General features: G+C 41.0%; 1 protein-coding gene across 4 annotated transcripts; it reads right to left on the reverse strand.

Moving 5' to 3' along the window:
* Positions 1 to 1,270: 1,270 nt before the first annotated feature.
* On the reverse strand, positions 1,271 to 116,340 carry Megf10 (multiple EGF like domains 10). Of its 4 annotated transcripts, XM_048356891.1 has the most exons (25): positions 116,219 to 116,340; positions 106,501 to 106,602; positions 104,665 to 104,765; positions 87,373 to 87,465; positions 62,797 to 63,043; positions 60,838 to 60,958; positions 56,913 to 57,049; positions 51,579 to 51,791; positions 45,462 to 45,636; positions 43,130 to 43,250; positions 42,313 to 42,476; positions 40,981 to 41,083; positions 27,707 to 27,853; positions 26,359 to 26,493; positions 25,742 to 25,870; positions 21,125 to 21,253; positions 19,417 to 19,545; positions 17,100 to 17,228; positions 13,863 to 14,099; positions 10,848 to 10,975; positions 9,036 to 9,159; positions 5,904 to 5,948; positions 4,869 to 5,075; positions 2,121 to 2,265; positions 2,027 to 2,072 (listed from the first exon to the last, which is right to left on the reverse strand). In XM_048356891.1, exons 1-25 carry the CDS (start codon positions 116,320 to 116,322, stop codon positions 2,027 to 2,029), a joined length of 3,411 nt encoding a protein of 1,136 aa, XP_048212848.1. In that variant the 5' UTR covers positions 116,323 to 116,340. The 4 variants fall into 4 exon arrangements, with proteins under 4 accessions (XP_048212847.1, XP_048212849.1, XP_048212850.1 ...); XM_048356890.1 differs by having other exon boundaries at positions 1,271 to 2,265; positions 116,219 to 116,286; XM_048356892.1 differs by lacking the exon at positions 5,904 to 5,948 and having other exon boundaries at positions 1,271 to 2,265; positions 116,219 to 116,286.
* Between the last annotated feature and the right edge of the window lie 27,839 nt (positions 116,341 to 144,179).

The raw sequence follows: 144,179 nt of genomic DNA on the forward strand, positions 1-144,179 counted from the left end.
GTGTAATTCCAGGAGATGCCTTCTTTCCTTGATTAACTTGGCAGTTCCTAAAAAATAAGGGCCATATGTGTGTTTATTGTATTGTCCACCTGATCAAACAAGCCACTACCACAGGAACAGGTGTGTGACATGGAATATCTGGCTATGCCAACTCAAAAACTGGCAGTGCCTATGCTTTTTGGATACTACCTGTAGATAAGAATGTAGTATACAATTGTTAGCTGACTCAGACAGAATGTCACTCAGGGTTGTTGTTTTTATGTCCTTATTATATTATCGTTAAGTAGTTGAATAGACTCAGGTTTTTAAAAGACAGAAGAGTATTATTTTCTCTTATGAAGTTGTCTCTTCCTTCTGCCTTTCTGCTTGGTTAAGTAGATCAAAGAAAGAGAAATTGGCTTTTTCACACCACCCTGGCACTCTTACAAGATAAATACCTTAAACTGAAGGATGTTAGTACATACGTGTACACAAGATGAGCATTGCTGTGGCTTTCCTAGAACAGTATAGATCTCAGCTCATTGCAGAATGATTAGCAAAGTCCTCATTTGCTAGCAAGTGTCGCAGTGTGGATGGACAATATGTGATGAAGATAGTGCAGGCCTCTAGCAAAATCAGTCTGTAGTACTCAACACTCATCATGTCCCGGGCCCAACCAACACTCAGGGAAACCACAATGGAAAGGAGTTGCATTTTGGAATATTCAAAAGCTTCTCTCATTCTGTACTATTTTAGTAATGTCCAACTTTAATAGGCTCAAATTATGTATTTCATTTCCTCTTTCCAAAAGAAAAACATTGCATTTTTATCAAGCAGAAGATGAATGGCAATAATACAAGAAACAATGAACATATATAGTTTTTCATTAACAATCCAAACACTACACAACATAGAATATACAGCTTAATGAAAATACAACTTAATGACAAAGGGAATGCATGTCATATTAGCAGTGCAAAAGACCAGCTTAAGCACAGATCCTCTAAATCAACAATTAATAAAAGGAAAGTGCACTTTTCCAAAAATGCACAAAAATACTTTGGAAATGAAATGTCTAGGGAAAATTAATCAAGCCTTCCTGCTAATTCTATATTACAGAATGTATTACTAATTGTTTACAAATATTAAGCATCTTCTTATGTTTAAAATGTACAACTGTTGCCAATCATTACACATTAATTCAATCCATTCTTTCAAAAATAAAAGGATTTAATTTTTATATTTCTGAAACAATCAGTGATATGTTATGACTCCCAAGCAGTATCTATGTATGATGGGAGATAGTGAGTAGAACAATGTCATGGATCTAAACTGAGTAAAAGTCAGACAGAGAAAGACAGCCTCTGCCTAGCACATTTATGGGTGGATTTTTGCAACATTTTACTATTTCTAGAACAATTCTAGTTGTACATTTTCTCAGCCTAAGAAAACTAAAGTTTTCCTATTTAAGTTTTCTGACTACAGCTAGTGTTTATTCAAAGTAGAGCAAGGACTGCCACCTGACAGAATGTTTTCCCTGCACAATCCCTGTAAATTCAGAGTCCAACTGGAAAAAAATAATCAATAAGGACTCAATAATATGCCTCATCTCTTTGACATGTTTAATGGTTCCTATTTTTAATTAAGTAAGCTTACGGAAAGCTGCACAGTTCTAGGTATAGCTCCATGATGCAAATGAGAAAAGGTATTCAAACTTTCCAAGCAATGATGCCAGTGTTACCACAGCATGTCTCTTCAAAGTTGTTACACAAGTTCATCTTTTTAGCCAACATCTTCCAATGTGTCGTGCTCTATGGTGCAGTGCTGAAACTAATAGCGATAGGTAATCATGATGATGTCTCCTCCTTCCACCCTCACAGAAATCGCCAACAAGAAGTGACAGCCTTGGCTTTGAGCTTTCTGGTTCGTATCCAGCAATTGCCTACCAAGATGATTAATATTCCTGAAAGGTGGCAAATGTGAACATGGAGAATAACTGGACTGTAGTTCTGGAAAGAGTTCTTAGGTCACTCAGTGGCCTTTGGTGTCACTCGCTGCTGCTGTTGCTGTTGCTGCTGCTGCTGCCGCTGCTGCTGCCACTGCCGCTGCCTCCACCACCGCCACCGCCACTACCACCATGCTCTATCTTGGGGGAGGATGAACTGTCCCGGACTGGCAGCAGGTCGTAATGACAAGGGATGTGACTATTCTTTGGTAGGTCGTATGGATCCTGGGTGAGGTGCCCATTAGTGCTGAATATGCCTTGGACAACACTCACTGTAGGTTCTGTGAGAACCAGGGACATGTTAATGTATCAGGAAGAAAAAAAATGTAAAAAAAAAAAAAAAAAGATGGTATTTTGCCAGGTGCCAGTGGCTCAGGCCTGTAATCCTAGCTACTCAGGAGGCTAAGATATGAGGATTGTGGTTCAAAGCAAGTCAGGGCAGAAAAGTCTATGAGACCCTTATCTCCAATTAACCACCAGAGAACCAGAGTGGTGCTGTGGTTCAAAGTGGTAAAATGCTAATCTTGAGCTGAAGAGCTCAGAGACAGTGCCCAAACCCAGAGTTCAAGCTTCATGACCGCCCCCACCCCCGCCATGGTATTCCTTGCAAATATCAAACATATAATACATGATATATTTTCATAAAATATTTGGAAAATAGTATTTTAAAGATATGATTTAGCCTTGTGCAGGTGGCCCACCCCTGTAATGCTTACTGCCTAGGGCACTGAGATTGACAGGATCACAGTTGAGGCTAGCCCAGGCTGAAAAGCCCATGAGCTCCCCTTTTCATCCCATAGCAGCTGGGCATGGTGGTATGCGCTTGTCATCCTCACTATAATGGAAGCCTAAAATAGACAGACTGTAATCTAGGCATTCATGTGCTCACCCTGGCAAGAGGTAAAAACCTATTTCAAAAATAATCAGCACAGGGGGCTAGGGATATAGCCTAGTGTCAAGAGTGCCTGCCTCGGATACACGAGGCCCTAGGTTCGATTCCCCAGCACCACATATACAGAAAACGGCCAGAAGCGGCGCTGTGGCTCAAGTGGCGGAGTGCTAGCCTTGAGCGGGAAGAAGCCAGGGACAGTGCTCAGGCCTGGAGTCCAAGGCCCAGGACTGGCCAAAAAATAATAATAATAATAATCAGCACAGAAAAAGTGCTGGGGTGAGGCTCTGCAGTACAGAACCTGCATATCAACCTTAAGCTTTGAGTTCAGTCCTCAGTACCACCATTATATACATGACATTTTCATAATTACAAAACTAGTGGGCATTATAGTGTTGAATCAACTGACAGACACAAACCATATTCTGAACAAAAGGATGACCACAAATCTGGGTGCCGGTGGCTCACGCCTATAATCTTAGCTACTCAGGAGGCTGAGATGTAAGGATCATAGTTTAAAGCCAGTCCAGACAGGAAAGTCCATGAGACTCTTATCTCCAATGAACTACTCAGAAAAAGACAGAAGTGGTGCTGTGGTTCAAGTGGTAGAGTGCTAGCCTTGAGCAAAAGAAGCTCAGGCCTCAGGGCTCAGGCTCTGAGTTGAAGCCCCAGGGGGGTGGGGGGGGAAGTAGATAAAGAAATCCTGGGGGAATATGTGGAAATGCAAAACATGAGCCATTGTCTCAAAAATACCTTGGGAAACATCTAGTTTCAATCCCCAATTCAGAGTTTAGAAGACTAAAGTCTTTAACGTTAATTCATGTTAGTATTACTAGGGCCTTCACTCTGCAGTGACTTCTCAGTCTCCTGTGAGGGGCTTACAGGACAATTGAAAGGGAAATTGTTGCAAATTTAAAATTAAAAAAAATAATTTCACTAGTTTCCATATTAAAAATCTGTCTTAATTCTTTAAAAGTAAATGGTTTCATTTTTTTCAGTCACATGCCCTAAAGTAAATTACTGGTGTTAAGTTGTCCATTTCATTTTTAGAGTTAAAATTATAAATACTATGAGAGGATCAGAGAGAGTGAGACAGAATGACAGAGAAAGTAAAATATGGCCCTACAATCTATCCAATGGTGAATGTGATATGTTTTATCTTTTCCCAAAAGGAATTCACAAATACCATTCCAAGTAACTATGATTTTAAATTGAATTCTTATAATATAGAGCAGATTCACATCTGAGAATATTATTGACTTATTAGACAATTTAAATAAAATGTTCTTATTCTACTGAAAGCATTGTATTAATATATTAATTATATCTTAATAATAATATATTAATACTTCATATTAATATAACAAGTAGGAAAAGAATCACCTGTATAGTCCACTTAAACCATTTTTTTGAGATAATGACTCATGTTTTGTATTTCCACATATTCCCTTGATTTCTTCATTCGTACCAAATGGTCATCCTCTTTTATTTTTTTTTTAAACCAGTCCTAGAGCTTGAACTTGGCCTGGCACTGTCCCTAATCTTCTTTACTCAAGGCTAGCTCTACCACTTGAGTCACAGCACCACTTCTGGCCTTTTCCTAGTAGTTTATTAGAAATAAGAGTATCATGGACATTCCTGTCTGGACTGGCTTCAAACTGTGATCCTCAGATCTCAGCCTCCTGAGTAGCTAGGATTACAGATGTGAGCCACTGGTGCCTGGCAAATCATGTTTTAGCTAACTTGATATGTGAACTAATATTCCACACTATTGTGAAAATATTTGCCATGTTTACAAAATAAAAGATGGATAATCAAGTAGATTTAGGTGATTGACTTTAAATTTGCTAAATGGTATTTTTCCCTGAGAAATTAATTTCATATTGATTAATGTGATCCTTGTAAACACAGTTTGCATCTAGAATATGGGCCATTTAAAATTGTGTTGAAAACAATCACATGTGCCTAGTTGTCCCTATGGCTATGAGAACTCACCAATTTCATAAACATTTTTGTTGGCTGAGGTTGAGTTATTGATCTCTGCATAAGGAGAATCTCTTCGTGCCGGTGACTTCATTTCCACATAGCCACACTCGGAGGCTTTAGGGAGCAGCACAGGTGGGTCTTTGATTGTGGCATATGGGTTTTCAGAACTGCTTAGGGAGCAGTTACTTGAATTATATTCAGAATTCTTTCCCAGATCTATGATGAAAGATGGAAGGAAAAAACAAATGCTGTTTCATGAACATTGTTTTTTGGTGTTAGCAAGTTCATTGTTTTTCTTTATAGCTTGCTCCTTATAATTATATTGGCTGAAGCCAGTGTTATATATTTTCCAGTTATTTTGGAGAGAATCTGCTATAAAATTACTTATCCATAACATTTACATCCATAAATTAATTTTACCTCCACTTTAAGAGAAGTGCCAATGAAAATACCACGGTCTGATTTGATTCCAATGCTCATATTCAAGTACAGTTAATACCATTCTGTTTTCCAGATAGAAAATGTCCTAGTTGAAGCCTTCGAATTTACAAAGTTTTCAATCTAGAAACTAGCAGTTGATGACCTTGAGATATAAGATGGCTCTATAATGACAATAAAAAAAGGTCTTTATACTGTACTGTGAGAACTTGCTATACGTTTCCCTACTAGGGACCTCACCCTGAAACGACTCCTGAAGAGCAGCCCTTAGTAAAGATATCATCAGACCGAGATCTTCTTGTTGTCCTGGCTATTTTCTATTCTACATTTTCCCCTCCCACAAACCATAATTTCTTTTAAAACCAATTGAGTATTTCCTTTGCAAACAAACATTTTTCCCAAGACTTTTGTTCTAAGAAGATCTGTCCAGAGTCACTGTCTTGATGTCAAGTATGTTTGTGTGTTGTAGCAATGTACCATGTTGACAGCTTTAGATTATCTCTATACTGCTGCTTTTGCTTGTTTAGAAAAATACAGTCTGTGAGCTAATTCTTTAAAATTGTAATTCTGATATACACATATCTTCCTCAGTTTTATATACCATACCTTTTAAGGATTTCCCCACATAGCTTCTGTCTAGTCCAAAAGCACCTGTAATAAACAAAGAAAAAAAAATCACCTGTGAGAAAAGGAAGGAGGAGAAAACCCACCTCAAGTTCCAGGATCATGGTAGGCCAAAATCTTCCCATGATAATGTCCATGAAAAGGGCTAGTCAATGACCCCATTGCCATACACACCTGTAACATGCATGCACACACACATATGATCACCACCTGCTTTTTCAGAAGAACATCAGGAAAGGCTGATGAATTCAGGCATATATTGAGGGTGTTAAATCAATGTACATGATTCAAAGTTGCACAGGAGAAAAGCCATAGCCAAAGTTAGAACTGAGAATTTTCCCACAAGGGCAGCTCTTAGGAGGCTCTGATCGTTTTTTTCCCAGTAACTGAGATTCAATTATATCACTGCCTCAACTGTAAGAATGTTTTCTAAAAACTGGAAACTTCAAACACTCATTGAATAACATGCTATAGGCCAGTACTACTACATCTTGACTCTTGGTGTACAGTTTTTATTTTAACAATTTGGTGTTTCCAGATATGGGGGCACGGGTGTCTGAGCCTACCTAGTGGCTACATCATAGCTTTCTTGTTTTAGAAGATCTGACTTTCAAAGGAGAGGAAGTGGTCACATTAGAGAAAACAAAGTATGCTGCCATTGAAAACACACAACCCTTTGCTTAAACCAGCGAAGTCACAGGTATCAAAAAGAAAAAGACTCCAGTCCACAAATTCATAGTATTCACAATATTACTTAGAAAATCAGAGGCCCCAAGAGAAACATGTAGAAGTGCTCTACCTCACTGGCCATGAAAGAAATGCAAATCAAAACAATATTAAGATTCCTCCTCACCCCAGTAAGAATGGCGATTATCAGGAAAACTAAGAATAACAAATGCTGGAAGGGATGTGGCCAAAAGGGAATCCTACTACATTGTTGGTGGGAATGTAAACTTGCTCAACCACTCTGGAAAGAGGCATGGAGGCTCCTCACAAGTTTAAACATAGAGCTCCCATATGACCCAGCAGCCCCACTTTTGGGCATCTACCCAAAAGATTACAAGCAAGACTTCACTAAAGCCACCAGCACACTATGTTCATCACAGCACAATTTGTCATTGCTAAAATATGGAACCAACCCAGAAGGCCCTCAGTAAACGAGTGGATCAGGAAAATGTAGTACATATACACAATGGAATTCTATGCCTCTATCAGAAATAATGACTTTGCCCCATTCGTAAGGAAATGGAAGGACTTGGAAAAAAATCATACTAATTGAAGTGAGCCAGACCCAAAGAGACATGGACTCTATGGTTTCCCTCATAGGGAATAATTAGTACAAATTTAGGTTAGTCATAGCAGAAGATCACAAAAGCCCAATAGCTATGCCAGTATGAACACATAAGATGATGCTAAGCGAAATGAACTCCATCCACGTTATGGAAACACATGGTATATCATTGTTGTAATTATTTTCAACATGCCACGTGAAACCATACCCATTTTTTCTTCTCTTATTCCCTTCTTGTGGTTTTACCCCTGCTATCATTGTATCTGGTCTTAGTACCGGGGATACTGTATAAATTTGTATTCGAACTAGGGAAGGGAAAGGGAATGCTAAAATCGAGAGACAAAGGATAAAAAGACAAATGATTCCAAAAGCAACACTTAAAAAACCATTTGGTGTAAACCAACTGTACAACTCATGGGGGGAGAGGTCAGGAAGGAGGGGGAAGGCTGGGGGTAAAATGAGGGAGGAGGTAACAAGTTGGATAAGAAATGTACTCACTGCCTTACATATGAAACTGTAACCCCTCTGTACCACACTTTAACAATAGAGAAGAAAAAAAATCAGAGACCCTTCCTTATTTAGTCCATGTTACACCTCCTGGTATCACTGCATTGTTATAACGCAGTAAACAAGAATCAACAATTCTATTGGGCCATGCTATTTGGGCCATGCTGTTCAGCACTCTCTAACACATCTCTAAAATGAGGGATACAAAGCATGTCTTCCAGAAACCCAAGGTTGTTGTCATTGTTTAGGGAAGTACAGCTTAGGCAAAGCCTTTGGGAACCTCAAAGTGCCAAATCAATGAATGGAGTTTTGACTATTGTAGCATTTAAGGTGGCATTACACACTCAGAAATAATTCGTCTGAAAGTAGTTCAAAGGAATTTTGGTGAAAAAGAATATCATATTCCTTCATAAGTTGATCAGGACTTAGTTAAAAATAAAGAGTAATAATGACCTGTTATGAACAGTCCAGCTAAGTATCTGGGAATATTAAAGAAATAATACCCCACCCCTTTGATATATTCCTCCAAGTGACACTAAACTTGGGTTCCAATGGTGATGGCCCATGGGGGCCACTGAATAAAGAGAAAGAATGAAGGAGGTATGTCTAATACCAGCCATTGTGGAACAGAATATGGGAATATGTTTTTCTCCCATGAGGTTATTGTCTTGGTCTTGGCTACTAGGAATCCAGCCCAGCTCCAGGTTGGCAGGGGAGGCACAGTGTTATATAAGGAGGCATGATAAATGGGTTTGCAGCAAAAAATTAACTTTACCAAAGAGAAGTTTTGTCTTTGCTCTCAGCTCCTGAAACATATGCCTAACTCCTTGGGAAATTCCACCTATGGAAGCATTTTGTTTACTTGGATCTGAGGGCAGAAGCTTTGGTAGCTGCCTAGCCAAATGGTGTCTATGGTGGGCTGGGTCCTATTATATCAGCTTGTCCTCCAATCATCTATATGGGCAGCCAGTCTTGCCCAGAGAACAGGCTCTAAACCTGGACTTCATTTCTTCAGCTGTCCCTTTGAGATGATGACCTAGCAGAGCCATGTTGAAAAATGAAGTTGGCTAAGGAGAGGAGCTAGAATTTATCACTGTCAGGCAGGGAGGTGCCTGTCTAGCAACTGCTCTCAAGCAGGAGCAACTCACAGGCCATTTGTGGAACAGATCAAGTACGCCTCATGAAGGGTTAGGCTCAATCCTATCATCTGGGCTTTTGCTGCCTATTCCCAGTAGATCTCTGGGCTCACACACAACTGAGTGAGTACTCGAGTGCAGGGAAGGCTCGGCACTTGGTGGGCCACCAGGGATACGCACCAAGCTCATTGAGGTAGCCGCCCTGCTTCCAGTCCGCCGGCAGGGTCCCCGTGCAGTCCACCGAGGGGCCTCTCTTCCCAGGATTTACATTTTTAAGATTCACAAACAGCTGGTTGTTCTTTGACTATGAAAAAACACAAGCAGTAGAAGAGTTTAAAAGCAAACACAGTGTCATGATGGGGCTACCTGTCTGGTGGGAAGCAAGTCCTGGCCTATGGGAAGGACCCACTCCTTAAAACACTAAGCCAGGAGGGAGGTGAGTGATGACAACTTGCTGGAGGCAGAGGATCCACATTCTGCACTCCAGCCCTGCTCCCCACACCTAAAACACCTCCTTTCATTTTGTCACCCCAAGTTTTCACTTGGGTTTATGCACATAGAATTTTTAATTAAACTTGGAATGAATTCTCAATCTAAGGTTTCCCATCATAATAAGCATGATATTGCCCAAGTCTCTGGCAAATCTCCTGTCTTCCTGACACATGAACTTCCCTGAATCTGCATGAGAACAAGTGCAATAAGGAATCTGAGTCTCTGGAGTGAGAAATGCTATTTAACCACTCAGCACTGTAATTAAACTCTAGCTGCATTAATTTAATGACAACTGGATTACATTAATTAGCTTATTTTTTTTTCTAGATTAAGTTAAAAGACAACTGAAGAGTGGTGAGACTTACAATGGAGACTGGTAGCATTGTTTGGGTACAATGGGAAGAGGGGTCTGCGTGAGGATTCATAGACTTGTTGGGAGAACTGAAGGGTTCAGCTGGAGTTTCCAGCCTTTCCTGATGTGGTTTCCTCATCTGTAAAATGGGGTACTAGTCACAGCAGCAGGCAAGGCAGTGCTGTGAAGCATGAGTGAGCTCCTATTGTAAGGTGATCAGAAATACTTGCTGCGTAGTGTTCACTTGTTTCTACGTAGACATTTGGGACTTGAAAAAGTAGCAGTTTCATATGATTCAACCCACATAAATGTATGTAGTTGTTGTCACTAAAGTAAAAGGACTGGGGGAGGGTACTGAAAAGGGCACTAGAAGAACGCTAGTTATGAAAGACAAGCATGATGATTTTATCCAAGGTTGAGTCTGCTATAGGTCTTTATGGTTTTTTCTTTTAAAAAAAAATAAAGCCAAGCCCCACAACTGACAATAAAATTAAATTAAAATTAAAAAATTAAAGATCAATGTCATCATAAGAGTTTATTTTAAAATCTCATGTAAAGTTAGAAACATTTTTGGTCTGAGTGTGGTGGTACACTGCTATAGGCCTAGGTTCTTCAGAGGCAGAGATCCAAAGGGCCCCAGAATCAATTCAAGAAGACCTCATCTTAGTCTAAACACTGAGTGTGCTGTCATGTATCTGTAACCCCAGCATTGTGAAAAGTATAGGTAGGAGGATCATTCTTCAAAGCCAAGTCTCTCAAGCCAAAAAGAAAATAGAAAAAGGAAGATCATCTCTGAAAAGTAAACAAAAACAAAGCAAAAAAATCTGGGAGCATGGCTCACATGGTAGACACTTCCCTCCAAATAAAAAGGATAGGAGCACTTTACCAAGGAAGTATAATGGGAGAAATAGACTATGGGGATGTGGGGCCTGGCATCTCATGGCAGCAGTCTCACTTACCAGCTAACAAGGGTCTGGAAGTCACCTGGGCTCCCTGTTTCTGAGGGTGTGGTCAGTGAGCTAGAGATGCCCAGACACTCCCAGAGGACTGCTGGAGGACTCCTGTAGACCACACAGGTGGATGGCCGAGGGCAGTCTTCAGTATGCTAGCTCCTTCCCTCCCTCCTCCACCCACCAGGCTCTTCTCACCTTGGCGATGGTCAGCCCGTCCCTGTTGTTGAAGTGAGGGGAGGTGGCACGCTGCGTGAGTGTATGGTAACTGGGGTTGGTGAAGTAGTGGCTGTTGCCATTTCCACCATTGTTGTGTGGTAAGGTTTCTGCAAGAAGAAAAGGAGAGGGTTCAGACACAGGCTGCTCCAAACCTGCAAAGGGGGAAGGGAATAGAAAACAGCAAAGTCAATACTTGGACTGCTTTCTTATGTCAGTCTCAGCCCATTCATTCGGTGCTGCTTTCTCATGCCGGTAATCCTAGCTATTCAGGAAACTGAGATATGAGGATCGTAGTTCAAAGTCAGATGGAACAGAAAAGTCCAGAAGACACTTATCTCCAAGTAACCACCAAAAAGCCAGAAGTGAAGCTGGAGCTCAAGTGGCAGAGCATTAGCCGTGAGCAAGAAAGGTAAGAAACAGCACAGAGGCCTTGAGTTCAAGCCTCATTACTGGCGTGTGCACACACAAAGCTCAGCCCATTCAGCAAAGCTCCTAGAGACAGCTGTCTAGAGCTACTTACCTGCCACCTTGTAAAGTATGAGCATATCTACAGGCAACTGTGCTTAGCTTCGGGGTTGGAAAAGCTGGGCAGCATCATTTGAAGCTATTCTTGCTGTAACTTAGTCCTCCTTTTTCTTTTTTAAACAAAATATCTGATTTTTTGGACACAATAATTCTGTATTATCAGATGCTTGATATATTTCCTCAGGATTGTAGTATTTATAAACAAGTAACTGAAATCCTCTAGTCATTGCTCTAAATTAGTCAATATTTTAAGTTTTCATGCTGAGCACAGTGGCTCAAGCCTGTAATCCTAGTTACTTGGAGGCAGAGATTGATCATGGTTCAAGGCCAGCTTGGATAGTAGAGTTTGAGAGACTCCATCTCAACAAATGGCTGGACACAGTGATATATGCCTGTCATCCCAGCAATATGGGGAGACACAAACAGGAGGCTCATAGCCCAATCCAGCCCAGTTTGGGCATCAAGCAAAACCTGCCTTGAATATAAGCAATGGCCTGCTAAGTGTTCAACTTCTCAGGTTAAGTGGGGACTCCATCTGATGGCTAAATAATTATTTTGCTTTTATGGGGACTTGTGACAGAAAGATTGAAAAGAGTTTTCTTTTTTTTTTTCCAACCGAAATTGTATTATTTATTTAACTTTTGTTTGCAAATATTGCTCACATATAGGATTTTTTTCCTTTTTATTGTCAAACTGATGTACAGAGAGGTTACAGTTTCATATGTTAGGCACTGGATACATTTCTTATACTGTTTGTTACCTCCTCCCTCATTCCCCCTCACCCTTCCCCCTTTCCCTCTTCCCCCATGAGTTGTTCAGTTGATTTACACCAAACAGTTTTGCAAGTACTGCTTTTGAAGTCATTTGTCTTTTTATCCTTTGTCTCTCAATTTTGATATTCCCTTTCACTTTCCTAGATCTAATACCAGTATATACAGTTTCCAGCGTACTCAGATAAGATACAGTGATAGTGCAGGTACAACCACAGGAAAGGGATACAAGAGGATTATCAACAATCGAAGCTATGGTTTCACATGGAATGTTGAAAGTAATTACAAAAGTGATATAACACTTGTTTCCATAATATGGAGTTCATTTCACTTAGCATCAACTTATGCATTCATAAGGGCATAGCTATTGGGCTCTTCTGATCCTCTGCTGTGACTAGCCTAAACCTGTGCTAATTATTCCCTATGAGGGAGACCATAGAGTCCATGTTTCATTGGGTCTGGCTCACTTCACTTACTATAATTTTTCCAAGTCCTTCCACTTCCTTACAAATGGGGCAAAGTTATTATTTCTGATAGAGGCATAACATTCCATTGTGTATATGTACCACATTTTCCTGATCCATTCGTCTACTGAGGGGCATCTGGGTTGGTTCCATATTTTAGCTATGACAAATTGTGCTGCGATGAACATTGTTGTGCTGGTGGCTTTAGTATGTTCTTGTTTGTGGTCTTTTGGGTAGATGCCCAAAAGTGGGGTTGCTTGGTCATAGGGGAGCTCTATGTTTAGCCTTCTGAGGAATCTCCATACCGCTCTCCAGAGTGGCTGAACCAGTTTACATTCCCACCAACAATGAAGGAGGGTTCCCTTTTGGCCACATCCCCTCCAACATTTATTATTGTTAGTTTTCTTGATATATGACATTCTTACTGGTGTGAGATGGAATCTCAATGTTGTTTTGATTTGCATTTCTTTTATGGCCAGTGATGTAGAGCACTTTTTCATATGTCTCTTGGCCATTCTCATTTCCTCATCAGAGAAGTCTCTTAAAAAGAGTTTTCTTATAGGAAAACTCTGCTGCCTTGGTTATTGCTAATACCATGAACAATGATAACAACATTTACATAAGTTGCTTCTCTAGTTAATGATTTGTATGAGTGTGGGGAGAGGTCTGAGGACACCATAGGAAACATACAGGAGCAGGCAGAGGAGACCTGCTCCACCTACCTAATCCTCTCCAAGACCTTGGTAAGCTCATGGCCCCTACTCCTTTTCTATCCTCTCATCCTTGACAAAAGCTGTGATTTGGTGCCCAGTAAAGCCTTAATCTTTCATGTCTAAAGTAAGCACACAAAGAGCTCAATTTTAAAAAGTCTTAGAGAAAAAAAAATGACAGTAAGGACAGGGGTGGTAGCTTAATCCTGTAATCTCCGCCACTTGAGAGGTGTGAGTAGTAGGATCTTTGTTCAAGGACATTGCAGGCTAAAAGTGTGAAGGCTTCTGGGTGTGCCTCAAGTGGTAATACATCTTCCTGGTAACTACAAGGCCTTGAGTTCAAAACCCAGTATCTCCAAGACAAAAGAGAATAGCATGGTGATCATTTCACTGATGATTGAACTCTCATCCATTGCTAGCATGTCATAGCATTTTTGACAGAAAGGACACACAATGAGATCCAGGGTGAAGCCCGGCTTTCCAGGGTTTGTGACCCCCCTCTACTCCTGACTTCTTATGTCTTACCTGACATACTATAATCTGCATTGATGACCCTCAAGGCGGGGGTGTAGCTTACAGCTGGCATGCTTGAGTCCTTTCCTTTCTGCTTGTGTCTGTAGACAACGAACAGCGCCAGGAGGAAGACCACGACCAGGACCAGAATGATGATGCCAGCGATGGCCCCTATCTGGTAGGAATCAGCTGGAAGGGCTGTGCTGGTACGACTCAAGCTGTTCAGATTCCCCACAATAATCAACCCAGCTAGGAAAGAAGAAAAGAAAAGAGCATGGAGTAGGGGTGGGTGTACTGGATAAAGTTTCATCTTTATTTACAACATTCTACTGTGCTGATGCCTGAGTATTTTCAACTCTTGAAATGTAATTTGGAGACTTTTGGAAATAGCATAGGAAAGAGAAACCAAATGTCCTTCATGTTCATCTTCGTTTTCTGGTAGCAGCTTGTGAGGTTTTAGAGAAAGGCAGATGCAAAGAATCTTTGAATGCAAAGAATCAGAAGTCTGGTTTGGGGGCTGCTCCTATATTTCAAATTAAACAATTTTAGATCATAATTTACCTTATTCATATTTTGGATTTATTTTCAAGGACCAAGCTTAGGCAAGGGTAAGCCCTAGAAGGTCAGCTGCCTAAGTTAACTTCATATCTATACTTAGTATTGCTAAGTGATTTTTTTCCCAAGTGGGTGAACATAATTCCATTGTAAATCAAGCCCAAGGACAAAATCCAATAAGCCTTTTTTCTCAGGAGATACTGTTTTGGGAAATTATATTTTCAGAGAGAAATGTTTCTCTTAATTGTATCTGATAATATAATCTTATAGCCTTACTCATTGTGGGTTTTTTTTCTCTCTCTGGTAGTGGGGTTTCTAGGCCCTTAGCTTTTTCACTGAAGTCTGGTGTTCTACTACGTGGGCCATACTTCCACTTGCAGCTTTCTGTCATTTAATTGGAGAGCAGGGGCTTTTCTGCCTGGCTATCTTAGAACTGGGATCCTGAAATCTTGGCTTTCCTAGAAGTACTTAGGGTTACAGACATTAGCTACCTGCATGGTGGTTAATCTTAATTATCAACCTGATTGGGTTAAGAAACACCTGAAAAGCTATGAAGCATGCCTGGAGGTGTCTGTGGGGACATTTCCATGCCTATATAGACTAAGATCTCCATGGATTGTTCCTAATACCTTGCATTGCAGGACGGTAGCAAAAGGTAGGATATGGAGTATGTAGGGTCACTGGGACATGCCCTACAAGGGAGATATCTTGTCCTGACCTGATCTTGTCCTTCTCTCTCTCTGCTTCTTGGCCACCCAGGCACAGGGAGCCAAGCCACTCTAGAATACACTCTCTAAAGGCACGAGTCAAAAGAAATGTTCTGTCCTTTAAGTTGTTTCTATCAAGTCTTTGGTCGCAGCAATGAAAAAGTAATGGAAGCAGTCATTAAGGTCCAAATGCAGCTCTACATACTGCTTCCTTATTATCCATCAAGTGAGGAAGAAGAGGAGGATTATGAACTGAGAACTGAAGAAACAACCCAGATATCCTGAACTTGTCCTTCAGTGCTTAGACTGCAGTTTCATGATCTGTAAGTAATGAAAATGGCTTATACATAGCTGCTCTTATAACAAATATTTCATGATTGTGAAACTTGCTTATGAAGCACCAATCTAGAAGCATGAGAATGGTGAGTTCGAGACCAGTCTTTGCTACGTGGTGAAACCGTGACTCAGAAAACTACAAAAATAAAACAGGCAAAGAAAGACAATAAAGGAAGAACCCCCTGGGGGAAAAAAAACAAATTAAATAAAAGAGACAAAAACAAAAACCAGTCTGTCCTGAAACTAGAGCATGAGGCTAGGAGCTTGCAATATATTTGTAATGATGACCAGACAGTGAATAAGACACCTGATTGTGATTACAATTAAATATAAAACATGGGTATGCAGAAGTTACTTTACAAAAGAAATTAAACATTGTACACACACACTCTTACGTGATCTGTAGCTTAGGATGAGGCTACCTACAAAATGACAAATGATCTGAAGTCTTTAAGAGTCCATCCGCTTCTGGCCACCAGAAGGCCTTGTTTCCAGGGGATCTGGAGCTCAGAGCTACCAAGAGCTCTTTCTGAAGAACCTAGCCACCCCAGAGGAGAAATTCCCAAGTAAAACTATATATATGACAAGTATTTCCAGGTGACTATATTAATACACCCTGCTTTAAAACCATGGACATAAGTTTAAAAAGTTACATGAAGCTGTGACTCAAATGGCAGAGCACCAGCCTTGAGAGAAAAAGCAAAATGAGTACCTAGATCCCGAGTTCAAGCCTCAGGACTGGCACAAACAGAACAAGAGCCAAACAAGTTTCTTAAAAAATCAACACATGCCTTTTGTACAAGTCCTTGTCAATCTTTTTATCTTAGGTGTTTTACCATGAGAAATGAAAACACATGCTGTAGGAAGATTGACCCACTATTTTTCACAGCATATTTTATAGTAATTACCCCAAGATGGAAACCACAGCAGCTTGAACAGTAATTACCCCAAACTGGAAACAATGCAAAGTCTATCTATAGGCTCATGAGGCAACAAACTCGGGTATATCCACTCAATGGAATACTACACAGCAGTGAAAAGAACTGAGCTATTAATGTGTAAAACAACATGGTTCAATTTACAAATATTTATGTTGGGTAAGCAAAATGAAACATAAAAACAAATGCAGTATGATTCAATTTAAATAAAACTCTACAAAATTCAAATTAATCTGTAATGGTAGAAAGCAAATCAGTTATCGTCAGGGGCCTAAGCAGTAGTGGAGGTAGGAGGGGGCCTGAGGAAGACTTACATATATGATGATGGAAATCATCATTATTGTGGCAGTAGCTTCATGAATATGTACATATGGGTGATAGTTTATATCAAATTGTATAATTAAAGTATATGCAGTTTGTATATTATCTATACCTCAGAAAATCTGAAAATATCATTGGCCCAATAGAAGGTACATGAATTTCAGAACAAGAGAAACTTGGCATCAAAGGTTGTGACAAGCCATGTGACCTTGAAGAAATTGTTCAACTTCTCTAAGCCTTAGTTTCTTTATCTAACTTAAATAAATACCCAGGTCTACCAGTTACACGCAGAGCTGTAGTGAGGGCCATTCCAAGTACTGTAAGTGGCAATACTCACCATGTGCTCAGGCCCTTGGGTAAGAGGCAGTAGTGTTGTTTATGACTGTCCTTACCTTGATCACAGCGGGCCCCTTTCCACCCGGGGCTGCAGTAACAGGTGCCGGTGATATGGTCACAGGTGGAATTGTTCAGACAGTCACATATCTGGCGACAGCCATAGCCGTAAGTCCCAGCAGGGCACTCTGGAGTAGGAGATAAGGTCAGTTCAGTGCCCAGCCTGGGGACTGTGGAGGGAGGTCTGTCTCCTCCTGTGAGCCCTTGTGCCTTTGGAGTGAGCCTCTCAGGACACTCCTGTGTGGGCAGACTTGGAACCCAGGGTTGCCCAGAGCTGGACAATAATTTCTGAGTCACAAAGTGACCAAGTCCAGGCAGAAGAGTGGAGACACTTGAGCTGCTCAACATCATGACATCATGCTTGTACAGCATGTGGAACTCCTATCAACAGACAGGAATTTGAGATGCTCCCTTCAGGCAAAACTGTGGACTACAAGGAATTGGACTGACAGGTACAACCTAGATCTGTTTCCCCAAGAACATGTAGATTTTACTGAAGGCTCAGCTTTCTGCCTAGCACATTCTCACTTGGATGAGCTGGGAGGAGTCTAAGAGAGGGAGAGCAAATGGTGTTTATTCTCTAGGTGACAACTTCATTCCAACTCTGGATTCACAGGATTCAGTCGTGGAGACTAAAGTGGTAGGGTTCTTATGATGTGGCACAATAAGAGTTGGGCAGTTTCAAAGAGCATAAAATAATTGTGTTAAATCTGACACTCTCCCTGACAAAAAGACTTCTCTTTGTAAAGTGAACAGCAGGGGGCACCGTGCTGTTACTATCAGACTTCTCTGCAAAAAACAGGCCTCTGTTTACAGAGAGCACTACAAGCCTTCCAAGATACAGGGACATTCAGGGTAATCACAGAAGCATTTAAAAGGTTTTTATTCAATGAGACCTTAACACATTGCTTGGCATGCAAGGAAACGTTAGTTCCGAGCTCCTTATGGCTTCTAGGCCTATGTTTAACCATTTGTACCCAGACACTTACACACAGAATGCAGTGTGTGTGTGTGTGTGTGTGTGTGTGTGTGTGTGTGTGTGTGTAATGGTGTGATTCCCTGTCTGCTGTATGTTTGAATGAAACAGCAAGGCAAAACTCCGGATTGTACTCTCTCTTTCTGAAGCTGGTTCCTGGATCTCCTGCTGTATTTGCTAAAGAGCTGCTAGAGTTTAGCACACAACACTGAGATCTCCAAGCCACTGGACTGGGACAAGGAGAGGGATGCTTTATTGCCAAAGTCCTGCTCTGATCAACCTCTTTCCCAGCCATGTCACTCCTGCAGCCATGTCATCTTGGGGACATCTTCCCTAAGTCCACCCTCCGGGGAATGGAGAGCTGCTTTTCACTGTCTTGTACTTGGAGGACTTCAGGATAATTCTCAGTTTTCACTTATTCCAGGAAAGGAATGACATACTCATTTGCATGCTTAGTCTAATGCTCATGTTCTCACCACCCTACAAGCAGACTCATGGCTTATAAGGAAATGGGAAAAAAAAACCAGATAGGTTGTTCCAACAGATCATATTCTCCTCGAGTCAAATTAATTTTTTTTTTTTTTGCCAATCCTGGGCCTTGGACTCAGGGCCTGAGCACTGTCCCTGGCTTCTTTTTGCTCGAGGCTAGCACTCTGCCTCTTGAGCCAAAGCACCATTTCCGGCCTTTTGTGTATATGTGGTGCTGAGGAATTGAACCCAGGGCTTCATGTATACGAGGCAAGCACTCTTGCTACTAGGCCATATTCCCAGCCCCTCAAATTAATATTAAAAAAAAATTAACGCAGTGCATTGTCTTGAATCTTAAGACTTAGATGGTTGGATATTAGATGAAAGACTATAAAAGTTGTCAAGCGAAGCAACATTTGCCTGGAATGTTCCCACATCCTCTACTGGGCTGGCCTTGGGTCCCTAGCCCTCCTCCATACCTAATGCCTTGCTCCGAGCAGAGGCCAAGCTCACCTTTGTCACAAAGATTGACTGCTTCTTTTAAAGTTTAGAGCCTCTACACTCCAAAACTTAGAGATAGAAAGAGCCACAATGATTCTAATGGAAAACTGCATTTGATGTTTGTTCTTGGAGTCACACCTCCTCCATCCACAGGGCCAAGTGGATACTCAGAGGAAGCATCCTGAAGAAAGCCAGTCTAAGGGTCTCAGGGAGGCCAATCTCTGCAAGAGGAAATCAACCATAGTGGTAACTACCTAACCATCTGCTTACCAACGTAAACACTATAATCCTTCTGCCTTAATAATTCAGACACCTAGGAAAGTTAGTTCAGAAGGAAAGACACCGATGGTGACATCAGACTTGGTACTCACTCTGCTCACAGTGCCGCCCCATGAACCCTGTGCGGCAGGTGCACTGCCCGGAGACATGGTCGCAATCAGCTCCATTCTGACACTGGCATGTCAAAGCACAGTCCTTGCCATAAAACCCCAGAGGACATCCTGCATGAGAAGGGAACACAGAGGAACCAAGCCTGAAGGAAGCAGAAACATAGCTCCTGCCTCTGACAGAGTTGTGTTTACACTCCAGGGAAGCTGAATTAATTGTGCGTATTTCAGCCTGTCATGGGGCCTCACAGAAGTCCCACATAGGGCCTTTGCAAGGAAGGGAAGCCCATAAGCAGGAGGCAGGAGACTCATACAGCTCCATGTGACCATCACTGGTTCCCTTGGAGAACAGGCTAGTGTCTTCCCATCAAGCTTCCTGAATGCCTATATGGTGTGGGACTATTCCTTTCATTCATCATTTCAACTACTAGGCTTCTGGACTCAATTTTCCAAGACTGAAATGAGTAAAATTATCTGTATCTTTTCAAATCTTGGTTTTATAGCTGCCTGTCTCCCCTCTCTCTTCCCCTACCATCTCCCCTCCCTTCCCCCCAGCCACTTTTCAGAAAGTCCCAATGTTTTTCAAAGGTTATTCTTTTAACTGTATTTACTGGTCAGTATTAAATAAGAATTGCCTAATTTTGGACCCATCTCCCTGCCTCAGTCCATTGCCATATTTTAAAAGTATTTGTTATTACTGATAATTATAGTATATGCCTGTCTTGTCTCCTTTATTCAGTTAAAGCAAGAGGAACAAAACAATAATTCCCAGTGATGTTTAGCTGTGGAGGCCTCTGCCTATGATGTTAGAAGCTTCAGGAAGAAAAGTTGGTTTTAAGCTGAGTCGGATGAATTACACCTCTTAATTCCCAGCTACTCACGAGGTTGAAATCTGACCCCCTCAGTTCAAAGTCAGCCAGAGCAATGTCTGTGAGACTTATCTCCAAATAACCAGCAAAAGGCTGGAAATGGAGGTATGGCTTAAGTGGTAAAGCATCAGCCTTGAGTGAAAAAGCTAAGCAACAATGCAAAGCCCCGAGTTCAAGCCCTAGTACTGGCAAAAAATAAAAAAAGGATAGTGTGAGCCTCAAAAGGGAAAAGATCAAGGTAAAGCAGAGCCCTTGCCACATTATCTTGGGCTGAGATTACCATCAGTGGGCAGAAATACAGATTCTCAAGCTCCCCTCAACCAGACAAGGAGGGAGGCCCTGCACTCTGGGCTTATCAATTTCTCTGGGCAACTATGATACTCATTAAGCTTGAGAACCACAGAAATCCATTGGCTCCAAGAGCACACAGCAAGCATACTCTCTACAAGAAATGTCCATAACTTGTCCCAAAATATTTGCGCAGTCAGAATCAATGAAAGACAAATTGATTCTTGTCATTACAATCTAGTTAAAGGGGCTGGGAATATAGCCTAGTGGTAGAGTGCTTGCCCCATATACAATCTAGTTAAAGGAAAAAAGAGACAGAAGTTGCACAACAGCCTATATAGTTTTGCTCCACCTCAGTGTCCTGAAGTCTGCAGATAGAATATGTGGAATATGGTAGCCCTTTGCTATTGTGAGGAATTTAAATGTCTTGAGGTCATTGGGCAGATGAAATATTCCCTTCCAGGAACCCTGGTGAGCTCAGACCATACAGGTGAGATGAGGTTCTATCTTCCGAGCCGCAGAGGCTCCTTGCTTACTCTGAGTGCAGTAGAGTCCAGTCCAGCCCGGAGTGCATTTACATTCCCCATCGTAGGCACTGCAGAAGGCGCCGTTGTGACAGTTACAGGTATGGATACAGTTTGGGCCCCAGTGAGCGGGTGGGCAGGCTGAAACCACAGCAAGCATGTGTTAGAGTCCAGTCAGCACTGAGCAGTGTAAATCAGAACTAAGAAAGCACAATTAATCTTCAGTCCAGGGAAGAAATCCTGAATTTGGCAGGAAAACCCACAAGGTTAGGTTGACTGCAAAATGACCATTACATATAGATGTTAGTGAGCCAGACATCAGTGAGTCAGGAGAGCAAGAAACATCTCAGAGTTGCAAATTCGGTTATTAAAATACATGTGTTAAATATACATTCAGCACCCATGATGTGCTGGCACTGCTCTAGGCACAGAGGAGACAGCAGAGGACAAGACATAGTCCAAATTACCCACCGAATACTTGAAATTTAGAGAGTACAAAGCCAAAGTAAACAGCTAGCCAAAGAGGCAATGGTGGCAAGAACTATGGACAAGGAAAGTGGGGTAAAGAAGACTGAACGATGGGGTAACTCTTTGAGCATGCCCTCTCTGAAGAGGGACATTTGAGCAGAGATCAGAGGAGACAGGGAAGCTGGGTGCTGATAGCTCACTCTTGTAATCCTAACTAATCAAGAGGCTGAGAGCTAAGAACGAGGCTCAAAGAATGCCAAGACAGGAAAGTCCATGAGACTCTTAGTTCCAATTAACCACCTAAAAGCTGCAAATGAAGGTATGGCTCATGTGGTAGAGCACTAGCCTTGAGCTAAAAAACTAAGCAGGAGTACAAGGTCCTGAGTTCAAACCCCAGTACCCACACAAAAACAGGAGGAGAAAGGATTTGACTTGGGTGCCTTAGGTCATAAAATTTATGGATTTTATTTTCCATCAGCTGCACCTCAGAGTTGTTTTAATGTAAGAATTGGTTCACTCATAGAAACTAGTAACTGGAAGAAGCAGAAGACAATGAAATAAAATTATGAGAGGTCTTAGCCAACTGAAGAACAATAAGAGAGTCAGATGCGATGTCTGTGGAAATAAAATGGGAGATTATGAGGTAAAGTAATATGATTTATAAGAAATGTTTTTATTCATATTCATACTTCAGGAATACAATTGATTTTTTTCCTTTTGTCAGTACTGACATTAGAACTCAGGGCCATGTGCTTTAAGGTCCTGTACTTGAGCCATGTCTCTAGCCTTATTTTTTTAGGAACATATTTGCTTAAAAGGAGAATGACATATAATGTCTATTTGATTATTCAGTAGGAAATATGAAGGAATAAAGATAATACATGAGTCCAAAGTAGTTTTAAAAATGAAAGAAGGATTTCTCATAGGTGTGCTTTTTTTTACCCAAGAGCAAGAGAAAACAATAGTTGACATTTAGGGTATAGGAAGAATATTACAGTGGATTTTCTAAGGAAAACTCCCTCATTTAACAGATGAGGAAATTTTGGTTCAAAGGAAATCAATAGTGACTTTTGTCATACAGATCCATAGAAATGCTTGCTTTCTATAAGCACAACTTCACTCTTAAGTGTATAGCAAGACTCAGAGGGAGGGCTGGGGAATCATGGCTTAGTGAAAGAATATCTACCTAGCAAGTGCTAGGCCCTGGGTTCAAATGACAGTACTTCCAAAATACAAACAAACAAACAAAATGTAACAATGGAAACAAGATTTATGGTGAAAATGATTTGCCTGCTCAGCCTATCTGCTGCCAATTTTTGGGCCTCTTTACCAAATCAACCTACTCCTTATTGTTTTTGTAAAACCTTTATGCTCATAATGTATTTTTCTATGGTAACCTACTTTGCATTAGTCTTTAGACTCTTATATTGGTTATGGTTAGGGAACGGAAATAAAGATCACTCAGCTTTTATATTCCCAAGTGGTATGTGAAGAGACAAAGTCTTAAAAAATTCACATTGTCAAAGACATCTGCCTCTTTAAACATACACTTTAGTTTTTCCCAGTCTCAGTTCCACTGTGGAGGACTTTTCACTTTCTAGACAAGCTGACAGCTTGTAAGAAGTATTAAGAGAGTGCCACGGAGCCCAGAAGAACCAGTAAAATCATGGATCCCATGAGAAGCAAAATAAATAATTAGCTTCCGCTGCAGCGATGACGGGGACAAGCAGATCATTGTCCCCATTCAGAGTGGTGTTCCCATTTCTGTCCTTCCAGCACATTCCTCCTCAACTGAGGAAAGGAACAACTTTCAAAATAAAGGGCACCTTTCTTAGCCCCCTTTATGCTGGTACTGGAGTTTGAACTCAGGGCCTGGACACTGTCCCTTAGACTTTTTGCTCAAGGCTGACACACTATCACTTGAACCACAGCTCCATTTCCATATTTTGCTGGTTAATTGGAGAAGAGTTTCACAGACCTGCCCTGATTGGATTTGAAACTTCATCCTCAGGTATCAGTATCCTGAGTAGTTAAGATTACAGGTGTGAACCAAGAACACTTGGCAGAAAAATATTAAATTCAGAGAAACTTAAAAAATACATATTTCTCATCTATTAATACCTAAAGATTGACAATATCTAGAGTAGGAATTAAATATCAAATCATCCATCATGTTAAGTCAGCACATATTCATTTTCTGATTTGTCTTATGTATGAAATGGATTCAGTACAAATTGACTATGTGCTATAAAACTTATCATGAATAAAACTAGATTATCCCCATATATGTACTATTCTTGGTCAAAGGTGAACACTTTTAGAAGTTGCACTGTGATCCTTTCAAAGCATGAGCCAATGGCTTTCAGTCAACACCATGTATCCATGGCATGGGTAATCGAATGTTGTCATGGTGACAGGGTATCTGAATGCACTGGATAAGGGCGACCCAAGGTAGCCAAGGTGGAGCTCAGTGTAGAGGCTCCATGTAGATGAGTCTGTTCAGGAAGCCCAACAGGTGCCTGAACTCACATTAATGTTCTGTTTCAAGTCTCCCTAATTACCACTCTATATTAACACAAAATAGAGACAGACTTTTCCTCTTTCCTTCTTTCCTCTCTCCCTCGCTTCCTCCTTCTCTCCCTTCTCCTCTCTCCTTTCCCTTCTCCTTTCTGACTTTTTTCCTTTTCCCCCTTCCCTCTGCCTTTATCTCTCATTCTCTTTTTTTTTCTTTTTAGCATACAGCCATTTTATTTAAGTTTTATGGATCTTCATTTTGGGGTGTACTCAGCTTGTTTTTTGCCTTGGACTCAGGGCCTGAGCACTGTCCCTAGCTTCTTTTTGCTCAAGGCTAGCACTCTGCCACTTGATCCACAGCACCACTTTTGGCCATTTTCTGTATATGTGGTACTGGGGAATCGAACCCAGGGCTTCATGCATAAGAGGCAAGCTCTCTTGCTACTAGGCCATATTCCCAGCCCCTCTCATTCTCTTTCTCTGTCTGTCTGTCTGTCTCTCCCTTTCTTTTTCTCCTTTCTTTTCACCTTGCTAAAGTCTTATTATGTAGCCCAGATTGACCTCAAAATTGCAATCCTCTAGACTCTGCCTCTGGAGTGTGAGAGTTAAAAATTGATGCTACCATGCTCCTGCTCCCCTTCTCCATCTTTCCCTTCTTTCCTTCTTTCCTTCTTTTTTCCTCCTCTCTCCCTCACATTTTTCTTCCCTTCCTTTCTTTTATTTCTTGCATTACTGAGGACCAAACCCAGACTCTTGCACGGTAGGCAAGCACTCTACCACCAAGCTACATATTCTATGTATGTATGTATGTATGTATGTATGTATGTATGTATGTATGTATCTATCTATCTATCTATCTATCTATCTATCTATCTATCTATCTATCTTTTTTGCCTTTAAGAAACACACTTCAGGGGCTGGGGATATAGCCTAGTGGCAAGAGTGCCTGCCTCGGATACACGAGGCCCTAGGTTCGATTCCCCAGCACCACATATACAGAAAACGGCCAGAAGCGGCGCTGTGGCTCAAGTGGCAGAGTGCTAGCCTTGAGCGGGAAGAAGCCAGGGACAGTGATCAGGCCCTGAGTCCAAGGCCCAGGACTGGCCAAAAAAAAAAAAAGAAACACACTTCTATCTGAGCATCTGTGACTCACACGTATAATCCTAGCTACTCTGGAGGCTGAGATCTGAAGATCATAGTTTGAAGACAGCCTGGGTAAGAAAGTCTGTGAGACTCTTATCTCCAATTAATCACCATAAAAATCCAGAAGTAGAACTCTGGCTCAAGTAATAGAGCATTAGCCTTGAGCCCAAAAGCCCATGAACAGTGCTCAGGCCCTGAATTCAAGCTTTAGGACTGGCACAAAAAGAAAAGGAAAGAAAGACACACTTTTAAATATGCCTATTTTTGCTTTCAATCAGTCAGCGATGGCTCATTGAAAACTAAACAAGAAGAAATATTACATATTTAGCTTATTCTCAAGCTATCACTGTGATGTAGAGATAGAAATTTAATGGAAAGACAGGATTTTAAAAACTAGAACACATCTGATCATTGGTCACATATTATGTGCATAGTTAATACTCCATAAGTCATACTTCAGCCAAATGATCAAGTGTTGAACCAGTGCTCTCCATGGGGACTTACGTTGTGAGCAGTCACTGCCGATCCAACCAGGGTAGCACTGACAGGATCTATCAATGGGGTTACATGTGCCGTTGTTGGTGCAGGTGCAGATTCCTGCACAGTTTTTCCCAAATCTGCCACTGGGACACACTGTGAATACAACAGAGGTCAGTAACCCACAGTCACAACCCAGCTCACAGAATCTTAGGACAGGAAATGACTTTAAGGGTCATCAGCCCAGTTGTTCAATGGCTAGTGGTCTGTATTGGACAGCACCACCCCCACCCCCCAATCTCGAATGGCTCATTTTTTACAAACACACAGCACCAAAGACATCATTAAAGCATCCCAAACCAAGAGACATCACATTTCTAGAAATCTGACTTCAAGACTCCCCACTCAGGGTGTCTGAAATCCTCCTTCATATTGATTTTTCATGGGAGGATGCTTCCAATTAAGCCTGGAGAGGATAACAGTGCAAACAATGAAAAGCTTTTTCTGGTATGGCCAGCCAGCATTTTTCAGAGCTCACAGAGCCTACCAGAAGGCATTAAAATTGTGTCCTTCAGGATGTCCGAGAACAGAGACATCAGTACTTACTGCCTCCCACCTCCTTCCCAAAGGCCTGGGAGCCTTACCTTCATTGCAGAGGGCGCCCATGAAGCCTGGTAGGCAGTCGCACAGGCCGGTGATGTGGTGGCATGGGCCGCTGCTGTGGACACACTGGGGGCATGTCTGGCTACAGCGATGCCCATAAAACCCAGGGGAGCAAACTGAAGAGAGTAGAAACTCTCAATTACTTTCCTGAGATATACTCAGTGCCTATCCCTCACCAGGATCTTGTTAAAGCTTTGGAAGAAAAAGAAAATTTAGCAACAACAAAATAAAAGCTAGAGAATTTGCCAAGTATAAAACACAACAATAGGAAGACAGGCAATTTTTAACAAGAAGATAAAGCCACTAAACTCTGAAATCCTCCAGGACAAGTGAATGTCTTAATCCTTTATTTTCCTATTTAATCAGCTCAAGGTTGGGCATACACTAGGGGCTTAATGAATTTTGTTGAATGGATAAAGAAATGAAGGAAATAAAATACTAACGAATAAAGAAGTGAAGAAAGGAAAATTCTAAACTCCCAACCTATTTGTTGGCCCTTTAAAATTTAAGAATCATTTAGTCAAAATTAAAAGGTTTCTTCAACAAACAGTATAATCTCATGATTGTTATTAGAAACTGAGAAAGCAAGATGCTAAATACATATGTGATTTCTATGACTTTATTAGGATTCAAATATAGGATAGCTATATAGAGCTCTTAATGGAAAAGAGAAAATAAAAAAATAGAATAGTGTGCATGATAATACTGATATAACATTTCCTAAGGGAAATGAGTAAGAGTTAGAATAGTATATGTGATAATAGTCTTTCCTAGTTACACTTACTAAAATATTTGAGGAAATGTCCCAGACCATTCCCTTACTCAAAGATGACATTGACCCATATCCCTTGTCCCCATTCTTAACTTGGCAATTCTGTTCACCCTGTAGCACTGACTTTATGACTGTTAGCAGAATGTATGATTTGCCTCAAGGTTTGGCTGATGTTGACTTCTGGTAATAGAGCTAAAGCCCATGCCAAATTGCTAAATAAAATATTTACAGGTCAGTGGATTTCTGGAACACTATTTGCACACTCTAAGGAAGAATCAAGAGTGTCTTAACGATCATGCCAATAAAGCAATGGAGCCATTAGTGGGAAGAAATGATCAAAGCCCCATCTGTTAGCTTAGTCCTGAAAAGAATTGTCCTGGGGAAGTGCTATTGAGGGCAATTCTGCAAAGAGCAAGCAATCTATTACACCTTCCTCTGCCCTTGACTGAAACAGTACATCACTATAAACCAAGGGTGTGAGAGGAACAGAGACCATGGTTCTGCACATACAGTCCAGGGGAGGAAAGAGAGGAATTATCCCCTAATGAGACACTTACTTCTCTGGCACGTGGTGCCTCGAAATCCTGGTGCGCATTCACAGAGGCCGTCGTCAGGGGAGCATGAAGCCCCGTTTTTACAGTAGCAGGGCAGAGAGCAGTTTGGACCCCAGCGCCCCTCAACACACACGCTGTCACAGTGCACACCTGAAACAGCACACACAGGTTGAGGGAGAGGCAGACTGGGGCTAGGGTGGATTCCAGACAAAAGCTGAGGACCAATCACACTGGACGAACTGAGGGTCCCGGCAACAGTGAGCAGTGATGATCTACTGTTTGGAATCCACTTATCTTACATACAGCATGCGCGCGTATGTATACACACACATACACACCCACACACACACACACAAAATCTTTACAACATGAAAATAACACCTGCAACTATTTTCTATGCAGTCCAGGAGAAGGAAGACCATGGCATATTGGATTCTACTCTTGAGCAGGAGGGAGCCATGGGGAAGCCCAAGGAATCTATCAAAGGCAAAATTTTATCAGACATACTAATGATTTCCTCCCTTCCTCCATTCTTCATTTTCACAGAGAAATAAAGGAAGCCCACAATGATGAGGCACATCCCAAGTGATTAAATTGTTTTACATCAAGACAATTCTACCTTGGAGCAAACAAATGAGTACTATCTTAAAATACTTTATTAGCACATGAAAGATAAAATATGCCATCAAATTGATTTTTTTTCTTTTCATTTTTGTTTTGTTTTGTTTTTGCCAGGAAGTCAGGGGCTGAGCACTGTCCCTAGCTTCTTTATGCTCAAGACTAACACTCTGCCACTCTGCCACAGCGCCACTTCTGGCTTTTTCTACATGCATGATACTGAGGAATCGAACACAGGGCTTCATGTACATGAGATGAGCACTTCACCACTAGGCCATATTCCCAACCTTCTTTTCATTTTTGTACCAGTCTCATGGCTTGAACTCAGGGCCTGAGTGCTATCTGTTAGCTTTCTTGCTCAAGGCTAGTGCTCTACCACATGAACTAAAGGTCCACTTCTGATTTTTGATGACTAATTGGAGATAGGAAGGTCACAGACTTTCCTGTCTAGGCTTGCTTCAGAGTATGATTCTCAGATCTCAGCCTCCTGAGTAGCTAGGATTACAGGTGTGAGCTATTAGCACCCAGTCCAAATTTATTCTTAAAATTTTAATCTTGTGGAAGTGATACTGTGGCTTAACTGAAGAGCTCAAGTACAGCACGCAGGCCAAGAGTTCAAGCCCCACAACCAAAAGAAAAAAAGATTTTTTTAAAAAAAATCTTGCATTGGACAGCTATAGATAGCCATCATTATTTAAGTTGTTGTCTAAGCCACTGATTATTAGGAAAGTGTATGCATATATTAACTTTTATTTTGGAGGTCGACAAACTTGAGAATCAGTCATGAATGGACAACCAGGTGCCTAAAGAACATTAAGAAAAAAACCCCACTAACCTTGCAAAAATCTATATAAAACCAGATTTCATTTGAGGTAAAGGGAGTTGTATTTAAACTACAACAAATCAGAATTCTTCACAAATGCTCTTCACATGGAAAGGCAATGAGTTACAATTAGGGGTGAACTAATGACCACTGGCCTCAGGCCAAATGAACAAGCATTCACCTCTTCCTTTCCCAGAACAGGAGCAGCTACCAGTACCTAGGATGAGGGGAGGACCATGTCTGTGGCATTACTGTTGTTACTTTTAAAGCCATTAGGAGAAAAGTCATTGTGATCTAAACTCTTAACCCATCTCTGTGTGATCATAGAGATGTTACTAAGTGGCACACAACTATTGCTGCTAAATAAATACTTCTCCAGTTGCTCTTGTCCCTGTGTTCTATCATCTGAAAGCCCTCCACATGATATAGGTTATTAGTAAGAATGAAAGCACGAAGGTCCCATTGTGTCTAGCTTGAGTTAACAATAGGCCTTTTCCACAGCTCAGACTGCTGTCTGAAGAAGTCACTAGGTCTGTTAATAAAACTGATTGGGGTTCAAATATTCTCCCTGAAGTAAAATATGACATTTGGCCACACTATAACTTTTTCATTTTCTTTTTCTTTTTTGCCAGTCCTGGGGCTTGGACTCAGGGCCTGAGCACTGTCCCTGGCTTCTTTGTGCTCAAGGCTAACACTCTGCCACTTGAGCCACAGCACCACTTCTGACCATTTTCTACATATGTGGTGCTGGGGAATCGAACCTAGGGCTTCATGTATATGAAGCAAGCACTCTTGCCACTAGGCCATATTCCCAGCCCCTATAACTTTTTTCTTATGTTTACAAATATTTATTTATTGTTTACTATTTTAAGTGGTTGTACAGAGGGGTCTCAATTCAAGATGTCCATTTATGAATAAAATGCATGATGCTCAAGACAATGCATAAATACAAATCCCTTCCCTCAAGCTACCAAGATACCTGGTTCCATTTTCACCTGTGTACCCAGGATGTCCTGACTGTACTCACTCACCTTTCCTCTCTCCATTCATGTGCACTCCTCCCTCCCTTTAACCTCCTCTCTCTGAGGATATAAGCACTAGCTTCTCAGGATATATTTTGTTGAATGAGTAGAAGTTGCACTATTGGAATCCTCCACTGCATAGACCATATCTTAGTCAATTTATTCAATATATTCGTATTTTGCCCTGCATATATTTACATCTATGTTATATTCATAATATATTATCTCACTCTTCAAATCTGTTTTGGAAAGCTGGGATATAATTGCAAATTCTACCCTCTCCAGATGTAATTCTGCAGTCATGGAGTGTCTGTTGATCTTTTTATCAAACACCTATACTAGGCACATTCACTAAACATAACAAGAAGGAATCAACTTCAAAGGAAGCTGCGAACTTTGTTTTGTGATTTGGAGTAACCATCAGCACAGGTAACCTGCCACAGACTTCATTCTCAACTCAAATTCAGGTTCCAAACCCTGACTGGGAGCCAGGGCTCCTGGGTAGCTGTGGCTCCGAGGGAGATGCCTGCTTGGGGAGAGGCAGACATCCCTGGGCACTGTGGTCATGCTGGAGTTTCTCAGGGACAGGTCTGAAGAAGTGGAAGCTAAGCAGTTATCTGGTTAGCCAGAAACCATCCTGAAAATTAGTCATGAATTTTTATGGTTTTTTTTTTTTGTGGGAAGTGGGGCTTGCGGGGTGATTTAGTTTGTCAGCTACTTGCCAAATCACTACTTCATATTATTCATAAATTTAGTAAAGACGGGACGAGGTACACTTCAGGTCAAAAATAAATGTTGCTTTTATCCATTCTAGGTTTGTATCATGATTTAAACATTGCTTGGCACAGTTTCAATCACAGCCATTAAGAAAAATGACCACAGGTCAGATTGGCAATGTAAATAAAGTGATCTTTTATTTCTCATCTGATTCCTCATCCTTTAAGAGACATGCCTAACTGGTTAGCATAATGATCAGTCAAAATAAACTTTATCAAGGCAATTGTCATATAATTTCCATGGGGCTTATGAAATTGAAGGGAAGATCAATTGCAAAGATAAGCTCCTTTCACATGATTTACCCATTATTGTACTTCCAAAAACTCATTGAGAATTCTGTAAGTCATCTGTCAACCCCTGTCTCCAATCATATACACATATTTCAGCAGATCCAAGCTGTTTACCTTAGGATTGAGAAAAATAATCTTTCTATTAAATTATCAACATTCTGTTACCAACCCCCTCTTTAAAATTCAAGCCCAGTTTGTTTATATTGTCACCAGTGAAAGTAAGTTATCTCCTTGCATACTTCAATGTCTAATCATCCATCAGAGACAGATTCAGTGAAAAGTGGGAAACTCCTTTCTTTCCACCAGGTCCTTCTTTCCCTCCACCACCCCAGTGCCCAAACCCTCTGTGCCCCTGCCATCCGTCCTTCCATCTTAAAGTTAAGGAAGGTCAAGACAAATCTATTTTCACTGAGGTCTACTTTCTTTGGAGATACTCAAATATTTTTACAGAGCACATGTTTTAAAAGCCTTAAGGATTGTGTGACTTTTTAGACAGTGAGGCTCATGGAGAGAGTACTGAGCCCTTCTTCCATATAAACCTGCCACAGTCCCCTCAATGTAATGACAACTCTGTAGTAGTGCATATTGACCAATTGTACATCAGCTTAAAGTGCTATAAAGTTGCTGTAACCATCTCGCTCTCCAGCTTTCTCTCAATTATTTCTATTGATCTCATCTCACTTTTTGCCAATTGCACTAGAGTTTGGCAATACATCTTTTCATTTCCTTATGTCTCAAAGACATAAGAAGAAAAGTCAATGAGCACTCAAGGAATATAGCCAGTTGTTGAGAGGTTCTCCAAGAAAGCAAATCCAGGGTGAAAAAAACCCAGCTTGAGGCCTGTTAAGGGACCCTGAACAGGGTAGGGGGTGACCTGTGGAAGAGGGAAGGTGATCCTCACCTGAAAAAAGAAACAGTGGGTGCAAGGTAGAGGCCCCATGAACATGTGGCAATACTTCAGGGATTTACCAGTGTTGTGTGCAGATGAAACTTGAAGCTAAGCATAAACAGGGCAGGCCCACAGGCAGCCAGGCAGTGTAGTAGGATGATGGGAAGCCCCGAAGGCTACATGGTAGAGTTTAAACCTTTCACTGGTATTTAAAGGAACCAGGTAAACAATCCTGAAGAAGGGGCATGATTAAATTTGTGTTTTGTAGGAGGACAGAGATACTTGAAGAGGGGAATTTAGAAGAAAGGAAATAAAGCAAGTGGATGTTTGAGGCTGTGGAGACAAGCAGTGATAAAAGTAATATGACACTGAACTACATGGATGGCAGTTATGATGCAGAGATGAAAAATAGTTGTGGAAATGTGCAGAAGAAACTGTGGATGAAGAATCGCCCATGCTCCTTGCCCCAGCCAAGACAGAGTAATTAATTCTGGCCAAAGAGATGATAGAGATAGAGAGAGAGATAAAGATAGAGGGAGAGGGAAGAGAGAGAGGGAGATGGAGATAGAAGTAGAGATAGAGGTGATGGAGATAGACATAGGGATGGAGGGGGGAGAAGGGAGGAGGAAAAGAGGGAGAGGCTGTTTGCCTCCCCGTGGTGGCCAGTACACAGATGGTATAACATACATATTTGGTAAATGAATCAATCAACACAGCTCTACATCAATAATGTTCTTTACCTCTCTGAAGTCTTCATTCACACTTGGAAGAACAACCTATATGAGATGTGTATCGCAATGCTGACCCTTCCCAGAAAAAGGAATATAAATGGCTGCCTTGTTTACTTTTGAGAAGACAGACTGTAGGGTGCTCAGGTAAGTGTCTTTAATGTTAACCCAGATTATAGAATACTAGAAAAATTATGAAATGGTTTAAATAAATTTGTTTGGAAAGTTTACTAATGAAAGGTTTAAAACCAGTTCCTTGAGGACCTAACTTCCTAAAAATTTTTGGGGAGTGGGGTTGGATGACAATGAGGCAGTTTTAAATCCAAAGAAATCTCTGCTTCAGTGGAAACATTTCTTTTCTTGATAAATGTTCTAATACTGATAAGGATATCTGTAAGGGGCTGTTTGTGCCAGGACGGAGGACAAAGAGCTCTTTGATAGGCTTCATGAGTTGCTAAGCAATGGCTGAATGATCATGATAAACTTCAGCTAGGCAGCTTTAAAGAAAGGTCCATGGTTTTAATGCCTGATGCATTATGCCAAAAGACTCAACACGCAATCAGCATTCACCGAATATGGGTAACTGCATGAACATAGTGAATACATCATCCGACTATTACTGTAATTTCCCCTTCTCAAAGACACAGCCCCCCGCATCCTTGTCTTGCTTAATTGTTTTGGTTCCTTATGCAGCTATTGCTATATTAGGATGGTTAAATGGATAAACAAAGGAAATGAGTTTGACTCAATGTCTTGATGTTCCAAGCAAGCTATTAAATATATATTAGAACAAAGAAAGATCTGCTAGTACTAATTGGGCTTGCTGATTCTACTAGGGAGGACTTACTAGATGTGTCCTGATTTTCTGGCCTTTGATCCATGAAGAGAAGGCCTAATATAGTGGAGTGGAGGAAAGTTATCCTTGGTGAATCTGCGTCCACAGATGTCTTTCCTATAGAATGGGATTTCTGCTGGATAGTGGGGTTGGTACCAAATTGTATCTTTATATTCCCAGCACCCCCAGCACTGTGGTGCCACAGGACTTAGAGATCTTCAACACATGGTTGTTAAACCAAACCTTTCCATTTATATGCTATGGATTTTAAAGAATCTGCTACCATATAGGTACCAAGTTAAGAAGTGTCTACCTGTCATGTTTATGAGGGATACTTACACCAGCCGGTTGTAAGACAAACTAGCTGGGAAGCTCCATCTGCTTTAATCCAGACTTGGGGGTGCGGGGTGGGGGGAATGCAGACATTGGCTGGCTTCTGGGTAGGTGGGAGGTCTGAGGGCTTTGGTCGTTTGGCAGCTTTTTATATTTTTATTCTTTTTTAATGAGCATCTCTCTCTGCTCACTCTAGAGATTTAAGCTTCTGCTCTAATCTAACATCCCTGCAAACCCTCACAAATAGATACCTACAGACATTTCCTCAGCACCCAAAGGGGCCCAAGAGTAAGACACTAGTAGTAGTTGGGTGCTTGGTGTTAAATTGACGGACTCATTGGGTCTGACCTGGTTCTGCACTTCTGTGTCTCCTGGCAAGGGAAAGTGGGTCTCCCCTTACTGTAACAATTGAGGTGTCAATGGGTCTCCCCTTACTGTAACAACTGAGCTGTCAACTAACTTTCATGAGAGCCTTGGGGCAGATGGGTCCCTGGAGAGGCAGTTCACTTGCCCCTCCGATCACACTTGGCAGCTGTGGCAAGCTGGGAAGGGCTGCCCTGGTGGGGAAGGCTGAGTGTCCTCTGCAGTCCTGCCTCTGCTCCTGGAATGGGTGCACCGTGGCAGTCTTCTCACCAATTTGCCATAGGGCTCTTCCTTCTATCCTCTCCTTCCTGGCCAGACTCAGGTGAGTACCTCTCACCTCTCAGGTGAGTCTCTCTCATTCTCCTGTCTCCTTCTCACCATGGCACCACACCTCTGTTCTCTCTCTCAAGCTATCTAGCGGCAGTGTGCTGCATTAGCCTCTTTCATCAGGGGCTTGGACTCAGGGCCTGAGCACTGTCCCTGGCTTCTTTTTGCTCAAGGCCTCCACTTCTTGTTTTTTCTGTTTATGTGGTGCTGAAGAATTGAACCTAGGGCTTCATGAAAGCAAGGCAAGCACTCTACCACTAAGCCACATCCCCAGCCCTAATTCTCTCTCTTTCTCTCTCTCTCTCTCCCTCTCTCTCTCTTTTTAAATTTCCAGTATAAATGCATGCTTGAGCTTTCTCTTCTCTTTTGCCACTGGTATAAAGCTGTGCAAAAGAGATGTTCTCCTAGACCTCTAATTCTTTGATGATTATGCCATTCATGTATAGCTGTTACCATTCTATTAAATTGTAATGGCCACTTCCCATGCTACTGAGACAACTGTTAAAATAACAGATAGAACCACCAAGTAAAGTTGTGCAGGTTGTACACTATACAAGAGCCCCTTGACAAGTGGTTAAGTCAGGGTAGACATCTCATTCTCACTTCATCGGTCAAGGAGAGCATTATAAATGATTTTCAATTATTTTTCTAAACATTTACAGAAGTTATTTCATGGATTGGCAAGGACTCCATCCATTTCACACATCCTCCAAATTCTCCTTCAGTAGGTATGAGGTAGCAACTGAGAATATGCAAGTTGGAATTCCCGGGCAACGGTGATCTTGGCTAGGACTGGAAATCATGCTGCAAATGGTGTTCCCAGATAGCTAGAATGATATTCTGATTAGCTGTCGCTCTTGATTTGCTCAGCAAACAGGTGTGCAGGCTGATTGAAGGAGGAAGCAGGAGGAAAGAAACAAACACTAACCTATTTATATTGTTTTTCAGGAAAAGCTTTATAAACAGCGGCATTTGTCTAGAAATATACATATATTTGTGTATCTATCTACATAAAACTATTTCATTTGTAGTTTCACAATAATCATTTTGTGATAGTAGTGTGTAGTATATGAGGCCATTCAGGTGGTATATGGGGTGTGGGTGGGCCAGTGGGTAGATGTGTATGTTGGGGGATAAGCAGGGGGTATAGGTAGGGGGATGGTATGTGTGTGTGTGTCTGTGTGTGTGTGTCTGTGTGTGTGTGTGTGCATGTAGCAGAGGCATCAGAGAAGCAGCCCAAGATATAGCATGTACATATATATCCTTGATAGCATATCGTTTTCTCTATACCTGCTTCTTTTATACAAAACATTTTGTTGGCTAAAATTTTCAATAAACTAAGATTTAAAATAACTGCATATGGAAAAGTGCATGCCTTTTCTTATGGAAAAGGTACTTTTCTTTGGGGAAGAGAAGCGGGGGTATCAAATAAAACTTTTGTTTTGGTTAATTTTCATAAAAAATCACTACACGTCTTCAAAATCAGATTTTGCAGATTTGTGAGTAGGTAAAATAGGACTATCAGTTAAAATAGAAAATCATTTAAATCTTAGTTCCTTCAGAGGGGAAAGAAAAATCATAGAGAAGAGGGTGAAGCTGTGAGAGGCGATGAGCTGAGGGATAAACCCCAGCTTCCTTGGCCTCTGAGGCTGGAAGCTCTTCCGCAGGGTGTGAGTTCCTCCTGTGCAGGCCACAGGGATCTCTGTAGCCTCTTCTCAGGCTCCAAACTCCACGACAGCCTCAGAGTCATCCCTTTGTGGTCAGGAGAAGCTAGGTCCCTGTGCTCCATTCCACTGATTTCGCCACAGCATCTTTACTCTTGTACCACACACTGTGACCTCTGTAGTGGCACTCAATGAGTCATCTGCAACCACTCCAGCCACAGGTAGGGCAGGAAGTAGAATCGCTCATATCTCTGGGCTCATGTTAATGATTTGACCCCAAATACAGCTCCAAAACAAAAAGTGAAGTTTTCTTTACGATGATAGTGATGATGATGATGATGACAACGACAACGACAACGACGATGCCCATCCTGGGGCTTGAACTCAGGGCCTGGGCACTGTCCCTGGCTTCTTTTTGCTCAAGGATAGTACTCTACCACTTGAGCCACAGTGCTACTTCCAACCTTTCTATTTATGTGGTACTGAGGAACCGAACCTAGGGTTTCATACAAGCTAGGCAAGTACTCTACTGCGAAGCCACATTCCCAGCCCCCTTTTCTTTACCTTTATTGATAAAAGCCCGAATAAGGAACCTATTCAAAATAAATTTATTGATTAAAAAAGTGATGAGTCAACCCAGGGTTGACAATGAATAGTATCTTGTGTGACTATTACACAGAACTTCCCCTTTCCTTCTAGAAAAACATTATAGAGCCTCTTGGAAGTTTCTTTTCCTCCATATATGTTTGGTTCTACTACACATGTTTGTGAATGTCAGGGACAACCTTACAGCAGGCTTAGAGGGAAACAGATGTTAATATGTGAAGAGTTTTTACACAGAAGACCCAGAGAAATGAAGCCTTTGGACAACTGAGCTATCCTAGGAGCAATAAAGGCCACAAAGCAAAGAAACAGTGGGCAACAAGAGGCAGAACCTCAAGGCAGCACAGTTTCTTCCCCCTTGGAGAAACAGACCAACCGCAGATGGAGAGAGGATTACAAGATTACGTTGTACAGCGATTCTACCACATTCCCTCAGGAGCACAACAGGTCTAAGGCCAGATGGGATCATTTGTCTTACCCCATGACCCAGACTGTGGAATGCAAGCAGCACATTTTACAACTGGCTTCAGGCCAAATCACCTCTTGCTTTTCTCATTCACACACTGGTTCTAAATCATCAAAGCTGCTAGATACTTGGGCAGTGACTGGCATAACCAAGATCACTTCCCACCCTCTATATATTCCTAAAACAAGAGTAGATTGGATAGAGTATGGCCCAAATGATGAGACTGTCTGTTAGATAGGTTATGCATTTGCTAGAAGGTTCATTTAGCACAGTGTTGGCTGATAACAGTACTGGTCAGTCTACTTGAGAAGTTCAAGAAGCCTGGTGCAGTCCAAAATCTGGTTACTCCCTGGCATGATCCAGCTTTAATATTTAAGAATCAGAGTCTAGAGACATAAGAGCAAATGAAGCTCCACACTATAAAGTCAGAACTTGACAAATCAAGAAGGAACTATTGGGTCGGATGCCCTTGTGTTTGTGTATGACTCCAGTGGGCAGAAAATGGAATATGTTGTTTCAGCCTTTTCTGTTTCCCAAAGCAGCTCTCAAATTCTAGAAATCAAGTATATAATAGCTCATCTCAGTCTGATCCTTCCGGTAATCAAAGAAACTCTAGATAAATTGTGAATAGATAAATTCTGACAAGACAACACTGAAGATATCCTCTTATGATGGTGAATCTGAAAACAATATGGCTGGGCAGGTTGACAATACTCTCCAAATTGATCTATGAATAAATTCACATTAAACTTCCATTTTGCTTCTTTGTAGAAATTATGTTGATTCTAAAATTCATACAAAAATCCAAAGATTCAGACAAATCAAAACAATCCAAAAAAATAAGCTGGGGGATTTTTCAGTTTTGAAACTTCCTTCAAAACTACAGTATTCAAAACAGTGTGGTGCTGACATAAGGATAAACATATAGACTAATGTGATATAATAGAAAGTCCAAAAATCTCATATTTGTAAGAAATTGATTGTGTGTGTGTATGTGTGTGTGTGTGTGTGTGTGTGTGTGTGTGTGTGTGTGTGTTGGTTTTAGGGATTAGATTCAGGGCCTTGGTGCTGTTCTGTCCCTGAGGTTTTTTTTTGCTCAGAGCTAGTGCTCTACCACTTGCGCTACAGCTCCACTTTCAGCTGTTTTTGAGTAGTTAACTGGAGGTAAGAGTCTCACTGACATTCCTGCCTAACCTGGCTTTAAACCCAAATCCGCAGATCTTAGTCTCCAGAGTAGCTAGAATTATAGGTGCCTCTAGTGATTAGTGAGAAGCTGATTTTTGACAAGAGTATTAAGACAATTCAATGGGGTAATAGTCTTCACAACAAATTTTGTTGGGACTACTAGATGTATAAAATATCATAACAATAGCATTAAAAATGTTAACTGGACCTGGGGGCCAGAGATTCAAGTATGGTACCCTATTCAGGAGGCTGAAATCTGGAGAATCATGGTTCAATGCCAGCTTAGGCAGGAAGGACCCTGTTTCCAAAACAAGCAGCAAAAAGGCAAAATGCAGGCATGACTGAAGTAGTAAAGTGCTAACCGTGAAAGACCAAACCAAGCGAGTGTGGGGCTCTGCATTCAAAACCCAGTGCTGGCAAAATCAATAAACTCAAAATGGGTCAAGACCTAAGTGGAAAGCCAAAAGTATAGATTTTTTAAAATAATAAAACAACATACATCTTTGTGACCTTCAATTAGGCAATGGCTTCTCAGATTTGGCACCAAACGTCCAAGCAACATAAATTTTAAAATAGCTGGACATCTGTATCAGAAATTTTTTTTCGCTACAAGGAATACCTTCAAGGTACTGAAAAAAGTATAAAAAAACACATCAAAAATGAGGAAATACTTGCATATATATATATATATATATATATATATATATCTGATGAAGGCCATCTATCAAAATATAAAGGATCATGACAGGCCAGGCACTGATGGCTCATGCCTATAATCCTAGCTACTTAGGAGTCTGAGATCTGAGGATCACAGTTTGAAGCCAGCTTGGGTAGCAAAGTCCTTGAAATTCTTGTCTCCATTAACCATCAAAAAGCCACAAGTGGAGTTGTATGCCTGAGTACCAACTTTGAGCAAAAATGCTTAAAGACAACATGCCTGAGTTCAAGACGCAAGATCAGCACAAACAAAAAATTAAAAGAATCATTACAGTCTGATAATAAAAAGTAACCCAATTAAAATTTAACTAAGCATCTTTTTCTACAAAGATGTGGAGTGTGGGGGTGCTGGCTGTATACGTAGAGGGGCGGTCCCTGATTGACCTCCCCTTCTCCTGCCCTCGAACCGAATGGCCGGAAGCCACTCCTAAGCCTTCCGGGTCCAGAACCAGAAAGAGTAGTTCTGGCTCAGCCCACCTCCCTTCTTGATCTCGGGTTCACGTGGATGCCTTCAAGATGGCGCCGCCGGAGCCCAGGGGCGGTCCTATTGGGGCGTGATGTCAGCCCGTGCGGGGAGTCCCAAGATGCCACTCTGGCCGAGACAGCCCCGCTCAGCCAATTAGCAAAGCCCGCCTTCCCGCCTTCCCCACTGCAATAAAAATCTTTCCTCCGCCGCCTGGGTGAGTTCAGTTCAAAACCCCAGACTGCCTCCCTGGAGTCTTCTGTTTCCCTGTCCCTATCGCCAACACATGAGAAGGGGCAGGGGCGGGAGATTTCAGTAGTTCACTCTCCTTGGCTAAACGCAGCCCAACGAGAGCACGCCTTCACCTTCTGCAGGCGCAAGATAAGGCCAAGTGCTCTCTCATAGTTTTTGGGGTTTGGGCATTTCCCGGGGAGATTGGGGAAAAGGGATTCATCAGATCCTGACAGTGGAAATGGCCAATCTCCTCAGCCTCATTAGCCACTAGGGAAATGCAAAGCAAAAAGGCAGGGACACAAAAAAACAGAGCCCTCCTATATTGCTGATGGGAATCTAGCATGATCCTGACAGAACAGTGTTTTTACTCATAATTTACAGAAGAAACTAAATGCCAAAGGAAGCCTGTACATCATGAGTGAAAACACCCTAAAGCCACAAAAATAAGGAGGAATTCCAAAGCTATGTGAAAAACTCAATAAAATCATATATTTGTCATCACACAAAGATATTTGTAAGAAGGGTCAAGTTTTAAAGCTTTTAAAGCTTTTTATATCTAAGAAAGAATATTGAGTGTTTGGAATATTCACCATATAAATATTGGAGTTTAATATTTTTCTCTCACCCACTAGAGTTATGTCCTTAGGGTATATTTCACTCTCCCCCTACCACCCTAAATGCTCAATATCTACCAAGAGGTCTCACAGAGGTCATTGCAGCAAGTCACATGGCTCCTGGCTCACTGGCCTGTGTTCCTGAAATTACAGCTTAGTTAAAAATCTAGGGATTTCATTTCATGGGGACACATGTTCATTTACGGGAGATCTTGCTGCATTTTGTCTTTTACTGAAATGTTGACGGGTATGGATTTTTCTTAAGGAGCAAGGAACAACCCTAAACTTCTTGCTTTCCCCCTCCAGTCACAGCCCTCGGCTCTCACCTGACCATCCCGGCAGGCAGTGGCAGTGGCCGGTGGTGGGGTGGCAGCCGTCGGCATGGCTGCAGTCACAGCGTTCAGCGCAGTTCAGCCCATACGTGCCATCCTGCAAGCAAGATGCTGTCAGTGACAGTGAGAAAAGCACAAAAGGACCAGCGCTCACTACCCCTCACCACCTGAAAGCATGCACTAAAATCACCTCTCTTCGTGTCTTACAGCTCCTCAAACGTAGACTGCAGGACATCAGGGCTTGAAAATTCTAGTTTATGCCTCACACAATGGCTGGTACATATGAACAGTGAAACCAACTAGGGCAGTAGGTCGATATGCATACATGAGATATATGTAAACATATCATTTAGTTAAAGAAACCTTATCTTGTCATAAGTTACAAGTGATAAAAAATATTTTCTTTGATTCCTAAAGATTTTAATAACAATGCAGTCTACTCTTAGGCAGGAAGAGAGGGCTCTATCTTACAGAAAGAAGATGGCCTTCCAGTTCTTCTTCAAATGTAAATAGTTTGTTCACTGGTCTGAGGAAGAACAATAAAGCTAACTTCATTCTGTCCTGGGGGTTTGGAGGGGACAGAACAGCTCCAGACAGGACTTCTTTTTCCTTTGGGAAATAGGTTATACCCCAGAGAAGGGAAGTCCTTCTCTAAGTGGCCCCATTCTGGGTAAGCCACGTCGTTATACAGCTATCTGATGATGTCCTGGAGGCAGAGAATATTCACCACTGAACAAACGCTGAATGACAGGATCAAAGAGTGAAGCAAGCAAGGGGAAACCCCTGGCTAAGTGCTTGGGAAAGCACCAAGTTCCTATAGAACACATTTCCCATAGTACCCTCCTGTAAGAGATTTCTAATAAGGCGTAGCAACAGCTCAGGGGAATGGAGTGCTGAATAAGGGAAACCTTGGGCAATTCTCTAGAGATATTTATAGTAAACCAAGTTACTTCCCCAACCTCTTTCATCACTTCAGTGGACATTTCTGTGACTCTATCTCCATTTCCTATTTCAGGCTCCTGCACTTCCACCCTAAAGGCCAATGATTTCCAATATAATGGAAACAAAATATTTGGAGAGTTCCCAGGCATATCCAGAGTTCAGGACCACTGCTGCTGCCTTGCTGCCACCCAGAGGTGAGCGACTAAGAAATAGAAAACATTTCAGGGGGGTGGAGAACAGAGCGGAGATAAAGGAAACACAGGAAGTGTTCTTATCAAGTCAAGTCCACCTCAATCTTCCTAACAGTGACATTTGGCCCACAACCCACCCCTGTCAACCAAGAAAACTACAAAAGGAAGCCACTCCCGACCGGAGCTGGTGTACCTGGCAGGGCAGCTCGCATTTCCTGCCACGCCATCCAGGGGCGCACGTGCAGGTCCCATCCAAGGTGTTGCACGCTCCTCCGTTGAGGCACTGGCACGTTAAGTTACAGCCAAAGCCCCAGGTGCCACTGGGGCAGCGAATGGAGCAGTCCACCCCGTGCCAGCCTGCAAGACAAGAGTGCCAGAGCCTGTGGGCCAACGAAGGCACAAGGAGTTTTGCTGAGATGCTCCAAGCCTCGTTTCCCTGTAGAATCATCTTGGAGATGCACGAAGGCACAGTGGGCTGTGCGCCGTCTGTGCAAGATGCCAACGAGTCCGGGCACCTTTCATGCACAGCGATGCTCAATTGGGAAATGCTGAGTTTTGTTCAGAGAAGCTGGGATGTTTATCTGGCATGGGAGAAAGGTTTGTGTTTGAAAGGACAATCCTACCTTTGAAACAGGACTCCCTTTGTTGTGAATGATGTGAACCCGAAGGCCTGGCCGTATCCTCAGACAGACACATTCTAGGCCTTGGGTAGACTCTGTGCTGGCTGTGCTTCTTGTCACAAGTCCAGGCCGGTCAATTTAGGGGCACAGGCACATGTCTGCTTGGTTACTCTTCCGCAAAGCACAGACTAACAGACTGGCAGAATTGGAGATCATCTGGTGTGTCTTTTTCCTTACTCCAGGGCACCAAGGCCCAAGTGAAACGAGGTGCACTGGGGTGGGCACTGAAGTTTGGGACAGTGGGAGCTAGGGCCCCAGTCAAAGTTTCTTTCTGGTGACTTCAGTAACAGGATCCATATCAAACAAAAGACGGCATACACCCACGCTTACCTGCCTTGCAAATACAAGATCCATCCACAGGAGAGCAGACAGCATTGTTTTTACAGCCACAGCGAGAGGAACAGTTCAGGCCGTAGGTTCCCAGAGGGCATGGGGTAGAGCAGTCAACTCCCTGCATGGGCACAGAGAGCAAACTTCAGGTTATTTTGTCACCTGGAATCAGTCCAATGGAAATAAAGAAAAGTATATTTGGTCACGGTTGTAAATACTTTCAACGTACCATATGTAACTGTAGCCTTTATTATTGATGATATTCCTGTATCACCTTCCTGTGGTTGTACCTACACTATCTCTGTATCTTATCTGAGTATATTGGAAACCATGTATACTGGTATTAGAACCAGGAAATTGGAAGGGAAAAGCAAAATCGAGAGACACAGGGTAAAAAAAGACAAACAACTACAAAAGCAATACTTACAAACTGTTTGATGAAAATGAACTGAACAACTGAACAATTCGTGGGGGGGAGGGGGAAGAGAAAGAGGGAGGGGGGAGGGGGGAATGAGGGACGAGGTAACAGTACAAAAAATGTATCCAATGCCTAATGTATGAAACTGTAACCTCTCTGTAATTCAGTTTGATAATAAAAATATATTTTAAAAAAAGAATTAAAAAAGAAAAGTATATTTGGCAATGCTAATTGTACTTCTCTTATTTTAACATTTTCTATACATTTTTTAGGTTGCTATAAGTTCTCCACTCTACAAATTTTAGAGTCAAGTATAAAATTGGCCGGTCTATGTTTAGGGTAGAGTATTAAATGGTACCTCATAAATAACCTACTATTTTCAGTAGATTTGTCTTCACAGCAGAACTAAAATAAATATAAACCTTGCATCCTTGCTCAGATATATAAAAATAAATTACAGCTATAAAATCATTGTTGATAAATATATAAACATAAACATGGAGTATGCTTTAGGTGCCAGTGTTTCCTAGTATTTCTTGTCTAATGTGTAATATTGTTAATGGATGAAACAAGGCATTGCTCAGCCAACAGCATGATTGATTGAATTTATACATCAGTGAGCATTCAAACACAAAATTGAGTTGCAAAGGTGACTGAAGGACATTTCATTTAAAAATAAATAAATAAACATGGGGGCTCTAAAAACAAGGCTAACTAACACAAGGGCTTGGCCAAAGGATTGGGATATTGGTTAGAAAGCCCTGTGCAGGTCCTTAGGTTCTGTGAGTTTAGGATCTACTCATTCTATATTATATATTCCTGAATAAGTAGCCACATTCTTCATAGTTCGATCTTGGCTTATTTAGAAGGGGGATAAATGAGTTAATTTGCGTTGGAAATAAATATTCTTAACTTATAGCAAAAAGGGCCTAGAAACTGCAGACCATATTCTCTTCTATTGACATCTATGTTTTTGCTGGGTCTTGATTGTCAAAGAGACTTAACTCCCAGGTATAACTAACTATAGAATGAACACATAATGTATGGCATGTCTTCACATTTCATGAATCTAAAACAGTAACTATTATCAATAATAACTTCTCTACATGGAAAAGCAACTTCCTTTTTGGCCTATAAAAACTCAGTAAAATAATTACTTACATAACTATAGGAGTCTTCAGTACCCATTTTATTTATGGGCAGCAAGAAATGTTTCTCTGTCTCACTGTCTGTCTGTCTGTCTCTTTTCTTAACCAGGCTCTTGAGCCATCTAACTGAAGCCTGCCATTTCCCTGAATGATGCAACTTCTCTCTATGAAACTCTTTGCTTTGTCACATTAAAGAAAAAAGAAAAAACTATAGTACATCATACTTCCAACATAGTCTTATCTTAAAGATTAATAAAAGCCAGGTTTGGTGGCCCACATCTATAATTCCAGTTACTCCTGAGGCTGAGATAGGAAGGATCCCATTTCAAGGCCATCCTCTGTCCAAAGTTTGTGAGATCCCATCTCTACTCATAGCTACCTGTGGAAGTGTTTGTCATCCCAACTATGGTGGAAAGAACAAAGTAGGATGATGGTCCAGGCAAGGACCTAGGCAAAGAGCAAGAACTTATTTCAAAATAACTAATGCAGAAAGGACAAGAGGTATAGCTCAAGCAGTATAGTGCCTGCCTAGAGACTCAGATCAAACCCAGTACTGCCAATAAACAAACAAAGACGTATTTATAGTTTTATCAGCTTTCAAGTCATCATCTGAAAGCCATTATTGTTTCTATTTGTACTTTTCTATTTTTCTTCTTACTAATGATGTGGACTATTTAAGCATATTCTTATCATAGGTCCTATAAATTGTGGAAAACATTCTACATTGCACCCCTCTTCTTTTGCCTTCAGAGCCCAAGTCACTCACTTTGAATCCAGGAGCACAGATGCACGTTCCCGTTCTGCTGTCACAGTCAGCCCCGTTGTGGCAGCTGCAGATCTGTTGGCACGCTTCTCCATAGAACCCAGGAGAGCATGTCTCATTGCAGTAAAGCCCCGACCAGCCTGGCTTGCAGGCACACTCACCAGACATGGGGTGACAGCTGAGAGACATGGATGAAAGGGACAAGTCATTCTGGAGTAAACATGATACGCAAGGCCTGTGCAAATGTTGTTTTAGCTGTGATCACTAAAACATGTGGGCGACTCCATACACAAATTTTAACCCCATTCCTAGGCTTGGCATGATTTCATTAACTGGCTAAAACCTGATTGGTTCTACAGAAATTTAAGATATTAGCATCAAGCCTTAGCAAGATGACTATTACAACTGTGTCCTTTTGTCTGAGATTTTGTTTTAATTTTCTTAAATAAAAAGCACTAATTCGATCAATTGACTGCATGAGGAATACTAAAGAACTCTGTCTGATGACTTGTCACGTCAGTTAAGAGTGTGAAATCCAAGGAACTCCAAAAGCAGTGTCCATATCCATCTGCTGGTTCTCTCAGCTTCCTCTACCTGGCAGCAGAGCAGCTGTTGCTACCTGAACAGCAGCACATTGACAGCCAGGCCGGCTGTTGTTCCATAGCAAGTGGACACATCAGCTGCACTCAGTCACACGTGGAAGTCAGTTGACACAATGGGGCACTCAGTGGCAGGCTGGCTCAACACACAGCACAGAAACGCCTTAACAATCACACTGGCTCAGCTGACAGCTGGAAGACTGGTTAAAGATGGTTTTTCTCCTCCTATGGAGCTAAACACTTCCCTTAGCCAGGGGCAACAATAAAATCTGCTGTCAAATCCAGACATGTACTAAATGGCCTCTTATCTGTAGGCTCTTCACAGACTCTACCCTCAGAAAGGGTGACCCAGGAGAAACGAGGACCATTTGTAACTCCTGAAGAGCCTTCAAAAAGGCCTGATGACCAGGGGAGCCTCAGACATAGCCCCACTACCTTAGAAATTAGTATGGACTCAAAAAGAAGTGCTGCTAACTATAGAGAGCTATGTGACATTTGTGATGCCACTGGAAGTGGAGGCACAGACTGGCAACTAGTGTTTACAGAGCACTGAATAGTGCCAGCACCTGCTAAACTTCCACAAGCATCATTTAACTCAGTCCTCCCAAGCATCCCCAAACAGCAGATGTGATCCCATTTTATAAATGAGGAAATAGAAGCCTAGAAAGGGCAAGACACACTCAGGCAACGGCAAAATCAAACTTGAACCTAGGTTTGTCTATTTTCATGTCAATGAAAAGGAAAGTGGCTAGCAGCCTTTGTGAGAGACTTGATATGAAAGGGGTTTGCTAAAATCAAGGCAGCACTAATGAAAGGTTGCAGAATTGTGAAAAAAGAGACAAATTTATATTAGTAATGCTCTACATTTGAAAAAAAACCAAGATTTCAAGTGATAGATCAGGCAAAATAGTTATCTCAACATACTCTAAATAAATGAAATTTTTGGAAGAAAATATTGCTTTATATTAACAAGAAGAAAGTAATATTTATGATGTAGACACATATATTATACAAATAGATAATCTAGGTCCAGAGGATTGAAATAAGATAGTGGCAGACAGAGACATTGATTTTCTATGCCCCCAGGAAGTGGGAGTATGTACATTGGTTCTCCAATTTGATTGACATCAAAATTAGTATTCCACAATTTGTAATTAGATGAAGGAAGCCCTCAGAGCACTTTGGAGGTATTTGATGTGTTCTCAAGCAAGCAGCTGAATTGATAATGAGATTAACATTTTGGAGGTGATAGCTGATACACTCAATACTGGTTTCCTTTCTGAAGAGCAGGTGCTCTAAATATATGAAAACAGGATTATACTTATGGGAGAATCTATTACTTTACAAAGACATATAACTAGGTCTACATTGTCTAGTAGTTTTTTCAATTTAATAACTAGTTATAGCAAGAGTGGAATATCTTATAATATTAGCCACACAAGGGTGAGCCATTGAGCTTCCTTTGATTCATTTCCTTAGATGTTATCTATGCTCAAATGCAAGGGCAATTAAGTGACATTTACAAAGACATCCTGATTGTCAATGGCTATTGAGTATGTTTCTTAAAAGCTAAATATGCATGGCCCACATGGAATCTGAGTAAATCTCCATTTTTCTTGTTCAAAATAATTTGTACCATAAAAATTAGTTTTCTGTTGAAAAATCCAGGTCATAGTGAAATGACTTTGGGCTCAAAAATAATGCTCAGATTTAAAGTACTAATTGTACTTCTACATATGTTTAAGCTCTTTCAACTTTATAAATAGACTGCAAAGCCAATATGGCAAAGATTTGCTCCAAAGAAGTAGAACATACTGAATTTGGACTTGGCTATGCTTGCTTTGCTTTACAAATTAACTTTAGCAAACATTATACAAACAATGGTTTGAAAGGTGTTTGTATCTGTGGACTGCCCTGTCTGTGGCTACCCTTCAAAGCTAGCAACACTGTGGAGGCTAGCCTACTAGATGCTGGAGACCTGTGGCTCAGCCACCGCCACCATTCATCAAATGACAGAAAGAAGACTGAGGCTGTTTGGGACATTAGCCCCCAGTTAATCTGACAAATTAAGATCAACTGTTAAAGAACCACCATGTTGAGCTCCTTCCACTTAAAGAATATCATCAGCTAAGAAAATAAATATGAAGTTTCAGTTGTTAGCTTTGGGTTTCTTTTTTTTTTTTTTTTGGCCAGTCCTGGGCCTTGGACTCAGGGCCTAAGCACTGTCCCTGGCTTCTTCCCGCTCAAGGCTAGCACTCTGCCACCTGAGCCACAGCGCCGCTTCTGGCCGTTTTCTGTATATGTGGTGCTGGGGAATTGAACCTAGGGCCTTGTGTATCTGAGGCAGGCACTCTTGCCACTAGGCTATATCCCCAGCCCCTGCTTTGGGTTTCTTATGACGTAGCCAGAGCTAGCAATGCACTGTTGTCCAATGATGTGAATGCCATATACATCAATTTGTCCATTAGTAGAAATGGATAAGCCCCCATGCCTCTCATCCTAGCTACTCGCGAGGCTGAGATCTGAGGATTGTAGTTTGAAGCCAGCCTGGGCAGGAAAGTCTGTGAGACTTTTATTTCCAATTAAATCACAGAGAAAGTGGTAGAGTGCTAGCCTTGAGAAAAAGGAGCTCAGGTCCAGAATTCAAGCCTCAGGACCAGAAAGAAAGAAGGGAGAAGGAAGGAAGGAAGGAAGGAAGGGAGGAAGGAAAGAAGGAAGGAAGGAAGGAAGAAAGGAAGGAAGGAAGGAAGGAAGGAAGGAAGGAAGGAAGGAAGGAAGGGAGAAGGAAGGAAGGAAGGGAAGGAAGAAAAAAGGAAGGAAGGTAAAGACAATGTAAACTATTAACTTGCATTGCATTAACTATCTCGTTAATTATGCTAAAAGGCTTTAGAATAAATAAATATATATATCATGAATTATATAACAGCAAAGCTCTACTTGCTTCATTAGATGAAAGGTAAGTGAACAAATTATACTTTCAATTAAAACAAAGGTTCTAAGACTAGTTTAAAAGAATGCTTGGGTTTTCAAAAACGTTACATGTTAGTTTGAGGTATAATACTTGAGGGCTCCAATTATAAGATCATATAATATAAATTCATAGAGCCTTAATAGAAGTTAGTAACTGCTAATTATTAAAATAGCTTTCATGACTTAAAGTACTTAAGCAAAGTGGCAATGCTTTCAACTCTTGGGGATATTTGATGAACATGATGAAACAGAATTTAGTGTTATTTTGCTCTATGTAATGGTGAAATGCTCTAATGTACTTCTTTATTAAAGTGTACATACTTAGTTATACGTAGCCATGACAAAATTATCACAGACTCATCATCATCAATAAAATCTATTTGCCTGCATCTTACCAACACTAAACCAAGCAATGTTCTCTCTCCTCCGCATCTTCTGATTGCAGAGTGCTTCCTTTGTACAGGTGTGCTTCTCCACATGCTTCTACAATGACCCACAACAAAACTGACCTGGTATAATGCTCTTAGCTATTGTTACAGGAGGTTTATCTTTTGTTGCAATGAACCTTATTCTGTAAGAATGGAAGCCAGACCTGTGATTTGTTTCTAGTTATTTCAGTTTTTAAGTAAGAATTGGGAAGTAAACCAGATTTCATAGATATTACTTACTTTTACTCCCCAAATGTTTACCTATACTTGTCATAAAAACAATGGCAATATTTTCTGGTAAAGAAATTTGATAAAGGGGCTGGGAATATGGCCTAGTGGCAAGAGTGCTTGCCTCCTACACATGAAGCTCTCGGTTCGATTCCCCAGCACCACATATATGGAAAATGGCCAGAAGGGGCGCTGTGGCTCAGGTGGCAGAGTGCTAGCCTTGAGCGGGAAGAAGCCAGGGAAGGTGCTCTGGCCCTGAGTCCAAGGCCCAGGACTGGCCAAAAAAAAGAAAGAAATTTGATAAAGGGCTTAGAAAAAGATTTTTGGATCACATTAATAATATATCATCTGAGATCATTATATTTAGCCAGACAAGTCAAAGTCAAAAGCTAAATATCACAGATTCTCACTCATTTGTGGAGTGTAGACCTAGAAAGATGATGATGATGATGATGATGATGATGATGATGATAACAATTCTAGCCATGGTAATGGAACATGAATATAAAAGGGGGACTGTCAAGAAGGGATCAGCAGAAGGAGAAAGGGGGTAAGGAGTACCCCATAATACAGGTGTAGATTAAACATTTACATGGGTAGATATAGATACATTATGTACACATCTATAAATAGATACAGATGTATATATATAAGTATATACTTATATATGTGTATATACATATATGTAGTGTGTTTAATATACACATATACACATATGCACTTTTATGCATATATAGGCATCTATGTATATACATGTATATATGTATATTTGTGCATAAATATATATATATATATCACAATGAAACTCACCAAATGCTCTTTGAAAAAGAAGGAAAGAAGGGAGGAAGAAATGGAAATATGGTAGATTACCTGCATTTGATCCAAATACAGTGTGTGCATATATGGAAATCTTACAATAAAACTCCTTCATATTACAAATGCATGATCATTCAAAAGTAAAGAAAATGCAATTCAAAGAATATAATCCAACACACACACAACACAGTCTATCTTTATTTTTTCAAACAATAACTTGAAACAGAGACCAACTACATGGATGGCTGAACTTCTGTGACTTTGAGATTGATATGGCCAGGAGATATCTTTCAGAAATATAAATGAAGTTGCGTGTGTACTGAATGCAAATAAAAGCAACTCTGGTAACATCTGAACTGTTGTGTAATGCACTACATTTTTGTCAAATGCACTTTTTCCAGTAGTCTGAAAACAGACCTGGGATTCTAAGTGATGTTTATTTGATTCTAGAGGAAGCGAAAAGAAAAGAAAGTGTATTTTCAGGGGCAGACGAGGGATAGTAGAGTGAGTGAGATTGTAGTTTCCTGCTCTTAAATTCCTCTAGAGATTTCTGCACTAAAGGACCTTGAGAGTCTTGAGTCCCCGCAGTCAGTTTTGAAAAGATATTCCCCATGTGTCAGCCCATGGAAGGCCTTTCCAAACCTTCCATGGGCTTACTTACTCTCCATAGCCTGTTTCAGTGCCATGGACGTGCTGTCAAGGAAAAGATATTGCAGTGAAAATTATTTTATGATATTTTCACATCCTAAACTTGTCTTAACACCCTGGCTTTCCATGCATTGCTACATAGAATGGAATGGCCCAGGAGCTTATTCTTAGGGAAAAGTTCCAATGTCTCTTAGCAAATTACATTTTACCAGTAGCTGCAAAGAGATCAAAGAACTTAATATCTACTAAAAATAATCTCAGTTTTAACACTCCTGACATAGGCTCCCTGTCATGAAGTAAACTTGGTCCAGCCCACAAAAGCCTAAAGAAAGGTCTTAGAGCGAGAGCCATCTTGTCAAACTCTCCTTCCAGCATCTGGACTGAGGCTGTAACTTGAATAAAACGTCCTTTCAGTGGCACCCAGCCCTCACCTGTGTGTGTTGTCCAAGTGGCAGGGGCATCGCTTGTCACACTTGATGCCATAGAGCCCCTCGGGACACAGGCGTGCTTCACAGAGCTTTCCAGCAAAGCCTGCTTCACAGAGGCATGTGCCGCTCACGTGGTAACACTTCCCTCCATTGACACACCGGCAGGCCTCTGCACAGTGAATCCCATAGGTGCCAACTGGACATTCATCCTGGCACCTATCAAATAAGAAGCAGAAATTAGCTAAGGCCATGTAAAAATAAACAGTCAATTCAAGGTGGCCTCATTAAGTGCAAATCAACACTGCATTTTGAACTTCATATTACTTTGTGATTTCCCCATTATGGGTGGAAAAACAATGAGATCAATTATTCTGGCTCCAGTAAAAGTAACAGTAGTATGCCTATTGAATGCAAAGTAACAAAAATAAATATATAAAATGAGCTCAGGATTTGAAACAAAGGTAAGTTCTATTAAAAGAGGCAGGAAAAAAAGAGAAATTGCCTTATTGTTAGCACCAGCTCATAATATATATGTTTTAAACAATACATTTCCCATTTCCTAAAGGGAAAAATTTGTGGTGAATTTGAAGCTAATATTTAATTCTCTTAGCTTTCATGTTGACATTCATCTTTCCTTTCAACAATGCCTCTGCTTGTTTTCAAAGTTCATAATAATTATTGCTCCTCATTTCCAGAGCCATGTAATTAAGTAGCAGTCCTCTTGAGAAGGGGGAATGCTGAGCTTCTGAAGTCACTGGGACAACCTGTGGAAGCTCCTGCCAGTGAGCTAGAGGAAAGCTTGGAGTCTTCCAACACAAAATTTTTGGCAAGTGAAACATCTCTCTGTTGTGACAAAAAACTGCCAAATGGCAAGAGAAAAGGTAGCAGGTCACAAAATGTTACTTTATTGTCCTAAAAAAAATCCTATGAATTAAGAAAAATGAAGGAAGGATTGGGAGGGATGGGTAAGAATGTTGACGGGGTGACATTGATGAAGATGCATTGTATTCATAAACTGCTTTGTAGAATGGCAACTCCTTTGTACAACTACTTCAAAAGAATTTAAAAATGACATTAGTGCTTTGTTGTAGGGAAGGACACACTGTAGTTAAGATGGGTGAGGTGGGAAGCTGGGTTGCTGGAGGGATTTGTGGTAGAAAAGAAAAACTGATCTATCATTGCTTTGTGGAAAGTTCTAGCAGCTCTAGGCCAGTTGAGTTTCCTCTGGCGGAGGTAAGGTACTAGGGTGCTGTGCAACAGCTGGAGAGCTTTTGGCCAAAGATAGGATCTCATCTAGCAGAGTGCTCACCACAGTAGGAAACACTAGATCCAGATCAAAATCTGGATGATGGGGGCTAGGTGGGGGAGGGGTTGGTGGGTCAGGCCCTAGCTACTCAAAAAGCCAAGATCTGAGCACTGCAGTTTGAAGCCAGGAGCAGGAAAATCTGTGACACTCTTACCTTCAATTAACCACCAAAATGCCCAAAGCAAAGCTGTGGCTCCTCTGCTAGAGACCAAGCCTTGGGCAAAAGAGCTAAGGGACAGCAGCACCAAGCCCAGAGTTTAAGCACCAGTACTGCCCCCCCCCTCTCTCTCTCTCACACACACACACACACACACACACACACACACACACAGACACACGCACACCCACACTCCCAAAAAGTAGGTCAGTATTGCAGGTCTTCAGATCTCCATAATACACACAGCAAGGCATGATAACAACATTAAGCATACTTAAAAGAAACAGGAAAGACATTTGCTGAAAAGAAACAGTCTATCCACAAAGCTTTGCATGCTTTTAATGAGAAGGTGTGGCAGCTTGCGGCTGCTGGGATTCTATGTATAGAGGACAGATCTTGGCAGTCTTCTAATCCCTTTCCTGTTAACCCCCGCTGTAACAGAGATTGAATGCAATGGTGCGAAGAGAAAAGGCCTCCTCTAAAGCTGACCCCACTCACATTCCACACAACTGCAGGTACATTTATCAGTAGGTAAAGTCTTCAAACATTTAATCTTTAGAGAAGTCCTGGAGAAATTGAGCACTAAAGCAAGTATGTGTTTTCGTTTGTTTTGTGCTGGAATGTTCGTTTGTTGAAGCCTGGGCTGGCTTCAAACTTGGATCTTCAGATCTCAGCCTCTTATGTAGCCATGATTAAAGGTGTGAGCCATCAGTGCCTGGTTTTCAAATACATGTCTGAGAGTAGTACATGAGCACACTCTCCCCATGGCCCCCCAGAACGCAGGGCGTGGAGCCCTCCCTCCACCCCTGCTGGGCTCCATGTATCTCCACCCAATGCAAACCCCAGCCCTGCACTGCTGCTTGTGTGCTTCCCTGTGGCGGGGGACGCCATTCCGTTCCCACATCCTGGCAGCGATGGCTGGCCCCATGGGCAGGCTGGCATCCTCTCCGAGCCCAGCCGCGCTCCTGCCCAGGGCCGGCCAGCCATGCTGGCTCCCCACCGGCAATGGGAAAGGGCAGCAAGCACCGGGCCGCCCACCTCTGTCCCACAGCTCCTGCCACAAACAGCCCCTTGGCCACCCATTTTTCCCTTTCACGATGACAAATGTACTTGGCAGTGTGGGCTGTGGGCATGTGTCTTAACCCTAGAACCCAGATGGGGAAACAATGGAAACAGAGATTCATACCATCACCACCCACCCACCACCACCACCAGCACCATCATCGTCGTCGTCATCTCAGGAAAATAATGATTATAAAAACAACAATTCAAGAAGTTCCCTCCCCAATCTCCTACCATTTCTCTAGCTCTTCCTTGCTTTACCAAAATGTACCAGAAAAGTAACCAGCATTCCCTTGCTCTGTTACTCCAGATAAGATGAACCTGAGCTCACTGGCCTTGTGTGCCTGTTGTTTCTGTATTGCTTTTCATTTGGAACAAATACCCACTAGGAAATTTATATTAAAATGTCTAGTGAAATTAAACATCCCTTAGGAGTCTTTTCTAATCCCTTACCTATTTTACCTCAGTGCAAGTCATGTGACAGATTAGACTATTCCAACACAGAACCTAGCTGGTGGTTATTCAAACACCCTGAGAAGCTCAATTAGAGATTGTAAAAACTATGAACTAATGGTATCAATAATTCATATGCCAAAGAATTAAAGAAAAATATATAATCAGATTAGAAAAGGATAAAAAGAAAGATCTTTCAATTAGGTGGATAGATGCCTGGTGCCAGTGGCCATGCCTGTAATACTCCTTGCTCAGAAGGCTCAGATCTGTGGGTTGTAGTTTGAAGCCAGCCCAGGCAGGAAAGACTGTGAAACTCTTGTCTCCAGTTAACAACAAAAAGGCTGAAAGTGGAGCTGTGGCTCAAGTGGTCAAGTGCTACCTTGAGCGAAAAAGCTCAAGAACAGCACCTAGCCCTTGAGCTCAGATCACAGGACATACACATAAATTAAGTGGCTAGTACTAACAAAACTCTTAATAAAAATAAGGAGAAAAAAGCACTGTAAAAAAAACAGTTTGCAAACAGTTAGTAGCAAACATGACTTATTATACCAATACCATTTCCAATAAAATTATGACCAAAGCAGGAATTCTTGCATCAATCTCTACTTGTCATGATTGTTTCAGAGGTTCAGAATAATGTAATGATGTAAGAAAATGAAATAGTCATTATAAGCATTGAAAAATGACTTATCTTTATTGGCAGATGATAGAATTGCAAAACTAAATAATTCTAGTATTTACTAAAAATAAGTAGATTGCTGTTAGAAACTATGGGGAAAATACATATTTCAAAGCAAGTTGTTTCTTTTTATCACAAAACACCTGGCTAGAACTGAAAAGATCTTTTTAATTGCACATTTCTTAGAAACAATCTTGATGAGTATAACAATTAACTAGTTAGAGGGGAAAAATAAACCCTAGAGTATCATATTGAATGTAATAAAATTGGGCTTGGATTTTGGAAACAAAAAAAATAAGGGGGAAGGTGGAAAAAATTGCTAGTTGACAGTGATCATTAAAAAGTAGTGATAGGAGCCAAGCACTGGTGGCTCACACCTATAATCCTAGCTACTCAGGAGCTTGCAAGGCAAGTGTGAAGGACAGACTCCATCACCAATCAACCAGCAAAATGCTGGACTAGAGGTGTGGCTAAAGTGATAGAGCACCAGCCATGACCAACAAAGCTGCGTGAAAATGTTCAAGCCTTGGTACTAACACACACACACACATACACACACACACAGACACACACACACAAAGATGGTAATTAATTTTATGCTGTTCATAGATATCACTCAAGGTGATAGTCATTGACACCCATTTCATAGAAACAATTCAAATGTGATGCATAAGCTCCAGGACTGTTCCTTGGTCATTATATACTAACTTACTTTTCTCACTACCATAAGGGAAAGTCTGATTATTAATTGAGTTGACCAGATGAGGACAGTTAGGAGGACACATTGGTCTAAACCTAGGTTCCAAATCCTTGTTTATAATCATACTCACTGCCCATCAAATCTCTTACATAATTTGATACTCACACTCAATGAATTTGGTTATCATGTCTTCCAGGACATACAGATTAGGAGAACAGTGGAAGAAACAGCAAAGTGGAGCCTGGTGAGGTAACAGGTAACTTTCTAATACAGAAAGCTACAGACATGGATGTCACAACTACATGTGTACAGACATAGCCGTATATCAGAAATCCTACTCTACCAACACAGTAAAGTATAGCAACTAATATTCTTTTTTCTTTTCTTTTTTTTTTTTTTTTTTTGCCAGTCCTGGGGCTTGGACTCAGGGCCTGAGCACTGTCCCTGGCTTCTTTTTGCTCAAGGCTAGCACTCTGCCACTTGAGCCACAGCGCCACTTCTGGCCATTTTCTATATATGTGGTGCTGGGGAATTGAACCCAGGGCTTCATGTATACAAGGCAAGCGCTCTTGCCAGTAGGCTATATTCCCAGCCCCGTGACTAATATTCTTAACACGATGCTAAATCATAAGAAGGTAACCATGCTTTTGACAGGCACCTGAGTACATATTCCATTTGAAAGTTAATCTATCTAGAGATACTTAAAATGTAGTTGGTGTTCCAAAATGACCAGCTTTTCAGAATGATACATTCTCCTCAGATTTTGAATGTCTGACATTCTATAATTATCTTTTAATGTTTTCGCTAGCATCTTCAACTTACCTCTGCTGTCTGTGACTTGATTTCTATACATCAACTTAGTATAGAATCTTTCAGACGTGCCAAGACTTTACAGATGTGTCTGCAGCTGCAGATATGTGGTCCTGACCATGCCCCTGGGCCTTCCAAATGGCCCTTCCCACCATTAAGTTTGGCCTTACCGTTCCCCGGTGTATCCTGGACTGCAGTGGCATTGGCCTGTGGCAGCATCACATGTCCCTCCATTATGGCACTGACATTCTTGGGAACAGTTCCTTCCAAAGCGACCCTCAGGGCAAGGCTGACCACACACTGTGCCCTGCATTCAAAGAGACTTGGAAAATGAGATGAGCCTCTAGCCAGAGAAAGTGTGAAGGGGAGGGGGGAGGAAACAGAAAGGGCCAGAGTGTCTGGGAACAGGGCTACAGGAATATTAGATTGAGGGAAATTTAGAACAGTAGTCACAAAGTCTTAAACAGACTTATTTACTTTGTAGGCTCAAATCTTAGGAGACATTCAAGATGGCAGAATAGTAGTCATAAGAAAAATCCATATTAAAAACTGAAGCCTAAGATACAGTTACTGATTATGGCAACCTAAGGAACTCATAAATCGTCCTAAGCAGTCTTCCTGTGTCTAACATGCACAATAAGTCAAGTATTCTTACTGAGCATCCCTTACATAAATAGCAGCATCTGGTGTAAAGGATATCTCCAAATGTTTCCCCAGATGTTCCAGAAAAAATACATTGTCATTGGCTTCACTTTTTAAAGGGGAACATAAGTGCAATTTTGTACACCTGAATTATCAATGACATTCTCTAAGAAATATTTCCCTAAGAATCAATCTAGGAATTTATTTCAGAAAAATTAAATGGATTCAATAAATAGGTTCATAAATAGGTTCAATAAGCATTTCTGTACAAGATCAATAGGAAACCTTATTTCCTGGGGAGAAAACTTAAGAGAATAACGGACATTTCTCCACTCCCAAGAGGTTGCCCATCTTGTCCACTGAAATCATTATGTTTATTCTGATCCTATGTAGATTAGAATAAGATAGTGAGTCAATAAATCAATGAAATATGCTACTGTTTTCTACTTCATTTATCTACATAACTTGCACTTATAGCTTCTGACTTATTGGGGTTATAATAATTTATTGGAGTTATAACTAGAGAAAACAATATATCTCACATAACAGAAAATTTTCCTGTTTTTTGACTGTCAAAATGTGTTACTCTGTTTTCTCTCCCTTAAAAGAAAAAAAGGCAGAGTGTGACCCTCTGAAATTGGAGGCTAGCAAACAGCAGATGGTTTTGTAAATGTTTATTCTGGATACCATAGAAAATACATTTCCTCTAACTACTGGCTACCCACAAAGGCAGTTGGTGTAGTAATTGAATCTCCTATGGTGGTTTCTGGCTATCTGCAAACAGGGAAAGTTCTTCCACAGACTCTTGGAACTGAAAAGGGCCTTTGAGAGATGGTCCACAATTGTGCTTAGTGGAAAACCATGGACATGCCAGGCCTAGTACTAAGCATGGAGAATTAAAAATAAAATAAAAATCCCTACTTAGTGAATGGGGATCCAATATTAGAAGAACTCTAACCTCACCATTCTAACACTGCATATTATACACTTGTAATATAAAAACACAACTAAAAGAACAACTAGCTAGGGGTCAGTGTAGTGAGTAGTGTCTGATGCAAATTCTTAGTCTCACAGGGCCTGCCTCTATCCATAATGGTCTTTTATAAATCCAAAGATATTGTTGAAACATTGTGCATGAATAAGAATTAATGTGAACAAGTGGTTTTAAGGAGAATACTTTCTATTCATTAACATATGTGTGAGCACATGTGTGAGCATGTGTGTATATATTAAAAGAACATGTATTGATCTTTGAAAAAGTACCTAAAATTATAGCATGAATAAAATGTCATAAAAAGATGTACAAGTTGAAAGCTAGATACACGCAGAAGGAAAAAATGACATGGAGTATTCATAAAGAAAGATCTATGGAGAACCAGAGCCTAGTGGAAGAGGTGGAGAATAGGCTCCCATAGTCCTGTGGAGGGGCTCCTCTGTCTGCCTCTGGACTCACTGTCCTACATCATGACCACTCCAGGAAACATCTTCAGCCTCAACAGGAAACAACTCCACTGATAATATTTACTCTGAAGTCTGAGGGGCAAAGCACTGACAGACAGGTCCTCACCCAAAGAGCACAAAGCACTCTGGACATGGTCACTCTAGTAAAGTTTTTTCTCTTGCAGAAGATTAAGCAAGGACTAGTACTAGTGCACTACTAGTATTAGTACTGTATAAGAAAAAGGAAGAGCAGTTAATAAGTATTAGGTTTCACTCAGATAAAAAAATAGAGAAGACTTAACATAATGGTACACTTTGATAATCCCAGATATACAAGAAGCAGGATAAAAAGTGCAAGACTCTGTCAAGACAAATAGCTAAAGCAAATAAGGGCTGAGAAGCATGGCTTCAGTGGTCAAGCAACTATCTAGCAAGCACAAAGCTCTGAGTTCAAACCTCAGTACCACCAAACCAAAAGAAGAAAAAAAGGCAGAGAGAGGAAGGAAATAGAAGAAGAGGAGCAAGAGAAATGGAAAGCCTTCACAAGGGACATGACAAGTTTGGGTTTAGTAATTTTAACTTTGCTGAACTGCTGGACCTCATTCAGTGCTTCTTCCACAGTTCTCTTTCATGCTCAAGAACTAAACAAGTCTCCTCTTTCCATTGCCTGATAGAGTTGTCCATGGTTCAATTCTTGTATCAGACTCTGTCATAGTCACAGTTTCTGGTCCTCATTTTGGTTCTAATATATTTGTTGCACCCTTGATATCTTGAACTCTCTCTTACTTCCCAAGAGTCCTCTTGGGAACCAGACTCCAGTTCTCCTTTGCTTCATGCCCATGAAAAAGAGAATTTCAGATCAATTCTACCTTATCTGGCAGCTAAATCCTTGGCTGGCATCAGGCCCAGCCTTTTGGTGGCCTTATGTCTACATGTTATCTAGGCTGGAGAGTCTGACAGAAGACTGACAAATATACATCTAGGCTCAGGGTAGGAATGATCAGCAATGGATCTCCCTGAGGGTCTTAAGGATGACTTATTTATAGGTGGAAAAAGGAGAAAGAACAGATGGAGACCTATGGAGTGGTATTCAGAAGAAGGGGGATCTGAAGAAGTGAGGACATGGAGGTTGGGAAAGCAGGTTGACTATTCATAAGTCAAAGCTTTGATTAAATGAAGCCAGATGAGAACAGAAGAACTTGGGTGGGTCTGGCTGTTAAGATGTCACCTGAACTTCTGTAAGAACTTCAATACATCATGGAGGGAGAAGATGATGAAGTAAGCTTCTCTTTTAAGTAGATTGAAGTGAAGGAAACAGACATTGTTGGTTCCCACTGATGCCTTTGTACATACAGATGAACAAAGCAAACCAGAGAAATAAGAACAATATTATTTTCTGGTTTTAGAGAAGTCCAATTAGCATTGTGTGTTCTATGTTGCACTAACACTATGAAGTTGTTATTTGCAGAGAAGGCATCCTAGTTAAAGTTTGGAAGGACAGTGAGTTATAGCTTCTTATATTATGATCCAATGGGCTGTGAGACATTCTGTAACACTTGCTACATTCAGTTTTCCTTAATGTGTCTCCAGATATACATTACTGGACAATTTTTCACACAACACTTGCATGTTGAGAATAATGTTCTCAAAGCACAACAACAACCCACAGATGCAATTATAAAAAAGATTCTCAAATAAATCCAGTGCTTATCAACTATACCTGTCATATGTGAAATCAGATATTTGCTTCTTTCTTTTTTACTTGAAAGAAATACAGGGTGTATGATTTCCCATGAGCATGATTTCCATGAGGATCCTTTTACAATTAATGCACCAGGAGAAGATCATGTTCTGTCTTCTCTTATCTAAAGGATGTTAGTTTTAGAGGGCTTAGTACTTACAGTTTGGAAATCTCTGACCACTGTAACTACACCATTTGAGTGTCCTGGAATGTGTAACTTTAGGAGTGTGATATTTGTGGGTGGGGAGTGGAAAGGAAACTGGGAATCTTACCATCCAGCCAGAAGGGCAAGAGCATTCTCCAGTGACATGGTGACACACTCCCCCATTTTGGCAAGGACATCTCTGCTCACACTGTGGACCATGTTTGCCAGGGGGACAAAGGTCCTCACAGCTAAGGGGTTAAGGAGAATGACAAAGGACACCATTATTTACTCAATCACATCATTCTTAGGTTCATCCACAACAGCACCTGGAACCCTACAATATACAAGTTTCCTTACTCACTAATGAATCACTTAATTAACATGAAGAGCACAAATCATATTGCCTAGAATTGTCTTTGAGGGGCCATCCAGTCCTGTTGTGGTTTTGGGGTGCTTTCTTTTTTTTTTTTTTTTTTTTTTTTGGCCAGTCCTGGGGCTTGGACTCAGGGCCTGAGCACTGTCCCTGGCTTCTTTTTGCTCAAGGCTAGCACTCTACCACTTGAGCCACAGCGCCACTTCTGGCCAGTTTCTGCATATGTGGTGCTGGGGAATTGAACCCAGGGCCTCATGTATACAAGGCAAGCACTCTTGCCACTAGGCCATATCCCCAGCCCTTGGGGTGCTTTCTAATAAACCATTTGTCTTCTGAGAGGACCAAAGAACAGTCACATATCCATTGACAAAAGGAACTTTCCACACGTGTGACACCTAAGTTTACTTTTCTTTGTGTGTGTGCTCTAACCTCTAAGATAGAACCATGTGCACATATTCATAATCAATTATCAGAGTTTTCATCTCCAAACAATCCTCTATTCCTTGTAAACCTTGTCTTTTTTTTTTTTTTTTTGCCATCCCTGGGGCTTGAACTCAGGGCCTGGCTGTTGTCCCTAAGTCTCTTTGTGCTCAGGGGTAGCATTCTACCTCTCGAACTACTGCACCACTTCTGGCTTTTTCTGAGTAGTTTATTGGATATCAGAGTCCTACGGACTTTCCTACCCGGGCTGGCTGCGAACTACAATCCTTAGATCTCAGCCTCGCAAGTAGCTAGTCTGATGCACGAGCCACCGGGGTCGCTGGCAAAGCTTTGTCTTTTTGCTCTCCTGGGAAATTGCTCTATATTTCCCCAAGTCCTATTCAATTAGGGCCTTGATGAAAAACCCATCAAAACAATATTAACAATTAAGCAGTTTGAGATGATCATCTATTCTTCTGAAATTAGGGCTTTCTAGGTGAATGCAGTTCGCCCTTAGCTCTACTTTATAGACATTAACACTGCAGGCAGGATGTATTTACCTAATCAGCTTCATTTTCCCCCAAGTATTAGTTCTGTGATTTACAAGTATAATTCTGAGTATAATTTCTCAGTAAGGGAATAAAATTTTTCTCTCTTTTTTTTTATTTTTTGCCAAATTCTGCCCTTTACAATGTTAATAGACGCAAACCCATGAATGCCCTTCCTACAAAATAATGAAGATTAGGTCGTTGATCTAATGATCTTCAGAGAAATATTAAACTATTTATGTGCACATACCCTACACGAAGGTGATGCATATACCTTTTTATTCACAAAGCAACATGTGTCCATAAGCTTGTTAGCTTTTTGTTGTGGATGCTGTGTAGCATCATCCTGTCCTGCTCTTTCCTGAGGCTCTGAACACACCCAGTTTTATCCACTTAATTGTTAATCCCAAGCACTAACAACCAACAGTATAAAGTGGATGTCACCGTGGGAAGTTCAGAGCAGAACATCAAATTATCAAATTAACCACAACACCCCCAAATGCTGCCCCTGCCACCGTGCGCTCGCCCTCCCCACCTCCACCTGGGCAGAAGGAAGGTGGAAGAACGCTGGCCCTTCCACCTAGATGCACTGTGGTACCCACGCCGGACCAGCAGGAGGCTGTGGCTCTGCCCTGCAGGGGTCCACACACGCCAGAAGCCATTCCAGCAAGGGCAGCAGCAAAGGCACAAGGAACCAGAGCTGCCGAAGCAGCGCGGCTGGGGCAGGCGCCAGGGCGTCACTTACAAGGCTCCTGTGTACCCCGGCGGGCAGCGGCATTCCCCCGTGACGTGGTCGCAGGTGGCCCCGTTCTGGCACTGGCAGCGCTGGCGGCAGTCGTTCCCATAGGCGCCCGGCTCACAGCGGTCCTCACAGCGCCAGCCCCGGAAGCCCGCGGCACAGTGGCATGCCCCGGTGATGGGGTTGCACAGAGCCCCGTTTTTGCACTGGCACCTGCTGCTGCAGTGGGGCCCCCAGTGATCGCCGTCGCAGGCTGAGGGGACAGAGACAGAGGCAGTGATGGGGACCCGGCAGGGTCTCCAGAGCCAGCTTCCCCCCTGGGGAGAGCGCTGGACGGCCCTTAGCGGGACTTCCACATCCTACCACCAGCCCAGGGTGCTTGGCCCCCACTGGTCTCCGCTTCATCCCATTCCTGAAGCACACCTCCCGGCCAGCCCTGTACCCTACACTGCAACTGCGAAAGAGTCATTCATGGCTAGAGGAGGACACAGGGGAGGTATCTGGGAAGGAGCAGTTCCCACCAGGACTGTCGTGCACGTGGACGGTTAGGTTCAGGGCCTGTGGACCAAGGTTTGGCAGGGAAGGGTTTTAAGAAAAGGAGGTTTATTTCTCTCCTAGAAAGGATGGGAAGGGCAGGACGGGGCTGCTGAGGCGAGGCGGTAGGGAGAGCGGCTACAGTCCAGTCCAGTCCCTAACAGGTCTGAGTGACTGAGGAAGAGGATGAGAAGCAGGGACGTGGAGGCAGACTGGGCTGCTGCAGACTGGGTTCCTCCCAGGGGAAACTGGGTGTCGGCAAAGGCAATCAAACATGTGACCAAGTCACCCCCATTACTCCCCAACGAAAACACTGGGGGAACAGACCAACGTCTTCAAATTTACTGACCTTTTTTTAAAAAATTGGGACAATCCTAAATTGAAAAAAGACTACAGGAAGAAAGATAATAGGCACACAAAACCAGCTAAGACAAGGGCAGAGAATAACGTTTCAGGTGCAAGATGAAGTTCAAGCCTAACTTTGAGGAAAAGAGGGATGGATGCAAACAAAAGTGAATTAGAAAGAAGGGGGGAAACGCAGTCCTAAAAAATTCTAAAAGGCTGACATAGATCTACTCAAAAGATATTTCCCAGCCAACAGTACATTCATTTATTAATTACATGCCATAAAATCCACTAGGGAAGATACACCCTACTTAGAGCTCTTGAGATAAATTGCACTTATGATTAAAAGCCAGTTCTATTTCATTATTTTTTTTGTAAATTTAGCAGATTTCAAATAACTACTGTAAAGAAAAAACCTTAGGTACATAACAAACAATTCATTTCAAGTGATGACATACACCTATAATCCCAGTTACTTGTGAGGCAGAAGTAGGAGGATGAGGACAAGGAAAAAAGCATGACTGTCTGAAGAACAAACTGAAACTCAAAAGTGAAGTGCCAGACTCTGAAGTCAGGCCCCACTTTACCATGTGAACCCCACTTTACCACGTGAACCTGAGATAAGCAGGCCCTGTGAGCAGACCCAGGGCAAGCCTATTAGGGCCCAGCCTGTCAAGAACTCTAACGGCTGGGAATGCTTAACTCTCACCACCCCTAGAATGCCTCGAGCCCTATCAGATTTGTACCTGTGTCCTAATCTTGCTTGCTTGAACACCTGATTGCTGTAACTTTGTTTTTGCCTTTATAAGCCCTGTGTAACCACAGCTCGGGGCTCCCTCCTAACCTCCTCTGTGTCGGTGGGTAGGACGAGGCCCGAGTTGCAGCTCGCTTGAATAAAGCCTTGCCTTTTTGCATTTCGAAACATCTGAGTCTCGGTGGCCTTCTTGGTGGTTGTCTCACGACTTGGCACAACAAAAAGGTCTCAGGTTATGGCTTAATGGTAGAATAATAGTAAGCTCAGGCCTGGGGCTCAATCCTCAATACCAAAATATATGATACATCTCCCAGTATTAAAATCTACCTCTAATTTCAAAATACCAAAAGATTTATATGAATAATTCTATGTTTAATCAGTATGGCTTTGGTCTCATTAGTATTTTAATAAACACATTTTAACAGAATTAAAACCAATGAGAGAATTATTGAATTTAAAGCAGATCCAGAAAGCAATTACCTAAGAATATACAATCTTCTTTCATAAAAATAAGATTAGGTGGTGATTTCAAAATGAGAATTAAGCTTAATTGTTATTCATGCCAATTGTTTCTTTTATTGTCTATGGATAGTGACAGAATTATACTTGAGGATTGTAACTTTTGTGATCTATAATTTTAAGAAGTTACAGGGTATATTCCCTTAGATTTCCTCAGCTATTCCAGATAGAGAACACTTTATCCTACTTTTAAGTAAAATGGCATGGTTCTTTGTAATTCATTTTCTGGTTTATCAATCCTCAGTAGTAAGGACAACCTTCATTCCATTTAAGACAAATCCATTGTCCCATCACCTAATCCCTTCATCCCTCTCCAAGCCCATCTCCAACTATAGTTGATCTAATTTATCAATATCCTGTTTCACAAATGATCTTATTCCTGACACTGAAAAGCAATGTTGACTCTGCTTTGTTATACTTTTACTTCTTTTCTATCAGTGTGTTCATATCTGCTCATCTCTGCTGATCTTTTTCAAAGTTTCCATTTCTCCTTTAATTTCTCAGAGATTCAAATACTGAATTAAATATCTGTTCCCCAGGTCAAAGGAAAATTAGTTGGCTGATACACAAAGCAATCTTACCTAATAAATTTACTTTAGTGAAGGCATTGATATACTGTCAAATGATTTTATAATAGTATTTTGGGGTGGTATTGGGGTTTGAACTCAACACCTTGTACTTACCAGGCAGGTGGCCTATAAACTGAGCCATGCCCCCAGCCAAAATATATATACTATGATGGGCTTGTTCAGAGCTTTTTTCCCCATTATGACACTGATTACAGTAGGACTCTTAGCATGGATGTTTACAGAATTTGGTGGGAGTTTTGTTGTTTGTTTATTTTATATATGTGTGCAGGTCCTGGGGCTTGACCTCAGGGCCCAGATGCTGTCCCTGAGATTCTTTTTCTCAAAGCTAACTTCTCTTCCACTTGAGCCACAGGGCCATTTCCAGCCCTTTCTGAGTGTTAGATATAAGATCTCATGGACTTTTCTAACCCAGCTGGCTTCTAACACAATCATCATATCTCAACTCCTTAAGTAGCTAGGAGGAGTATAGGCTTGAGCTGCCAGGGTTGGGCTTGAAATCTGTTTTATAAAATCCATTTTATAAAAACAGAAGAATGGGGAAGTGGTGTTGTGGTTCAAGTGGTAGAATACTAGCCTTGAGCTGAAGAGCCCAGGCCCAGAGTTCAAACTCCACAACTGACCTATTATATGAAGGTCAGATCTGGCCAGGCTGTTGAGGGGTGTCAGATTGACTCCATCTCAGATTAGTTAAAGAGAGCAGAAGCCGACTCCATCTTCACTAAGATCTCTCCCGCCCTAACCAGGGAAGTTCCTCTTCACTGTGATAAGATTGTGTAAACTGCTTGACCCCCTGAGTAGTGGAACGTCCAAGGCTAAAGCTGTGCCCTCCCATGAGTAGGCATATCCCCTGCATCATCTGAGCCCCACCAAATCTGTGCGCCAATTCTAACTAAAATGATAAGTTACTTCTAACAGTTGCTATAAGGTAGATTGTAACTCCATTGGCCACCTGCATGTTACTGGCATGCTCTGCAAGTGTTGTAACCTCCTTGGCCACCTGCGTGTGGCAGGCTTGACCATGTGGTATTTGCCTTTATAACTCAACCCCGAGTGTGGCCTGGGGCTTGTGGCCCCAGCTCCTGAGTCTGGGCTGCAGCCCTGGCTGGTCGCTTCACTTTTTGCTTCCCCAATAAACCCATCTTTTTACTTGAGACTGTCTCTGAGTGGTGGACTCTTGGAGGGATGGGGGATTCCCCCACCTCAGACCCCATTACAGACCAAAAAAAAAAAAACAAAAAACAAGAGTGCAGGAAGAAACTGGGTGCTTGTGGCTCATGCCTATAATCCTAGCTACTCAGGCGACTGAGATCTGTGGAGCATGGTTCAAAACCAGTCTGTGAGACTCGTATGTCCAATTGACCACAAAAAACTGGAAGTGGAGCTGTGGCTCAATTGGAAGAGTGCTAAGCTTCAGCAGAAAAGCTCAGTGACAGAGCCCAACCCCTAAATAGCAACCCAAAACAAACAAACAAACAAAAAAACCCAAAACCAAACAAAAAGCTAGAAGGTAGAAAGAGATAAATAAAGGCATGGAGAAAATGAAACCAGTCTCTCCTCTTTTTTTTTCTGAGCATTTTCTAAATCCTACCCAACAACTTCCTAGAAAAGCAGTAAAGCAGAGACCAGATCTATTATCTTGGGATTAGAGAAAAAAGGAAAAGGAGGGGGAAGGGGAATGGGAAGAGAAGGAGGAGGAGGACCTTAAAATCCTAAACTATCCCATTATGATAAAAATGTGTCTATAACAAAAACTGATAATTATCAGCATAAAGAAAAGGGTTTTAGGATTCTAAAGAAATGTTATCATGCTGACATGGTTCATTTCCTGGCTCGATCTCAGCACTCTGGTATGCTTTGAAGTAAAAGTGTCCCTGCTTCAAGCTGCACTTTCCTATTTCTAAGGCCATTGACACATGAACTTCACAATGTGAATACTGTGTATGCTCTAGGAAAGCATAATGTACACATACAAGTTTATAGATAAATATGTGGGAAGCCAGATAAATGGGACCCAGAGCCTGAGTGACGGATATTACAGAGACTTCCTCCCCTTTCTTTACTTGTCATAGCTAACTACTTCAACATATCCATGCCTAAAAGCATCCAAGTGAGTTACACGGTCTGCAGTACAAAAGCCAGCTTTATTCCTCTTCCAGTATTACAAGTTCTAGGATACACTATGTTGTCTAGACCAGACTCAGACATTGTTCCTTATGTTTAGTGCAGAATTTGACCAGTTTGCATCAGTTTAAGCACCATGTTTGAACAGGCTGCCTGGGAAGAGTTTAAATGAAAACCACGTGACATCTTAGTCTTAACACTTTAATCTCAAGGGGAAAGAGTTTCACTCCCTAAGAGAAAGTGGGTTGGTGGTTACTCCCACTGACAGCTAGGAAAATAACATAGTTAACATAGAAATCTTTTCATTAAAAAACAGAGTAACAAAATTGTGTTTCAGATTAAGTTGAAAGGAATCTGAATGCTGGTGAGTAAGTAATGACTGGTTTCGGCTATTAATGTACTAACAGCTGGAAATGGGCTCTTGTGCTATATGACCACATTTGTGCCCATGGCACAGGAGACAACTTAATGAGGCTCTCAGACAGGCACAGACAGCTTGATTTAACAAGCTCTCATAATAATTTGGAAATAAAAGGAATTTTAATCTACCATGAATATCACAAGTATATAACGCATGCTTCCATTCTAAGTTCCAACAAGTAAAGAATTTGATTCCTTCAGAACCAGGAGCTCATATTCAGAACCCTTGTGACTGGGACATCCAATGACCTCAGCAAAGATAGGTTGCCTTCACAGGCTCCATATTGTAATCTATCCAGTCTAATGTCAGACTTGGAGTTCAAAGATGAGCAACAGAGACCATATTTCCTGGAGGTTTTGGCTTAGTGGTAACTGACAGCACAATGGCAGATATGAAATGCTGTAGAATAAGCGTAAGTTAAAGGTATGGTCTAGGTACAAAGAGAAAACCAGGAAGGTACTCAACCAGTGCTGGCTTCATCAGGACAGACTCCCTAGCTAAAATAGTGGCTAAGATATATCCTAGAGGCACAAAATGTACTATTTTCTGGTAAGGAGAAGAGGATTTCTAAGCAGGAAGTATGGCAGGGCCTCTGGGAAGTATTACAATGATACAATGATCTAAAGGTGTGGGTTGCATCTTGGGCTTGTATACAATGACACTAAAGGCATTGTTATCTTTTCTAGCTATGTGCATGACAAAAAGAAGGAAGTAGAAAAAAGGTATAGTTATAGGATGAGCTAGTAGGATTCTACTATCACTAATTCCAGTTCTCTCCATCTATCCTCCGAGTCTTCTAAATGTAGCTGAAGAACTTCTGTCCTTCAGTCACTGTGTTTGTGTTTGTGTGTCGGGTGTGTGTGTGTGTGTGTGTGTGTGTGTGTGTGTGTGTGTGTGTGTGTGTGTCTGTGTATGCCAATACTAAGGCTTGAACTCAGGTCCTTGGCACTGTCTCTTAGCTTTTCTGCTTGAGGCTGGTGCTCTACCACTTGAACAATAGCTCCACTTCTGGTGTTTTGTTGGTTATGGCGATAAAAATCTCATGGACTTTTCTGCTTGAGTTCACTTTAAACCTCCATCCTCAGCTCTCAGCCTCCTGAGTAGCTAAGATTCTAGACATGAGCCTTCAGGGTCATTTTTGAGACCCAACATTATCTTTGTAAATAACACTGTCCACTTTCCTTGTCACTAACTTTGCATTTAGACCACAGTTTTCATGTTTCCCTGTTTCAGATCAAGCAAATGAAATTAGTACAGATATTGACACACATTGATACTGTTTTTTGATCATAGCTATCATCAACAAACACATATGACAGTCACCTATTTGACAATGGTGGCTAGACATATTCTCATTTCAGAGTTGTTAAACTGTGAAAATTTGTGTACTGCCATTCACAAATAGGATGATCATGGTGTTAGACTAATATAGTGACACAGTAGCCTTTTTAATTAAATGGAAAGCAGTGCTCTTATGCAGCTTGACAGGAGACTAAATGGCTAGTCTTTCTTTATAGAGTTTGTTCCTGCTAAGTGAATCAAGAGCCTTTTACCTGTAATTTCCCCTTTTGAGGATTTTTTTCCCCAAAGAAATGAGCTTATGAACTTTATGTTTGTAAAGACCACCGCAATTCATAATACCTAAATACTTACCTCATCGCTAATACTTAGGTGTGCCTGCCATTTTTTCCTCAAGCATTTGTGAGAATTAACTGAGTGAGCCTATGGAGAAGGCATTGTTCTTATTCTTATTTTACAGACTAAGAAACTGAGGTCCACATTATACAAATAGTAAAGAATTAAGCACAGACCTCTTGTCTCCAAAGTGGGCGTCCTTACCTATCATACTGCAACCAGGAAAGGACATTTGTCTTAGCATACTTCATGATAACAAAAACTTGGGAGCAACCTAATTTTCCAGTAGTAGTGGGTAAAAAATATATAATTTGACATCTGAATACTGTATCTAATTAAAATTATATGGCTAAAATATTTAATGAATGGAAAGAATCGCTGCAATACAACAATTATAAAAGTAGATTAAAAACAATCTATACCATATGATTCAACTTTAGCAATTAAAGGAACCAGAGGAAATTGCCATTAATTTAAGTTAAAAGTAGCCAAACAAGTAGCTAGCTTTATAGGCATCAGCAACTGGCACCTGACTTTGTTTTTAAATTTTCTTTTGGTATTTTTAACTTTTTACCTCACTTGGTTAAAATCATGTATAATAATGCCACAAATAAGGTAAGCTTGCTGTACTAAGTTTCTGATGTGTACAGCACATGACACCTACATTATCAGGAATATGGTGAAGCTGTTTTAAGCCTTACAGCCACACAATGAAGTAAGTGTAATTATTCCAGCATTCCCATGTACACATACATGGCAATTTTACCAGTGACTCAACATTCAAGTGTAAGGAGTTGGCCAGCTCACACCTATCAGTGTAGTACTGTAGAAGCTACCATCTTCCCTAATGCCTTGCTAGTCATCTCAAAACATTGGTGGTCACTCATTTATGACATGAGAATCTGTGCAGATTACAGCATTTGGTAGCTTTCAAGGGAGAAGTTCTAAAACAAAAATATCCCAGGTGTTTTCTGAGAAACTAGTTTGGCTTAACAATGTTAAGGACAACAGGTTACTCAGTATAGTTTTGATAAGAGATATTTCACCGTATCTGTGATCACACACATATTGATAAAAAGCCAGTCATTAATAAAGTATTTGAGCAATTGGAGATAGTATAAGAATTCTCTTGCTTTCAATGAAAGGTGCACAGTTAGAAACAAACAGAAGTGCTGGCCTAGGAGATGCTCTAGAGAAGAGATGAAGGACGCACAGATGCTTTGCCTCATCCTAGGACTCCAGCCAGAGTCAGGAGTGAGAAGGGATGAAATAATTTTGTACTGAAGTGATGTTTATCATCATGTTCACCTTGTTACAAAATTCTTCAACCACCAGCTGGCTCATGGAAAGGGAGGAATTATTTAAGATTAGAAAGATCTGTGCCCTGGCTAAAAATCATAGATAAGAAATCTTGACCATGACTTTGACCTTCATTATATCTGATTCTCTTTTGTTGTGCCAATACTGGGGCTTGAACTCAGGGCCTGGGCACTGTCCTTCAGTATTTTTGCTCAAGGCTGTCACTCAGCCACTTTAGCCACAGTTCCATTTTCAGCTTTTCAGTGGTTCATTGAAGATAAGACTCACAGACTTTCCTTCTTGGACTGGCTTCAAACTGTAACCCTTAGATCTCACCATTCTGAGTAGCTAGGATTGCAGATGTGAGCCACTGGGGCCAGTTTAATTTTCCTTTTATAAAACAAGTATAGTGGGACAGGCAAATGACACAGGATTTGTTATGTGTGGCAAACACAGCTCTAGTAGCAGCAGCAGTTTTATTTTGTGTTACACACATTGAGTGGTACCCCCACAACCCAGAACAAGAATGCCCCAGGCCAGTCAACTCCAGACAGACATGAAGCTGAAACAATATGCCTGGCATTGGTTTCTACTATTTGTTTGGCTTGCATGAATCATGCAAGCCACAAAGGACAGCTTGGTTCTCACAATACAGAAATAAAATTACTCAGTAACTTTATAAAGAAAGCCTGGAATAAACTCAAGCCTGTAATAAAATCCAGAACTACCTTATATCTATTCAGGATTGCCAATTATGAAACTAGGAAAATAAGAGAACCTGAGTTCAAACTCTGGTGCCACCAACACCACCCCACCCCCCAGTGATGTGATAGAGCCAAAAAATGTGATAAAGCCCCAGCTGAGGCTGAGGGGAGATCATGAGTTCAAACTCTGGTACCAGAAAAAAGAAAAAAAAAGACACCTTTCCTTGAAGGGATGAGAATTTCAAAGGGGGCCTTTTTTTTGGTCAGTCCTGGGGCTTGGACTCAGGGCCTGAGCACTGTCCCTGGCTTCTTTTTGCTCAAGGCTAGCACTCTGCCACTTGAGCCACAGCGCCACTTCTGGCCATTTTCTATATATGTGGTGCTGGGGAATCGAACCCAGGGCCTCATGTATATGAGGCAGGCACTCTTGCCGCTAGGCCATATCCCCAGCCCCAGGGGACCTTTTTTATTTGCAGTAGTAACATTGAAATTAGAGATTGCTGGTGAAAGTCACTGTAGGAGTAACTACTTCTGACTATAATTGATAGAAGTAAGCTATTGTAGGAATGACTATTTTTTGCGCCGAAGCATTTTTGTAGGAGTGATTACTTTTGAAGGAGTGATTTTGGCTTTTTTTTTTAATTTGAGAGAAGCTGAGTGAGTTTAGGAAAGGTATGGGTTCTAGGAAAGAAAATATTGCATCCTGGGGGAGGGGGAAGGAGGCACGAGGTAACAAACAGTACAAGAAATGTATCCAATGCCTAATGTATGAAACTGTAACCTCTCTGTAATTCAGTTTGATAATAAAAACTTAAAAAAAAAGAAACTAGGAAAATAGAGGGGATGAATGATGTTGGGAGAGACGAGAAAGAATAATGGAAGAGGTAACATTGATTTAGATGCATATTGATCATAAATTGACATTTTGAAATGAAACTCCTTTGCACAACTACTTGAAGACAATGAAGAATTGTCAAATACTGGACATGGGTGTTCTCAACTTGTGGGTGAGTTTATCTCTGGCAGTACAGACAGGAGAAAAACAAGATAATTGTAACCTTTCCCCACCTTAGCATAAAGAGATTATCTAAACTGACATGTTGAATTGATACCCCTTTGTACAACTCCTTAAAGGTAATTTTTTTAAAATTAAGGCAAAGATTGTCATAGGTAAAATCTGGATAAACACACTGATTCAGTAGGTCTCGTGCAATCCTACTGATTTGATGTTGTCTGTTAATCTATGTTAGTGGTTGACCAACTAAGACCACAGAATCAACCTTAAAAACCTCCCATTCTCCTGGATTGGGAGGATTCATATAGTCAAAATGGCAACATTGCCAAGGGCTATCTACAAATTCAATGCAATACCCATTAATATCCCAACACTATTTTTTAATGAAATAGAGGAAGCAATCCAGAAATTCATATGGAACAATAAAAGACCACAAATAGCAAAAACAATCCTAAGCAGAAAGAACAGTGCTGGAGGAATTATAATACCAAACTTCAAGCTGTATTATAAAGCTATAGTACTAAAAACAGCTTGGTATTGGCACTGGAACAGGCCTGAAGACCAATGGAATAGAATTGAAGACCCAGAAATGAACCCACAGAATTATGCCTATTTAATCTTTGATAAAGGAGATAAAAAAATAGGATGGAAGAAAGATAGCCTCATTAACAAATGGTGCTGGCAAAACTGGTTCAACACCTGCAACAAACTAAAACTAGATTTTTATATATCACCTTTATATATCACCATATTCCAAATGGATCAAAGACCTCGAAATTAAAACAGATAACCTGAAAACACTAAAAGAACGAGTAGGAGAAACACTTAGGCTACTTGGCACAGGACGGAACTTCCTTAACAAAGACCCAGAAATGCTACAAATCACAGAAAGGATGGACAAATGGGACTGCATCAAACTGCAGAGCTTCTGCAGGGCAAAGGACATAGCTCACAAGATAAACAGAAAGCCCACAGATTGGGAAAAGATCTTTACGGGCCATACAATGGACAAAGACCTCACGTCTAAAATATATCGAGAACTAAAAAAATTAAATTCCTCCAAAACAAAACCACAAAGAACCTACAGCCCCCTCAACAAGTGGGCTAAAGACTTAAAAAGAGATTTCTCTGATGAGGAAATGCGAATGGCCAAGAGACATATGAAAAAGTGCTCTACATCACTGGCCATAAAAGAAATGCAAATCAAAACAACATTGAGATTCCACCTCACCCTAGTAAGAATGTCCTATATCATGAAAACTAACAATAATAAATGTTGGAGGGGATGTGGCCAAAAGGGAACCCTCCTTTATTGTTGGTGGGAATGTAAACTGGTTCAGCCACTCTGGAAAGTGGTATGGAGATTCCTCAGAAGGCTAAACATAGAGCTCCCCTATGACCAAGCAACCCCACTTTTGGGCATCTACCCAAAAGACCAGAAACAAGAATACACCAAAGCCACCAGCACAACAATGTGCATCGCAGTACAATTTGTCATTGATAAAATATGGAACCAACCCAGATGCCCCTCAGTAGATGAATGGATCAGGAAAATGTGGTACATAAACACAATGGAATTTTATGCCTCTATCAGAAATAATGACATTGCCCCATTCGTAAGGAAATGGAAGGACTTGGAAAAAATTATACTAAGTGAAGTGAGCCAGACCCAATGAAACATGGACTCTATGGTCTCCCTCACAGGGAATAATTAGCACAGGTTTAGGCTAGTCACAGCAGAGGATCAGAAGAGCCTAATAGCTATGCCCTTATGAATGCATAAGATAATGCTAAGTGAAATGAACTCCATGTTATGGAAATGACTGTTATATCACTGTTGTAATTACTTTCAACATCCCATGTGAAACCATAGCTTCTATTGTTGACGATCCTCTTGTATCCCCTTCCTGTGGTTGTACTCAGGCTATCACTGTATCTCATCTGAGTATCCTTGATACTATATATGCTTGTATTAGAACTAGGGAAGGAAAGGGAATATCAAAATGGAGAGACAAAGGCTAAAAAGACAAATGACTACAAAAGCAATACTTGCAAAATTTCCATTTGGTGTAAATCAACTGAACAACTCATGGGGGAAGAGGGAAAGGGGAAGCGGGGAATGAGGGAGGAGGTAACAAACAGTATAAGAAATGTACCCAAGGCCTAACGAATGAAACTGTAACCTCTCTGTACATCACTTTGACAATAAATAAGAAAAAAAAAAACATCCTGGGAACTCTAAGGCCTTCCTGTGAGGCAATGACATCTGAACTATAAAGCAACAGGAGTACAAGTTCTGTGTACATGTATTAGATATGGACAACTCTAAATAAACTAAATCAAGACTTAAAAATGCTCTAATTCCTCTGGGTTCTAAGACTAATTGTGAAATTATATAGGTATCCACAACCTTGGAGACACACTTCTGCAAGATACTTACTGGGAAGGGAAAATAACAGGCTGGCTCTTAAAACTCAGGCTTGACAAGTAGAAAAGTATGTAACTAACCTAATTAGAGTTGCTATGTGAAGCATCAAAGACCATAATGGCTCTTAACATATAAATGTCAAGTATCTACTAGGACATATCAAAGTCACACTCTGCCTTGAAAAACTCATGAAGTTTGACTGAGGATGTTCTCCATTGAATTTAACCATAAGAGAACCCATGACTACAAAAGAAATTAACAGGGAAGGAAATAAACAATGTGTAAAAATATCACTTTTTAGTAACCATTTCCACAGAAATGAGTGTTTTTTAGTTGAGACTAAAATAATTTTCTGCTGTCTCAAAGGATAGAAAAACATGGTTCTTTCAGAAACACCCTTTCTTCTTATTCCCCCTTCTCCTTGTCCTTCCAGCCTTTCATCTCCCTGTGATTTCATTCTTCAGGCTTCAGCTATGAAGGCTATGGTATGTCCTTCCCTTTGTTAATGAAGAAGAAAAGATCTTCATTCAAAACATAAAGGACTCTCAAAATAAAACAACTTTGTAAAGCTTCCCTATCCATGAAGAAAAACAATAAAGATGTGTTTTCCAGATCCCCTGGAAGCACTAAAAACTCATGTCCTTCACATGTCAAAAACTCACCAAGAGCTGAAAGAGTGCCAACCATATTAGACAACCTCCCAGCACTGCTTAGTTCATCATAATCAGTGACTGAGAAAGGGCCAAGCGTCTTTAAAATGTTTCTCCAGTGGCTTATCTCCAATTAGCAATCTGAGAAAAAGGACCTAAAATATTTGTTCTTTAATGTACCTTAATATCAACATTGCGGTCTCTCTGTGAGAGCATATGATGACCCTGTTCACAATTCAGGAAAATCTCAAGAATTAAAATTGTATTGTATAAACCAGGTGCTGGTGGCTCACATCTGTAATCCTAGCTGTTCTAGAGGCTGAGATTTGAGGATTGCATTTGAAGTCAGCCCCAGGCAAGAAAGTCTTCAAGATTCTTATCTCAAATAAACTAGTCAGAAAAAGCTAGAAGTGGCTCAAGTGGTAGAGTGCTAACCTTGAGCTAAAGAAGCTCAGGGACAGTGTCCAGTCCCTGAGTTCAAGCGCCAGGACCAGTCAAAAAGAAAAGAAAAGAAAGAAGGGAGGGAGGGAGGGAGGGAGGGAGGGAGGGAGGGAGGGAGGGAGGGAGGAAGGAAGGAAGGAAGGAAGGAAGGAAGGAAGGAAGGAAGGAAGGAAGGAAGGAAGGAAGGAAGGAAGGAAGGAAAAGAATGGAAACAAGCACGATGCCTCAAGTTCAAACCCTGGTGTTGATTAAAATATATATATATTTTTTTCACAGTCAGGCACAATAAGTTATCATGTACATTACGTATACATATATAAAGTACTTTATATGCATATATGAAAATAGAACAAAGAAATATGTCAAGCTGTTTTAAGTCAAGGGGATGGAGGATAAGGGAGAACAATTAAAGATGTGAGGTTGATGGGGTACATTGTATGCATGTATGAAATAGTATAATCAAATTTCCATGTCCAATTAGTGCATGCTAATTAAAAATTTTTTAATAAAAAGGTGTCAGCTATAACTATGAAAGACAAAGGTTATAAAATAGTGTAGAGCAGGGTGCTGGTGGCTCATGCCTGTAATCTTATCTACTCAGTAGGCTAAGATCTAAGGACTGCATTTCAAAGCCAGCCTGGGCAGGAAAGTCCTTAAGACTCTTATCTCCAAAGAACAACAACAAAAGCTGAAAATAGAGCTATAGCTCAAATAGCAGAGTACTAGTCTTGAGCAAAAGAAGCTTAGGGACAGCACCCAGTCTCTGAGTTCAAGCCCAGAACTGGCACAATAAAGTAAAATGAAATAAAATAATGTAGGACACTTCATTTGAGCCAATTGACAACCTAACCTCTGATGACAAGATTGATGTACTGCTCTACTAGAAGAGGTAGCAATCTAGATTGTAGAATGAGGAAATCTATGTATAGCTCATCACTATCATCTCTGAACAGAGCAGCCAGAAAATATCTCAGGTATTTCATGAAAGTTATTATGAAGATTTATGGTCAAATACATTTCTGCTCCTTATATGAACATTTTTTAAAAGCTAGGCTCAGTTATAGCCTGCTATGCTATTTATTAGATAAGAGAGTCTAAAAAGGTTAATGAAAGTCTACTCATTGCCATGTGATTTGAATTAGTTTGTAGGCTGAATTTCTTTGTCTAGTCTCTTACTGTTCATACTCCATTTGAGTACAAATGAACAGCTCAAATCGATATCATACAAACAGCCACCTTGAGAAATAATATGAAAACATTTAGATGACAAAATTAATAAGCATTTTGTATTCACAAACATGCTGACTTCTAAAACAACTTTCTCAGCCATGAGACATGCTCTCCCATCTCTGTGAGTCATATTCTTGAGGGTAACATTTCATTACATTACTGTATTCGCCTCAGGTCAGATGCCTTCAGCTCTATCATCTGTCAAGCTCATGAAGCCACAGGGGCATGCCTTACCTGGACTCTGCTTCTCTTTCACAATCCAGGAGTCCTCAGCTGTGTCCTCAGAGTTGTATGTATTTGCTTTGCACACACCAAGATAAAAAGTGAAGCCACAAGAGCCTGTTCTGCCTAATGCCAGTGGATAAAAGGCTTCTGCTCATGGTCTTTCCCTAGAAGACCCTCAGCCATCTCTTCCTCAACTCTTGCACACGTCTTGCCTATTTGTTTACAACCTCCAGCTCCTCTTTTGAGCTGGGAGCACTTTAACAGAAGTGTCTTATTTGCTTCTCATCTCCCATTTTTGTACCCATTCCTACTCCTGCCACATCCACTCCTTTCTTCTTTCCATCCATAAGTCGTTATTGAAGATTGAAGCATACCAGACCCATGCTAAGTATCAATGATGGCTAGACCACAGTGAATAAACATTTTTTTTTTTTTTTGGCCAGTCCTGGGCCTTGGACTCAGGGCCTGAGCACTGTCCCTGGCTTCTTCCCGCTCAAGGCTAGCACTCTGCCACTTGAGCCACAGCGCCGCTTCTGGCCGTTTTCTGTATATGTGGTGCTGGGGAATCGAACCCAGGGCCTCGTGTATCCGAGGCAGGCACTCTTGCCACTAGGCTATATCCCCAGCCCGTGAATAAACATTTTTAAAGTGTGGTTTGCCTCCTGAGGGGAAAGAGACACACTGAAATGACAGAAGCTCCGTTACCATAAAAAAACAAGGAAAAAACCCAAATACATTCTCAAGAAGTGCTGTTTTGTTGTTGTTGTTGTTGTTTTAAGTTTAAAAGGAGTCAAGTGCCACTGCCTCATAGCCTGTAATCCTAGCTACTTAAGAGACTGGTAACAGGAGGATCAAAATTCAAGGAAAGAAAAGTCTCAAGTTTCCATCTCTACAGAAGGAAAGCTGGATGGGATGAGGATGCACCTGCGATCCTGTGAGGCAGGAGCCCGCACTAGGCAGACTTCAATAGGTCACCTGGCTTATGTGAGACTCTGTTCTAACCAGTGCAAGGCAGGACTGGAGGGGTAGCTCAAGTTGTAGAAGATGCCAATACTAAGAAGTGCAAGGTCTGATTTCAAACCCCCATGCCAGAAAAAAAAAAGAATAAAATGGAGATAAGAGAGGAAGGAACAGAGGACACTTTGAATGTAGAGGTCAGGGGAGGCCTCGGAGGCCAGGTCATGCAGTGTCCTGCAACATGGAAACGAGGAGTAGGAGCAGATCCTGCAGCTGGGACAATGCAGAGTCCATCCCAATTCTATGGGAAGTGCCGAGGAGTTGGTGTGCCCGGAACACCGTGCTCAGCAGCACATCCTTACAAGCTCACTCCAGTCTCCATATGGAGAATTGACTAGTGGGATGGAGGAAGAAACAGAGTGGCCAGTAGGACCACAACTGCTGTCAGCAAAGGAGAGGTTGTGGCTTGTATGGAGGTGCTGCAGAAGAGACTTGCACAATGGTTGGATTGATTAGGGTTTGGGGGTTGAACCAACAAGGTCTGCTGATAAATGGATATAGTGTGAAATTAAAAAGAAATCAATAAATGATGTCGATTGGAGTTGCACAGCATGCTGGCCCAGCCCCATCTTTCCAGCGACAGTACAGGAACTCACTAACATGAATGATGTCATAGCTATAGCTGTCTCACTATGCCAGAAGCAAGAGAAGCCAGACATGAATTCATCTGGTATTGACTCTATGTTTAGAGGTTGGAAACAATGGGAAACAAGAAAAAGCACTTCGCCAGGGCTTTTCATCTGTAGAGGATGCAGCTAAAGTAATCTGTAATCTGAGAGAGCAAGGGAAGGGGTGACATTGTCCAAAAAGAAATATACTCATTACCTGACTTATATAAATGGAACCCCTTCTGTATATCACCTTTGAAATAATAAAATGTTTTTAAAGAAACCTGTAACCTACCAGGCACCAGTGGCTTTGGTGGCTGAGATCTGAGGATCACGGTTTGAAGCCTGACTGGGCAGCAAAGTCTATGAGACATGTCCTCAATTAAAAATCTGGAAATGGAGCTGTGGCTCAAGTGGCAGCTTTGAATGAAAAAGACATGGGACGGTGCCCAGTTCAAGCCCCAGTACCAACACAAGAAAGAGGAAAGGAAAGAGATAAGGAAAGGAAGAAAGAGAGCTAGAGAGAGAGTGAAAGGACAGAAGGATGGAGAGAAGGAAGAAAGGAAGGAGAAGGAAAGGAGGAAGGAAAAGGAGGAAAGAGAGAAAAACCAAAAAAGGAAACAGAAATAAGAAAGAGAGAGAAGCGGGGGCTGAATCCTATGAGCTGTGGGACAAGATCAAATTTCCACAAAAAGCTGTCCTGATTGTAGTCAAGTCTAAGGAAGAGTGCATGAGAATGGGGGTTGGAGGTTGGGACAGTCAGTCATGCAAACACCCTGAGCATCCATTGCTTAGCATTGTGACATTGTGCGTTTCACCATTGATCCTCGCAAAGTGTTATACTAGATGCTTTATTTTTTATTTTAAGATTAAGGGAAGTTGGGCATGGAAATACCACGGAGAGATCAGTGGGGACGAGGGCAAGTCTTTTTGGGACCAGGCTGGCTGCTTCATCTCCTTAGGTAGCAGCCAAGATTTCAGTCTTCCAAAAGGTAAAATCAGCAGTGTGTGTGTGTGTGTGTGTGTGTGTGTGTGACCGCCTTCAAGCCATGTGGACAGTCTGTCAGTGAAGTGGCCAGGGGCGATTGTGATGAATAATTCTGAGCTCAGGCCACCCCATTTATCATGGCAGCATCTGCCCCCAAACCAGTGAACCCCAAAGTGGCTTTCTCTTGCTGCTCCATCAAGCTCATGCCTAAAGTCACTCTGACAGTGTACAGCATGTTCACTGCTGGTGGTAGGGAGCAGACCCCTAGGGTCTTCTCTCCTCAGATGACATCGATCCCATTCTCTGGTACTAGATCTATACAGCAGACCTTGCTCGGGACTGGTCTGATTTTTGTGTCTTACAATGTCTGGCTTGTCATGTCTTTCCAATGGATTCCTCCATTCCAATGCCCTGCAGGCTCATCCTTTTTACTCTGCTCTGCTCAGCTTGCTTGTGAAAAGCTTCTCCCAGTGTTCTGCGAGTACTGGAGACTTTTGTCTCAAAGACATATTTTCACTACTTATATGCACCAGAAATGCTGTTAGTGACTAAATAAAGCCCTTACTCAGAATTTTCTAGACCAGAATTAATTCCCAGTTTGCCCTGTATTTGGACTAATGTGAGAAATTAGAGAAAGAGAGGGAGGGGGCTAGTGGAGAGAGAGGGGAGAGAGAGAGAAAGAGAGAGAGAGAGAGTTTGGGAGAGGGAGAGGGAGAGGGAGAGGGAGAAAGAGAGGCTGAATTGTACACATTTGAAACTAATTCTTGACTGTTGCTGAAACTCTCATAATTTAAAGCCATAGGAGAAAGGCATTTCTCAACAAATGCTTAGAAAATTACAAACAAGATTCTATGCTATAGTAGTCATAGAAGAAGGAGGTCTAAATGGTTTCTAATACAATGAAAGAAAGATCTCAGGAAATATTCTAAAATATATCGTATAAGGTCCTCTGCTTGAAACAGAGCTGAATATCATCTGGCACCAATGAGGAAAGATCAGATAGATGTCATTACGAGTTCACTATCTTGAACATCTTCCAGGACTTATTTTAATATTTTTCCAGTGGTGATATTATCTGATTCTGGTTTCTGTCACTAAACCTCCTCTCCAACTTCAGAAGACAGAACACATCATTGTGGTCCAAGACCCTAGGTTTGAATGAATGGGACGTAACTCTGGTCAGTCAATTTTCTTCAGCCCAGTTTCCTCATCTTTAAACTAAAAATGATCATTCTAATCATTTTATAGTGTGTTTTGGGCATTAAATGATGCTTGCCAAACACCAAGTACCCCCTAAGGATGAGCTGTTCTGTCTAGTCATCTGCAATATGACTCAACTTCTACCTCCCATTAGCAGTGACAGACTACTAGTCTGGCCAGTTTACCAGGAGTTGGGACAAATCCCTCCTGGCTTCCTCCCCATTGCCAACCAGGGCCTCTGGCATCCAGAAAACTATGCACATGCCCTCAGCTCCCTCCATCTTTCCTCTCACTGTCTTCCCAGCCTCTGATCATCTCCATCTTAAAACATAATTGAAAGCAAATAAATAAGACCTGACCTGGAAACATGGTTCAAATGGTAGAGCTCTAGCATTGAGCAGAAAAAGCCAAGCAAAAGCTCATAGCCCTGAGTTCAACCCTTAGTGTTAGTGTAAACACACACACACTACACACACACACACACACACACACACACACACATTTGCTATTTCAGCAATGGGTGCTGGTGGCTCACATCTATAATTCTAGCTACTCAGGAGGCTGAGATCTGAGGATCAAGGTTTGAAGCCATCCAGGGCAGTGAAGTCCATGAACTCTTATCTCCAATTAATCAGCTGTAGCTCAAATGGTAGAGTATCAGCCTTGAGCAAAGAGAATTCCAAGGTTCTCAGTTCAAGTCCTAGTACTGACACATGCACAAAAAATAAAACAAAATAATTTTTTTTAAATCCTCTTTCTTGACCCTACATTTATTTCTTTGTTTGTTACATTTATACCCTCCCCACCTGTGCTGGTTCTGGGGCCTGAACTCAGTGCCTGGACACTCTCCCTGAGCATTTGTGCTTAAGGCTAGCACTCTACTATTTGAGTCACAGCCCTACTTCTGGCTTTTTTCAGTGGTTAATTGGAGACATGAATCTCATGGACTTTCCTGTCTAGCTTGGCTTCAAGCCTCAAGCCTCAGATCTCAGCCTCCAGAGTAGCTAGGGCTACAGGTGTGAGCCACCCAGTGTTCAGCTCTTCTTCTTTTTTTAATTGCTCCTTCTCCTGGGCTTCTCATTACCTTTCCCTACTCCTTCCAGCTTTCCTCAGTCAATCTCTTCTACAGCAGCGATTCTCTTCCTCATAGTTTCTGTCTACTTTTCTCCCCAAGTATGAGCTCTGTGAGATCAACAACAATCCCTCCTTTATTTCACTATACCCGGCATCCAGTGTAAACAGTAATCATTCAGGGAAAGCTCACAAAATGAACACATAGATGCCCTTCTCCAAATCATAGTTCCTCAATTTAATTAAGGGGAACAAATATTTTCTGTCCTCCAACTGCATGCCCATGTGTAGGAGGAGTAAAGGAGATGAATAACACATGGCCCATGCCCTCCAGGAGTTATTTACCATCCAATGAGAATGACTAGGAATCAGGACTTATGTTTATAGAGATTCATTGGGAGGACAGAGAAGGAAGGGAGAGAAAGGAGAAAAGGGAAGGAAGACAGGTAAAATAGATGAATGCCGTTCACTTATGTAAGCAAGGGTACCCATTAGAATGCCAATAAAAGTAATTTATATGTGTACTTTTTCAAAAAATCATTTTAATCAAATTTTAAAAGAAGCAGTATGGCTGAGTCTGGTCAAATAAGTCATGATTTCATTCCAGAGAAAGAAACTTTTTACACTTCCTCTCTAACACACTTGAGATATGAATATGTATATGCACAGAAAATGTATTCAGACTTGGGACTACTGACTGTATTTCATCAGTGGAAAGCCTATGGCTGACAGAGTAAGCTGTTATATCAAGTCTCAAAGGAAGCCTTTGTAAAACCATACACTTGAAAATATTTTTCCATCTCTTATCTTCCTTGTATTTTAGAAAGAGATGCCTGTGTGCAATAGCTATTAATTTACTTGAGCTACAACTCTACTTTGACCTTTGGAAAAAAAGTTAATTAGCACTGCCTTTTAAAGTTAATTGGAGGTATAAGTCTCATGAACTTTCCTACTTGGACTGGCTTTGAACTGCAATCCTCAAATTCTCAGCCTCCTGAGTAGCTAAGATTATAGATGAAAGCCACCATACCCAGATCTAAGTGTTTACTTTATAATGCCACTTTCTATTTTCTTCTTTCCATTTTGTTTCGTTAATTCAAGTTGATAGTTTAGATAGATAGTTTAGTATCTAATAAGCAGAATACACAGCAGAAATGTGGGTGAATTTGAAAAAAAGGAATATAACTATAGTTGCTATATTATTATTGTGATTTGCAATTCCTTGTGTTGAAAGAGCATGTTTATTTATAAATTTATAGCTATATTATTTTAGGTGGAAATGTAAAACTATTTATTGACAAATAGGAATTCATATGTGTGTAGATGACTAACCAAATGGCTAGACTGTAACAGTTGCTGATTATTGTTTCCTAGTTCTAAATTTATCTTTCCTTGACAGTTCTATAAAAATGGTTATGAGCCCTTTGAATACTTTTCCTTTGCCAGCTTGATAAAATAAAAGTTCAGCAATTCCAGTAGAGGGCACTGCAAAAACATGGTAGAAGGAAGCCATTTTCCATCCTAGTCCTGGCCTTTAGCACCCATTCGGTGTCCTGTTTCAGCAGAACCCAGCAGACAAAAGCGTTTCCCTATTCTGCTACAGAGTCATATCTGGTAAGACGTGTTCTTCATGAAAATCTTTCTTACAGGTCCAGTAGCAAGTTCTAGAGTGAGCCTCCCTGCCACTCAGTGAGCTGCAGCCTTGCCCTCTCCCACAAGACACAGGGGATAGTGCTCTGGGATTTCCTCTTTGGACATTCTCTCTCAGCCCTAGGGATGGTGGCTACTTGTTATATGTGACCTTTCTGTATCCTTTTATACTTCCATCTGCCTCTTCCTAACCCACACCCCTCCATAATTCCAATCTCTTGTAATAGTTAATCCTTTTTGTTGGACTTTTTCCTTTTCAACTGAGTATATGTGCCACAAACAATGAACACATCCAGTACCCAGATCTTTATTTCCACTACAAGGAAGCAGGGAGAGTTCCTCAGGGGAAATGTTTCATTCAATGATTTCAGCAGGAAAATAAAATACATGAACCCAGGATATCTTAGTACCAAAAAGAAAGGAAGAGCTCAATATCAAAAGGAAGAGGCAAGTCAAAAGGACATAAGGGACACAATCTGACCGGCAAAATAGATGGTATGGTATTGTCATACAACCCCAAACATCAAGTAAATATATGAGTCCAAATTGATATAAATTGAGCAAATGGAGAAAGAAGAAACAATTTTATTTTTTTTACAAGATGACTTCAAATGACACCAGTAGACATTCCCCACTCAAGGATACAGGTGTTTTGTTTTGTGATTTGCAGTGCTGGGGATTGTTCGGGCTAGCAGAGTACTGGAAGATTTAGATCCTCTGCAAATGCTTGCCCTTCACCCCTGAAAAGAAAGCTAGATTTAGTGGCTTCCTACACTGCAAGGAAAGAGAGATGTCACTTTGTAGCAAGCACTGCTTTAGCCAACTGACAATATCATAAGGGACGTCCTGTGAATATTTGACACAGTGATTGAAAAGGACAAATCAACTTGGTAGTGTAGTTATTGTAGCTATGAGGAGAACACCAGACTCACATGGGTTGTGTTTGGAAGATTCTACAGGAAAGCCAAGTAGGAAGGAGGCTCTGAGTTGAAACCCTGGTAGCACCAAAACTAATCATAAACCTAAAATATGTATTGTAGCAAATAAATGAAATGTTGTCTAGTGATTATTTTCCAGTATTAAAGGATCATATATTCTCAGGATTTTAAAATCTCCATTCACAAGTCAGAAAACATTAAAGTACAGCAGCAGTTTATTTTCTGGAAGGTCCCTATCAGTTCTAGAAAGTCTGAAATCTAAGCGGGCTTCTGTTTTGAGCAAAAATACTTTATCTCAATCCCTTAGCTGGAGAATGGCTGCAGTTTTTACAAAACTGTATGAGTACATGTGAAATTCTTTCACAACCTTTGGGCCCTGGAATTCGTAACAAGCTTCAATTTACAAATGAAGAATGCAACCACTTTTTCCTTTCCCACTCATTTACAATAATGTTATTTTTCTTCAAAATGTCTAGGCCCAACTGGGATTTAAGCTGGAAAAGTTAATGAAAGCAACATTGCATTGGAGGTCAGTGGGCCAGAAAAATGGACACAGGCCAGATCCCAAATCCCAAACATTCTGCCTCAATGGCCACTAAACTCATTGCCCACTCTTCTCCTGCTCTCCTGCCCAAGCAAAACAAAACCCTGCAAGACAGTTATGACTGGTGCTGAGAAGCCTGTCAGGAACACACACACACACACACACACACGCACACACACACACACACACACACACTGCCTAAGGTACAAGAGAAAGGCTTCCCACCAAATGTTTGGGGCACACAGCACACAGCCCTTCCCTGGAGATGCTGTTTCAGGAAAAGACAAGAGATTCCACATATTTTTTTAAGTAGTCCTAATAAGATCAAGAGTAATCTCTTTAGCCCCAAAATGAGCAAGCAAAATTGGTAAAAGCAGCTCCTGAGACAGCTTTAGGTCCTTTTGGATCAATCTCAGAAAAGAATTTGATAGCAATGAAGACAATCTTCGCTGTCATGGGAGCTTTCTGGAAGCTATGATTTCCTTTTTTATGAATGCAATGTTTTGTGCATGACAGCATAGCTACACTTCAGTTTCCAGTGTCATTTTCCAAGGGAAATGAAGAAGAAAGGAACAGGAAGTGGACACAATTATACATTCAGTGAGGAGTTAGCTGGAGGACTTAAATTTTAACAGTGAAATTGGTACAAAGAAACTGTATTACATAATATTCCATCATTTAATCTTTATGATAATGGACATGTGATTTTAGGTATGGCCTCTGTATCAGTCCAGATGATGTCCTTTTAGAATTGTAATGCTAGCACACTGAAGGCAAATTTTATATGATTTATCATCTCATGTAACAAGCACTAAAATGTTTGTGAATTTTCATTTCTTACAAATTGATCTTCCTCTATCTCAGCAAGGGCTCATTATCTCCAGCTCAGAATTCAGAGACAAATAGTGATGTTAATAACAAAGGAAGTAACAACTTTATTGGTATTAAAACCCATGGGGTGGTCAATTTTAATCACTAAGAAATTATCTTAGATATCCATCTGGATAATACAGAAGTGAGCATGCAATAGATATGCACCACAGAGGCGTTCTTAAAGAATTTTGATTCTGACAAGATCAAGAGTCATTTCCACAGTTCTAAAGTAAGTAAGAAAAATAGGTAAATGCAGTTTCTCAAGACATCTCAAGGAAAAGGTTTTGATATACATAGAAGTCTGGTGCTTGAATGTCATTTCCTCCAAAGTACTTGCTTTTATACTTGGTTAACAATACTGCTATAGTAAGTGCTTGTACAGACTGGCAGGAACTGTAACAGGAATGAGTTCCTTTTGGAATTCCATACCATGTTCCTCTTGGTTTCTTTCTTTTTTTTTTTTTTTTTTTTTTGCCAGTCCTGGGCTTGGACTCAGGGCCTGAGCACTGTCTCTGGCTTCTTTTTTGCTCAAGGCTAGCACTCTGCCACTTGAGCCACAGCGCCACGTCTGGCCATTTTCTATATATGTGGTGCTGGGGAATCAAACCCATGGCTTCATGTATATGAGGCAAGCACTCTTGCCCCTTAGGCCATATTCCCAGCCCCACCATGTTCCTCTTGGGATGCAGAAGGAAACCATGGTCCTACAGGGGAAGCTGCAGACAAGGGGACTCACACAGCGTGGGACACCTCAAGACAGACAGCAGCAGGTGGAAACTTACCACTGGAGCAGTTGGTCCCACCCCAGCCAGGCTCACAGTGACAGGTGTTCGGAGCAATGCAGTGGCCATGGACACATTTATCAGCACAGTGAGCTGTCAGAGAGAAAAACATCAGTCAAATAAAGAAAGCTGGCTCAAGAAAAAGAAAGCAAGAAAACCAACAACACAGCTGTTGTGCATCCGAGGCTCAAGTATCACCTAAAAACAACATGCACGCTTCATCATTTTCTTCAATACCTTCCACCGCCCTGCCAAATAACCAAACAATTCCTTGTCTTATTTTGATATCTCCAAATAAAGTCTCCCATTTCTGCTATTGAGTTCAACTTCACACTACATTAGAAAAGAAGTTTCCAGGGAAATTGCCTGAACTGCTGTTTAATAAAACTGTCAGTGAGGACCAAATGAGAAGAGCACATATGAAGAAACAAATTACAAAGCAAGTTGACAAGATCCCAGACTGACAAAATAGATCAAGAGACAATTCTCTTATGTCATATGGTCACTTTTGTTGGTGAACACATAATTCCCAACTGTGACACAGAAGACTCACATGTACTTTTTCTATTGAGGAGAATTGAGAAATGTCTCCCAGATCTTTGGAAACTATATCTCCATTCTGTTTTATTGGAGAATTTCTAAGCTGAGATCCATCCAGAAGCTGAGAACTGGAGGATCTCAGTTCAAAGCCAGCCTAGGCAGAAAAGTTGCAAGACTCCATCTCCAATTTATCAGCAAACAGTGATGGGCCTGGTGGCATGGTTCAAGTGGTAGGGCATTAACTGTGAGCCAGTGAGCTGAGCAAGACAGAGAACAGGAGTTCAAACCTCATTACGTACAAACATACAAATTGGATGTGGTGGCTGATGAAGAGTGCCATCTATGTCTTCAAATTCCAAATTGTTGTGTTTATTCAGTAGTGTCATTCTCTCCATTTAATTCTATAAAAATACTATAAGGTTAATATATAGAGAAGAAAACATTCCTTTGTTTTTTACGTATCGTGAGTATATATAATAAAAAAATAATGCTACCCTTTGAGAATCTGAAAAATCTCTGGGTTCTCAAGAATTTGGATGGGATGGGAGCAGCTTGATTTTGCATCTGTCTGCAAAGGGGCTGGCTGAGGGGAGAAGGGTTGCATGTTGGCAACTCTCAGCTCTGCTTTCCTGTGCTTCTCTCACCTTTCATTTGTTCTTTCCTTAACTTCCTTTTCTAACATCCATCTTCTCTCTCCCCACAAACAACTTCTATGATATGCAGTTACCACAAAGACTGTCAATAAAATTTTGACTTTAGTTGTAGCTGTGTTGCATCTTAACTCCAGTGATTTCTGCTGGACCATTTGAATTGATTATTAAGACAGACATAACTAAATAACATCTCTGCTCCAATATGAAGAAAGATTTATTTTTAAAATTGAGTAAGAATTGCATAGGCTACACATATTTCCAGAAGGCAAAGAATCAACACTGCTAGCTACTCAGGAGGCTGAGATTTGGAAGATCATAGTCTGAGGCCAGCCCAGGGAGAAAAGTCTGAAAAACTTTTATCTGCAATCTAGCCAGCAAAAACCTGGGCTGGAGACATGGCTCAACTGGTAAAGCACCAGTCAAGTGAGTAAACTGAACTAGCATGAGGCCCTGAACTCAAACTCCTATACTGCCCAAATGAATAACAATAGGCAGAACTGACCTGCATATGCCTGTTCTTACTCTTTTATTTTTGTGGCTCTTGTCAGTTCTAAAAAATAATAAATTCCTCTGGGCAGAATTAAAGCAGATTCACTTTGAAATGCTTTCAGATTTTTGCATAATTATACAAATGTTTTCATGTTTGACAATGTAAACTTTTTGTTTATAACAAAGGAATCTTGGCAAGCCTGGACAATTACAACAAATAATAAATGAAAGTTCTCTGATAGTAATTTTAAAATTAGAATTATTTTTAGAAAACCCTTGTAGTAACAATTGTGCAATATCTAAAACAAATTGTGGATGAGTCATTAGCAGAACATTCATTTGTCTGAAAGCTAATTAAGAAGGAGAAAACTGCTTTCCTGGTGATGTCTTTTTCTTAAAAGCTTATGCCTTCACCTTTGAGCTTTGCAGAAATCTTACAGTTGAATAGGAATGTGAGTGATGCGAAGCATGGTTTGTTGGTGGGGTTGCATGAGAGAAGCACGCAAGATTCCCCTAGTGTGATAGAGATCCCCCCACCCCCGCAGCACTGCACACCAATGGAGATCAACTCTGTTCCTGCTTCCCATCACTGCCCACTCCCCTGTGTGCAGCATCCTTACCAAGCACCCGCCAGATGGTCAAGAACAAAGGAAAGCAGCAGCGGAGAACAGAGCAAAGACTCAACATGAAAGACTACGCAAGGACTATGTGATGCCAACCATCCTGTGGGAGATGAGCTGTGTGAGAAGCCCTCCATCCCAGCCTTCCCTCTCGTCATTGAGATGCCATGTATTCTAGATGGGAAGCTTCCGTGACTAACAAACCACCCCTGGGAAACCAAGGTAGGCTCAAGGTAGGACTAAGTCATGTATAAAGTGCCCAAGGGAACTAGAAAAGAAAAGAAGAAAAGACTCTACCTCAGCAAATGATCAAATGCTCAAGCATTGAAATGTTCAAATACTTAGATCTGAAGCCCAAGTACTAGAGACCATTACAACCATTACACCTGTGGCTCTCCCGTCCATGGGACCAGAGTCATTATTCTTTCTCCATGTCCTTTCTTCTTATTGTCAGAAGCTAAGAGAACCCCAGCCAAGATAGTATATCCCATATGATTCATCTTTCCCACTTCTCTTTAAGAAAAGAATGAAATATTTTATCCAAAGAAGCCTTTTTTTGAGGCAAGACATAAGCTGACTGTGAACCCACACTCACTTCCCTGCCCCAGATGCATGAGGCTGCCAGCGGAGCCACAGCATCTTCTCCTCTAGGAGTGGGAGACCCAAGATGGATGGAATGAACAGGGCAGGTCTTTGAAGTGAAAGCTGCGGACAGTCTGTCTGTCTGCCATGTGGACAGGTGAGGACTGACATGAAGGCCCTGGGGTCCTCTATCACAAGGTCCCCATTTCAGTGTTGTTCCTAAATCCACTTAAATCCCATTAGCAACACCATAGTCATCACTCCTTCCACTTGTAAATGCTCAGCTTCCATATTGAGAGCCATTAGCTATCATCAAGGATTTTTTTCTTCTGCCACATATATCACACTTAGGATTTACACCTAGGGATGGAAAATGTGAAAGAAGAGTGAGCAAAGATTCCTTTAAAACTTGATTATAGGGGCTGGGGATATAGCCTAGTGGCAAGAGTGCCTGCCTCAGATACACGAGGCCCTAGGTTCGATTCCCCAGCACCACATATACAGAAAACGGCCAGAAGCGGCGCTGTGGCTCAAGTGGCAGAGTGCTAGCCTTGAGCGGGAAGAAGCCAGGGACAGTGCTCAGGCCCTGAGTCCAAGGCCCAGGACTGGCAAAAAAAAAAAAAAACTTGATTATAGGGCTGGGAATATTGCCTAGTGGTAGAGTGCTTGCCTCGTCTACATGAAGCCCTGGGTTTGATTCCTCAGCACCACATATATAGAAAGAGCTGGAAGTGGCACGAAGGCTCAAGTGGTAGAGTGCTAGCCTTGAGCAAAAAGAAGCCAGGGACAGTGCTCAGGCTCTGAGTTCAAGCCCCAGGACTGGCAAAAAAGAAAAAAGAAAAGAAAACTTGATTGATTTCTAAACAAAATTGTTCTAAAGGAAATAACATCATAATGTGGATATGTGTCTAGGATCAAAGTATTCCTCAGAAATAACTGTCCAATAGAAACAAGCCTTCCAACTTGTTTGAAAAGTACAGGTCTCCTTCCTTCCCTTCTGGATGCCCAGTGCATGGGCTGAATTTTCAAAACACACTTGACATCTCTGAGAAAAGAGATGAGAGAACCAACCACTGAAGCCCATACTCAGACTTCCTCCCAGGGTGAAAGGTCGGTGGCTGTAAATCACCTCCTTCCAGACTTCTTTTTCACAAGGATAATAAATCCCTAGTATTCATATGTTTGTTTCAGAGATCGATTTTCTTGACTCACAAAACATGATTCCTAACTAGAACATCTACCCTTTGATAAGTCTTTCAGGTGAAAATTTAAGAAGCATCTATTTGAGCAGAATGAAGGCCCTTTGCTAGGAGAAAGAGATGTAAAGAGTCAAAAGTTTGTCTACGTCTAAGGGGAATGGTCAAAAGATGTGCAGAGAATAAGAACATGGAGACTAGTTACATACCCTGTCCCCCCTGGAATCACCATTTTGACTTGAATTACAATGTAATATACTCATGTTACATTTACTATATACTTATTGTGATGTTGTAGTATATATGTGCATATACATATACACACATATGTATTCATATATGTGTATGTATGCATATAAATACTTACACATTATTTAAAGCACATCATTACTTCAAAAATGTGAAAAGGGGGACTGGGAATGTAGCTTAGCAGTAGAGTGCTTGCTTAGAATGCATGAAGACCTGGGTTTGATTCCTCAGGACCACATAAACAGAAAAAGCCAGAAGTAATACTGTGGTTCAAGAGGTAGCATGCTAGCCTTGAACAAAAAGAAGACTGGGACAGTGCTCAGGCTCTGAATCCAAGCCACAGGCCTGGCCAAAAAAAAAATGTGAAAAGGCACTTAATGAAGTCAACACACATGCCTGAAAGAAATGTCTGTGAACTAGGATCAGAAGGAAGTTTCTTGCTAAGTGGTGGTTGTTGATGCCTACAATCTTGACTACACGGGAAGCCAAGATGAGAGCAGACAGAGGTCGGCTTGGGGCCAACATGGGAAGAAAAGTTCTTGAGACTTTATTTCCAAAAGAGACAGACAAAACATGGCTAGAGGTGTGGCTCAAGTGGTAGATGATCAACATAGCAAGCATGAGGCCCTGAGCAGACATCAGAAGTCAGCACTGCATAGGATTCCATTGGCACAGACCTCTAGAAATACACTGTAACCCCAGGTAATGGAAATCATATCAATGGTTGCCTGAGGAGAGGGAGGAAAGGAGGTAGACAGAAGAAATCACCAAAAAGAAGAGCAGAAACATTCCTATTCTATAAGCATGTTCCTTGCCGTGAGGGAAGTGAAGGACTTGAGATTGTGTGCACACATCAAAGCTTATCAGTGTGTATATCTAAACATGGCAGGTTACTTTCTGTCGATTTTAATTTCAGTGGAGCTATTTAAAAAGATAACTGCATCGTGAGGAGAACCTGCAAAGAAGAGCAAAGAACTTTCTTTGTACCAGTAATGGGGATGAGGGGGCAGAGAAGAAAATTAAACCTGTGCTAACATTAAAATATTATACAGTCTTTACCCTTCTTTGTTTTCTTCTTTCCTTCCATTCTTTCTCTTTTCCTTTATCTCCCCTTTCCTTCCTTCCTTCCTTCTCTCCCTCCCTCCATCATTCTTTTCTCCTTCCCTTCCTTCTTTTCTTGCATTTTTCCATCTTTCCTTCCTCAGCACTGAGGAGCTAACCCATAGGCTTGTGCATGCCAAGGAAATGCTATAGCACTGAGCTCCATGCCCACACTGTGATTTCCTGGGTGACTGAGCTCCCCACAGCCATGGAGGCATTGGCTTTAGAGGTTCTCAGGAAATATCGGGGAGCAAGTTCATGGTAAAAAAAAAAATCACAATGTGATATTTTAATCATCGTCTTCTCTACAAAGTAAATAACATATGAAAGAAAGAAGGAAAGAAGGTATAGACTATTGTGATGGATCCTAGGCGAGGAATGGAAATACCATCTGTGGAGCACATAATCCTATTTATTTGTTTGAAAATGGAAAGAGTTTTAGTTTAATTCTCCATTTCTGCAGGCATTATCTCCTTAGGCAAGGATGCTCACGTTGTCTCCTGAAGCTGAATCAGATTTAAGTAATGTAAGTAACAGGATCCTCACAGTCACAGTTTCAAAACAGGGGTTGGCAGAGGTCAAGCGGAGGTGCCTCCTGTCCCACCTGGTGTCTTTGCACTTCCTAGTGGAGGGCTTTGGACACACCCTTTCCTATTCTGTGGCCATGTACTCTTCCTGCTCTCTTTTCCTGTCTACACCAGCATGAGTATACAAGTGTCCTGATATCCAATAGTCAATAACCATCTCAGCAGTTAAAGTTATTCCCCTGTCCAGGTATTGCTCTTCTATATGAAAGACTGGAGCCAAAGTTATTAATTAGACAGTGAAGTTTTTCAAAAAAAGAAAAAAAATGTGTGTGTGGTGGGGGGGCAGGGGAGGGAAGGAACAGGCATAGGACCTTTGCTTCTAGAATTCTCCATATAAGCAAATAAATAAATACAAAGGAATAAAATATCAGATACCTTTCAGGGCCAGATGGAGATGGACAAATGAGAGGAATACTTCAGGTCAAGTAGAACTTGTATAAACTAGGAGAGCATTTGCTCATTGAAAGTCACAGCTCTCCTATTTGCTCTCACATAGGATTATCAAACCAGTGCTACCAATAACATGATTCTTCCATGGAAAAGGAAAGTCCAAACATTCATGAAAAAAAATCTATATCGACACAAAAGACTGCATGGACCTAACAAAACCTGAGTATATACCATAAGCCAAGTATGATGGCACATGCCTGTAGTTTTGGCTACTCGGGAGGCTGAAGCTGGATGATCACTCTGGCTGAACTTAGGAGTTCTAAGCTAACCTGCACAACATAGTGAGCCTCTATCTCAAAAGAATAAAGAAAAGAAAAAGGAAGGAAGGGAAGGAAGGAGGGAGGGAGGGAGGATCTAAGATATGGCCACACCTCTGACATAGACAAATGACTTTACAAAAACCCGAGGGAAGGTCTTTAAAAACACACACCAAAAAGGGCCTGTTTTACATTCACAGTTTGAACTTGCCCATCATGTTTGAGTTCTAATTTTTGGCCTTGCCAAATCCGTCATTCATACAGCCATTCCAATTTCACACCAAGAACTACATCCCACACACACATGTGGATAGTTTACTATGGTGGACAATGCTGGCCATGAAGTGCCTCTGTGGATGGCAGGATAGAGAGGTCACGCCCCACCCATGAGGCAGGCAAACTAGGCATCTGGTACACCCCTTCATGGCTCAACTAGAACCTTCCCTTGCTTGAGTTGTTAAAACTGACAAATATCCCCAGAAGAAATTAATTCCAACAATTCTCTGAGAAACTATATTTATAATTATGCACTCTAACTTTCTAGAAAAGTGAATCCCTTAAAGCAATGTTCTCCAAACTAAGTAGGGCCAAGGAAGTGAAATTTCACTATGTTCTTAGGGAAGGGAAGATAAAGGGAAAATAAGGGGGCTGAGAGTGTGGCTTAGTGGTAGAGTGCTTGCCTTGGATGCATGAAGCCCTGGGTTCAATTCCTCAGTAACACACACACACACACACACACACACACACACACACAGAAAAAGCTGGACGTGGCCATGTGGCTCAAGTGATAGAGTGCTAACCTTGAGCAAAAAGCTCAGGGACAGTGCCTAGGCCCTAAGTTTAAGCCCAAGGACTGGCAGAGAGAGAGAGAGAGAGAGAGAGAGACAGACAGGGGTGGGGGGGGGAGAGGAGGAGGAGGAGGAAGAGGGAAAGAAGAAGAAGGAAGAGGAAGAATCCCATGGCCAAATAAGTTTATTGCAGGCAACCCCACAGCTTCGAACAGGCTACAGGAGTCTTCAAGAGGAAGAGGACTCTGTACACAGAAGAACTTGGAGAGGGCAGCCAGGAATCCCACAAGGTGAGCATGACGTTCACAGAGGCATGCAAGTTAAGTACACATGAAGTTTAGGACCCAACTTTCTTGAAGCCTATTCTCCTGGGATCATCCACAGGCAGGTGCCCTCTGCAATGGCATATTTCCTTTGGTGTCCTTCAATCCTATGCTGAGTATAGTAAATTACCTTATTGTTTTTAAGCAGAAACAGCTGCGTCTGGCACCCTATCTTAAGTCTGCTAGTCCAGGGCTCAGCTCAGGATAAGGCTGTCCTAACTGAATTGCTTTTCTATGTGGAAATTCCCTGGGATCCCTAGCTCCTTTTCCACAAGTCTTGACTAGATTTATTTACCCTGAGAAAAGATAACAGGTCTGGAACTTAGAGCATTCTTACCACTGAAGGAAAAATAGAGTTCATGAAGCACTGATTTGATCAGAGCGTTGCTTGGGTCTCTCTTCCCTCTGGCATCTCTGTGTGTGGCCCAGATGGATACTGGGTTTCCTATTGGATTTTCTGTAAAAAATGCTGGCACTCACTGTTGCATACAGAAAACATACAAGTCCTGTCACCACCTAGTCATGTCAATGTACCATGCTTGTTCACTTAAACCAAAATGTGTTTTCTTTTCCATTATTTTAAAATTACTTTGACTTCAAAAAGATTTGAACCATCCTATAATAAAAATGACTTCTCCACTCTGAGTTTTATATTAGCTGTTATCTGTCCCTGCAAAGACATTGCATAAATTATTAGTTCTGTAACAATCCTACCTGACCCTCAGTGCTTGCAGTTTCAGGAATGATAAAGCAAGGGTTTTGGTACTTGTTTCCCTTCTCCTGGTTGCCAGGGCACTCTGGAGTCATGCTTTCTTATGCAAAACCAGGCAGCAGACATGATTTCCACCTGATTAAACTGAAGCTATCTTGGATTCATAGTGGATTTTTTTTAGACTTAATACATACTTTCTGTTCATAAATTTCTAAAAAGTAAGGAAGCAATAACAACCACAAATGCTTCCTGCATTATTCGTTAGGTCCTGCTTTCACTTCTAGCAGAATCCAGTACCTAAAACTGGAAAATAGAAGTTTAGGTCACAATAGATGTGTGGGAAAGTTGGGATTTGTGCTGGTGCAGTAAGTGAACAAAAGGCTTTCCCCCGCGTTTGCTGGTAGGTGCCTCTGAACCAAGTCAGACTCCATAGCAACCAAGTCCAGACAGGGTTACCATGGAAACAGGAAAAATTGCCCTGCCAGTGGCAAGAAGGGCATGGTGGATTGGTGCATGGAAGAGCACACCAGTTGATCCTCATCTCTGGCTAACCTACCATGATTGTCTCACTTTTACCTCCCCTCAAAAAGTTCTGCTCAAACGACTCAATAGGCAATGGTTTTGCAGAATTATTTGACAAGATCACAGCTGTATTATTAAACAAACATGGGAGATTCAAAAGAACCCAAAATAGAGGTTGTAGTTGCTGTGAACTTCCTTTCCTTCCACTCTCACCTTGCTACTCAACTCTGCCAGAGGCCCTAAACAAGATGCCTGGCCTAGTGCTCTGACAGCATCTCAGTCTGAAGGAGGGCTTTTCAGCAGGAAAACACTCCCTGATAAGGATGAAATAGGCCCTTACATCCTTGTCCAGAAAGAGGAGGATAATAATTTATGCTGTCAGTGGAGCTCACCCCCAAAGCCTTACCTAGTTGGCTAACATGTCCATTCCCAATGTTAATCCTATTCTTGTGGCAAAATGTAGCTGTTTAAATACTTTTTCATCCCCTAGACAAAACTGCAGGCAATATGATCCTGAGTTAGTCTTACAAATATTCCATCTCATGAGGAGGAAGCAAAAATGGGTGGGTCAGATCCACGGAAGAGCAGATGTGGAAAACAGAACTCTTTTTTTTTTTTTTGGCCAGTCCTGGGCCTTGGACTCAGGGACTGAGCACTGTCCCTGGCTTCTTCCCGCTCAAGGCTAGCACTCTGCCACTTGAGCCACAGCACCGCTTCTGGCTGTTTTCTGTATATGTGGTGCTGGGGAATCGAACCTAGGGCCTCGTGTATCCGAGGCAGGCACTCTTGCCACTAGGCTATATCCCCAGCCTGAAAACAGAACTCTTGATTAAATGGCAGAGCTATATGCAACAGAAGCCAAATGGAAGCAAGCAATTTAGAAGCTACAACTGGTGTCCCAAGGATTCAAGAAGTCCACAGTGCCCCTCAAAGACAGAGGCCCATCACAGGCATGGAGCCTTCCACTGCCATTTGGGGCACTTTGCAGCACTCTGCTCATCCTCTCACAGCCCGGACATGGCCCAGTAGCCTTCCAAACACAAATCCTAGGCTACTATTTAAGGGATGGCACCACCTCTTCATACTGGAAGGTTTTTGTTAGTTCTGGTCTAATGCATCTTAAAATTCTGAGAGAGAGAGAGAGAGAGAGAGAGAGAGAGAGAGAGAATCAATAGTGAAAGATAACAACAAAAGAAGCAGTAGAAAAAGACATATGGGTTCTGTAGCAAATGGCCTAATGTGGCTCTCTAGAGTGCTACCTGTGTGGCACATATATGTCTCTTGGAAGGAAAAAAGTGAACTGCAGGGGTTTGTAAGCCCGTGTCCCCACTGTAGGGTTTAAAACTCATAGCTAGCCAAGCATGGGGCAACTCACACCTGTAATCCCACTCAGGAGGCTGATACTTGAGGACCACAATCTGAAACCAGCCTAGGAAGAAGAGTCGATGACTCTTATCATCAATTAACTAGCAAAAAGTCAGAAGTGGAGTTGTGGCTCAAATGACAGAGCACTAGCCTTGATTGAAAAAACTGGGAGTGTAAGACCCTGAGTTCAAGCCCCAGTACCAATAGAAGAAAAAAAAAACAGGTTTTCTAAAGCATGCTATTCAAATAAGGGGAGAATTTACCTGTAGAACTTTTCTTTTCTTTTATAGTAATACCAACCATAGTTTCAGCTACTTATTTGCCTATGGCCAGCTCAGTTTTACATAAAGTTGGCCAAGTTAGAAATCAGCTGTGAATATTTATTCCCTGCTCTGGTAATCAATTGTCACACTCTCTCCTCAAACAACAGGAAATCGTATGCAGTTGAGTATGTGGGAGTAAAGGCTTTTCATGTACCCTTCCAGAGTTCTTTTAGGGAGTGCCAACGGCAGGCAGGCCACATCCGTGAGAACCAATCATACACCATCACAGCCAACCTGCAAGGAAGCAAGTGGGAGACCTGTTCTTATGCCTTCCCTCTGCCTTCCTTCCAAGCCACACAGTCTCCAGGAGCCACCAGAACTGTGACTCCAAGTGAACATGTGACATCAAGCTAACAGAAAACAGAGTATCAGACTTCAGTCTAATCCAGAGGGAATAATTGTCTGAATAGTTCTTTCCTTCCCAGTAGCATCCATCAGAGGAAAACAAAGCAACTGGACAAAGAGAATGGGGACTGGCCTAGAGAAGGGACCCCTGGACATTTTCTTTGTTTGTTTGTGACTCTGCTGCAGGAGACTCTGCTTACAATGACCAGCTTTCTCTGCCATCAGCCAAGATGAAGCCAAGGCCATCTGAGAGCAAATATTTAGCTGGCCTTGTCTCTGGGCTTCCTGGTTCCTCCCACAGAGGGATAGCTGCCAACTTCCTCCTCTCTGCGTTCAGGAGCCATATAACTTCATGGTGCTAAGAGGTCAGATTCCAAAGGTGTGTTTGGAAAGCAATTGTGTCCTCCCACCCCCACCCCCAGTGTATTTTCCTGGAGTGAAACTGTTGTAGATCATGGTTCTGTCCCTTGGGGTGGCTTCAAAGATTCACTTATTGTAAAATGCAGTACCATACTTCAGAGACTGAGATACTCCCTCGCTACCGGGGCTCAGTACAGCTATATCTCACCCTGGCTAAGAGATCCCTCCAGACTGTGAGTGCTCCCAGGAAGGGCGATGGAGAAAAGACTTTCCTGTCTCCCAGTCAGCCCTGGAGCTGGGAACACTTGAGGTCTTGGGAAAGGAGGGAATGGTTGTCGGTGACAGGGAGAAGAAGGGATTGAAAAGCCTAGATCTCCTACTGGCTTCATCCTGGGCCAAATATTAGCTTCAAACTGTCTGCCTTACAGTCACCAAGAGTCACCGGTTGTGTCTAATCAGTCTTCCTATGGTTTTCCAAAGGACATATACTTTCCTTTTATCTTTTGTCCTCCTCCTGTCTTTTCTATAAAATATAAATGGCTAATAAATATGAATTTTTAAAAAATGTCAGCATTGCTAGTAATTAAGGAAATGCAAAAGAAAACAAGGTGTTCTTTTTGTATGTAATAGATTAAAAGCAAAAACAACACTTAGTGTTGGGACAGACACAGGGAAGTGGGCACCATTATATAACACCAATTGCCATATAAGTTATCAAAACTGATCTGTATAATCATTTGGCAATTTATATCAGAACATATTACTATGTGGCTAGGATGGTTCTTGTCTCCCCATATTTCTCACCCGCTTCACACAGTAATATACTATAATGATGCCCTTGCTGCTTGGTGAAGCCATGAAATTATGTTCTGATCAATGGGGTAGAAGAGAAAATTCTGACTTCTAAGAACATCCCTTAGGAGCCGGCTGCCTCCGTTGTGCCTACAGGTGAAATGTGAGCCAAACCTACAGTGGTTTCCGTCAACCTAGTCTCTCTTTGTGCTATGTGCTGTAGCTGGAAGCTTGGAAGGATTTGCAAAGAAGGGGCAGCCCTCAGAGTTCCCATTCTAGACCTAATGGTGCCTGTGCTGTTGGGGTGACCACAGACCTCGACAGGTAGTGTTGGGGAGCTGGGCATAATCAGCTTGTGTTCATGGCCTATTTAATTTCTCTGAAGTTCTTTGAAAAAATCAATTTGAAAAGAAAAAATAGTTCATTGATTAAAGTCACTATCAAAAGGACAGAATTGGAATGGGGAATGGCAGAGTGTCTAACGAACAACAGTAAAGTCCTGAGTTCAATACCCAGTTCCATCATAAAGAAAGAAGAGAAAAGAAAATAAGAAAAGAAAGGAGAGCATTAAGCTTTGAATGTATAGAACATAGACCTGGATTTTAGAATAAATTAAATTTTTTCACATTGTTTTTTTGTTTTGTTTTGTTTTCAGGCAAGAGAGAAAGTTTATTACCGAACTGCTGGCCTTCATGTTGTTTTTTGAAGGTGAAATTTATCCAAGCATTCATTTATTCATTCATTCATTTTTTTTTTTGGTATACTGGTGTTTGAACTCAGGGTCACAAGATTGCTAACCAAGCATTCTACCTCATGAGCTGCACTGGGCCCTTTTGCTCTTTTTAATTTTCAGAGTCTCTACCTTTTGAATCTCACACTGTGTACTATGATCCTTCTAGATCCATATTCCCAGTAACAGGGATTAAAGACATGTGCCACTACATCCAACTTGTTATTAGATAGGATGTGGATAACTCTTTGCCTTGAAGAGCCTGATACTACGACCTCCTATCTTCAGCTTTAAGTAACAGGGATTAAAGCTACGAGATTCATTACAACCAGCACCCTCCAAATTCTTTACAGTATATCTCTAAAGTCCTATAACCATAATGCAGTTAAATAATTCTTTTATGTAACCTCAATCCTTTTGTATTTCACTTTCAAAAACAACAATTTTTTTTTAAAAGGAATTCTTGGTGGGAAGTGGTGCTGCAGCTCAAGTAGTAGAGCATTAAGTTTGAACTCAAAAGCTCAAGAACAGTGCTCAGGCCCTGAGTTCAGGACTGGCATAAGAAGGAGGAGGAGGAGGAGGAGGTGGAGGAGGAGGAGGAGAAGGCAGTATATTGTGTGGACAGGTTAACCTTTAGTTCATTAACTTTTCTGCTCTCTTTTATACATGAAGAATCTAATTCTCCATTTAGAATATATACCAGCACCATTCCTACTTCCCACCACCATCAGATCAGACTGAAAGAATTCTTTAAGGTCTGAAGACTTAGTTTTCTCATAGAAATATTTAAAAAATTTTAATAAGATAATGTATGCTTGATATATAGTAAGCACTCAATAAAGTTAACTGTTACTTTAAGTATACTTAAGAAATACTTGAGGCAAACTCTCTGAGGACAGGAAATATGTCTACCCAGAAGTCTATTACTTCATTGCTACAACCCAACCCATTGGTTCTTCATACTGCAGGCACACAATAAATGCATGCTAAATTTAATCTGATGGAACCCCTTGTGTTGAATCCAATTTTCCCTAGGAAGAAGAGAAAGAGCTGCCTCATTATAAATGAACACAGAATTCTTCTACACAGAAAAGGAGAACAGAAACATGAATCCTTTCCAAGCATGAGTTACGCCCAGCTTCATGGTCAGCCCCCCAGTGCCTCAGGAGCTTTCCCTCCACTCAGAGATGACCACTGACCCAGATCCTTCTGCTGCTCAGTCCAGCCAGGGGTGACCAGACCACCCGGTCCCTGCCATGGCCATCTGTGGACCAGCAGCCAACTGACTTGCAATGTCTGAGGCCTGGAAAAGATGGTACCTCAGTATATGGACCCTGGATGACGTCCTGATTAAGAGCTACTTCTAATATCTGTGATGTGTTCTCACCTCTAAAACTGGGCTGAGGCTGTTAGCAAACACTAACAGGTGAGAGAGAGGCAGTCAGCCAAGAGAGGCAGCTGGGGACCCCAGACCCAGCCTTTGCGTGCCCCCCTGAAGTGTGACCCACTGCAGAGGGGCTGTGGGGAGGAATGGAAGCATGAAAACTTTCTTTTAACCTTAAAGAAACTTTTCAAATACAGGTATTTATAGGAAAGCATCCTTCTCCTCCCCACCCCTGCCCCATCCAGACAAATAAACAAGCAAAAGCTCAATTAAAATAAGGATCTATTCCTCTTGCCACTCCTTTTGATAACTAGAAATAATTAAAAGAGATCATGAAAGCACAACTCAGGATCCCATGATCTCTCTTCGTTCTCTATACCCACAAGGGTGCTGTGGCAGTGCCAGCTGCCCCAGGGACAACAGAGTGAGCAAGGGAAAAGACTAAGTTGGCTGCTGCAGGTTCCATAATGAAATAGATAAGAAATGCAAAATAGCTTGAAAGAGAAACAAAAGCCCCTAGATCCAAAGCGGTGGGGGGCGGGCGGGGGGAGGCCTTTCTGTCTCTGGAGGCCACAGATAGCTAAGATTGCTTAGGAAAAGGGGAATGTTGGGAGCAACAACCAAAAGTGTCTAAGGGAAGGTGAATCAGAGACCCTGCCAGGAGTCTAGTGGAAGATAAAGGCTTGTTTGTTTACCAGATTTGACAAGCTAGTGGACTTGCCTAAGTATTTAATAAGATATTGGCCTGATTGTGGAGTTGCTGGTGTATTGAGAAATATGCTTATAAAGTTGAACCACAGAAAGGATTCCAAAATAATGTCACCTAAAGCACCCCAAGTAACCTAAAGATTACCAGCCTGCCCTGGCCAGGCTTCTCAACTCCGATACGGAGGATTCATTCAGCTTCACTCTCTCCAGAAAATTTCCCATCAGCCTGGATCATGGAGATCACCTTATGATTATTCTCCAAAATGTCTGACTTTAAACGTGATCTTTTTTTTCTTATTCAGCATCAATATTAATCAAAAGCATACAAATTGGAAAAAATTGGCACAGGGTGTGAGCTCAATGGAATTTTTATTCTCTGCCGGTGTATAAATAAATTGGAAGCACTCCAAAGCTATAGAAATACAAACACCTCTGACCAAGCAGCTCTCCAGGAATTTCATCTTATCTAATTACAGATATGAACAATTATTTAAGCACAATGATGTGTTCTGGAGTAGTTCCTAGTAGGGAAGACTTACAAATCATGAAGATATTCAATATTTGGGACTGATTAAATGTCTCCAATCCAATAATATGTCACTTTGCAATATGTCACAGAAGTGCATTTACTGGCTGGATGGCCACTCACCATGTGCTTTCATTTTCTGGTGGTTTTTTGTTGTTGTTGTTAGTTTTTGTTTAATTACATACTGTATTTTTGTTTTCTATCCCATTGATTATTATAGCCATCCTGATTTTGCATCAGAGCTGAGGATCAACCCATTGGCATGAAGATCAGAATGTAAAGGTTGAAAGGAAGTTTGAAACATGAGCAAATCCAAGTTATTTCTCCATGTGACAAAAAAAGTAGCCCAAAATGGCACAGATGAGTTATCTTGAGGCAGCTAGCACTAGAAGCTGAGATCTGTACAGCATTCCTGCTAATCCCAGACTATCGCCAAAGCCCTTCTCCATGCTTCTCAATGTCACCTGGGTAGGGTAGGTGCCCCTTGAGCTGTGTGGGCAACTGAAATAATGAAGTGAGACCATTTCTCATGATCTCCTCATGACCTACACACAATAGTGAGAAACCTCAACTACAAAATACATCCCATCAAAGTCCTCTCAAAACAATGAATTGGTGACGTGGAGAGCAAAGAGAAAAGGGAAAGCAACAATGAAACTAAGGTTCTATTATGTAATTCAGATTTATTGTCATTTACTCAGAGGCCTTGTACTTGCTTGATGTGCTGGCTAGACTGGGGCTCTACTACTTAAGCCATGCCTCCAGCCCAGTTTTTTGTTGGTTATTTTGTTATTTTTTTAATTGGGGAAAGTGTATTATTTTTTGGTTTTTGAGTTTTTAATTATTTTTTTAATTTATCTTAAGTAGTTGTAGAAAGGATTTTAATTCAACATGTCAATTTGTGATTACAATGCATCTTGATCAAGGTCACCCCTTTCATCATTCTCTCCCATCTCTCGCAATCCCACACATTCTCTCAATTTACCTCATTCAATTTTCACACATGCACATTGAGTATTATGACTGCATTCTCCCACCCTTCCTCTCAGCATTTATCTGTTCCCCTTTCCCTTGACCTCACCTCCCATACAAAATACATTCCAGCTCCCTGGAATTCATTTTGCTAAACCATCAGTTGGTTGTTCAAAGGACTTATACCAGTGGAATCCTTCCTTGCATACTTTAGTCAGTATATGTGTGTATCTATGCATATAGTCATGTGGTTATTTTAGAGATGGGGTCTCTAGGACTTGCCTGCCTCTGCTGACTTGGAGCTTTGCTCCTCTAGATGTCAGCCTCCTAAGTAGCTAGGATTATGCCATATGAGACATAGATGTCTGGCTTATTATCATTTCTCAACTGTCACTGCTCCTCACTTCACAGACTTCATTCAGGTGACTCTGGACAGGTCTCCAATGAGACATTTACTGAAGAACTGCAGTTACCATGGCCGCCCTGCCTTGCACCATCTTTCCACAGCAGCTGATTTCCCTCAAGCCAAGTTTCTGTGGAGATTTTGCTAGGAAAGGAGACAAAGCTGTTTCTTCTCCCGTGAACACCAGTCAAGTAGCAGTCAAGTGAAAGGACTCTGAGAGGACCTCTCCCAGGCCTCCAGCACGGCTGCCATCAACAGGAGCACACCAGCGCTGTGACAGCCAGGTGCACCACAAAGAACAGATGCCTTACTTACGGACACACATGTCTCTGCTTTCATAAAAGCCAGGGCAGCACTGGGACTTGCGCCGGTACATGGTTTTCTCCCCATGGCGATAGGCTGTCCGGTAACTGATTCTAAATCAAAAGAAGAGTCACATGGTTAATTCTGCTGGCCAGTAAATGAAGCAGACATGATTTCTACTTTATTGAACAAAGACTTATGTCTACAGCCATACCACCCTGAACGCACCCAATCTCGTCTGAAAAAAGACTTATGGCTATAATACAGGTTTGCAAAGCAAAAGGCTTCAAATAAGAAATATAACCTTATGTGTGGTGCATTCAATGGTAGAGGGTACAGAACTCAAGGGAGAAAGGGTAAAAAAGTGCAGCAGTAGAGCTCACTGGACACTGATGAAAGTGAACTATACAATTTGTGGGTGGTGACAGGAGGAAAGGACTGTGAGAGAATGAGAGAACAGAAGACACTGAACAAAAGGAAATGTACTCATTACCCAACTTGTGAGTGTGTGTGTGTGTGTGTGTGTGTGTAGAGAGAGAGAGAGAGAGAGAGAGAGAAAGACAGAGACAGAGAGAAACAGAGACAGAGACACACATACACACACAGAGAAATCGGAATTTATTTTTAGAAAAATCTCAGAATAGTGTCATCTCACTATCAAATAGGAGACTAATAGATACTATTCCATTTGTATAATAGTCACTGAATCAAATACCAGTTTGTTCTTTTCTATTACAGGCACCATTCTAGGCACTGAGAACATAGCAGTGAACTAAATAATTCAGTTTTCTTTCTCAAGGAATTTAGTTTGCTGGGAAAGATAGACCTGTTTGCATTTGTTTGATAGACACATGTTAAGCCAGGCACACTAGCTCACAACTATAATCCTAGCTACTCAGGAGAATGAAACAAAGATAACCAGGGTTTGCAGTCAGCTAGGGCAAAACCGTCTCAAGACTTCAATTCAACCAATAGTTGGGTGTAGCAGCATTCATCTGTCATTCCAGCTATTTAGGAAACTAAAATAAAGAGGATCATGGTACCAGGATAGCCCAGGCAAAAAAGATTTTCTCTCTCAACAAAAAACCTGGGCATGGTGGGACACATCTTGCATCTGTTGTAGTAGGAAGTTGCAAATTATGAGTGTCATGGTCCATGCTACTCTGGGAAAAGAGTGAGACTCGATCTCAAAAATAACTAGGTTAGGTACATGCTGGAGTTCTGACTTAAGTGTTAGAATAGCTGTGTAGCAAATGCAAAGCCATGAGTTCATATTTCAGTACCATACACACAAAAAGACCCATGTTAAACAAATAGTCAAGGGATAACAGAGGCCACACTCAGTCTGTTACTCATAGCACCATGGTTATTTTCCTACTAAAATGAGGACATCAGCGGCCCTTATTAACAAACACTAAGAACAATATCTAATGATTTGGGGCTCACATCATTGTTCACACTTACAAACATATAGCTTACTTAAGAGTTAAATTTCAGCTTACATTGGTCAGTTAGAAACATATGGTGAGACCTGAACTTCCTGACAAGCAGTGATATCAGTCACTCACAGTACAGAGGCTGCATGCATTCTTGCTCTGGTTAGATGATGGGCCCTACATGTTTCCTCTGTGGTAATATCTCAAGGTTCCACAGGTCTGAAACTACCCAAGCCTTCTTGTGCCCCTGTGATCACAGGCACAAGGCTACGACAGTCACAATCCCTCAAGGACATGAATATACCTGCTCAAGTGATTGATATCTTTCAATGCTTGACCCCATTCCCAGGTAGCCCCTTCCCACCGTCCCCCCGGCCCCCCCGCCTCCCAGCCAGGTCTGAGTTTCTCTTACCTGTGCCGTGTACACTTAAACCAGTTTAAGATGTCGGTGCAGCTTGTGTAGTAGATCTGATCAAAGGGATGTGGGTAGGACTCTTGCACAGTCACCGAGTAGCTGGAAAGAAAAGGAGAAACAAGGACTCAGCATTTCTCCTTTTTACATTCATGATATGATCGCCATGCAAAGCTACTGAAGACTAAGTTAATTTCATGTACAACTCTGTATGGTTTGGCTGGGGGGGGGGGGTGCTGGAGCTGGAGCCACAGACCCTGTACCCAACAGGTTCCCATGCTGACATACATAGAATTGTTCTTTTATAGGTCTTTGAAACTAAAACACAAACAAAAAAAGACCCATATCAACAATGTAGTTAAACACAAGAGTTCATGCTAAATATTTCAAAAGAAATTTCTCATTCACTCTTCATCATAAACCCCAATGTTCCCAAGTGTCACTATAATTTTTTTCTTTATTTAAGCTTTGTCCTCTTATCCTAGGGCTCCAGGGATAATAAAGACCTTTTTCAGAAAGATTCTACTCTGCATGCAAATAATCAGGTTACTCAGCAAAGAGACAATTGAAGTATTTATAATGGAGTACATTTTGCTGCTGATTTTGAAAAATCAGAATGAACACATTTCTCTGGTGGGAATTTGGGATAATTTGCTTTCATCTGCTTGTCCTACTTCTCAGGCAGTAGAAGAACGTTCACAACACCCAAATTAAAAAAACAACAACACAAAACTACAGGAAGACCTTTAAACTCAGTTCTAAATATATGGCAAGTCACCTGAAATATTAATAGCAACAGTTTGCTGCTACTTCAACATTCTACTTTCCCTTACATTTCTTCAGTAGCTTCTTGTTAGAGAAAAGACATGCAGCCCCATGGGCCTGGGGAGGTGAGAGGAAAACATGTATGAGATATGAAGATGAGTCCACTCTCTATTCTGTACTCTGTAACTTCCAACAGTCTATTGCATACTCAGGAGCTTAGTGTCTGCCTTCAGGAAAACCCAGGGAATCTTCTCTCCTACATAATTATTCTATTTGCTTTTGATCTCTTAATGAATTCTACTAAAATCTTCACATTAATGAACAAAATGGGTCATAAATCTAACTCATTTGCAGCAAATCAATAGCCCCAGTTAATTCAATGGGAATAATGCCTAGAAACAGCATGGAAGAAGTGAGCCTGAAATGTTAGCAGGAAGAATTGAGGTAGACCTTCTGATGTGAAAAACAAAGCAATGTGGTGCTGGCCCCATAGATAACAGGTTCTTTTCTGTATCTGATAGTTATTATAGCAAGGGTTTTGATGGGCGATACATTTTTTGTATTTTGTTTATATTGTTGATATACTGTCATTTGATATCTCTGGACGTTTAAGACTGCTCCATAAATGTGCAGCAGAAGAGATGGGCCCAACTGAGATCACCGAATTAGAAGAAGATAAAGTGTTAATTTTGATGAAATGCTGAAAATCAGAGTGAATTTCATCAGACAGCCTCACTTCCTTGAGTCCTGATTATTTCATTTTAAAGTGTGAGGGTGAGAGATGAGGTTGAAGATTGCTTTCTATTTGACATTTTAAGGAACTACCTGTTTCCACCCCAACAGATGACCCTCGTTGCTCCTTGAGAGCACTTCTCCAAACAGGGGTAGTGCAGACAGCGGCTTGTATAGTGCTGTATAACCTGCATTAAGCAACAGGCTAAAGCATTAATGTTCTTGGAATGCCATGTCACGTGAACATTTTCTTCAGACTTTTTGTGGTGGTGAACTGAGGTTCAGAATGGGGCTCCTTGCCAATATTTTTTCTTGATAACCAGCTGCTTATAAATAACTGGATCTTGAGGTCTTCAGTATTCTGTCTCTGTACATTTCTAGTGGAGAGGAGAAAGTGACCCTCCCCTCAGTATGGGACGGTTATACAGGTCAGATCCTGTGGGAATGAAAAGAACCCACAGGAAACTAATGCCAGTTAGAAAAATCACACACTCTGCAAGGCTCCACAGTCCACATTCACTTGAAGTAGATCAGTTAGAAGTCAATTTGATCTCGGAATATCAGAACATTGCAGAGGCTGTGTTATGATCTTCAGGTCTGTAGGCCTGCAAAGCCAGCATGATCATTTAAAAATGGATCCTAGACAATTTTATTTGCAGTGGTTTGGGGAGCTGACTCCATAGCCTAATGAAAAACTGTTTCCACTCACTCCTAGCAGCTAGGAAGATGCCCTTAGAAAGAGGAAATGTTAGGGTACATTAAATTGCTTCCTGCCTCTTACTTCTCACCAATAATGCACATTTGCAGAATGCTATATAGTTAAGGATAAAAAGAGGCTCTTCTGTATAAAAGAGTAATCAAACTAGTATTCTAACTCAACAAGTATTTTGGAGCAACTACTATGCAGTTCTAGTCCTCAATGAGCTCTCCACCTGAGAGAAGCCAAGGCAAAAATGATAAATATCCCATGTTATGGCTTTGGGCAGAGGTTGTGACTCCATGGTAGAGTGCTTGCCTAGCAAGCATAAGGCCTTAGCTTCCATCTCTAGAGCCACACACACACAATAAAAACAATGGCTCTATATTTGGGGATGGTAGAATATAAAATCCACTGTATGTTGAGAATTTCTCCTCAATGTTGACTTTTTTCATTAATTTTTTTTTTTTTTTTTTTTTTTTGGCCAGACCTGGGCCTTGGACTCAGGGCCTGAGCACTGTCCCTGGCTTCTTCCCGCTCAAGGATAGCACTCTGCCACTTGAGCCACAGCGCCGCTTCTGGCCGTTTTCTGTATATGTGGTGCTGGGGAATCGAACCTAGGGCCTGATGTATCCGAGGCAGGCACTCTTGCTACTAGGCTATATCCCCAGCCCCAAATTTTAACACCAAAACTCCCATTAGAACTGACTGAATGTATAGTACTTTCCATATTCATCAGAAATGGATTCTTACAGTTTAGTTTGTGAAAGGTACTAAGCCTTTTCAACTCAAATTTCGTTACAGTTAATTTTTTTACTTTTTTCCTTTCCATATAGACTTTTCCTCATTTTCCTTTTTTAAAGGCATTATAAACCATACTATGAAATTTGGAAAACAAAATTTTAAAAGAATTGTACAACTCTTACATAACTACAATAGCATTTTGTTTTGTATATTTGCAGCTTCTAGGAGGTCTTGTTTCTTAGAGATTTTTTTTGTCTTCCTTTGCTTTGTTTAATTTTTTTGTGCTATAATCATGCCATGGCTTCTGAAATGTTGTGCTTTTTTTGGCCATACTGCGGTTTGAACTCAGGGCCTTATGCTTGCTAAGCAGGTGTTCTACCAAGTAAGCTATACCTCATCCAACTGCTTCTGAAATGTATATCTTTATCATCTTTACTATGGTAAATAAGCTTCAAATGATGACTGCCAGATACTTTGTAATTGATTATACCTAATTTGCCCAACCAACATCCATCCTTAGAAAATTTGGTTGCCACTTTTTAAGAGGCCCACTTGCTGGAAGGAAGCGATGTGTTTGTATTGTGCAAGAGAACTTTTTAACCGGGCTGCCTCTTCTGAGCTCCCCAAACTGCAGCCTTAGCAGGTGCCTTGCTGCTCAGTAGCTCCATTAGTAACAGTCCACAGTCATCAGCAACTGCTGTAGACATCATAAGGTAGGAAGAAGCCACCTTTTCTGCCACCTGTTCCACTTCTGTTTCCATCACCAGTTAGCAACACCGAACTTCCAGTGCCTGGCAGTCTGTCTGGAGTCGGCAAAAACCCCAGTACCTCCAGACTCACTTCCACCCTGGTCCCGTGCTCAGATACCACTACAGGCCACTCAGAGCCTCCAATACAACCTGCATGGAATAAACTAGGGACGGAAAGACATTGAATCCCAATTCTGCACAATTTTCACCATTGGGATGTAAAATTCCTTCTTTCCTGCTTGTTTGTTTAATCTTCTCAACCACACTAAAAACATATCATCATCATGATTTTATCCTTTTAAGTGTTATCAGGGAGAAACCCCAGCAAGATTAATTTAAGGTCAAAGAACAGTAGGTGGTGGGAGGGGAGCCATCAGCATTTGGACACATTCCAGAGGTTAATTACATTTTATCTGCCTAAATTATCTTGTTACTTTAATCAACTATGGTAATAATGCTCATTTCTTATCTTGGCTCACTTCAGGACTGCTGTTTCAATTACTACCACTTCTGTGTCAGTAAGTGAGGGTTGAGCCAAGAGCAGCTTCTCTTCTTTTGTGCTGTCTTGAGAGGAATCCCTACTAGCTGGGAAAGCTCAACATTTCAGAATATTGAAAATGTGTGGGGAGAAGGAACCAATGACTCACAGAATTATTCATCTTCCTAAAAGATCCTCTGCAGAAATACTTGAATTACAAATGCCTGTTTTGTTTTTAGTGATTTAATTTGATACTCCTTCTTTCATTTATTTTTATATACCTTTTTTTTTGGAATCACAATTGCTGCATTAAAGCAAAGCATGACTTTATTTGAAAATAAATGTCGAGCTATCAGTAGGGACGTAGCTAGAAGGTGTGGATAGAGCACTTTTGTGTGATGAATGTGAAGACCCAGTCCCCCAGCAATCCTGACAAAAGGCAGGAGGTCCTGGTGAGGCTTGAGAGGGAATCTCTCACAAGCTCACACCCCAGCTCCTCCAACAGGAGAGGGAAGCCTGGCTCCTTGAGACTTCCATGGCTCTGAACCATGGGGTACAGATGGATGTCAATGTAAGGTCAGCCTAGATGAGTCCCACCCAACACTACTATAAGGAATTCTGTTCTTGGAGCTAATCTTTCCCCCTATTTAATCCAAGCCCATGTCAGGGCTTTGTTGTTGTTTCGGGGTTTTCTTTTGGTGGTACTGAGTTTTGAACTCAGGACCTTGCTCTTGCCAGACAGGCAGTCAACCACTTGAGCAATGATCCCCCTCTCCAGGCCCTTGTATTTGTTTTTTCAATTGTCTCATGTTTATGTGTAAAATGGAGGTCAGACCTGGCCAGCACCATCGTTGGGTGTTCCTGAATCCCAAGGACAGGGGTGGGCAAATGCCCTATAGGTTTACTGAACCTGTCAGTCAAGTGCTTGGGACTGGGAGCTTCCTGGGACCAAACACCCTGACCTGACCCTATTTATGGTTAGGCCAGCTCAGGCACCATTACACCATGCTACATGCCTCTATGTTCGTGTCCCTTGTCCTGTCTCCTGGCTCATCTCCAGTCACCATGGCATCCCAAGTCAGCTCTTCATTGGAGCTGGATTGGTTTGTTGGTATTGTTTTTGTTCTATCTTTCCTCTCTGGCCTGTTTCCTGATAGTGTTAAGTGTATTTGTGGGCTGCAGGCCTTGGTAAAAACTGGCCGCCTGCAGAATGCTAATGCTCTAATAAAAACTCCAAGATTTGATCTTTCAATATGTGGCTTCTCAGATAAATTCCTATGTAAAATATGCATGGGCTGATCTAGACCATGAGCTTCCAATCTCTTCCTTATGTAGCTAGTATCACAAGTGTGCACGGTGGCCCCAGCTTTTGTTGGTCAAGATGGAGTCTCATGAACTTTTTGCTCAGGCTGGCTTTGATCTGATATATAGATAGGATTACAGGTGAGGACTAAAATACCTGGCCTCCCATTTCAGTTTTTGCAAACACAGACTCTATATGTACCTGAGCATTAATTTGATCATTTCAATTAATATTTCTATAACTTTCTAGTTCTTCAAAAAAAGAATGTCAGTTCCTTTTACCTTTCCTCTAAAAATTAGTCTTAAAGTAGAAACTCATTAAAGTGACAGTAGCTGTCAATCTTTTTTACTTCCCTAGTCGTACATTTAAAAAAAACATTTTCTGATGGCTCATGCCTGTAACCCTAGCTACTCTTTAGGCTGAGATGTGAGGATCGATGTTTGAAGTCAGCCTGGGCAATAAACCCAAGAGACTCTTATTTCCAATTAACCATCAGAAAGCCAGAAGTAGAGGTGTGGCTCAAATGATAAAGTGCTAGTCTTGAGCAAATAAAGTGCAGGGATAGCACCCAGGCCCTGAGATCAACCCCCAGGGTATCAATGGCTCACGTCTATAAGCCTAGCTCCTCAAAAGGATGAGATCTGGAAGACTGATTCAAGCCCACCTGGGCAATAGAGTTTACATGTTTCCATCTTCAATTAACCAGCAAAAAGTTGGGCTGATGGCATGGCTCATCAAGTGGTAAGCCATCAGCCATGGGTATGAAAGTTGAATGAGAATGCAAAAATTCGAGTTTAGGCCCTTGTGTCCAAAAATAAAAAGAAGAAGAAGAATTTCCTTATTAGCCCCTATTCACTTTCCTTCCTCCTTTGTGAGTATGAGGGCTGGCTCTACTCACATATGCACCTTTGAGATGACAGTAGGTTTATCTCCCATTCTGCACAACCCCAGTGGGTATCCATTTCTGGTCATTTCATTCAGTGGGAGAATGGGATCATTCAGTTAATAATCATCTATTGCACACCCCACAGGCAATATTCCAGAATTATCAGTGGTGAACAAAACAGTACAACGATATACTGACATCTCTAGTCCAATGCTGACTAAGAAATCAGCATGAATCTGTACTTATGTGTGGGGTTTTTCCTTTTCTTCTTCCAGTCTTTCCCTCGGAGAGTTCATCTGCTCACCTCCCCCCTTTTGAAATTCCTAAATTTGTTCACAAACACTTCCAGGAGTGGGCTTCCAACTGATGTTATAAACCTAAGTTGGCAAACCACACTCGCCTTAGTATGTCTCTAATCAGCTTTCATTTTTCTTTATGTGCAATGACTCCTCCATTCCTTCACAAGGTAGCTTCAAAGGCCCAGCAAGTCTCATAGCCTACAATCAATGCCCTATTCAAACTCCATTGACTCTTACTTTATAGCATCTCACAAATTGGACTTTGCTTCCCATCCTAAACTATCAGCTAAGAAGCTTAGCTACCAGTTACCCTTCACTTTTCTAAATTTGCTATGTGCTAATTCAATGTATCCAGAGTCATTACCACTGTCATCACCATCATTACTATCACTATCATCATCATCATCATCATCATCATCAAACTGAGAATAAAACCCAGGCACTCTCCTATGAAAGGCAAGAACTAGGTGTTTATATTGTGTTTGAGATAAGACCTCATTAACTATTCCCAGGCTGGTCTTCAATTTTTTTAATAATATTTTCTTATCTTTAAGTAGTTGTACAAAGGAGTTTCCACATTAAAACAAGTGTATAAAAGCGAACAACACATCTAGATCAATGTAACCTCTTCTATCAGTCTCCCTTATTCTCCTCCTGCTTCTGTCCCCCAGATAGATGGGATTACAAGAATATGCTGCCATGCCCATCTTTCTTCTAGCATTTAGTAAGTGGTTCTTGTACATTTTCTTACTGAAATGTCTTACAGGAGGTGTTGTAACGATTACAAAGATGATTAATGGGTGCTCCTCCATGGCTTTCATATGAAATGTCCCCAAAAGGATCATCTGTTGGAGACTTGGTCCCAAGATGGTGGCACTCTTGTTATAAGACCATGAGGGCTCTAGCTTGATCAACAAAACAAGCCATTGAAGAATACATAGCTGAACAGACAGGAGGCAGGGACTTGTTAAAGGAGGTCTGTCATGGGGGAAGTGCCTTTGAAAGGTGCATCTTATCGCTCAGCCCTCAGTGGCCCTATGCCTCCTGGCCCCCATGTGGCCAGCAACCTTTCTCCAAAGGCTTCCATCTGTGAGAGATGGAAACCTCTGAAAACAGCAGCCAAAGCTAACTCAGAAGGGCCCATTTCCTTTGGGTAATGTTCTCAGTGATGAGAACTGCCCACACCCTGCTCCTCCCCTTAAATCTTATTTTATATGATTAATACCTCAAATCATGCATGCATAAATATATCATTTAACTATCTATTTTGTCTATTGCTCAAAGTTTGTAGTGATGCACACTTCACTGAAGAATAAAGAGGAGAAGGGGGAGGAGGAAAAGATGGAGAAGAAAAGAAGAAGGAGGAGGAAGAAGAGGAAGGAAGAGGGGGAAGAGGGAAAAGAGGAAGTAAAGAAAGAGGATGAAGAGGAAGTGGAGGAAGAGAGAGGAGGAAAAGGAGAAATGAGGAAAAAACAAACAAAACATTCTTGGAGTGAAGGAGTTTGGGCTTTGTGTAGTCTAGCAGAGGAGGAAAAGGATAATCAGAATCTTCTCTCTGAGGTTTGTTAATCATAGTACTGAGGGTGATGTAAACATAAGACCGCAGATATCAAGAATATACATTGTTGTCAGAAACCTAACACCATCTACTAGTTTAAACATCACCATTTACATTATTTTAATTATTTATTTATTCATTTTCCTGGTCCTAGGGCTTGAACTAAGCACCTGGGTACTCTCCCTGAGCTTTTTTGCTCAAGACTAGGACTTCACCATTTTAGTCCCAGGTCCCACTTTTTGCTGGTTAATTGGAGGTGACTTTCACAGATAGTGGCACTGGTGCCTTACACCTGTAATCCTACATACTCAGGAGGCTGAGATCTTAGGATCACAGATCAAGAACAGCCTGGGCAAGAAAGTCATAAAGCTCTTATCTCCAATAATACTCAGAAAAACCCTGAAGTGGTGCTGTGGCGCAAGTGACAGAGGCAAGCCTTGAGCATACAGAAGCTCAGGGACAGAGCACAGAGCCTGTTCAAGCCCCAGGACTGGCAAAAACAAACAAAAGAACAAACAAAAAACAACAACAACAAAACCCCACCAAAACCACCTCATGGACGTTCTTGTCCAGGTTGGCTTCGAAGTGTGATACTCAAATCTCTGCCTCCCGAGTAGCTAGGATTACTGGCATAAGCCACTGACACCCAGCTATGCTGTTATTTTTTAGATAAAATTAGTTTCTGACAAGGTAAGTAGTGGGCTGAGCTTGGCTGTTCTGTGTGTTCACTATGTGGTTTGCGATTCATTTCGTGTCCCCAAAGGCACTGTTAGAGCCCCGGGGGGTGACTATTGTTTGATCCTCCCACTATCTCCTTTTGCAAGTTGGCAAGGTGCAGGCACAACAGCATCTGCTTTCACATGGTCTATGCGGCCCCACCCTTCTCCAGGTCCACGGGCTGCTCTTACATGTGGTCCTCAGTCCCACTGCCCTGGCTCCGGCCACTTCCCATGGCTGGCCATTGGCTCCTGCAGTTTGCTTCTTTCCTGGGAAACAGCTTTTCCTTCTCAGGCCGGATCGTTCATTTCATTCAGTTCAGCATTTTAGCCTACTGTTCCATGCCGCCTCCTCCCACCACTCTCCAATTCCCAAACACGAGTCCAGACTCTTAACAATTACTGCACATAGATTCAGAACAGGAACAAGACCTGAGGAACTTCTAGCTAATTGAGATTGACTTTCTACTGTTTTCTCTGGACCTTCTTATTGTATCTGATTTAGAATTAGATATATCCCTTTTTTCACATGATTTATGTGTGTGTATACACACATATAGAATACATATTCTATACTAAATATGTACTATAGTATATATAATAATATACTATTATATATACTCTATAAAAAGTTGCATAACACTACTCAATGTACTAGATATTACCAAAGATATTGACAGAAAAGTCACTTTGCCTTCTCTTCCCAACACCTAATGTCCCTCCAGTTGATGCTGACAGTTCGTAAGCCAACACAGGGGCTGCCTTTCCTCAGGCCTCTTCAGAGCCATTACCTTTCCCAGTGGCTGCACACATTGGGGTCTTCAAGATTCAAAGGTGATGTCCTTCCTACCCAGTAGAACAACAGTAAGCAGATAAAGCCCAGGCATGGCTCCATTTTTCTTTTTTGAAGAACAATCTGAAAAAAAAAATAAAGGTTCATTAAAATCACTCTCCTCAGAATCTTCTGCAGCTGAGCAACTACGCAGTACCAGTCACCACTAAGGCTGAACTATGTAAAACAATCTATATATTTATGTAAGCAGGGCCACCAGCTTTCCTGGTCCATGAGAGAGAGGTGTTTCTTATGTTGTTCAGGATGGTGGCTGTTTTGTAAATTACTAAAATGTGCAACTCATCACTAATTGACACCAGAACAAAAGCCCTTCTCAGCCATGCCAGCTGACATGAAAGAAATCCACCAAAACAGCCCAGAGAAGCACAGGCGTCCAGATCCCTTCACCAGCCAGACTTCGTTCTGGGGGAACAAAGTCTGCAAAGGAATCCACCTCATTTGTCCCAGAGAACGGACGATGAAACAGAAGCTCCTTTGAGTCTAGAGAGCGGCATCTCAGACTCGCACTGAGAGTCATTCAGTCATCATGTTCCAATTGCCCACCCAATCCTAAGCACTGTACAATACCCAATGTGTGCTTTTCCCCGCCCATTAAAATACCTAGAATTTAGTAATCATGACACAAATTCATTAAATATAAGGTTTTAGTCTATCTGTTGAATAGAAACAAAACACATGATCTTAGCATACAGTCTTTAACAAAAAAACAAAAACAAAAAACAAAGAAAGAAGAAATAGTCAGTCATGGTGGTATATACTTGTAGTCCTAGCTACACACATGGGAGGTAGAGTTAGAGGATTGTGGTTCAATGCTATCCCAGAAAGAAAAAAGAAAAGTTTGGTGAGACCTTATTTCAACAAATAAGGAAGGCATGCATGGTGGTTCGTGTCTGTAATCCCAGCTACATGGAAGGTAGAAATAGAGAAGGATTGCTTTTTGAAGTCATTCTAAGACCTTTTCTGAGAAATAACTAAAGCATAAAGAACGAAAGACCTGATTTAAGTGTTATAACCCTTGCCTAGCAAATACAAGGAAGGCCTTCAATTCAATCTCCAGCATCATTTTTTTAAAGAAGATGTGAATAAAAAGTGTAAAGTTGTTGAGTGGTAGAGTCTGAGAAAATATAGCATAAGACAATACTGGGAAAATAAACGCCAGTATATGTGGGAGCTTGGAAATGGGTCAGCAACTAAGGAGACATTCCAGGTTCCAGGCACAAGGCCCAGAGGTAAGGGAGAGGCAGGGGCATTGATAGAGCTCAAATTAATTCACATAAAAGAAAAGGCAACAGCTAAAGAAAGAGGCCAGGTCATGTCACAGTGGGCGATATCTATCACTGTAAAGCATGAGACTTCATTCCAAGATGAAGAGAGCTATGAGCCTGTACATTGTGATTCTGGGAAGATGGCTCTGGCTACACAGGCAGACTGTGAGAGAGACACTGGGTGAGACACCACCATGGGGGTAAGCTAGGAAAAACACTTGGCTGGTGCAGGTGGAACAGTGCTGGGAAACATTGAGGAGGTAGAAGGGGCAGGACTTGGCAACTAAATGGGGGAATTATGAGACTTCTGTCTAACCCAGTGCGATATGGGCCACCCCTCCTTGTGATGAGATCCACAGAAGCCATCCTTCTCTGAAAGAAAAGCTTTGAGTCCAGGTTAGGCTCCTGTGAGGCATTCAAGTGAAGCCATCTGTAAGCATTTATTCAATGTATTCTGTATATCGGGCATTGCACTGGGCATGTAATTTAACCATTGGAATGCCAGGCACACTGACTTCTTCATTTCTTGGCACTGAGCTCAACTGTCATACTATAATATCACATAGTTACTAAAATGGACATAGAACTAGATATATCCACTGACTAATTTGAAAGAAAGTATCAACCTTCCTCTTGCAAATGGGCCAGATGAGCAGACTTAAAGCAGTTAGATTCTGGGGGACAGCTGACATTTTCAGAAGTTATACCAAGTTTTCACACTACAAAGTGACCAAGGTTTTAGTATTTAAGAACCAAATGTTTTGAATAATAACTGTATGGTTTGGAAAGGTAGACTATTTTAAAATAAGCAAATAATAAACAGTAACAGCAACCCCCTCCCCACTAAATTTAGAATATAGTTTATCTTTAAATTCCAGGAGGTGTATGAAACAAAGAAGTATTAAATTCTTCAGTTTTGGGACTATTTTGAAGGACATGTATTTTAAGCACAATGTGATGTAATCAATCTCTGACTCCACATGACTATTGCAGAAGAAAATTTTTTGGGAAAAGGAAAAGGTATTAGACAAAGTTTCAGTTTAATTAAAAAAAAAACCAGTATAAGGCATTAGGAGAGGTAGTGAAACCTTCTAAAAAGGTACTTGCTTAAAAGATCCCATGTTTAAAACACAAACAGGTAGCCAAAATATGACTTAGAGAGTAAATAAGATATTTACAAAGTGACGAAATTGGAAATTTAATAAGACTCAAGAAAATGATTCTATCTAACAGGAATGAAGAAAAGAAAGATGAGAATGATGCTAATGACTATGATGAGAGTGAAGATGAAGATGGTGATGGTGATGATAAGGTTGACTATGGAGATGATGATGATGGTCACCCCTTGACGATGTCATGACATCAATGATGATGACAATGATAGCAATACAACACTGCTGCTGCCGCTAAAGCATAACAGTTAATATTTCCTAACTAATTACTGTGTGCCACACACATACTGAACGCCTCGTACAAACTATATAATCCTCACAACAACTAAGATGCTTAAAAAACAGGGAAAGGGAAAGAGGGAGGAGGGACGGGGTATGAGGGATGAGGTAACAAACAGTACAAGAAATGTATCCAATGCCTAATGTATGAAACTGTAACCTCTCTGTACATCAGTTTGATAATAAAAATTTGGAAAAAAAACCCAGGAGTTTTGATTGTCCCATTTTATAACTGAGGCCATAATTTAAAGATTCCCTCAGCCATAAGAAAAATAAAACTCTTGAATGCATTAGGATGTAACAACTAAGCAGAGCAAATATCTCTCGGTGTCATAGCTTTTCTTCGTCAGGATACGTGTCAATGGAGTGTGAAATATATAAAGTAACTTTCATTTTTCCCTAAAAGACAAAAAAGGCTGGTAAACAATAATCTACCACTCACTCAAAATCAATTATCCTAAGTTGGGAAGTTTATTTCCTGATTCACCATCTCAAATTAAACTACCCATTTTCCAATTAGAAATGTTTAGTCTGTAAAGTTAGAAAAGGCCACAAGTGAATCCACCTGCCAAGAAAACGAAGTAAGCTATGTGTTTGCTTTTCATGTAAAAAGTGAGACAGGAATTTTCCTTGTTCTTCTCTGTACCTGATCCATGGTCCTGTGAAGGAGACTGGCAGGACAAGAGGTAGGACTTGGTCCCTGCTTATTGCTTTTCGCATGCAGCCTTCAGAAATACCAAACTGTGCTGCACAGCTGCAGGTGTTTGTGTGGGAGGGGAAATGCCAGGAAAAAAGACATGTGTGTTTATGTAAATTTGATCTTTTCAGTACAAAGCAGTTTTCCAATTAAAATTCGAAAAAGCTGAGTTCTAGAACAGTCTTTCTTAGATAATAAAATGTCAAAAGCTTCATTCCTAAGCATGGTGCAGGGATCATGAAAATTCACATAAACTGGTTCAGAGTGGGAAAATTATGCAGTTGCATATCATCAGGAAATGAGATATCTCAAAAATAAGCTACCAAATTACAAATAGTTGTAGAAAAACTGTATTCAGAAACATTGATTGTCCTTTTGTCCTATCTTGTTTGGTGAAAGTGTTGATATGTGATCACCGAGTAGTTAACAGAACATTGCATACATTTTCCCCAGACTTTCTTTATTTTCATCTACAAGTTTTGGAGTGTAAATGTGGATATCATTTTCTGAGAGGGGAAAAGTTCAATACATTGTTTCTTCATTTTTCTCTTCTATAATCTATCATATTATACTCTAATTCTCTAATTGTTTTGGTTTCCAAATACAAGCAAAATACATTGAAAACAATATTTCAATCAAAAAAAAGGAAACATAATGATGATTTGCTTTATTGTAATAGATATTTTGAATATATTTAAAGCTCTAAATTGGGTTAAGCTAACCCTACCGATTCAGTCTTCATCTTCAAATAACTTTCCTATGATTCCATTTATTAAAATTTTAAATGGAAAATAAATGTTATTTGCATGAAGCCCCTAGTGCCAAGCTTGATTGCATCTCAGATCATTCACTTAATTATTATGGAAAAAATCAAAACAGAAAATCAGTATAACTGATTAGCATTGCCAAAGTGCTCCTATTAGAAAGAGAAAACAGCCTACAGAGTTAACTCTTTCTTCTTTAAACTCTGCTTGGAAGGCAGGCCTGGCTAATTCTTCCACAAAGGGCTCCATAAATTAATAGGTTGAATAAAATCCTTATAATGAATGAGACTTGGTTCTAATACCAGGCAGAAGTTTATCAATGTGATAAGGAGAAACAAATGCTGGGGCGTTGACTGACTAATTAATTTTTGCAACAACAGAGGGATAAATGATTCTAAACAATTCTCTGGGGCTCTAAAGTTTATTACCTTTCTAGGATCTAATGGTTACCTGGAAATGACTTGAGTGCTTGTCACCCAGTTTTCATCCTCAAGCTTAGTGTATATCTTCTAATGTCTTCTCACAATCCCCCAAATTAAAACTAATTCCTTGCTTAAGGACACTCACTTCTTTGGTTTATAAAAGCTACCTGCTTCATTTGGCCACTCTGCAGATGCTGTCTACAACCTGCCTCTGCCTTTCCCCCCCCCCCCCAACCCCCAGTCTTCTTCCTAGGGCTTCAAGTCTGTGGGCAGAGTATGTCGACTCCAGCTTCACTGAATTAACATCATCAAAGTACTACCACTTGCTAGCTGCCTACAGCCCAACCTCAGATGAGGACTTCCAGTGGCACTGTTACTGTGCTGACAGAAGGAATCTTTAAGGACTGTAGGGATTTCTGTTTTCACCATCTAAACTATGTGAGTCAGCCTTGTGTTAATGAACATTGAAAGGGGAATGTGTTACTTTGGCTCATGGGTTTCAGTCCATGATGACCTGGTCTTGGTCCTTTGGGCCTGTGGCAGCACGGTGCATCATGTCAATACCACATGACAGAGAAGGCAGTTCATGTCAAGGCCAGGAATGAATAAGAGAAAGGAAGAACAGTGCTCTACAATTCCCTCTAAGAGCATGCCCCCGAAGACCTAAAAACCTCTGATTAAGCCCTTAAAGTTTCATCATCTCTTTTAATAGTAGCATGCTGAGAACAAGTCTTTGGGAAACATTTAACATCTAAACAATAGCACAAACCTAGCATAATCCATTATCCAAGCCTGACTACTCATTCCAAGCACTGTATTTGCTTCTTATGTTCTGTTTGAAGGAACACAGGTCATTCAGTAAAATATATTCCAAATCAAATTAATATATGTTAATGGCAGTCAAAAATATTCCTAAGAAGCTTCTAAGAACACCAATATAATAAGAAATAAAGAAAAGTACTGCCACATTTCATTTTACAAATGCATAATAGTTTTATAAACAATTCCCTCGAAATCCCTATTCCTTCTCCTTGAATGTTTAAAAATTGTTCTTAGCACTTCTCAGGCTCATCAAAAATTGGAAGGCACACTGGTGATGCCAGGCACTGAGGGAGATGATACAAACAGCCATAGAAAACAGCCACAAACTTACCAATACAGCATGATGAACAAGATGATTAAAAGCAAAAAGTGGCTCATACCTATAATACTAGCTACTCAGGAGGCTGAGATCTGAGCATCATGATTCACTGCCAGTATATTTTTCTTTTTTCTGTCACTTGTGGGGCTTGAACTCGGGACCTGAGCACTGTCTCAGAGCCTCAAAGCTAGTGTCTACCACTTGAGCCACAACATTACTTCCCTGAGCATTATGATTCAAAGTTAGCTAAGGCAGTCAAGTCCATGAGAGAAATATCTCCAATTAACTATCAAAAATCCAGAAGTGGAGCTATGGCTCAAGTGGTAGAATGCCAGCCATGAGAAAAACAGTTAAGGGACAGTGCTCAGGTTCAAGCTCCAGTACTGGCATACAGAGAGGAAGGGAGAAAGAGAGAATGAGAGAGAGAGAATGAGAGAGAGAGAGAGTAATAATAGGCTGCTACATAAGAACAGAAAGGATCCAGCCTCACCTCCTGAGTAAGTCAACCCACTTATTCTATAGGTGGTCTGAACACAAGAAAGATCTAAACACAAGAAAATACTGTGACATGTAAGGTATGGTGTCTTCTCTTAGTTGTTTAAAATTTCCTAGGGAGAAAATTGATAAACAAAATGTGATTATTTGTCAGATGACTTAATTTAGAAATATCTTTCCAGGAGTTTAAAAGAGAATAGAAATCAACATGGGCTGTGTAGCTTCCAGACAGGGCTCAGACTTGAATGAATAGTTTACAAAGAAAAGGAGCAAGAAACCCTGCATAGCACCTTGAATAGTCTCTCTGACTTCATTGTGAAAGGTCTATCTTCCTGGGATATGGGGAATGCTGAGTGAAATGGTTCAGCTGATGACTAAAATGCCTGTGACCTGTCATCAGAATCACACCTGAATACAAGGAAGCCTTGGTGAAATGAAAATTCCAGGAAAGTCAAGAGGCAAAGAGAGAGGTATGAGTCAAGACCTTGGGGTGGAGAATAAAACATTTTGTAAAAGACTGTGTGGAGAGGAGGGCTTGCCGATGAAAGGCATTGAGCACTAGGCTAAGGAGTTCAAATCACTGCTGTTTCATACATTGGAAGAGGGTATTTGGGAATTTAAGAGAGAATGTGCAAATCCTAGCCAGGATACCAGATCCTTAGGAAGCAAAGACTGGACAGGACAGAGGTTGCTACACTTGGGTGTGAGCTAGAACAGCTTTCTGAAGGAGGCATTCTGAGGAATAAGGAAGCAGATGAGAAATCAGTGAGAGTTGGCAAAACTGGGAGACAAATAGAAATTGGGACCTATATCAGGGAGACCTGTTTTGAGTGAAAACCATTCAATAATGGAACGTAAACTTAGGGTTTGTGCTCTATCATTTAAGCCATTGGCTTTGCTGGATAACTGGTTTGAGAGTCTCATGACTTTGCTGCCCTGGCTGGCACTGAACCTCTTTCCTCACATCTAGGCATAAGCCTTCAGTGGCCCAGGACCAGTTCTGTTTTCTAGATTTAATCTAGATCACACTAGGCAATGAAAATATGTCTTTCTTTTTATAAGAAAAAGGAAACATCAAACACTATTTCTCATGAATAAAATTTTACTTCCCCAAACCTTTTATTATTTCATATACCTCTCTGCATGAACAACTCCTCTTTCACTGAGTGATCTTGGATAACCAATAAGAAATTGCAGAATTAAGAGATCACAACCTCCACATCTAGGTCAGAAAGACCTTGCAGCTTCACCTGGTTCCTTAGATCCCTCTCTATTCCACATCTATTAGTAGGACACTGAAGCAGCCCTCAGGAGAGACAGATATGGCAACAAACTGGGGTATCCCTCCAACAGTTGCTTGTGAGCCAGCTTGGAAGTGAGTCCTCCAGCACCCCCCCCCCCCCTCATCAAGCCTTCCCACCATGATGCTCTCTGTGGACATTCTGACCATGAAAACCTCATGAGACTCTGAACCAGAACAAAGAGCTAAGTTGCTCTCAAATTCCTGGCCCTCAGAAAAAGTGAGTAACTGTTTGTTGTTTGAAGCTACCAAATTTTGAAATCATGTTATGCAGAAATAGAAAACCAATAAGACTACACCCAAGTATTTCTATACCAACTACTTTGTTATACTTCCAAATAAAAATGCCCACCCAATAATGCCTACCACTTTGTTGATATTTTTAATAGGAATTATACACAAAAGGAGCAATCTGAAATGGTTCTGAACTCTTTTCCCAGTATTCTAACTCCTGGCAAAGGCCCATCATCTCCTAATTACAGTCTGTTATTTTATGCCTAAAGGAATGACCTCACCAGAGCTTCTGTTTTAAGGTGCATCTGCTGTTTTGTTTTGTTTTCATACTGTTCCAGATTCTCCTGCCATTTACCCTTGACCATTAGCATTTCTATCCAGAAGAATTGACATTCCTCATGTAGACTAGAGAACTCCTTCACCTTTCCTGGATGGCAGCTAATTTATACATTAAATAAGGGATTCCAAGATCATTTTTTAAGTTACTTTTTCATCTAAATGCTTTTTTTTCTAGTAAATGTTTCTTCTATTTTTCTGCATTTGAGCTAGTTTTTTTTATGGTTATCCCTGATTCAACAGTATATAAGAATTTAAACTGTAAGAAATTTTAACACACCATTTGCAGTGATAGGCAATTCATTGAGACAAGAGATAATTCAGCAAAGAAATGGCAGAGTTAGAGTTCATCCTAGATGAGCCTGGAATATATCTATGGAACATTCCACTCAACACTGCAGGACACACATTCTATACCTCAAAGAATTCAAAAAATAAGGCAAACACAAAATTAATAAGAGGGATATAATAAAGATGAGAGCAGGAATAAATAAAATAGTGAAACAAGAGTTAATTGTTTGAATCGATAAAATAAACAGACCCTTAGTTAAACTAAGAAAAAAGAAAACATTCAAATAATAAAATAATAATTCAAATAATAAAAATCTGACAGAAAAAGTTGTTACAATGTATACCAAGAAATACTAAGTATCCATTAAACCTGTGGAAAGATTATATCAACAAGCTTGATAATCTGGAAGAAATGGAGAAATTCTTAGACACAAAGATCTTACCAAAATAGAACTATGAAGAAATGGAAAATCTGAACAGGCATATGATGTACAATGAGGCTGAATCACTACTAAAACATCTCCTCACCAAAGAAGCCTAGGATCAGATAGCTCCACTGCTATCTGAAAGTTTATGTAACACTTAAAAACCTGGGCTGGGGATATGGCCTAGTGGCAAGAGTGCGTGCCTTGTATACATGAGGCCCTGGGTTTGATTCCCCAGCACCACATACACAGAAAATGGCTAGAAGTGGCGCTGTGGCTCAAGTGGCAGAGTGCTAGCCTTGAGCACGAAGAAGCCAGGGACAGTGCTCAGGCCCTGAGTCCAAGCCCCAGAACTGGCCAAAAAAAAAAAAAAAAAACCTAATACTAATTCTTTACTTATTCCAAAAAAGATAAAAATGAGAGAATTGTTTCAAACTCATTTTGTGTGGCAAAAATTACTTTATACCAAAACCAGACAAGGCCATAACAAATAAATAAACAAGAAATTACAGGTATAGGCCAATATACCTAATGAATGCAGATGCAGAAAAATCCCTAAAAAAATCATACTAAACCACCTTAAAAAGACTATTCATGCTTGTTTCAAAGACTCATGCCTGTAATTCTTGCTACTCAGGAGGCCAAGATCTGAAGATCAGGGTTCAAAGCCACTGTGACCAGGCAAGTCCATCAGACTCTATTTCCAATTAACCCTCAAAAAAGCTGAAAGTAGAGCTGTGATTCAAGTGGTACAACAACAGCCTTGAGTAAAAAAATCTCAAGGACAGCATTCAAGCCCCTGAGTTCAATCCCCAGTACCAGCACAAAAAAGTTTTTTAAAAAAGATTCTTCACTACAATTAAGTGGGATTTATTCAAGCAATACAAGGATTCAAATCAATAAGCATGCTATACATGCTCAAATAAAATGTATCAAATCAACTGGATGGGAAAAAACTATATGATAATTAAAAAATACAGAAAAGTCATTTGATAAAATTAAACAACCCTTTATGATTAAAAAAGCTTCTCTGAACAAATTAGGTTTAGAAGGAGTTTCTCTCTATTTAACAAAAAAAATCATAAATGGCAAGCCAACAACTGACATCATACTGATACCTCTCACTTAAGATCTGGAATAAGACACTTATATTTACTTTCCCCACTTTTATTCAACTTAGTCTTATGAGTCCTAGTCAGAGAAATCAAGCAGGATAAAAATTTTAAAACAGCATCCAAATCAAAAAAGAGGAAGTCAGATTGTCAGTTTTCAGTTGCTATGATTTTATAGAGAGAAGATTCAAAGATTTCCTAAAAAAAACACATCAATTATAATCATTTCAGTAAATTTGTTGGATTCAAAATCAACATTCAAAAGCATAGTGTTGCTACTGTTTTGTTTTGTTTCTCCTGTCCTGGGGCTTGAACTCTGCCTAGGCACTGTCATTGAGCTCTTTGCTAAAAGCTAGCACTCTACCACTTGAGCCACAGTGCCACTTCTGGCTTTCTCTGTGATTAATTGGAGATTTAGAGTCTCATTGACTTTCCTGCATAGGCTGGCTTTGAACAATGATCCTCAGATCTCAACTTCTTGAGTAGCTAGGATTATAGGCGTGAGCCACCACGTCCAGTGCTACTGTTTTATGTATATATGACAATAGCCAGTTACCTAAAATGGAAGTCAAGAAATCAATCACATTTATAAGAATTTAAACATAATAAGAGTTGAAAGACTTCTCTGAAAATTATAAAACTATAAAAAGTATATCAACATATGCAATATGTATTATACATTAAAATTATATATAAAAATTATCAAATATTGGTAAAAGAAATGAAGAGGACAGAAAACTGGAAAGGTAACCCATGTGTATGGACTGGAAAAATATACACTGCTAAGATTTCCAAAACAGAGCTAGAGATTTAGCTCAAGTGGTAAAGTATTTCCTCAGCATACACAACACCTAAATTCAACTCATACAGGTCAATAGATGACAAATAGGTAAAATAAAATGTCCATAACAGACAAAGCTACTTACATATTCAATGCAAGCACTATGAAAATACCAATGAAATTCTTTATGAAACTAGACAAATATTTCTAAAATGTATATGGAGCCACAAAAGGACTAAAAAAACCAAATAGCCCAAGTCATAATGGGGGAACAAAAACCAAAACAAAGTCATTACATTTTCTGACATAGTAAAAATACAAAGATGTGGGGATCAAAATAGCACAGTAGTAACATAAAAGTAGAAATATAAAGAAAGATAAAATAAAGAGCCTAGAATTGATATTTATAACCAAGCAATTTTCAAGGAAAATGTCCTTTGTCCAAAGGACAGATTGTCTTTTCAGTAAGTGGTGTTTGGCAATTTGTGTAACAACACAGCAGATGAAGCTACATCCCTATGTCTCACTGGTTGTAAAAGCCAACTAAAATAGATTAAAGACTTCGATTTAGGACCTGATACATTAAAATTTCTAGGGGAAAACATACAGAAAATGTTTTGGAACATTGGCCTAGACAAGTATTTTTTTTGGCAAGATCCCAAAGCACAGAAATCAAAAGCAAAAATCAACAAATGAGATAACGTCGAACAATCAGCTTGTGAAACTTCATGTGGTTCAAGACTGTAACTGAGAAAAAGGAACTAGAAAATGACCTTGATCAATCTAAGAAGAAAGATGCTTATTGTTTTCTTTCTTTTTTTTCTTCAACTAAAAAAAAAAAATAACCCATTTCAAGTGTGACCAATCACATTAACAACACTATAACCGGGGGGGGGGGGGGGGGGGCGGAAATGAATTGCAAAAAATGTCAAAAGAAAGCAAATTCTCTTTAATGAAGAAATATAAAACTATAATAAGCAGTGTAAAAAAAGAGCAAATATACTCTTTTGATAAGCAGCTGGCTGGTTGAACCTCATGAGAACCTTAGGCTTCTCCTTGTACAGGGGGAAGAAGGACAGGGACAGCAACAGGAGCCTAAGAATATGGGCAGTCCCTCAGAGGAGCAGCCTTAGTGTGCACGTGGCCAGAGTAGGTCAACAGCAGCCATTCTTCTCACCAACTCGCCCTTCTCTAGATCACCAAACCCATCTTCAGCTACGGAGATTTTCATCATGAAAGCTCAGTTGAACAATCCATGTGCCTTCCAACATGGACACACATACAATTGTACACACACACACACACACACACACACACACACACACATTTGTTTCAAATGGCTTATTAGGTTTTTCCTTTTTTATTATTTATTTATTTATTTATTTTTGCCAGTCCTGGAGCTTGAACTCAGGGCCTGAGCACTGTCCTTGGCTTCTTTTTGCTTAAGGCTAGCACTCTGCCACTTGAGCCACAGCGCCACTTCTGGCCTTTTCTATATATGTGGTACTGAGGAATCGCACCCAGGGCTTCATGTATATGAGGCAAGCACTCTTGCCACTAGGCCATATTCCCAGTCCTATTAGGTTTGTAATATTCATTTTAATCTCGAAAGTTTCTAGAGCATTCTACATATGCTGGACTGCAGGGAGAACGGAACAATACAGATCTCTTTATGGATGAAATGGTTCAAGTCCCAAGTTAAGATGATTGCTTAGAGTCACAGAGCCATTCTGTGATGGTGCAATATCTCAAACCCAGACCTTGATCTCTTAACTTCCAAACTAGTAACTTCCTTCCCACCAGGCAAAGCAGACAGAGTCTCCACAATAGCAACCCATCTGTATACTGTAGCAACAAATGCTTCCTAAAATGCAAATTCATTAAACATCAGTTCCTTCAACTGACTAAGCTACTTACTAGTGAAAAACAAATATGAATTAGAAAGTATAGAAAGTATTTCCACAGTTTTTCTGCGCAGATGTCTCCAAAAGTATAAAACCCAAAACAGTGACATTAGTGACTCAACAGCCAGCCTTTGCTGCAGACGCTGTGTCAAACTGTGAACCTACACCAGAATTTGCTGTGACCACAGGTATGTCCTGCAGCAGGCATTGCCAGAGGAAATCAGAACACTTTCATCTTGTGGTTTTAAAACCATATGGTCAATAACTTTGAAGATTCCAAGAAAAAAATGCAAGGAAACTGCTAAGGAACTGAATATAGGGAAAGACATAATTATTCAAAGCTGTGTTTGGTTAGGACACTCAGAAGCAAAAATGCTTGGGCAGCCTCTTCTTCCACCTCCGCTTCCTCAAGGAGTGTACACACACACACACACACACACACACACACACACACACAAATATGAAAATCCACAACCCAAACCTTAACTTCTTGGCTCTTAAAATAGGGCTTTGTTTTAGTAGATAAAGTGCCCCATACTGAACTAGCATCAGCCACTTCCTGTGGCTTCAAGACAGACCTTGTATTCAAGCAGTGACCCTGCCTGACCCGGAGTAGTGGTTGGAGAACAATCTCATATTGATAGGAAAATTAGAAGCCTTTCTCTGTACTATTTCCTCTTTTTCATGACCCATCATTCTCTCCTGCTTGCCCCAGGGCTCCTAGTTTGGCCTTCTCCATTTGTAGTGACATCCAGGATCTGGGTACTGTAGGACAGGAAGATAGTGATTGTGTGAATTCTGATCTGGCCCACTTAAGAACTCATCCTGGCAGGCCACACCTTCTCCCCACGTTATCTCCCTTTCAGACACAAAAGCCAAGAACAGTTCGATTGGCAAGCAAACTTGTAATGAGAGTTATAATTTCCCTTGCCATTCATACTGACCTCCTGAATGCCCAAAAAACATTGACTTTTTGTGAACATAGCCTTTATGTAGACACTGGTCTAATACTCTAACTTTACAGAAGATGATGCTGTGGTTCAGAGAAATTAATGTAGGTATTCATAAGGTCACAAAATTATTTCCTAAATAGCTTCTCCTTCTACTAATATTGGGTCAAAATTCAAGATCCTGTCCACTTGTCCAATAACATGAATTGCCACACTCAAAGCTAATAAAGACTCAATTATCCCTCCCCCCACCTTTGGCTGATGCCACACTTCAAAGAGTACAAATATAAAAATAATAGACCCTAGGGATAACAAAATATTAATGTTAAAAAATAGCTGACTGGCTGGTTACCAGTGCCTCACACCTATAATCCTAGCTACTCAGGAAGCCAAGATATGAGGATTGTGGTTCAAAGCCAGCTCAGGCAGGAAAACCCATGAGACTCTTATCTCTAATTAAGCACCAAAAAAAGCCAAAATTGGGTCTGTGGCTCAACTGGTAGAGAACTAGCTTTGAGCAAAAGAAGCCAGCAGAGGGGGAGAGAGAGAGAGAGAGAGAGAGAGAGAGAGAGAGAGAGAGAGAGACAAAGTTTTGGTTTTTGCCAGTCCTGGGCCTTGAACTCAGGGCCTGAGCACTGTCCCTGGCTTCTTTTTGCTCAAGGCTAGCACTCTGCCACTTGAGCCATAGCGCCCGGAATCGAATCCAGGACTTCATGTGTATCATGTGTAGGAGGCAAGCACTCTTGACTTCAATAAAGCAACTTGGAAATAATGCTCCATTTTATTAGTAAAATGAATAGCTCATAGGAATTCAGATCTTCATCTGTGATAAAAGGTACAGATACAATTCAGGCATGGAGGTAATTTCGTTAATAGCTTTGGAAAGAGCTGGTGGCTAGAAACTCGCTTCAGCTTCTGCCAAGCAACCATATGATTTTGGTTCCCTGCGGTATCCTTGGTACCTAGCAGAAAGGACAACAAATGAATGAAGCAATGACTCGATGGGTGAATCTGAAAACAAAGGTATGGAGAGGAATCCCACACATGGACCTGACCAAGGAATTGAAGAAAAGACAACATAAAAAATAAAAATATGGGTGATAATATTTGTGTGGAGTAAATTGGACAAATAAACATCTGTTGCAAATTGTATTTCAAATTATAGATTGTTTTAGAAATTGGTAGTTTTAGATATCATAATGCAAAATTTTCACCTTTAAAATATTCCTGCTTTTATTTTTTTTTACTTTTTAAGATAAATTTATTTATTTACTTGTTTACTTGCTTACTTATTGGTACTAGGAAAGAAATAAAGCATTCTATCACTGAATTCCATCCCCAGCTCTCTTTTATTTTTTAAAAGTTTTAAGGAGGACTTTGGGTTCATTCATTTGGAAGTAGTCTGTTTTACAGTCTTCGTGAACTTATTGGCATTTTCATTTTCCATCTATTATTCTCAGCCATTTATGCTTGATCTGCTTATTGGAAATGTTTTACATTAGCTTTTTTTTCAGGCTTAAGTCAATTTTCCAATGGCAATAGAGAGCTCTCATTCTTTATGTGTATTATCTTTGTCTATTTTAGGATGGTTTTTTTATCGTGGTTTTTTTGTTTGTTTGTTTTTGTTTTTGCCAGTCCTGGGGCTTGGACCAGGGCCTGAGCACTGTCCCTGGCTTTTTTTTGCTCAAGGCTAGCACTCTACCACTTGAGCTACAGCGCCACTTCTGGCTTTTTCTGTATATGTGGTGCTGAGGAATCGAACCCAGGACTTCACGTATGTGAAGCAAGGACTCTACCTCTAAGCCACGTTCCTAGCCCTTTTATCGTGGTTTTAAAACATCATTTGTAGCTAGGCACTGGTAGCTCATGCCTGTAGTTATAGCTAGTCAGGAGGCTGAAGTCTGAGGATTGTGGTTCAAAGCTAGTCCGGGATAAAATTTCCATGAAACTCCATTTCTAATTAGCCATCAAAAAGCCAGACTGGAGACATAGCTTATGTGGTAAAGTACCAATCAAGGATGCATGAGGCCCTGAGTTCAAACTCCAATACTTATGCAATCAGTTTTTCTGGACCAAAATATTTTTCCCAACATAAAAAGGAAGAAATGAAAGATCAACATTATCCTACTTAATGGCTAAATGATGCACCTACAGTGGTAAATCCTACAGTTGAAATAAAATAATCAGAAAACTAGTAATAATAAATACATAAAATATCAGTAAAAAATTATGAAGTCTCTGAAGAAAGTCTACAAGTTCTACAAGTGCCTAGTTAATAGATAATTATTCCGTAAATCCAATCTTTATTTGCAATAAGTGTCCCTACTCAAATGTGGTGATTTGTGGTAGGAAGATGAAATGGTCACAAGAAAACATCTGCAGACAGCTGAGGGAGTGTCCAAGAGGGGCTGAGGAGAGAAAGTGGAGACCGGCAGAAATAACAATGGCAAGGGCACAATCAAAGAAACCAGACTCCAAAGAGCAGTCTTTTGCTGTGCTAAGAACTTTTAGAAAATATCTGCATCTCAGTTTCCAGAAAGCATAACTCCTGGAGCCCACCAGAGTAGGCCTGATGGTCCAGAGACACATTGTAGGAAAACTTCACCAGAAGAGCAATAAGCCCTGAAGAATTCAAAGTTCTTACAGTCTACAGGGGTACTGTTCTGTGTTCTTCAATGTATTCTGTTCATAGAGCCTAAAAAACAAAATATTTTATTACAAAGTAATATGTAAAGTATACTTGAAATACAGACAGAAAGAAAAAAAATGTATAGCATTTAAACTCAGGCCCTCATTCTTCACTTAGGCATGTACTCTACTGTTCAGCTATGTCTCCAGGTTACTTTTGAGAAGTCCTCTCTCACTGCTTGGAAGCACACTTGGACCACAATCCTCTTATTTCTCACTATAGCTGAAATGTTACTATGTGCCACCGTGCCCAGCTTCATCCATTAGCATGGAGTCACAAGGACTTTTCTACCGTGGCTGGCCTGGATCTGCAGTCCTCTCTCTCTCAGCCTCATGTCCACCATGTCTACCTCTTAGTGATCATGATGTGGGGTGGGGGGGTGCTCACAAACTTTTCTGCTCATATTTTCATAAAAATTCTCCTGATCTCAATCTCCCAAGTACCTAAGATTATAGGCATATGCCACAGCTAGCTGTCTGGGCTTGAACTCAGGGCCTAGAACTGTTCCTGAATTTTTTTTTCTTCTCTCAAAGTCAGTATTCTACCACTTGGACCACAGCTCTGCTTTCAGCTTTTTGCCAGTTAAATGGAAGTAAGAATCTTGAATTTGTCTGCCCAGGCTAGCTTCAAACCTCAATCATCAGATCTCATCCTCCTGAGGATCTAGGATTACAGGCATGAACCATTGATGCCTGATTTTGTTCATATCCTTAAGGTTTAGTTTGGAGATATAAATAAGCTTAATGGTGTTCATGTTGTGGCTATATGTTGAAGAGTATTTTAATGGGCCTCTAAAATACATAAATACTTTTACATTACCTTTATGTAACCTAAATTGACAAAGATTTCATTTATGTATAGGTGAGCATAAGTGTATGTCAAGCATACTGTTAATGACATTTTTTAAAAGCCACTGTAAGATTAACAGCAAAAGATTACTGTTTTCGTGGTGGGGTGGGAGGGCAGGAATGTGTCCTCAACCTCTAGGCAGGTTCTAATAACTCTAACCTTTAGAAAACAAAGCAGTGAAACTGTAGCCCCTTTGTACATCACTTTGACAATAAAGAAACAAATTTTAAAAAAAGAAATAAAACAAAGCAGTGGCTTTATCTAAGGGAGATCTGAACCAAGACAGCTCACTGTGCTGAACTAAAGCTGAGAGCTGTGAACTGGGCAGGGCCTCAGGCTTTGCAACCTCTGACATTGACCTGAATCTCTTTTCTTCTTGTTACTATCAAATGTCCTTTCCTTTTGGCTGAGTTTCCCTTGGATCTTTTTCTTTTTAATTTCAAAATCTCTAATAGCTACACCTCTACTTTATTGTGCATATTGGAAACTATCGGTCATCAAAAGCATGCTCCCAGTCATACTGAATACCTCATAAACTCTATTACTGTCATTTGTTCAAGGGTTTCAACTTCCTAATTGCTTAATATAACAAGGAAGAATAAAATCTAATGGATTTGAGCTAAACACAAAGACAATTTTCATTGAAGAATCTATGGAGGATGGAAGTAGTTTCCTTCCTGGAATATATTCTCTTATACTGCTAATTAGACAAGGCCTATGACTCATTTTTGTGATTCCCTGGGCTTAACGTGTAAGCCTCTCTAATTGTTTGAAATTCAAACCACCATATAAGCTCCTTGTCTCTTTGTAATAATGTATTTTTACATTCCAGACCTAGTTCATAATGGATTCCGGCATGACTGAAAAGATGAGTTACTTTTTGTGTATTAGGAACTCCATAGAAATCTCTTCTGGAAATCGTTTTCCTGTCCTTTGCCAGATAGCCCTCTATTGCATATGTTGCAGGCCCTCTTCTATCAATTTCATCTCCCCAAGCCAATTCTAAGGTTCTTGAAAATCAAACCATGGCTTTGTCTTGTCTGCTTTCCCTCCCCCTTCCTTCCTCCTTCTCTCCTCATCTGTAAGACAGTAATGGATGTTGGTTAAAGAGTTAGATCAAAACTAGGGGTCTCCAGGCCACAAAACATGCCCATCGCATTGGGCAGTGAGCTGAGAGGCTGAGAAGAGTGAGGGCTTACATCCTGTGAGCCACAGACAATGTGTAGAATGTGGAGAGAGATAATAACCAAGCAGACCCCATGACAGAAAGGGCAGATGCTTGGGAGTCGGTACAGCTTTGAGCTCGTGGTCACTCTACATTGGCCAAGAGTGTACTTCATTTTAAAGGCATCTCCATAAATGTACAGAAATTTCTGCCTCAACAATGGAACTGATACTAAAACATGAGCTGATCAACCTGGAAGATCTTGCAATGTACAGGACAAACATAGAGACACTACTCTAAATAGTCTTCAGAGAAAAGCTTTGCTTTTCCAGCAACCAGATAACCTTGAGGAAAAGTAACTTTGCCCAAATAATCTTTCTTCCCTTCAGTACCTAGGCGATTTCAGTTTCAACTCAAGCTAATTTTAAAGACAATTTCCTAAAACAGTTTTCAATATGGCAAGATTGGGATCAGCCAGTTGCTGTTTTACATTGTGCAATAAACATGCTTGACATCAGGGAGGGAAAATATTGTATAAATGGATAGATAAATACAGCAAAATTGTATTGCAAACATGAGGTTTAAGTTGAGGGAACAAATAGCACAGGCCACTAAGGATATTACTGCCTTCATGCATACCTGCACACCTGTATATACAAAGGTAAAATACAGGTTTTTTTGGGGTTAATTGGATCACAAAGTTAAAGTTATGCTTTACTAATATGAGAACTACAATGACATTTTAAATCTGTTGTGGGTCATTTGCCTTATGGATCAGATTAAGAGAAAATTAAAAACCCAGCCTACTAGAAATTTTCTTTAAAATATCCTAAGAACTCAAAATTTACATTAAGAGAATACCACAAAATATGTATGGGCCTACCCTGGTTTAAACACAAACAAAAGTCATCGTTATGATATAAATATGGCTTCAAAATCTATAATACAGAACAGAAGTATGTCCCAATACCCACAATTATAGAAAGTCCACTCTTACTACCCCTTAGTCATGAACATTTATGATTGAGAATGTATAGTTTTACCTGTTTCCAGTCATTAAATTCTGAGGTTAATTTCTTTAGTGATAAAACAGACTTGTGCTTATCATTTAAAAAGACAGAAAAGGAATCGTAATGAAGATGTCTGACATAGGAACTGTCACAACCAAACACAGACCTTTCTAGATGTAATTAATTTTTTCAAGATAATTTATCTCATTAAAATATGGTAATGTATTATGGTTTCAAGTTATCTGAAACCTTCCTAAGGGTAAAAGCTAATGTTAATTTTCTTGCAATAAGCAGTGTAATTTGAACCTAAAGGGATCAAGCACATAAAAACAGAAATTGTTCATTTGTGTTTAAAGTTCTTACAGGAACTTCGTTGTGCCCAGGAGTCCACATATGGATGGCTTGGTATTAGGGCAGAAAAGGGGGCCCAAACAGAGGATAACTTTCCCAACTGAAACGGCCCAACATTTTCCTTTTAGTGTTCTTTTTTTTTTTTTTTTTTTTTTTTGGTGTGTGTGTGAGCATGCATATGCATGTGCACCAGTACTGAGACTTGTACTCAGGGCCTGGGCACAACCCCTTAGCTTTTTCACTCAAAGCTGGTACTCTATCACTTGAGCCACAACTCTACTTTTGGCTTTTTACTAGTTAGTTGGACATAAGAGTCTCAGGGTCTTTCTCGCCCTGACTGACTTCAAACTGTGATCCTCAGATCTTAGCCTCCTGAGTAGGCAGGATTGTAGGTATATAGCTTCTGGTGGTGTTCTTGTCTGATTAAGGACTTCAGAAGAAAACTCTTGCACAAAAATCAGCTACTGACATTGTTATGTCCAATTCAAACCTCAGTGCAACTGGAGGTTTAATGAGGCACTTTGTTATTCTCTGAAGTAAAAATGAAAAAGTAGAGACAGAGTTCTTCAGGCTTAGTTACCACATCTGTTATTAGGCACTTCACCGTGATTGACTGGAGTGTATGTTGGACACAGTGCCAAAAATCTTCCCCATAAAAGCAACTTCCCACTCCCTGCCCGAATGGCATTGGCCTATCCAGCCAGGATTTCCATGGTGGACAATAATGCCCAGTGCCCACCAGCCCTGGGCCAGCTGAGGGCACTTCTTCCTGGGGTCAGTGCCCACTCTGACATCTCCCACCCTGAGTCTCACCCACAGGGCTCTGAAGCCCATGATAAGGATGGGCATTGCACAGGGCAAGGAGCAAAGCAAGCCAGGAGAGGCCAAGCTGCGTTTGTCACAATGTCAACTATTTACAGATGTGAGTTAGAACAGAATGGAGCAGATTAAAAGCATTTTCTAGCTCCTGAGTGATGACTTTAAAATACTGGTACATCAAGAAAACTGATTTCTTTGGATACCCAACCTCATGGAGTTCTTAGGCCCTATGAATAAAAGAGATGATTTAAAAGACCAACCACCAAGTGATATTTCAGAAATTTAACATTGCTTCTTCATTACAGAAACTTGTTGCTACCACTCATTATCTTCAATGGATTAGTCAATGATTCCGTCCAGCCTATAATGTGGTCTCAGAGAAGACATGCTGGTTAAACTGCACTTCATTTGCAACACATTATTTTCATATCATGTGTCATCATTCAATTTTTTTGTAGCACTAGGATTTGAACTCAAGGCCCATGCTTGCTTAGCCTTCTGAACATAGTCACTCAGCTGATGCTGAACCAATTGAGTCATGGCTCCAGGCCAACTTTTTGCTGATTATTTTGAAGATGGTCTTTAAGTGTGGTGAGGATGTAGAGAAATTGGAACCTTTGTGCACTGCTGATGGGAATGTGGAATGGAGCAGCCACCATGACAATGTGATAGTTCCTCAAAACAATGAACAAACCTGTTACCATATAATGCAAAAGTCTCACTCCCAGCTGTTCACTCCAACAGAACTGAAAGCAGAGACTTGAACAGGCTTTTGTACACCAATGTTTACAACAGCAACAATTTGCAGTACTGAAAGGTAGAAGCTGGACACAGTGTCAAGCTTATAATCCTGGCTATTTGGTTCACGGAGGTTGGGGGATGTTGGTTTGAGGCCAGCCTGAGCAAAAAAATTCCTGAGACTCTATTTCAACCAATGGCTGAATTCAGTGGCATGTGGTGGCATGTTGCTACCACCACAGCAACAAAGGGAAGAACAAATAGGGGAATTGTGGTCCAGGACAGCCAAGCATAAATGAGACTCAAAACATAACTAAAACAAAGAAAGACCAGCAGAGTGATTTAAGTGGTACAGTGCTTGTCCAGCAAGCAAGGGTCCCGAGTACCCCCAAAAAAGGTGGGAGGGGATGCAAACAATACAAGTGAGTGAATAAATGAGCAAAGTATGATAGGTACTTTCAGTGTGGGATATTAGTTGGCCTTTAAAAAGGAAGAAGTTCTGACACTTGGGATGGCATGGATAAAGCTTGAAGTTCTCATATAAGTACCAGCCACAAAAAGACAGATACTGTGTGACTTGATTTCAGTCATCAGATTCAGAGACAGATGTGGACTGGTAGTAGCCAGGGTCTGGTAAGAAGGAATGGGAGCTGCTATTTAATGGGCACAGAGTTTCAATGTGGAGATGAAAATGCCACAGAATCATACACTTAAAAATGGGTGAATTGTATGTTGTTGTATTTTACCCTAGTACCAAAAAATATAACTAAAAGCAAGCCAAGCTTTAAGAAGTTGCCAATGTCTTCCCCAAAGGCAGCCTTCTTACTCTCTTCTTTTCACCACATATCTATATAACTGGAGCAGACCTTAGATCTCTCTCTCCCTCCCTCCCTCCCTCTCTTTCTTTCACACACACATACACACACACACACACACACACACAAACACACACACACACCCCACATACACACCTACAGTAGGAGGGAAAACACATCATGAAGAATGGATCCAGCTGGCCCCATCACTTCCTCCTCCCTCACACTATTCCACCCTTAGAGAGCTTGGAGTCCATGGCAATCTCTCCACAGCCCAGTCAAAGGATCCCAAAACCAGCTGTGTAACTCTCTCTTAACTTTAAGCAAATTAAAACTGTAATGTCCACAACTGGGAGGGCTCCATGCAGATACCCCTGCCTGTCTAAAGTCTCTGCCCAGTACCCGCATTTCCTAGGTAACTGGCATACCTAGAAGGAACCACCTCCAGTCACCTGGCCACACCTCCCACCCCTGCCCTAGATAAGGCATGGGGGGGGGGGTGTTGTCACCCTTCTCTCCCTCCATGCCTAACTCAGCCACAGGCCAGCAGTTCAGGGACAAACTTGTCTCTCCTGCCTGAATACCACATGGTGTTCTCCTTTATCAGCTACCTACTTTAATAAACCTTACAAAAACCAACAGGATGTCCAATGTTCTGAAATTAGGTTTGAATTCCAGCTCTCCTCCACTGCCTGCTGGAGTTCTAACTTTGACTTGATTGTTGTACTTGGAAGATCTTAGGAATCCAGGCACATTTGCTCCTTACTTTCTTAGAAAAGTTCTAAGAAATTTGAGGGTTTAAAGGAACGTGTTTTCCTCTAGTTCTTAATTTTTCCATTTAGATTTTCTGGGTCTGAATAAAGTAACTCTGATTTCCTTCCATGATGGCTGAGGAAATTAGGATTACACAGAGCAGTGATTTGCTTTGTTAAAGGGGAGGGTGCCTGGTAGGTATCCCCATGCCAGTTGCTATGTATAATACCTATGGGGAGGGCAGAGCTTAAAAGATCAAGTCACACAGCACTTTCAACAAGCAGGGCACAGCTGGACAGGGATCTTGAGCAACTGCTCCACCAGGAGACAGCCGCCTTCTGTTTTCCTGCAGGGTCTGCTAGGGTCAAGGCATGTGGCATGGATTAGAGTTCTGGGCCCTGTCACCCAGTGGAGCTAGCCTGAGATTTACACGCAGCAGAACCAGAACCAAGGCTCTTGTCATCACCTGACAATCACACTGGGGTCTCTAAGGAAATAGAAACAGGTATCAAGCTTTACAAAAAAAAATCAATAAATATAGCCAGTGATTTCTTGTTAAAAAGGGGAGTTGGAGGGGAGAGATTAGTCAAGGGAGCTAAGCCAAGCTCAGAAAGACAAATATCACATACTTTTACTCATATGGAGAACCTAGACTTAAAATAATAATAGCAATAAAAAGAAGACACATTGTAAAAAGGGAGACTGCTTAAAGAGCCACAGGGTAGAGAGGGAGGGTAATGAAGGTGAGAAGCATAGAAGATATAGATAGATATTATATGTCTATATATTTATACATAACATACAAATATACAGATATATTTATTTATAATATGTTATATGTAATTTCATTATATGTAATATATAAAATGTCTATATATAGCATAATGCTTTCATATATAGCATCTTATATATAGTGCAAAATAAGACCCACTGAAAATTATTTCAAAAGAGGGAGATGAGGAGGACAGAGGGTAGTTAAGAATGAGTAACATAGAACTGTAACCTCTCTGTACATCAGTTTGATAATAAAATTTGAAAAAAGAAAGAATGAGTAACATAGGTGGAGTGCATTGGGTGCATCAAAGCAAACTTTAAAAAGTGACATATAAATATGGATTGTTGAGGTTGATTTGGGAATGGGGAAGCGGGAGGGAGAGGTAGTGATGCAGTGGTGGGTCTGATCAAGGAGCATTGCATGCATAGATGTGCATGCCGAAATGAAACCTCCTGAACCATTCATTGACGGTGACTTTTAAAATGGGAGAAAATGCTGTAATTTTTTAAGGAGTAAAAACGATTCATTTTTGCACATCTTTCCCAAGATGCTTCATGGTAGAGTAGTAGAGTGTATATCCACCAAGGACAAGAAGTTTCCATTTGGTCTGATCTTCAGTAAATCTTGAGACTTGGTGAAAGGTGTAGTTTAACAGGGAAGGGTGCCACTGACATGAGGCAGTGCAGAGGGAGAGCACATAATCCACTCAGCTTCTCTGGGCCATGGAGGAGTAGAGAGAGTGGCTCTGTGTTTCCTGTCCACCAGTTGCTGTCTACCTCAAACCAGGCCAAGCAGCTGCTCCAGACAGAGCTGGACTCTGCTCTGCTCCAGGTGCTGCCAGTGGGCACCTCTCAGTATAGCCCAACCCTGCACCAGGGGCTCCCTGGTCAAGTTCATGGGATCAGAAGGTACCACTTTGATGTTCTGGTCTTGTTCATAAAGAAGTGGAAGCCTAAAGAACTTTCTTAGGTAACTTGATCAAACAGTAGGGCATAGCTAAAACTCAAGGCCAACTCTTTAGGCTAGAGTGGGACAGCTCTTTCTACTACTCTAGGTTGATCCATTGCAGCTCTAGGGGAACCGGAGGTTTTCCTCTCTCTGGGCACATTGTTTTGTTTCATTCACTATGCAAAGATGAAACAAAACAAATATTTTAAAGGATTAGCAATATCAGCTGGATATTTGCTTCTTAGTCTATGCTTTTCATTGCACAAGGACTGGAAAACAAAAACATTACTCAAAAGGAAGCAATTCTACAGTGGACAGCTATGCCCATGAGAAATGTTGGAATTTTCCAGCTTGGGTCATCCCTTCATCCTCTACAACTCAGCATATAGAATATTGCTTGCACCAGGAGCCAGTGGCTTATGCCTGCAATCCTAGCTACTCCGTTACAAAAGACTGAAATAGGAGGATCATGGTTTGAAACCAGTCTTTCCAGGGAAGTCAATGAGATTCTAACCACCAAAAGCCAGAAGTGGAGCTGTGGCTCAAGTGGTAGAGAGCCAGTCTTGAGAAAAAATGCTAAGGGTCAATGCCCAACCCCTGAGTTCAAACCTCATACTGGCATTGGTGCACACACACACACACACACACACACACACACACACACACACCTGTATGACTCAGTGCTAATTGTGTGCAAGCAACTTCATTTCTCCAACAACTGGACCCTAATGAATGGATGGCAGGGCCATTTTCCATGACTTTTCCTCTGGGTCACAGGGGCTGGAGCCAGGTAGGAAGTCTTCTCATATCCTCACATCTCAGAGAACCCTTATGGACAGAGCCACACAGAGATGCCCAGCACACATCTGCAAAGTCTCGCTCTCCCTAGGAGAAGGTGTTTGCTTGCTCACTGATGGAGTCAGTGCCTATAGCACCATTGGGAAGCTCCTTTGTCTTAAAGCTTGGGCCTGAGTGACATGCTTGTTCTTTTTTCACTACCTAATACTTTTCTCTGGAAAACCACGTGGCAGGTACAGGTTCCATCCTTCTCAGCCATGCACATTTAACAATAAAGGAGACAGAAAGCACATAGTGAGCCACTAACCCAGAAAATCACCACCCTCCATTACTGTATGAAAGTGAGTCTACATGCCATCCTGGTTCTAATTGAATGGCCTCACTTTTACAAACAGTACAATCTGGCCAGGAAAGGAAAAATTCTCTTCCAAATCCTCCGTAGATAGATGGGATACTCTTAGGCATGCGAACTAGAAATCTTCTTTAAATGGAGAGAGCTAATGTCTCATCTAAAATAGTCTAGACAGATCAGAGCCCTTTCCTACACATTCACAAATGCTTGAAATTCTAAAAGCTAGCTTACTCAGAAGGTCCTTTCTAGTAGGCCTTTGGACTTCATAACAATACAGTCCTCCCAAGCAGACAATTATTCTAGGAGGTGGCAATGGGACTAGAGGTTTAGCCCATAGGACAACCATGATCATAAAAATTAAACTGCCCAGCAGTGCTGAGCTGTAGAGAGGTTGCTTGAAATCCCTGAGGCACGGTACAAACAAACTCCAAAGCATCATTTACGTATTGGTTGGAAAGGCAAAGGATTGTTCCAGCCTTAGCTTGGAAGATCTCCATATACAAATGTTGGTTTTGTTTTGGTTGATTTTTTTAATGGTAGAAGAAAAGTGGTTTTGATCCAGGTTGATGTCCCCTCAAATAAAAGGCATTCATCGAGTCCCACTGTACACGGAACTCTCTACACTGGCACCCGTGCCTGGGCAGATGTAGTCCACGCCCTTCTGGAAGGACTGAGCATTCTCCCTGTGAGGTTCCTGTCACTTCTCCTGGCCAGGTGAAGTGCTGCCATGCTGGCTGCTACTCCTCTGCCTCACCACTCCCAGGCACAGTCTGGCTGCACCCACAGGAAGAATAGCTACAAGGTAACTTGTTCATAAAACTAAGAGTCCAAGGTCCAAACTCTCCAGGCTCTTGCTGTATCTCAAAGGAATCCAAAATGGTTCTCACTTTATTCTCTGTCCCTCTTCATCAGCACTTCTTCCTCTTCTAGAGGAAAGATGGTCACAATCATCAAGCAATGATGTAATTGGTCAGCCTTGCCAGTGTGAGGAAGAAGGTAAGTCAAGCTTGTCCATGTGAATGAGAATAGGATAAGAGTTCAGTTTACCTGCCAGACACTGGTGGCTCATGCCTGTAATCCTAGCTACGCAGGAACCTGAGATCTGAGGCTCTCTCAGTTTGAAGCCAGCCCAAGCAAGTAAGTCCATGAGACTTGTATCTTTAATTAAGCACCAAAAGAGCTTCTGGATCCAAGAGGTAGTGTTTTAGCCTTGAGTAAAAACACTCAGGGACAGCACCCAGGCCCTGAGTTCAAGCCCCATGACTGATAAAAAAAAAGTTTAGTTTTTCATATTATCCCACAGTTGTTGTTGTTTTTTTTTTTTTTTGGCCAGTCCTGGGCCTTGAACTCAGGGCCTGAGCACTGTCCCTGGCTTCCTTTTGCTCAAGGCTAGCACTCTACCACTTGAGCCACAGCACCACTTCTGGCCATTTTCTGTATATGTGGTGCTGGGGAATTGAACCGAGGGCTTCATGTATACGAGGCAAGCACTCTTGCCACTAGGCCATATCCCCAGCCCCTCCCACAGTTCTTTTTAATCTAAGATTATTAATTTTGAAATTAGGCGCACACCGTTCTGTTTTGTTTTTTCTAAGTTTTGTTCTATTGGTGTTGATCTGAAAGATTTGTTACAGGAATACACCACAGAAGGGATGGCCTGAACAACAGAAATTTGCTCCTCAGAGTTCTCCAAGAGCTAGATTAAAGCACCAGCTGCTGTGGTTTCTAGCAAAGGCTCTTCTCTGTGTCCTCAGCCTTCAGACAGAAGGCTGCTGGTCTTCCTCCACTTACCAGGCCATCTCATCAAATAGGGCCCACTCTTGTGACTCCAGTTAACCTTTGCCACCTCGTCACACACCCTATTTCCAAATACCTTGAGGGCTCTATGAATTTGGCAGAGGGCAAGGAACAATTGAGTTTATGGCACTATGCTTGAGCATTTGGCAATGGGAAGGAAAATACCAAAGATGTTCTATGTCTGAAGAACTTGGCTTCTAGAATCGATGTAAACTATTGAGAGAAGGGCCTTCAAAGTTTATGCAGTTTCATCACAAAAGCTCCAAGCATCCTCTGAGATGCTCTCTGCTTCTCAGAGGTGGCTTCAACCCCCACAGCATGTGGCTGAGTATTCCTCCTCATTTGAGGAAAGAAGCAGAGAGCTGAGGCCTTGTGATGAGGGAACACTGAGTCCTTTCATTTGCTCCAGAACTCAGGGTCTGGTCACTGTCCCTAAGTTTGTTTTGCCCAGACTGGTGTTCTACCACTTGAA

Source organism: Perognathus longimembris, chromosome 11 (genome assembly GCF_023159225.1).
Source record: "Perognathus longimembris pacificus isolate PPM17 chromosome 11, ASM2315922v1, whole genome shotgun sequence".
Taxonomy (NCBI): Eukaryota; Metazoa; Chordata; class Mammalia; order Rodentia; family Heteromyidae; genus Perognathus; species Perognathus longimembris.

Coding starts and splice junctions, on each gene's coding strand:
- Megf10 (XM_048356891.1), bottom strand. CDS start 116,322: ATGGAGCCATGCCTGGGCTTTATCTGCTTACTGTTGTTCTACTGGGTA. Junction 21,254..25,741: donor CGGCAGTGACTGCTCACAAC/GTAAGTCCCCAT, acceptor CTGTGGTTTCAG/CCTGCCCACCCGCTCACTGG. Junction 5,949..9,035: donor CGGCTACCTCAATGAGCTTG/GTGCGTATCCCT, acceptor TGTTTATTACAG/GTGCTTTTGGACTAGACAGA.